The sequence below is a fragment of the Haliotis cracherodii genome, unplaced genomic scaffold (assembly GCF_022045235.1).
Source record: "Haliotis cracherodii isolate W230 unplaced genomic scaffold, xgHalCrac1.p SCAF_2, whole genome shotgun sequence".
Taxonomy (NCBI): Eukaryota; Metazoa; Mollusca; class Gastropoda; order Lepetellida; family Haliotidae; genus Haliotis; species Haliotis cracherodii.
Genome location: NW_027266275.1, coordinates 40,404,772 through 40,533,661, shown reverse-complemented (window position 1 = coordinate 40,533,661; position 128,890 = coordinate 40,404,772). Strand labels below are relative to the sequence as shown.

The 128,890-nt window shown below is 41.0% G+C and overlaps 7 protein-coding genes across 9 annotated transcripts in view; 3 read left to right on the top strand and 4 right to left on the bottom strand.

The window, feature by feature from the left end:
• The window catches only part of LOC139469120 (L-threonine ammonia-lyase-like), a 6,637-nt gene extending 3,299 nt beyond the window's left edge, over positions 1 to 3,338 (top strand). The window contains exons 3-4 of the mRNA XM_071251254.1: positions 997 to 1,345; positions 2,262 to 3,338. Coding sequence (XP_071107355.1) covers positions 997 to 1,345; positions 2,262 to 2,758 — 846 coding nt within the window. The 3' untranslated portion in view covers positions 2,759 to 3,338. The remainder of the gene's footprint in view (positions 1 to 996; positions 1,346 to 2,261) is intronic.
• Positions 3,339 to 7,668: 4,330 nt separating this feature from the next.
• LOC139469119 (uncharacterized) lies at positions 7,669 to 23,282 on the bottom strand. 2 transcript variants are annotated; one of them, XM_071251252.1, is made up of 10 exons: positions 23,232 to 23,282; positions 18,812 to 19,484; positions 18,046 to 18,241; positions 17,073 to 17,099; positions 16,639 to 16,730; positions 15,170 to 15,240; positions 13,198 to 13,300; positions 11,580 to 11,603; positions 8,856 to 8,886; positions 7,669 to 8,099 (listed from the first exon to the last, which is right to left on the bottom strand). In XM_071251252.1, exons 1-10 carry the CDS (start codon positions 23,275 to 23,277, stop codon positions 7,932 to 7,934), a joined length of 1,431 nt encoding a protein of 476 aa, XP_071107353.1. In that variant the 5' UTR covers positions 23,278 to 23,282; the 3' UTR covers positions 7,669 to 7,931. The 2 variants fall into 2 exon arrangements, with proteins under 2 accessions (XP_071107353.1, XP_071107354.1); XM_071251253.1 differs by lacking the exon at positions 11,580 to 11,603.
• Positions 23,283 to 23,461: 179 nt separating this feature from the next.
• LOC139468088 (nuclear protein localization protein 4 homolog) lies at positions 23,462 to 43,948 on the top strand. Its single transcript, XM_071249806.1, has 14 exons — positions 23,462 to 23,546; positions 25,534 to 25,617; positions 27,325 to 27,437; positions 31,115 to 31,288; positions 31,690 to 31,738; positions 32,853 to 32,947; positions 33,779 to 33,902; positions 34,076 to 34,255; positions 35,871 to 36,032; positions 36,702 to 36,828; positions 37,671 to 37,831; positions 38,597 to 38,887; positions 39,823 to 39,934; positions 41,166 to 43,948. The coding sequence occupies exons 1-14, from the start codon at positions 23,532 to 23,534 to the stop codon at positions 41,324 to 41,326; spliced, it is 1,848 nt and encodes a 615-aa protein (XP_071105907.1). The 5' UTR covers positions 23,462 to 23,531; the 3' UTR covers positions 41,327 to 43,948.
• Positions 43,949 to 55,491: 11,543 nt separating this feature from the next.
• Positions 55,492 to 72,191, bottom strand: LOC139469118 (uncharacterized). Its single transcript, XM_071251251.1, has 2 exons — positions 71,915 to 72,191; positions 55,492 to 55,655 (listed from the first exon to the last, which is right to left on the bottom strand). The coding sequence occupies exons 1-2, from the start codon at positions 72,189 to 72,191 to the stop codon at positions 55,492 to 55,494; spliced, it is 441 nt and encodes a 146-aa protein (XP_071107352.1).
• Positions 72,192 to 76,321: 4,130 nt separating this feature from the next.
• LOC139469117 (zinc finger CCHC domain-containing protein 7-like) lies at positions 76,322 to 87,395 on the bottom strand. Its single transcript, XM_071251250.1, has 9 exons — positions 87,328 to 87,395; positions 85,615 to 86,443; positions 83,456 to 83,661; positions 82,642 to 82,815; positions 82,312 to 82,347; positions 81,266 to 81,364; positions 78,247 to 78,346; positions 77,225 to 77,590; positions 76,322 to 76,489 (listed from the first exon to the last, which is right to left on the bottom strand). Exons 2-9 carry the CDS (start codon positions 86,432 to 86,434, stop codon positions 76,407 to 76,409), a joined length of 1,884 nt encoding a protein of 627 aa, XP_071107351.1. The 5' UTR covers positions 86,435 to 86,443; positions 87,328 to 87,395; the 3' UTR covers positions 76,322 to 76,406.
• Positions 87,396 to 87,423: 28 nt separating this feature from the next.
• LOC139468087 (p53 and DNA damage-regulated protein 1-like) lies at positions 87,424 to 98,991 on the top strand. Its single transcript, XM_071249805.1, has 4 exons — positions 87,424 to 87,489; positions 91,208 to 91,627; positions 92,344 to 92,444; positions 97,465 to 98,991. The coding sequence occupies exons 2-4, from the start codon at positions 91,494 to 91,496 to the stop codon at positions 97,620 to 97,622; spliced, it is 393 nt and encodes a 130-aa protein (XP_071105906.1). The 5' UTR covers positions 87,424 to 87,489; positions 91,208 to 91,493; the 3' UTR covers positions 97,623 to 98,991.
• Positions 98,992 to 100,548: 1,557 nt separating this feature from the next.
• Positions 100,549 to 124,935, bottom strand: LOC139468085 (85/88 kDa calcium-independent phospholipase A2-like). 2 transcript variants are annotated; one of them, XM_071249804.1, is made up of 17 exons: positions 124,860 to 124,935; positions 122,332 to 122,494; positions 121,066 to 121,164; positions 120,022 to 120,237; positions 118,922 to 119,099; positions 116,766 to 116,956; positions 115,890 to 115,986; positions 114,302 to 114,484; positions 113,736 to 113,851; positions 111,589 to 111,737; positions 110,789 to 110,898; positions 109,745 to 109,898; positions 109,308 to 109,458; positions 108,992 to 109,125; positions 108,220 to 108,374; positions 107,204 to 107,371; positions 100,549 to 105,384 (listed from the first exon to the last, which is right to left on the bottom strand). In XM_071249804.1, exons 2-17 carry the CDS (start codon positions 122,433 to 122,435, stop codon positions 105,169 to 105,171), a joined length of 2,421 nt encoding a protein of 806 aa, XP_071105905.1. In that variant the 5' UTR covers positions 122,436 to 122,494; positions 124,860 to 124,935; the 3' UTR covers positions 100,549 to 105,168. The 2 variants fall into 2 exon arrangements, with proteins under 2 accessions (XP_071105905.1, XP_071105904.1); XM_071249803.1 differs by having other exon boundaries at positions 124,782 to 124,890.
• Positions 124,936 to 128,890: the final 3,955 nt, after the last annotated feature.

The window sequence follows — 128,890 nt, the reverse complement described above, 5'->3', positions numbered from 1 at the left end:
AGGTTGGGCTTTCGGTTCAAATAAGGGCTTCATTCTATGGAGCAGACATAATTCATAAACTATTCATATTTTTTTATGCCACTTTGTAAGCAGATCGAATATCATTCAACCCTGTTGGAATTCCGTGTTAATATAAGTTTCAAGTAACCTATGCTTACTTTAGAGAGGCGACTAAATGGATCGGGTAGTCAGGCTTTGCGACTTGGTGGAGTGTGTGACATCGTACCCTGATAGAGTGAAAGGTTGCTCATATTGTAGTATTTAGTGAAAGACAAGCACATCATCATATAATCCATGCATTCAGCAATTGTTTAAAATGTTATTAGTATTTAGAAAATTTGAAATTTGAAACAGTGTCACTCCTCATATTTAAAAGATTCAATGAATAGAGAGAATCGTTTGGTTTTAGTCATCAATCAAAATGTCAGTTGTTCTCACTAGCTTTAGGATTAACCTTTGTTTGTATAATGAGATATATGTCATGTGTTTTTGGTTATTTTATGAACATGCTTAAACGAATGGGACTGTCAATGACTTTGTCGTCATGTTTTATTTGGTATCACGTCTGGGTGTTTACTGCTATATATTGGTCAAAGATCGGATCAGATTTACTCCTCACCACACAAAAACTAAAACAAACTGCATATGGCATGCATAAATAAGTGTACATGGTTTGGGTATTATTTAACCATATCCTTATGAAATTGCCTATACCCAAATTACAGTCGAACACGATTCTGTTGAGTGGTTTGAGATATCAGAGAATAGTTTTGACAATTGAAGGACTTTTCCCAATCCGAATAGGAATTTTTTTTTATCTTGATAAAAGATGAAATCTTACACCGGATTCTGAAAAACGTGATACACGCAGCTGGCATAAGTTACATTGTAATACACATGTATACAATACTGTATATACGTGAACTGAATCGGTTGTGTGTATTAGTTTGACGTTTTAGGGATGAAATATAAGAATTATTATACTATTATTTACAGATCTTCCTGAAATTAGAGAATCTTCATCCGATAGGATCCTTCAAGATACGCGGTGCCTGCAATGCTGTAGAACTGTTGCCCAAAGCCAAGCTTCAGAGTGGAGTCTACACTGCCAGTGCCGGAAACTTCTCCCAAGGACTGGCATGGAACGCGCAAAGGCTCGGAGTTCCTTGTGAAATCATTGTTCCCGAACACGCCCCTAGAGCCAAACTGGAACCAACAGAAAGACTTGGAGGCAAGGTGACTCGGGTAGCGTACGACAGGTGGTGGCAGGTGATCATGGAACATCAGTATGAAGATGCCTCTGGGACCTTTATACACCCAGTATGTGACAGGGCGGTCATCGCTGGTGGGTATTATTTATATAAGTAATATCAGATGGAATTATTTGTAAAGGTTAATTCAGTTTATTGTTTAATACCTATTTGACATAACAATAACTAATTATAAACGTTATTCTCCAGAGAGGTCTGTGTAAATTTACTTACTTCCATTATTTAATTTCCAGCGGTTTTCCCACTCATGTTTGCTTGTATGTGTATTCATTATTTGTGCCTTTTCTTATATTTTCCATTTACGCTGATACCCTTGAAGATCCGGGATAAAATAGGTCTTTAGCAACAAATGCTTGTCGTAAAAGGAGACTATGCTTGTCGTAAAAGGCGACTAACGAGATCGGGTGGACGGCTCGCTGACTTGGTTGATGCATGTCATCGTATCCCAATTGCGTGGATCGATGTTCATGATGTAAATCACTTGACTGTCTGGTCCAGACTCGATTATTTACAGACCGCCGTCATATAGCTGGAATATTGCTGAGTGCGGCGTAAAACAACAAACCAAACCATTTACGCTGACCATTTCACATTATAGAACCGCAAACAAACGCACAGGTGTCCATGCCCTTGGTTTTATTTATTGGGACACATCTTTAAGCATGTACGTGATATACACGGGTGTGACGGGTTCTGATTTCATATCTCCTGTACATGCTCGGACATACGTTTTTGAAATGCGATGTGTAAACCAGAGAGTCTGTACATGCAATGCCCCATGTCATCTCCTGTGTAAACTGACATGTACTACTCTTGATACGGATGGGGGCGGTGAAGTAGCCTACAGGTTAAAGCGTTGGCCGGTTTGATTCCCCTATGAGTGAAGCCCATTTCTGGTGTTCCCCGCCATGCTATTGTTAGAATATTACTAAAAACGGGTAAAACAATTTACTCACTCACTCACTCACTGATGTTTACGAAATGTTTCAGGCAATGGCACCATTGGTTTGGAGATTTTGGAAGACCTTCAAGAAGTTGATTCCATTATTGTCCCTTATGGGGGTGGTGGGTTGTCAAGTGGAATAGCCCTAACTGTGAAAGCAATACGTCCTCAGACCAAAGTGTATGCAGTCGAAGTTGACACAGCGGCGCCATTGTCCGCAGCCCTTGCGGCAGGAAAACCTGTACCATGTTCTTACACTCCTACTTTTGTGGACGGAATGGGATCCAAATCAGTTCTGGATGAAATGTGGCCGTTGGTCAGCAAAGTACTTGATGGTTCTATAGTTGTCTCCCTTGAAGACATTGCTAATGCTGTGAGACTATTGGCTGAGAGGAATCACGTGATTGCTGAAGGGGCGGGGGCTGCAGCAGTGGCGGCTGCTTTGACAGGGCGGGCAGGGGAGGGAAATATTGTATGCATTATTTCAGGGGGCAATATTGACATTGATGTTCTCATAAATATTTTACAAGGGAAAACTCCATGACCCATAAGACTTTGTACAGAACTAATGTGTATTTTCCATTTGGCATATTATATCATACCAAGTTATGACAGTAGCAGTAATCTTTGGAATTTTTATTCCCAGTACTCACCTGTATGAAATTAACATAAGGGTACCTTGAAACCCGTTATTAGGTAGTCTTGATTGACATTCTTTGTTTATACTATAAACAGTTGACCAAAGGAAAGCTCTGACCATACAACATTCTTCTGAAATTCCTTACACGTCTTTTTGATTTTCTGAAAAGTGTGTTTTCTCCCTATGACATTGCCAGTGTGAGCTTATATTAGCACTGAAACTTAAAATCCCTTGTCCTAATTTATTGAACATATCAATATCATTTTCACATAATGTTTTACATGTGTAGCGGCCAAAAAACTTTGATGGGATTCGAACCATGGACCTTCTGATCCGAGGCCGGACGCCTTGTCCACATGACCAAAGAGGTTAACCCCGTCAGTAAGCTGACATGGTAAGGATGTCATCTGTGGGATGACTCCATGCCCTGCTACACTGACATGGTAAGGATGTCATCTGTGGGATGACTCCATGCCCTGCTACACTGACAAGGTAAGGATGTCGTCTGTGGGATGACTCCATGCCCTGCTACACTGACATGGTAAGGATGTCATCTGTGGGATGACTCCATGCCCTGCTACACTGACAAGGTAAGGATGTCGTCTGTGGGATGACTCCATGCCCTGCTACACTGACAAGGTAAGGATGTCGTCTGTGGGATGACTCCATCCATTCACATTTCAATGACAACAATGGAAAGTATTCTCGATATTGAAAATTGAGAAAATCAGCTCATTTAATAAAATTATAGCCTTTGCATCAACCTCATCTCAGAAACTATCACCCTATTACATTCAAATGTATAGAGGCCAGTTATTACATCTTGCTTACAATGAAGTATGAAGGTTTTAATTTTGGATAAATCAAATATGTTGTGGCATGTGTCATAGCATCTAGTCTTTGATAAGTTATCCTACGTGTCAACCACAGGCTCACTACATAGGTAAAAGTTTACCTACACAACATGTGACCCAGGAAGATTATTTTCACGACCCACAGAAGATGACATCATCTAAAAAGTGAAACACGCTGAAAACACAGCGCCCACGTATTTACTTCTATTATGTATTTTGTGTCCTATATGAGATAAACTTGGTACATACAGTGCTCACTGTTGTTGTTATTAAGTAACGTGATGTGGTCACGTGACTTGATCCAAGTCAGTATGCTCATAACAAACTATGGTTAAAACGAACTAAACTTATGATCTCTTTCAGGTTGTTATAACCATAGTTTACTGTACTTGTTTAGGTGACCATTCTGTCATACTTCGAAAGACAAGGTCTCAATTTTTAATCTAGGACCCTCTTCGAATAACTGACAAACCCCAGGCGATGGGGCGCAGGTGGTCCAGTTGCCTAAAGCGCAGCAATTTGCTGTGCAGAGTTTTGTCCCTTTTGCATGTTATAAACCTATGATCATGGGTTAAAATCCTGAATTATGTTTTTAAGTTTGTCAGCACCATACCCATACTCTGGGGTTCACCAGACCTGCATCACTTGGGGCTTTCTTCCCTCATCGAACTGACAATAATATGTGGTAGCTTCAACTCAATGTCATAAAATACAAAACAAAATCATTTTTCACAATGTTTATTCATCAAGGATGATGTATAACAACATAAACTTAAACTGATTCCCTTTTATAATATCTAACTTGTGTAAAACATAATAAGGTAAAAAACATGGATTCAGGGACTACAGGCTGTTTATAATAACGTCACAATGAATAAATTATTCGATTTTCATCCCATTCTTGTAAAATAAAAGCCAGGAGGCCTTTTAATTTTTGTATGTTATTTTTTAAAGACCAACTATTCAATGCATCTGCATATATCAAGTGCTAACTTGGGATTCACATGAAGCAGACATGTTGGTAGAACTACATATATACAGTGTAGTTAATCAGTACACACACTGCAAATGTTATTATGTACTTGAGAAAAATATATTGAATAATTAATTTATTATGGCCTGATCTAAGTGGGTATCAAGAACATATATTTGGTGTCCAACATTCAACCAAACAATTGATAACTAGTCTACCAGTAATGCAACTATGGTACTATGTGTCTTCTGACTAGACTGGTTTTCTGCACCTTTGGCAGTGGCAAGAACTGAACAAGCTAAAGCAGTTAATAAAGAATCCATGCTACTCTCAGCTGTAGGTTATACATCTTCATCAGCCTCAAGATTTCCTATTTCTTTCTGAAGTACTTCAGTGAAGCAACACAAATTTCAATAACTAATATTCTTTTTTATTTTTCATAAAACGTGATATAGCAGTGTGTTTGTTACATGTGTGATGGCAATAAATGTCAAGATAATGAATGCACTGTGTAAAGTGATTTTGTTGTGCACTTGTATTTATCTATTTAGTATTTGGATTCAGAATTATTTGCATTGACTTTTGTTTCTATAACCTACTTGCTGATTGTGTTTCAATTGGCATGAAAGTACATTAAGAATATTATGTATGCTACTCGAAAATAAGTTTAAAGTATAGAAAATCAATTTATTGATTATTGTTGATATAATTGCTCAAGCCCAACCATCTTGTTAATAATTTGACAGTGGAATAATTGCAAAGGAAGAAACCAATTTCGGATTGATCTCATTAAAATCAGATCTTATCGCCAAAGCTACCAATGGACCAATGATTTCTGTTAAGTTAGAATACTTTTGTATTTCTATCCAATCAAATGTTGGGAAAGCATTAGTTAGACAATCTCATTGATTATATATTTTTACTTTGGGAAAACTATGCAGCTGTTAATTTGCTGATGTTGTAACATATAAAATCATCACATTGATACTCAACTGGTAGGATTCCCTGTCCGATTAAAACTCTGATTTAAATTGAAAATCATGTATTTCTTATAACAAACAACATACTAGATAGGTTGAACAGCAAAGTCGGACATTTATGCTGACCCAAAAGACAAACGCCAGTAAAAAATAAATAGGGACCAATGATTTTAAGTTGAGATGGCCAGTGCACACAAAAAAATGACACTTGTTGAACCTTGAGGTGTATATATGATAATGATTAAGAACGGATATTTATGGTGCGCATGCTCAAAGTGCCACACCATTATTACCCCAGTACTTGTACTTGGTCTTCTTTCTCAAGTGCCAAGGAAGTATACAACCCAAGCTGCCACATGATCCACTGTGGGTGGTGTGGTGTGGTGTGGTGTGGTGTGGTGTGGTGTGTGTGTGTGTGTGTGTGTGTGTGTGTGTGTGTGTGTGTGTGTGTGTGTGTTGGTGTGGTGTGTGTGTGTGTGTTGGTGTGTGTGTGTGTTGGTGTGGTGTGGTGTGTGTTGGTGTGGTGTGTGTTGGTGTGGTGTGGTGTGGTGTGCGTGTTGGTGTGGTGTGGTGGTGTGTGTGTGTGTGTGTGTGTGTGTGTGTGTGTGTGTTACAGCTGTATAACATCCACCAACAACCTGGACAAGACAAACCAACATCACGGTGTATGTAATTACTAGTTGCCTAGGTAACACAGCTTGTTATTCCTCAACCATCTGAATGTACTAATCACATTCAGCAGCCATACTGACCATTTAATCCACAATTGTCTATATTTATGTATCAAGAGCATGAAAACAAACATAATATGCTCCACCCATTTGGAATAGGTGGACATTATGATGATGACTATAATTCAGTATAAAATAGTCTTGTCAAAATAGGGGTTCAAATAAAATCATTACAAAATATTTCTGTTTGCACTGAGTATTCATCTACTAAAAATCAAGTAGAAAACATTTGTATCAAATATCACATATAACATGAGCTACAAGCAATAAGCACTCTTTACTATTCAAGCACCATAAAATCAATAAGTTAACATTCTAATGAAACTCCCAGAGACCTAATCTCTGAAACTTGAACATTTGGGACCAACACAAAAGGTATCTCATCTTTCCATTACTTTTTTTGTTGGATAAAAATACAATCCATCACTACCCAGTCATATTTTAAACATTATGAGAAACAAGATGTTTTGAAACTGACTTTACGTGGGATACCAGTTGCCACAGGTGACCTTCAGAAACATGCTGTGTTGGATAATGAATGTTGGGGCTACTCCCTGGTTCTATACTTATCAACTTTAGATAGTGACACTGGGATTTGCCCATACTATTTCTATATGTACATGTCATATACATAAGTAATCAGTTTGGTGTGTTATGGAATAAGAGCTTCATTGTTTCTAAGCTCCACAATGAACAACTAACAAACATGACATACCACTCCATTCCATGACATTTACTGTATGTTATTTAACCACAGTAGGTCCCAATAAACTGATAATTAGATTTCTTTATTCATTTGACTTGACTGTCAAAACAAGCAATCTTTGCTTCAACTACCTTCAAATTAACACCTAGGAAACAGCATCTACATTACAATGAAGCCTGGTGTATCAATTGTGCAAGATCATGCAATCAGCACTAGTGTAGTGACAAATCATGCCACCCAATGACATACCGTTCCACTCCATGACCTACCGCTCCACTCCATGACATACCACTCCTCTCCATGACACACAACTCCACTCCATGACATACCGCTCCACTCCATGACATACCGCTCCACTCCATGACATACAACTCCTCTCCATGACACACAACTCCACTTCAGGACATACCACTCCTCTCCATAACACACTGTTCCACTCCATGACATACTGCTCTACTCCACGACATACCTCTCCTCTCCCCATGACATACCGCTCCACTCCATGACATACCACTCCACTTCATGACATACCTCCTCCTCCCCCCCCCCCCCCATGACACACCACTCCTGTCCATGACATACCACTCCACTCCATGACATACCACTCCACTCTACTCCATACCACTTCACGTTCCACCATGATGACCAGGTGGACCGGCAACTACAAATGCTTAGATTAACGTTTGTAAAAAGATGTATCACTCCTTTAAGTTCCAACATGGTGAGAAGGGAACAAGTTGTGATTAAAGCGCTGAGATCTTTGTTTTGTGTTGTGACATGCAACATCTCTGCAATTTCCAACATCAGGGTGAAAGGCCACAAGCTGTACCAGATCAGGAGGGAACTTGGACATAGAGACCATGGTTTGAGAAATATTTCTGAGTCTCCTGTAGATCCATGCCACTCTCCAGCATGGCCAGCTCCTGTATACAGAGTCTATGCTGGTCTTGGATCTGCTGTACAATCTTGTCATGCTCCTTACAAAACTTCCGTAACCCAAACTGGAACAAACCAAGATGCTCATTGAAAAATATAACAACAGATCCGGACAATATGAACAACGTCAGGTGGATTCTGCCCCTTGTGTGGAGCTGAAGCAACATGTGACCACAGAATATCCTTTCTAACTTCAGGCTGTATGGAACCAGAAAGGCAGGGCAACCATAAATATGCATATCACAATGTCTTATTGTTCGTTTGTTTCATTTTCTCTTACCTGCTGAGAATCCACTGTAAAACCGTCTCCCCACCCATAGATTTAATTAATTGAAGAATGCATAGCCCTGTAAGTGTTCTGCTGCATCCTCCTGAGGTAAGGGTGTTAACTGACTACAAAAGTCCAGTTTCCACCCTTGCCAGAACTAGGCTGGAATTTCATTGCTCCATCGTAGCGCCAATCAGATTCCACCACTCATATCACTTGCATTTGCATCAAACAAATGGTGGCGCAATCTATATTGTAATAAAATGGGTCTTACCTCACGAAGTGCATCAAATCATTTGAAAAATATCTGACGACACCCAGTTGATGGTATATATGCTTTGCAAATCCTGCAGTTGACTGAAATCCATGTTGTTTACGAAATGGATGTCAAGTTCCTTACATGATTTTAATTGGACTATTCGTAGACCCGTTAGTCCAGCCACTCTGGAATTCCAGCCTAGTTCAGCAAGGGTAGAAACTTGACTTTTATAGTCAGTTAACTCCCTTGCCCAGGATGGTGTTCTGTTACATGAATTTCCAGGTGTAAACTCACCGTGTCGGGCGGTTCCGGTGGATTCTTGATCCTGCAAAACAAAATACATCATTACAACAAGTGGAACTTTTAGAGTCAAAACAGCTCTTCTGTATCTCATCTGCTGAGTGAGAGACTATGCTTTTTGTATGTCAGCACTTTCACAATGGCCTATAGGTCTGGACAAGACAAACCAGCAGTTAAAGCAACATTCGGTTCTCCCTACTCACCACCTACAGGGGACATAACTCTGCACTCAGCAGTATTCCAGCTATATGACAGCAGCCTGTGAATAATCAAGTTTGAACCAGACAGTTCAGGAATTGAAATTATGAGCAATGATACAGGCAGTTGGGGTACAATGATACACCATCATCCAAGTTAGCCAATTTTAATACATAAAGTCACCTCTTTTGACCAGCATGGGTTGCTGGGACCTATTCCAACATGGAATCAAGATGAGGATTAGATCTTGTGGTCAAATGAACAATGATATGAAAATCTATTTGAACTGACAATTCATACAGAATTTCTGTCAAAACGTCCCCTCGGGTAATGACACACTTCTAGTGACCTTTTTTATTGGCAATATCAGTAATTCAAATAAATCTCTATAACAAAAATAACACATCTATATAATATTACTGGATAGGCCTAACTAAAAATCTATCACTAAAATATCTACATGCTAATGGTAATGTTTATATCTTCAAGAAAAGTATCATCTGGATAACATACCCCATCGGTACTGGGATCTAAATCTAATTTAGGCCAAATGAGTAAGTAAGCAAATCAAATAGTATACATTCAAGGTGCAATATCAGACTTGCATTTGTTTTGTAAAGCTTGTGTTTTCGCATACCAGTATTCTGATTCTTTTGTAAGTATCCTACATCTTCCCACAGTGTGGAAAAAAAGATTTGAGGATTAGTTTTCACACATACAACAACAACCAGCTAAATATAACTTGATATTGCACCTTCAAGCAGCAATCAGTGTAAATTGTTGACCTTTTTTTGCTATTGAGCATTGAGAAACAAAACTCTTGAGACGTACACACATGGAACCATCCAGGATAGGAGAGATTGATTCCTGGTGTCTATACATTCATATAATATTCATATACCATCCATGTACCATCCATGTACCATCAATCATCCATGTACCATCCATGTACCATCAATCATCCATGTACTATCAACCATCCATATACCATCCATGTACCATCAATCATCCATGTACCATCCATGTACCATCAATCATCCATGTACCATCCATGTACCATCAATCATCCATGTACTATCAACCATCCATATACCATCCATGTACCATCCATGTACTATCAACCATCCATGTATCGTCAACAAAACATGTACCATCAACCACCCATTTACCATCAACCATCAATGTACCATCAATCATCCATGTACCATCAACCATCAATGTATCATCAACCATCCATGTTTCAGCAAAAAAAAAGGAACCATCAACCATCCATGTACCATCAACCATCCATGTACAATCTATGTACCATCAATCATCCATGTACCATCAACCATCCATGTTTCAGCAACAAAACATGTACCATCAACCATCCATATACCATCAACCATCCATGTACAATCTATGTTCCATCAATCATCAATGTACCATCAACCATCTAAGTATCAGCAACAAAACATGTCCCATCAACCACCCATGTACCATCAACCATCCATGTACAATCAACCATCTATGTACAATCTATGTACCATCAACCATCCATGTACCATCAACCACCCATGTACCATCAACCATCCATGTACCATCAACCACCCATGTACCATCAACCACCCATGTACCATCAACCATCCATGTACAATCAACCATCCATGTACAATCTATGTACCATCAACCACCCATGTACCATCAACCACCCATGTACCATCAACCATCCATGTACAATCAACCATCCATGTACAATCTATGTACCATCAACCATCCATGTACCATCAACAACCCATGTACCATCAACCACCCTTGTACCATCAACCATCCATGTACAATCAACCATCAATGTAAAGTCTATGTACCATCAACCGTCCACATACCATCAACCATCCACTTACCAACAACCATCCATGTGCCATCAACCACCCATGTGTCATCAACCATCCATGTATCATCAACAAAATATGTACCATCAACCATCCATGTACCATCAACCAGCCACGTACCATCAACCATTCACTTACCATCAACCATCCATGTACATCAACCATCCACGTACCATCAACCATCCATGTGTCATCAACCATCCACATACCATCAACCATCCACTTACCATCAACCATCCATGTACATCAACCATCCACTTACCATCAACCATCCATGTACCATCAACCATCCACGTACCATCAACCATCCATGTGTCATCAACCATCCATGAACCATCAACCATCCATGTACCATCAACCATCCACGTACCATTAACCATCCATGTACCATCAACCATCCACGTACCATCAACCATCCATGTAACATCAACCATCCAACTACCATAAACAAAGCCATTCTGGCAAACTGTTCCCACCCTCACAAATCAATCTAGGTTAAAATACAGGTGTGGGTGTTTGCGGTGTGACTGGGCCCAGTTGTAGTCATCATTTTGCACAGGTGTTCACGTTAGTTCAGGGAATGTAAGCAAATGTAACAGTCCATGGCTCTAATCTTAAAGCAGTAATGTTCAGGGAATATTATACTTGCCGCAGGAGAGACCACATTCTATCACTGGAACAAATATCGCTAATTGAATTACATCTTTTTAAAATTGCTATAGAATAATAAACCATGAATAAATTGTGGTGTCATAGGTGTGATGTCCCCCAAACTCACATCATATGACAGAAATATGAAGTCATTGTCATGACAACGGCCAAAGCCACTGTTTCATAATGTCAAATGAAGCATACTTAATTATCAATGATGATGATGATAGTAATATGATGTACATTTGTCTCGTGCTAGATCCGCACAACGCATGATCGTATTGTGTACACTTATTACCCTGACAACTGATGAGATATATATATATATATATTTATATTAATATTCTCAGCTCCCTGGGGAACATACAAGCTAAGCAGACCCATAGGGGCAAGATGGTTCTGCTGCATTCACATTTCCGTCTGCTGGGTTAATTCTCCACACTGTTTATCAAGTAGAACCCCAGCTTATACTAGTAGTGTTTAGGGGTGTCACAATAAATAGAAATATTGATATATTGCTATTGGCAAGTACTTAAAGTCAATATATCGATTGTTAAATCAGTTTCCAATCAATAGTATCGATTACAGTTAGGAATATCGATAGTTTCGATTGTATTTACTATATCAATAAAATACATGCAATGCTGTTCAAATTTGTTTTTCTTTTGATCATGAGTGGCAGTAATTTACACATGGTAATGTGGAAGTTTCTGTTTCTTAAATTATTAGGGTAAAGAAAAACCAAATCAGTCAAATCAAACAAATCTCAAACTTTACTTTATATTTGTTGTTATAGTTATCACATTCAAAGGAAACTTCAGTTCCAAGGTTTAATTCAACTCTAAAATCCATTTAAAATGATACACTGAACATTTTCGATATTTATTGCAACAATTTCTTGCAATATCAATAGTTATCACAATAGTTTCTTTCAATATCAATAGTTATCACAGTAGTGATTTCCAGACCAATAGTCACCCCAAGTAGTGTTACTGCAAACTGGAATAGAATGCATGAATAATATTCTGGATTAAAGAGCATTTGAAATAAAAACATTTTTTGGGAAAACTCAGAAATGAAATTTGAGTACAGTGCATGATATGCCTGAATCAGTTACTTGACCACAAATGACAGCAAGCATCATGAGTTCTCAGGGAGTTGGGCTAAACGCTGATTTGAACAGTATTATATTTGTATCATGGCATGTCAGCTTGACATGGGAGAAGTGAGTTAAAAATAATGTCGCATCCGCAGATTTCAGCCATATAACAACAATAACAAGTTATGAATTTTTAAAAAAAACAAGTAAAGTGTCAGGAAAGGAAGGAAGGGACGCAGGTCTTAAACATTTACCACTTTGATGAAACCAATGGGCATAGGTATGGTCCTGACAAACCAATGACATAATGAGACGACAGAGTGAATCTGCTTTATAGGATCCTTTCATGACTAAGGGATGCAACTCTTTGGCAAACTAACAAAGTGAACATATATATTCATATTTGATAAAAGTTCAAATATACACTGTGAACAGAGTGTACACTGTACTAGTAATTGTGTTAAACTTCCCAGTCATGTTATGTGGTAATTGTGAGTTTGCAAAGGTCATGACTTACCTATCTGGGACCTTGGACAGAGTGGTGTCCACCATTTCTCTCAGTCGGGTGATGTCCGCCTGGTACTGCACCATCATGCACTCACTGTCATAGCTGCCAATTCCTGCAGACATAGACACTTTGTTACACAAACAGACACTTTTTGACACACAGACACTGTTACACACATAGACATTTTGTTACACACAGACACTGTTACACACAGGCACATTGTTACACACAGAGACACTGTTACACACACAGACACTTTGTTACATACAGACACTGTTACAGACAGACACTTTGTAACACACATACACTTTGTTACATAGACACTTTGTTACACACACAGACACTTTGTTACACACAGAGACACTGTGTTACACACACAGACACTTTGTAACACACATACACTTTGTAACACACATACACTTTGTTACACACAGGCACTTTGTTACACACACAGACACTGTGTTACATACAAAGACACTTTGTTACATACAGACACTGTTACAGACAGACACTTTGTAACACACATACACTTTGTTACATACAGACACTTTGTTACACACACAGACACTTTGTTACACACAGAGACACTGTGTTACACACACAGACACTTTGTAACACACATACACTTTGTAACACACATACACTTTGTTACACACAGGCACTTTGTTACACACACAGACACTGTGTTACATACAAAGACAATTTGTTACACACAGACACTTTGGTACCCACACAGAAACTTTGGTACACACAGACACTTTGGTTCACACACAGACACTTTGTTGCACACACAGATACTGTGACACACAAACACTTTTTTACACACACTGTTACATACACAGGCACTTTGTAACACAGACACGTTGTTACACACACAGATACTGTTATACACAGACACTTTGTAACACACATACACTTTGTTACACACAGACACTTTGTTACACACAGAGACACTTTGTTACACACACAGACACTGTGTTACACACAGAGACACTTTGTAACACACATACACTTTGTTACACACAGACACTTTGTTACACACACAGACACTGTGTTGCACACACAGATACTGTTATACACACAGACACTTTGGTACACACACAGATACTGTGACAGACAAACACTTTTTTACACACACTGTTACACACACAGGCACTTTGTAACACAGACACGTTGTAACACACACAGACACTTTGTTACACACAGAGACAGTGTGTTACACACACAGACACTTTGTAACACACATACACTTTGTTACACACAGGCACTTTGTTACACACACAGACACTGTGTTACATACAAACACCTTTTTACACACACAGACACTGTTACACACACAGACACTTTGTTACACACACAGACACTGTGACACACAAACACCTTTTTACACACACAGACACTTTGTTATACACACAGACACTTTGTTACACATTTTGTTGTTTGACTGTAAAAGTCCAGTTTCCACCCTAGCCAAACTAGGCTGGAATAATGGAACTATATTTTGGCTAGACTAACGAGTCTATGAATAGTCCAATCAAATCACGTAACAAAATCGACATCTGGTTCGTAAACTGCTGTGCAAATTTCGGTCGATTGCAGTATTTGCAAAGCAAGTGTACCAACAACTTTGCGCCAACAGATATTTTCCAAATCTTTTCATGATTTTAATCAAGGTGCCCACATGATTTGGTGCACTTCACGAAGATTTCTAACAAAATAGATCGTGATTATCAATCAGTCTTCACTGGGCGATGCCATTATATTTGAAGCAAAAGCAAGATATATGAGAGGTGGAATCTGATTGGTCAATAGGAGGGACATAACTCATACTAGCCATTGATGGCACTACAATCAGGCCCCCAAAGTCTTGCCTACATTGGCAAGGATGGAAACTTGACTTTTACAGTCAGTTAACTCCCTTGCCTCGGGAAGAGGGAATTCTGACAAATGTGAACGGCTCTACAATTAAAAGATACTTTACCAAGCAGGAGATTTTCCAGTTCTTGAATTTCCTTTCTGACAACATCAGCTGTTCTGCTGCCTTCGTGCCTCCTGTAGAAAAACATAAGTAACATGTCATATATATATCATATACATATGATAAAATAAAATATAACAGTTAGTAAGGCCATTATTTATTCATTTGTCGCATCATGGATCAGCCAACAAGGTCACGATACGATACTTACCACGATACATGGGTCACGATATGATACATTTACGCATATTTACATCAAATCAGATGGAAACTTCTTGACAATAAATATTTCAGAGCAGGATCTAATAGAAAAGCTAGCTGCAGACACATCCAGTCACATGATAACTCAAGATGCACTGGTACACCGATGTATCATTTCACCCTGACTACAGCCAACCAACCCTATTTTCATCAAGTATGGAAACAAATTAACATCAAAGTGTACCTACATTTTTTCAGTGGAAAAGTAATCCAAACATTTGTGACTACTCACTTGTAAAAACCCTATTAACATCATTAATATTATGCATGACTTGACATTCCTATTTTTAAATCAACTAACTGAGCTCTGTCCTTTGTAGGGCTGGGACGGGTTACACAGGTCGGGTGGGTCCTGAGTAGGACCCGGGTACCCACAGGACTACCTGGACCCATGGTTATCACACGTGATATATTGCTTAATGGCAAAAATTATCCAGAACTCTATGGTTACAGTAGAAGTAACTAATGTTCGCATTTCTTTCTGACTGTGCACCCATTCCTTCTGATTTTTCATATGGTTGAATAAAGATATAACTTCACTGTATGCATGGCCAGATTGTTTAAAACATGTATCTAAATACGTTTTGCCAGGGCTAAGGTAAAAAAATTCCCTATTTTGTACCTATCTCTTGAGACCTACAGTAGGTACCCGGGTAGAGTCGGGTAATAGAGGGGTGGGTACCCGGGTAGTAAATTTGGACTCATCCCTGCCTAGTCCCTTTGCTTCCTTCGTCTGGTAGTCTGCCGAGAAAAGCTATTTTGCATACTTATAGATAACAGGTTCCATAGGTTGATGCTGATGTGATTGTTTTTGCCTTCTTCAACTTCTGATCTGGGCACATCAATTTGTGATCAAACAAAAACATAAAGAAATTAATGGCCAAAGCATCCCCAAATTGTGTGGATGAGCAGCTTCTTGTTTTTAGTGTGACAATGTTTACAACATCATGTGTAAGATTTCTGTATTGTTGTCTTAGAGACCGAGTAAGATTGGGTCAAGTGGTCATCCTACAAAGATGGATTCAAGTCATTATAAAACCAACTTTGTCTACCAACACAATTTTTATAATGTAGATCCAAGAAGTTACTGATTACCCTAAATAGTAATAATACAGAGATAATGTCTTAGTTTCACACACTGCACTAAAAACAACTTGTTGACCAACACTGGAAAACACTGACTCTCCTAAAACTAGAAAAGCATTTCTTACACATGTAGAACAGTGCCATCTTCAGTACAGATCTTCGTGAGCAGTCGACATCTGTGATTACACTCCCACTCTGCAGGCAGTTTCCGGTTGTACTGGAATAAAACACTGATCAAGTGAGGCACGCCTAGCGATATCGTTTATGTCAAAATTAACCATATTGTGTCCATGAAACTCACAAGTTTTCTCCAAGTTGCTGGTCGGAATCTACACCCTCTAATTCATACCACGGAACAACCAAGTCTTTCAACAAAGCACATAATTATTCAATAAACATGTTGAACAAGTCACATGTCAAATAAGCAGAAAGTTCATGCTTTGGTGTGATTAACTGCATTAACAGAGGTATCTATTTAAAACTCAAGATGGCTCCAACTTTTAGCATGTTGATCAGGTGGAATACATGACATGTTATTGATAAATGATAATATACTCACAAAAGGATGACTGTATTTCTTATGGGGCTGAAATACACAATGACAAAATATAATACCCAGTAACTGTTTATTCTGGACACACTTAGAAGTCTTCTCTAAATGCTTCAATTTAAGTAAAATTAGTAACCGTAAAATGCGGTTTGAAAATATTCCCTGTTAAACATCCTTTTCTTTGAAAACTTTATTCAGGATTGACTGTGTATTTTTTTCTGTTCATTGAGGTATGAATCGAAAAACCAATGTGCAAACTGTATGAATCAGCTACTCAGAATACAGGAATTTCAATGAACACAACGGAAATTTAATTATTATTAAATAATCCTCAAAACCAAAATATTTTTTTTTGTTTTTGGCTCCACCTTCTTGGCAATATTGCCTAAAAACCAATAAGTTATTGACCTTATTTGATTTAAATTAATAATAAACAGAAGGACAGAACGTTTTGATGAATCTGGAGCCAGTTACATCCTACTGAAACTGTTCGTATCTGATAAACTTTAATTTTTATGACCAACATGGTGAATAATGAAATGAATTTGGTGTTAAAATCTGTTAATTATGTTCAAGACTGGGTTATGTTCTGCCATGTTTGACAGCAAGGATATTAACGGTAATATAGCACCAGTACATTTTGCCATTGAGACACTGATGCAATCTGTAGATTCAGTGTGTTTTCCTAACTTCCTAACTGTGAATACATCACATGGTGACAATGTTAATACTGATAGTTTCATAAACATAATGCAAATGATTATTAATATCTTTAAACAAAGAATACACAAACTGGTTTGCACAATTTAATTGGTTTGGAATTACAATCAAACCATAACCGGCTATCCGAGTAATCTCTAAAACAGAAATCTCCTCCCTCACTTCAAAAATAAGAATCAGATGAAAATCTCACAGTCCTTGCTGTTACTTAGTGTTTCAGAGTGTACCAGTATGTTCATGTGGATAACGTTAAGGAACTCACCACAGGGTTTTCCAGTGGGAGTTGACCATGACAAGCCAGCACATCCTCGGCACCCTGGGGTGGTGGTACTTCTGGGAGATCGTCAAAACAGCCCGCAAGAAATACCAGACAAGTTGCTGGGTCCACACCAATCACATCTTTCGATATATTTGTATTCAGCCAGGGCCTCAGTGGCTCTAAACACGCAGGCATGGACCTAGCACAGGAATATAATGTTACATTTTCTTCCAAAAGAACTGCAAAAACATCATCGTCAAGCATCTTTGTTACAATTACTATATTTATGGATCTTTTTCAATAACTGTAGGCTCAGTGTTCAAAATGAAGGGGAAAAAAGAATTTGAAAACATGTTTTAAAAATTATGTCAGAAAATCTTTGTTGGGTTTATGAAAACAAAGAAAACATGTCACAGTTAGAGGTTCACTTCACAACTGTATTCAATAACATTGAAATTCTATTCATTTATCACTTGAAATTACTATCATTTTTCAAAATTAGTTAACACACTAAGCAAGAAGAAAAAATCTGTCTTCAAAATTCTATTCTAATTCCATTCCACCTTTGAGAACAAAAACATTCACCCATATGTGCGACCACCTCCAGCCCTCCTCCAACCCCAAACTGTTTGAAATGTCATAATAAATCCAAGAAGCAATGTTCCCTTTCTCCTCTGCCCTTTATTCACAGTGAATTACCAAACTGTAAATGTAAAATAAGAATCGCAGCAATTTGTTTCAAAATCCTTCATTCAAATATCTAACACACCTGATGTTTTCATCAGGATCCTTGTTCGTCTTGCCACTGTCACCGGACAGTACGTATGGAAAACCTTTGCTCGTCAGATCTTCAGTGCTGGAGAAAATACCTGGGTCACTACCAAACACCTGTCTCTTAAACTTCAGCCCAAACACTGAAGGCTTGACTCCATCATTGTCGACAGTTTCTCCCGAGACCTGTTGACCAAGGGCTGGTTTAGCAGAGCAAGGTCTACTGGAACATGTTGGAGATGGTCCAGATCTGTCACTTTTGGGGGGACTTACAAACGAAGCACTTTGTGGACGCTTTGGTTTAGGTTTTTTTGGAATGTGTACATTTAGGTTGATGTCAACTACCGATACTTGACTTCCAGACTTTTCTAAACATGGTGAATCTGTCTCTTCACAATCTTGTCGCTTCTCTAGTCTGCCCTTGGCGCTCTGTATCCTACGAGGCCTGCTAGGTTTTGAGGAGGTTTGTGGTCTATAAACTGATCTACTGGATAGTTCATCTGATATTATGTCTTCATCCCTCACAAAGGATTCAGTGAAAGCATCCCTTCTTGGTTGTTGACTCAGATTTCTGAGTCGATTAGCTGTTGAACAGAATAGCTTCCCTCGGTAATGAAATTCCTTTTGATATTCATTGTTATACTTTGGGCCTGAAGGTGGCAAATGATCAACTGGAAAAACAATTGTGTTTTGTGATTATGATATACTAATATGACAATGTTGAGGACTCTAAAAGGACATCTTAAAGGACATCTTATCAAAGGAAAATGCATTCATGGTAATCTAACTCCTTTAAAATGAACACAAATCAACCAGCGACCTGATTTCTGTGGAACGCAAACCACACTGAGGTGGTCATGTTTCGCAGTAAACTAAACATACCATGGGTCATAAAAGAAAATATAAAACACGATGTAGATCTTGAAGAAATTTGAACATTTTATATAATAAATTGTATATTTATATACTTATCTCACACTATGTATTTCTTCTTTCTTCTTCGGTCCTATGTGGAAACATGCTTGAACAGTTTCTAGCCTCTAAAAAACAATTCACCCGAACACATCCCAGCACCACCATGGTCACCACCCATACAAATGGGTCACGTACTGTAATCACGTCAGAGCTAACAGGCTAGAGGAGCTTTGTCTCTACAGATGAGAGAATCCACGCTCCACATGGGTACTCAGTCTGGGAGCTCGAATAATAAAAAACAATCAACACAGGTGCTCTAGTTCCAAGATTTATCCTGTATATACACGAAGTGTTATACAAAAGAGCAGGTCCAAATCGATGATGGCCCTGGACGCCTGTAACAAAGATGTCACAGAAATAGTGGTGACTGTATCTGACTTCCAAAAGCACCCTTTCATAATGGCGGACTGGGTGCAATTGCTGTGAAAGGCCATAGTAGAGGCGATGGCTCGAGTTTTGTGAGGATTGCATGTGATCAGAGCGACCACCTAACAGTAGAGAGCAGATATAAGCCAGGTGATCCTCCACAGTCAATAGAGTCAACGAACGCTTAGGGCTAAGAGTCAAGTGATTGCATCGAGTTCTGGAACTGAAACAATCTTCTACGTGCCATGGGTGCCGGAATTCTCTTCAGGGACTGCAAGCGACAGAAACGACAGAAAGACGCAAAAGCCCTGTGGACGATGCAGGAGACGGTTGATGATCCATATCTTTGTCAGCCGGCACATGATCCACAACCGGAGGAACCGGAACAGCTGTGCCAGGAGAAGTGCGCTGTATGGGAGTTGGAGAGGAAGTCAAGCTATCCAGACCAGGAGCTGGTAGCCTGCAACAATGCAGGAGGGCAGTGGTCACCACTTGCTGAAACGACTTAATGTTCGGTGCCGGCTTGTTAGCCTGGTCTTTATGGTGCCATGAGTTGGGGAGCATCACTAGCAGGGCCGGAAACAAGGGGGTGGAAGGAACCCGAACCAGAAGTGGAGAAGCAGATCGGGAGTGACTCGGAGAAATGGTGATCTTTGTGCGTGGCTGTCGGTGATGAACATCGATGAGAGGGAGAGGAATGACAAGGCTCTTCATGCTGAAGGCTACCGAAAGGTGGATTCAGAGTGGTAATATCTAGTGCCGGAACGGAAGTCAGGATGGGACTAGGCAATAGGATATTCCAACCAGTGAGGATACGAGCCAAAGCATAGTGGGTAGGTCTCCCATCCACGTTGGTGGTCCAAGGAATCCCAAGAGGAATCTGAAGCTTGGAATTCCTGTCATTGATGCCGATAATCATAAGAGCGGGAGTGATCTGGTGATGATGGTGATCCACATAACCAGGACAGGGAGCGACCCAAAGTTGAAGAGCGCTCAACCGAATCCAAATAGTAGTCATCCTCAGAGTCCAGATGAATAGGAGTGGAACGTGAAGATTTGGAACACTTCTTGCGTGATCGACGATCCTGAGCAAGTCAATCCCCTGAGCGCCGATCCTGAGAGCGATATAGTCACTGTAACAGTGGAAAGGACAGTTGGCTTGATGGGCCTCAACTTTTTGGTACTTGATGACTTGTGCTTAACGACGTCATTTGAGTTCTTGCCTTGGGCTTTGAACGGCGATCCACTTGTGAACATATACGCTGAATGATTCGTCTGTAAAGATGATTACATAAAGAGCATCTCTTGTCAAAACTACACCAGCCCTGGCATTCACAGCATAAATCGTGAGGGTCTGATGTAGAAAAATTATGCCTGCACTCCAGACAGGCCGGGCGAAGAGGATCTTTCTTGCTCATATTCCCAGATGTTATATGTAAATCACCATGATGTAGTAGGGAAATCAGTCAAAAAATATATATCTATATATATATTCTCTAACACTGACAGTACACCTCTCCCCTATGTGGAGATAACAAAGGGAATGATATGGCGGGATAATCACGTGATTAGGTCATGTAGGTCACGATGCACAGGATTACATTTGTTTGGGTGGTACTGGGATATCTTCGGGTGAATGGTTATTTAGAGGCTTGAAACTCTGTTCAAGCAATGTTTCCACATAGGATCAAAGAAGAAAGAAGAAATGCATAGTGAGAGATAGGATAAGTTTTAAAATTGATTATATGCAGACAAAAGCGAGAATATATGGATGTCAACTTCTTTATTATGAAGGACATTGTGTTCCTCATAATAAAGAAGTTGAAGTCCATAAATATTTTCTCTCTCATGTGGTGTAAAAGCTATCAGAAACTCAGCAAGACATCACCGAGCAAAACGGAACCTCGTCTTCAGCAAAAATGTCTACTCTTGCCAAACGAATATGGAACCTTTCTTTTTTTCACCTTGGTTTAAATAAAAGAAATTATACTGAGATGTTAAATTTTATAAATAGATAAATGTGAAAGTTAATCGCCTTAAAACATGTTTAGATTTGCAATTAGCCAATCTGCTCCAATTAACTCGCCATGCCGACTCGGATTGGGAGGCACAACTAAATTTATTGTGAAAACATCACATGCTTTGAAGTCCTAAGTACCCTTATTCAATTTATTTCAATGTCATTTTGTGGCACTGGTCTGTCTATGGACTGGTATGGTGAGATTTGCAAGAGCCAAGAAGAATTCTCCTTCCATTGTGCACAATGCGTAGGCCCCGTTACAGAAGAGGTGAATGCTTACATGAACTTTCACATCAGTTTACTATCTGAAGACACAGAAGAAAACCAGACAGATGAAGCTGGAGTACTAAGAAAGGATAAGAGGGTTGTGAGAGGCAACTATTTCATTTCAAAGTATTGGCAAAAGAAACATATAAGTTTTACAATAAAAATAGTTCAAGTAAAAAAACTTAAAATATAAAAAAAAGTTTTTCGTATTCATGGACCAGTGTGTGTTGTATTAAAATACTGTGGAATGTGACAATATATGAGACACTGACAGATGACAATGATATTTGTGGATGATCAATGAAAATGATAATTACAATAGAAATTAGGAATAAAAGCATATCACCAATGAATATTTACATTTCCTACTATACAAATCGTTCTTATCATTATTAAAATATGAGGTGGTGTTTCCGCTAGAGTAAATCGGTGACGTTTAGTTGAGGTGCCGCTTTCGCCTGCACCCCTTATGTGCATCACTTCTAAATTCTCTACCTTTTCCTTTACTAAGAATATGTAAAATACAAATGCAAAATACATATGACTAAACAAATAATTTTAAACAATATTTTAAAATAATATGAAAGTGGTGGTTTGGTTGCCTCCTGGTTGAAGCTTAGGCCTAATAAATATGAAACAATATTCACTTTCGGACACTACAGGAGTCAAATGCATTGTTTACATGTGTATCCTTTTCATGTCAGTTTAAAAATTCATATTGCAAGCCTTTATGGAAGCATATATTTGGCAAAGTTAGCTGCCATATAGAAGAATTGTCAGTGTTCTCCACCTTTAGCTTCCGGCATATCATGCCCAAGATCTATTTTGGTCGCCATGTTGTTTACACATGTTGCTGCCTGTCAACAGACTTTCGATTTTGGCTAAACTTATGTATATTTTATGTTACTGCTGATCATATCGGAAAGCTTTTTAAAAGAAATTATATCTAAATAGAAATAATAATTTCTAACTATAAAATCTAAATCTCGTGGTAAATTGTAGATACGAGAGCACCTGTCATGGCCGCTTTGTGATTGCTGCAGTATCACACTTAGAACGCTTCACAAGCTGGCAAAATATACGTATCGTCATGTCGAAATCAATGGTAAGTATGGGAAAAATTGGTCAGTGTGTAGTAACCGATCTGTGAGTTGATTGTTCCTAACAGAAACCGTAGAGATGTTGAATACACAAAAGTTGGCAAAATGTTTGGATATGACGAGTCATTTTCAGGTTTCCTTTTCACGTCGTCAGCTGCTAATTTTATACACATTGATGAAAACGTGATTTGGCATTCATACAAGACTGCCACGTACATCATTTCAATGACATGATATTCCGTTGATATTTCAAGGTTTCGTTTCTCGCAAACCTTCAGACAAGTATTTTTTTCCTGGCCAAGTTGCCCAGTGAGATCAGCTGTCGAGTATCACGAATATACGATACATTTTCTCCGCTCTACCGTTGTGTATCACGAATTCGTTTCAATGAAGACACAATGGAAGGTAATACCACACTTGGAATGCCCCCTTATGTAGATTGATTTCATCCACAGTAATCATTTCTTTGTTTCAGGATATTTAAGAAAAGTTTAGGGTTAAAAAAATCAATGGTATATAGGCCTAGTCTGACTATATTATTGCAGACTCAATATTATCGCCATATCGGAAAATCTTGTAATCCACAAACCCTGTCGATTGTTTACTTACGCAAATCTAACCACTATGTTTCATCACTTGATCAAATACAGGACTTGTTGCGGAATGTCACGGCTATTCATATGTAAACATAGTTGTTAACTTTTTGATAATAGTTTGTGGAATGTTTTGAAGTGGCATTACCACTACCTCCATTCAAAATTGGTTAGAAAAGAACCCATCTGGACGATGTCCATTGACACTATCCAGGTCTTATGCATAATGATTATGTATAATTCAAAACAAGAAGTGATGTAAAGCACATATTCCACTCGTATCATTTGACAAAATAGCTATACGACGATAAAATAGAATTGCTCCCCCCACCTTGAAAATCAGCATCAATCAATCCGAATTGCATCTTCCCGAGGCAAGGGAGTTAACTGACTATGAAAGTCCAGTTTCCACCCTTGCCAAACATCTGTGGCAGAGTTTAACATGTCACTTCATCCCAAATCACCCCACCACGAAGAGGGGCGGGGAATATAAGAACTTAGTCCATACGTCCGTCCTTCTCAATGTGAACAAATTTCTCAAATGCTATTCAAGTTAGAAAAAAAAAAATTTACACACTGATGATGTCAAATGAGTACAAAAATTGATGTACATATATTGTTTACAATTATAGCCCTCGCTCCATGCTTTTTTACTTAGTACATACTATGTGAAATTGGAGACATGTTTTCTCAGCAAGTACTGATATTACATGAATGAAAGTTTGTATTAATTTCACATTTAATAAATTTTCCTCATGACTTAAAGCGACCTTAGTGGCTGTCTCTTTTTAAGTTGTTGTTTTTGTTGTTGTTTATATTAACTACCATATGATGAAACAAAATGCTAATGTGTCCCATGGGATGGGGATAATAATAATGATAAGGCTGTTTTCTTGTTCTTAAGTTTTTCTCCAAACCTGAATTAGGAATCCCCCACATTACAATATCAATATCAACATTGCTATTAACAGAGCTCAGCCCCCCCCCCCCCCCCCCCCCCCCCAATGGTAAGGAGCTATGTGTGCGCATATGCAAGTGAAGTTACCGTCATTGGTGCTAATAATTAAGAACAGTGTTCAAAATTATGTTAATAAGGCATCTTGTTATAGCCCAGGCTCGCTGACTTGGTTGATGCATGTCATTGTATCCCAATTGCGTGGGCCAATGTTCATGACATGAATCACTGGATTGCCTGGTCCAGACTCGATTATTTACGGATTGCCGTCATACAGCTGGAATATTGCTGAGTCTCCCACATACAACCTCCACAGACTGTGGGTCATGTGCAGATTTTACTTTCAAACCTGTGAGTTGGACCCTCGGTTTCATTTAGAGTGGGACCATCAGTGTAATTGACATCACATTCTTCATGTACATTAAGTATATTTCCTCTTTTCAGATTGTGCGTGTGCAGTCTGCCCAGCATGGCACCAAACGAGTAGATACAAAGGGATCAGAATCTGTCGCAATCCTACTTGATAAGGTATTGGTGCTGTTTGAAATATTGTATTAACAATGATTAAAACTTTGTAAAGCTTCTAATATATCTGTTAATTCAACATGGTATAGCCATTATCAATAGCATCTTCTGTTTTACCATGATCGTATTGAAATTACGTACAGTCAATTTGCCTACAAATGACATTGATGAACTGCAATAAAGCTAAGAAAATAGAAATATCTTGCATGTCTGGTGATAGCTTATATTGTAGATGTAAATGAACTTTGTACTTTGTTGTTTCAACAATAATCACTCAAAATATTATAAAAGAATTTTTTTCTCGGATATATGTCACTTTCCACAGAAGGGAGTAGATCTGTAGACATGGTTTGAAGAATTGCTGTGTCCCGAACTTGCTTGTGTAGCATGATGTGCGAGGGAACCTTATTATGTATACCCAATCAAAGATCAGAGTCCACAGCTTGTTAAAAAATATTACAGAAAAGATGGCCAACACTGTAAGTGGGAACTGTAAATCAGACAATGCAATTCACATTGATTGGATGTGAATAATTGGATGCATGTCAGATTTTAAGGGCTTTGGCTACCTACAAATATGCGGAAACAGCTGGTAAAACAAAGGTGTTGCAATGAGGAGGTTACATAGGTAGGGAACTTCTCAAAACACAATAGGATTGATGAACATGACAACTTTGAAAAAAAGACAAGGTCAGACAAGCATTTAGAAAGCTTTATTCTGAGTCTCATATATTGGGATGTCACTGAGCATCTTACAGAAATATGTGGAAAGCAGACATTAACTTGAAGCATCAAAGTATATCCCATTGCATACATGTGGCTACAGGTACAAAGGAAGGATGGTTTTCAGGTATTGTTAATTAATAGAATGCTTAATACAGTTAGATATCAGTGGATACCTAATATGGGTAGTTTGGAGTCAGGGCAGAAGTTGGCTCTAGGTAGCCGTATACTCACGTGTACGCTGGATGTCATAGTCATGTGCTCTAACATTTAGAGCAAAGGTTATTACAAAAGGGGACTACCACAGAGAATTGAAGGAAAACATATTTCTGCAGTGGCTCATGGACAAACTTGTAATCCTAATGGACAGGGCCGTGGAGTAGCCACACCTGGGTACATTGTGTGAAGCCTGTTTCTGCTGTCTGTGCCATGGTATTGCTCAATCAATCAATCAATCAATCAATCAATCAATCAATCAATCAATCAATCAACAAAACCAATCAATCAATCAATCACATAATATGGAGCATTGTTAATGGTGATGTTGCTTGATTCCTTGATGAGGTATCAATCAATCAATCAATCACATAATATGGAGCATTGTTAATGGTGATGTTGCTTGATCCCTTGATGAGGTAATGTTTGAGACGGCAAAAATGGGTGAAAATAACAGATGTTGAATATGTTTGGTGATGTTTTTATGAAATAGTGTGCTCAGTCTTAATCACAAGAAAATATCCCCAAACATTTTCATGATCCCTAACTTTTTTGTTCAGTATACTGTATTAGCTTTAACAAGATATTTCTATTTTCCTTGATGTATTGATATTCATTGGTTTCATTTGTAAGCAAACAGTCTATTGCTAATGCTATGTCTTCAAATTTGAGGTTTTAACTATTTATATGTGTATATATACTGTTGTCAATGTGATGGAATTGATATCTGACCATGCTTTTATCATTCAAGCATTTACTGTCTTCTTTCAGATCCAGAAGGAATTTCAGCTTGGGGATACAGGATGGAATGTTTTTCAGAATAGAAACAAAACAGGCATTGTTCGCAATTCACGAGCGAAAACTGTTGATTCATACAAGATAAAGTGAGTGAATATGAATCACTGAATTTGACTACTCATACTATATATTATAGTTACAACATTATTTGAAACAGGACCATTTGGTGAGATAAAGAGGACACATATTTGTATCTTCAACACCTGTCTTCTAATTCGGGCGGTTGGGTAGCCTAGTGGTTAAAGCGTTCGCTCGTCACGCCGAAGACCCGGGTTCGATTCCCGACATGGGTACAATGTGTGAAGCCCATTTCTGGTGTCCCCCGCCGTGATATTGCTGGAATATTGCTAGAAGCGGCGTAAAACCACACTCACTCACTCACTCTTCTAATTCTGCCATTTTAGTATTAATTTTGGCTAGGCAGAGATATGTACTGTAGAGCTTTTTCAGTGCAAGTTCTGTTGTGCTGCTTATTTACTGTTTTGGGTATGTTGATGATAATATTAGTAACTAGATTTTGACCTTTTTCAATTGGTTAACAGTCAAATTTGAGAGCCACTTATATGGAAATCACATGAATGACTTGCAGTTTTATTGCTATGGGACCTGTGGAATGGTGATAAATATTCATTAATCTTAACCATTGTGAAATTGTGTACATGCTGTATGTAAACACACATGACAGATCAAGTTAGAAGATGAGTCAACTTGGTCAATATTAAAGTGGTAAAATGTCACATGCCCATGGCTACAGCTGGGTTGGGGCTGGTTTGCAGCCAATATCATAGACTTGAACCAAATACAATTTGGATTCCTGTAAACTCATGCTGTCATATTATCACCGATAATTAGAATTATTATGTGACATGTTTTAATATCCAACCACATATCCACCCTAAATTCCATAAGGTGTCTCCGAATGATATGGGGTATGATATGAAAACATTCCTATGTGGAAACATGTTTGAACAAAGTTTCTCGCTTCTAAAAAACAATTCACCCAAACAAACCCCAGCATCACCATGGTCACCACAAATACAAACTTGGTCATGACTCTTGTACCAAGTGACCTACACACACTGATCACATGATCATTCCAGCTACCTCATTCTCTTTCTAACCGCCACACAGTTGTGACATGCTTGTGAATTAGAGAATACATTTTTTTCATGGTGACACTACCCTACAACCACATAGTGTTTTCTATGAAAATAAGAGATCATGGATGACCAAGACATACATCGACGGGCTTGTTTGGTTTTGCAGACATACTTTTTTACCCTCTGACCCGCACATGTGTTGTGACCACTGGTGACTGCCGGGGTCGCTGCTGCACTTCTTCATGATCCCTTATCGACCTTTGGGGCGGTCGGGTAGCCTAGTGATTAAAGCGTTCGCTCGTCACGCCGAAGACACGGGTTCGATTCCCGACATGGGTACAATGTGTGAAGCCCATTTCTGGTGTCCCCCGCCGTGATATTACTGGAATATTGCTAAAAGCGGCGTAAGACCATACTCACTCACTCACTTATCGTCCTTTTCGCTTTGATGAATCCTTCAGTATCTTTCTTCCTATATATTGGCGTCGAGAAATGGACAGTTGAAGGATTAGAGAGTAATCCTAAAGGCTCCTCCAGGGCTAAGAAATCCAAAAAGTCAGTCAAAAGCATGTCTCCTCTCCTGTCTCCTGTTGTATTGAACCCTACCTGCACCCTCCATCCAAAACGATTGTGTGTCAGATAATTTTCTGAAGAATGTCATCCCTGCCATCCTTGAAAAGCAGTCCATTCCAGAGGATTCAGGATCGACATCGGTTCCACAAGTTGTTACAGATATGCACCAGGTCAAAGAAAAAGAAATCTTGGTTTCCGATCCTACCCTGCCTTCACAGTCGGTCATTTCCTCTCCCGCTCCCATGAGTTCTGCAATTGGTTGTTTGTCATCTTCTTCTCCCGCATAATATTGCTGATACTGCTGATCCCTCCTCTTTGGTCCGCGTCCTTCCATCTGCAATGATATCCAAGGCTTCCTCTGGTGCTGTTTGTAATCCTCTTCCATACAGTGATTACAAAAACCTCCCACATGATTGTGAACGCTTCTCTTGCATATAGAGTCATTTCCTCCTTGGCGCGGGTACTCTTTATAAGTCACCTTATCCAGATTGCCGCTCCCATGCTGGATATTATTGCAGGGGTCTTTCTTCTGTTCATTGTCGCTGGGATGACCCTCACCGTTCTAGTTCCCGTATATGTCTGTCGCCGATAACCATGCCTGGGTATCACCAAACTTTTTGTTCTTGATCTCCCTCTCCACTTCCAGTTCGGGTCCCTTCCACCTCGTCTGTACGGTATCCTCCTTTGGCACTCCCTTCACCCACGCAGCTGCTTCCACCTTCATGGGATCCTAACGATTGCCTACTATTCCGGCACAGCATTTCCAGTCTATTCTAAACAGCAGGTTCCGTGACTCCCATTTTGGCTTAGATACACTCTGCTCCTACTGGACTAGCCCAGCTGTCTCGTGGATCCTGTACCAGTTGAAGTTGCAGTAGATTGTCATACTTCCCCCACTTCTTCTTCAGGAAACCTTGAGACTGCCGATCCAGTTATGGTTCTCAAACTGATTGCAGACAAGCTCCAACTTGCAATACATCAGCCATTCCCTTTGCTACGTCTCCGAACATCAGGCTTCTTCTCCAGATCCGTATTGTAGGATATCTTGCAGTCCCCTCAGTTTGTTTCAAGATGCTGTCTCGCATGACTTGTCCAAGTCTATAGTGCACCTGACTTAGATGGTTACTTGGTGACCTTGTGACCCAAGCGTACAATGACTTCAACAATCGTGGAGAATCGTGATTTGACACAATTAGATACTACCAGTCACTGGGCTTTACCTTGGTTTTCGACTATCCTCTTGCTAACTGAGGCTCTTCTATCGTTGATGGTTCATGCTACTTCTGCTGAAGAGTCTTGGAGCATGGACCTCGCTTATCGTGGGGTACCGGTCACTGCGTTACAATGCTGTGGTGTGCTCCAGCATTGTTCATGGGACGATCCATTTAAGACTTGTTTATACCAGTTTCCCTGGTCCACTAATTAATTCTTGGTGGATCACATTCAAGAGATAGCTCAAGATGTTCAGCAGGACACTCATTTGCAAGTGACAGTTGAATTGATGAGCTAGAGTCCTTCCGAATTAATTGCAATTCGTATGCTGTATTGCTTGTACTATATAGCTACCTAGTCATTTATATATAATGATGGCAATATATTGAAAATATTCCATGCGTTTTGTTTGATTTCGTCTGGTTCATATCAGTTTAAGATAAGGACTCAAGCAGAAAAACACAATAAAAAAGTGATAATCACTTTTTTATTGTGTTTTTCTGCTTGAGTCCTTAGAAACTTTGTCCAAGAACGTCTCCACATAGGATCGATAGAAGACAGAAACAAATGCTTTTCTAATTTAAATCTTGTTGTCTTGCCTTTTCCTGTTGATATTTCTTTTAGTCACAAAAATGACTTTAAACATGTTAAAAACACAACTGCTATGACCTCTGCGAGTAAATACAGTTACTGGTGAGAGAAGATTTGGAGGCATTTTATGTATCAAATGTGAAATAAGATTAAAACGTTGAGAATCATACCAAAATGTTGCCAAGAAAAAGCTTCATCCATAAAACTTGTATTACTCAGAACATAGACTAGCACTATTTGTTTAACTGATATCTGAATTGTTGATGTAAACAATATGAATCTTTCAGACATGGTGACATGCTGTACTTGTTGTCGGATGAGAAGTCACTTTTGTCAGGAGATCAGGCCGAACTGATGGACACTGCGAGACCACCCTCCTCCAATTCTGTCCGTGAGGATGAGGTTGATGTCATCCTAAGTAAAGAAGATGGCAAAATATACAGGAATAGAAATGAACAGCTGTAAGAATGATAGTGTGTCTATTTCTATACTTTGTGAAGTCAGTCTTTGCACTTTGACTGACCTACCTGCCAGGGTTCGGGCAGAATATCTATGATTTATGTTGTATTCCAAATGGATGTATTTTCTTGTTGGTTGATTTTTTGTAAAATCCTGTGGTTATGAAGCTTGCAAATTATTTATGAGAGAAATGAACAGCAGTAATTTGAGTATTAATTTACACAATGGTGAACAGCTGGTCAGATTGTAATGGTTGTCATTAGATGCCTTAATTACTCGACTTTTCTTCAGGATTTTATACAGCCACTAGTTATGCTAGTACATCATGTGCATGGTATATTTTGGTCAAAATGTAGCATGATGTCATTGTATACTGTACATGAAATGGTATGTTCTCTTGTAGATGTCATCATGGTCCTAAAGGGAAGTGTCTTCACTGTGTCCCTCTTGAAGTAAGTGAATTGTGGTGACTGTTATTTCAATGGGAGTTCAATTACATTGAAGCCTAGTTAACTAAACAGGCTGTTTTTTTATCATTGATAAAGAGTTCTCCTTTGTGTGTATGTAGACATTCCAAAGAAAACTCCCCAGATTTGTTTGTTTGTTTGTTGTTGAATGCCACACTCAGCAGTATTCCAGCTATATATGACTGTGGCTAGTGAATAATCCAGTCCGGTATTGACAATCCAGTCACTGAGATTAATCCCGTAACGCCATCAGGGCATGATGGCAGGTATTCACCTGCTATGCGATGTTATAGTGATGCAGCCTGTTTTTAGTATCCTAATGAAATGATGCTGTTTATGACTCTTCAGTGTTTGTGCAAACCTTACCATTGCCGACCTGTGAAAATCTGGGTTAAAATTGGTCTTCAGCAAGCCATGCTTGTTGGAGGAGGCGACTAACAGAATCAGGTGGTCTGACTAACTGACTTGTTAATGCATCACAACTGAGTTGTCATTTATCCCAACTGTGTAGATCGATGCCCTTGATGACAATCACTGATGTATGGCCCAGATTCTGTCATCATATAGCTGGAATATTGCTGATTTAGGCGTTAAACTCTGAGTAGCATTATTGGAGTATGAATCTGGCCTTAGTGGCAGTGAGCCAGAACCCCTATTCCCTATATTACTTCATACAAACAAAACAAAACTTACCATTGTCTGACATTAAAACAATGTGTAGAGCAGGCAGCCACAAGGCTATGGCACATGTTGTCTTTAGAAATAAAATACTGTTTGTGTGATGCAAACTGAGCATTCGTTGGCTTCCCCCTTGCTGGAAGCAGGCCTTTGCCATGTTGGTTAAATATAGTGACTACATCACATAGCGGCTGTATGTACTCATGGGTGATGGAGAAACACAGTGTAAGCAAACATAGGAAGTATAGAACATGTATGTTGTTATTGGTAAGACTTAACCTATTATAATTGGCTAGCCACACAATATTTACAAGAATGGCATTTCAGGCTACTTGTAAAGGTGAAGACTGGATATGTATGTTTGAAAAGAGTTGCTTCGAGAGTTTCATTAATCGTCACATTTTGACTCTTTTCCTTCCAGCCTTATGATGAAGAATTTCTAAATAGCTGTGAACCACCTATCAAGTTTTTGTCTTTCCACTCTTACATCAGGAAGCTGACTGGAGGTGCCGACCGGTAAGTCATCATCATGATCATGTATGTGTTGGGGTTTGGAATGTTGTCAACATTTGTTCACGAACTCTATCTTGTAATTTGCCATAATTTTAAGTACATTTTAGTGTTAATATGTTCACTGTTAGTAGTGGACTGTTGGGTTGCTGAGCGGTGAAAGGGTTCGCTTGTCATGCCAAATGCGCTAGTTTGATTCCCAACATTGGTACAATGAGTAAATCCTGCTTCTGGTGCTCCCTACTTTGATCAGGCGTTACGGCTGGAATCTGCATAAACCTGTACTCACTGACTAACTGACTGTCATTAGCACAGGTGACAATACAGAATGTAAGGATGTTTGCTGGTATTGTTGTTGAACTATAATAATGTAGGGTACTTATATTGTGCTAGCCTCCATACACTCAGTGCATGCTCCAAGCGCTCACATTATTACCCCGGTCATTTAGATCAGTTTGCACTCGATTTTCATTCTCAGCTCCCTGGGAAGTATACAACCCAAACTGCCTTGTCAAGTGCTAGAAGCTTAACAGTCACATTTCCACCGGGTAGCCATTTTTACTGCTGGGTGAACAGGAGCACATTTCAAACAGTCACTTGCCCAAGGAGACACCACATGTGTAATCTTTGAATCACACAGACATTATTTCATTGTTTGTTTACCTTCTGTTGAGCACAGTCTGGCCCCGAAATTCAAAGTTCAAATTTGTTTAAAAGTTGAAAAGTTATCCCTGTTTTTACAAAAAAAATAAGTAATGAGTTTCTGGAACTCAATTGTATATTGTCCCTGGCAATATCTGGAATAATATTATTCTATATCTTTCTGTTCTGTTTCAGGGGAAAGTTTGTTAATTTGGAAAACTTAAGTTGTAAGATAAAATCAGGTTGCAAGGAACATCCCCCATGGCCAGGAGGGATATGTACAAAGTGCCAGCCAAATGCTGTTACCCTTAACAGACAGGTAAATATACATCATATATGTGTTTTCAGTCCTTGCCTTAGGGTTCAATCGCAAACAAATAGTGACATGTAGTACATCAGTAACAGTTGTTTCCACAAGTCTATTGTGTATGTTGTACCACTACCAGTATGCCCACATCATCTCATCATTGTTTGTTTTGTCCTGTATTACAGATATATCGTCATATTGACAATATCATGTTTGAGAACCCTGTTGTTGCTGACCGCTTCCTCAACTACTGGAGGAGCACGGGTAACCAGAGACTAGGCATCCTGTATGGCAGATACGAACCTCACAAGGATGTCCCACTGGGCATCAAGGCAACAGTTGCGGCTATATATGAACCCCCACAAGTAAGTGTATTTGTATCCTAATGTAACCCTGTGTGCATCCTGAGACAGAATGTGTTCCCAGTGCCCCATCCTTGTTGCAAGAGCTAATTTTTCCAAATACTGATTACAGGGTTAGAAATGTATTTTTGTTTTCACTGGGCTAGATGTATCGGCTGTAGCATTGTCACCTACCTCATTGTAAAAGTGGCAGCCCATAGTGAAATGTCATTTGCCCGTCATTAATTGTTATCCCAGTTCCATGTTATTGTTTTGAGAGCTCAGTAACTACTCTTGTATACAGACAGACAGATCAGATAGAAATTCTCTCATCAAAGTTGGACTTAAAGTAACTTGCTACTTAGGGATGTTTAGCATTTATATTTTTTCCACTCTGTTCATTTGGTGTGTTTATGAGGACCATATCTCTGAAACTAATAGGTATTCTTGCTTGAAATTGTGCACACACCAAGACCAGGTTGTCAACTGATGCCCTATAGCTATAAAGGGATTTTTAGAATTTATATTTTTTTCTGTTTCCATGGCAACAAATTTGCTTTTGACCCTGTTCATAGTACCCGACACAGATATACAAAGTTCCGAATCCCAATTCCATAAGATTGTTTTGATAGCTCAATAACTACACTTGTATATGGACAGATTAGATGGAAATTCTCTCATCAAGTTGGACTTAAAGTAACTGTCAGATGATTTGTTCTTTCATATTTGTGGGGTCGGGGGATTTGTCATCTTCTAATGACTCTTGTTAGACTAGTCTAGGACTTATGCTAATCTTACAACTACCAGTTCCTATTCTGTCAGTAGTAAGCCACACGATCAGCTGGGTTTCCACGTGATTGATTCCCAAACTGTCAGGGTAGTGTGCCACACAATCATCTGGGTTTCAATGGGATTTCCAAACTGTCAATGTAGTGTGCCACACAATCAGCTGGGTTTCCACAGGATTTCCAAACTCTCAGGGTAGTGTGCCACACGATCAGTTTGGTTTCCATGGGATTCCCAAACTATCAGGGTAGTGTGCCACGCGATCAGCTGGGTTTCTATGGGATTCCCAAACTGTCAGGGTAGTGTGCCACACGATCAGTTTGGTTTTCATGGGATTCCCAAACTATCAGGGCAGTGTGCCACGCGATCAGCTGGGTTTCCATGGGATTCCCAAACTGTCAGGGTAGTGTGCCAAACGATCAGCTGGGTTTCCATGGGATTCCCAAACTGTCAGGGTAGTGTGCCAAACGATCAGCTGGGTTTCCATGGGATTCCCAAACTGTCAGGGTAGTGTGCCAAACGATCAGCTGGGTTTCCATGGGATTCCCAAACTGTCAGGGTAGTGTGCCACACGATCAGCTAGGATTCCATGGGATTCCCAAACTGTCAGGGTAGTGTGCCACACGATCAGTTTGGTTTCCATGGGATTCCCAAACTATCATGGCAGTGTGCCACACAATTAGCTGGGTTTCCATGGGATTCCCAAACTATCAGAGAAGTTTGCCACACGATCAGCATGGTCCTCAAGGGGTTCCTAAGGTCATACCTACAGAAAATAATAGAATATTAAGCTCTTAATCTGCATGAAACTGAGGTAAATAGTTATCATTGTACCTATTGCAAACTATTTCAGCAAAGTTCCAAGAACAAGATTGAGCTACTGCCTGATGAGAATGAAGCTGTTGTAAATGAGGTAGCAGAAAAGCTGGGAGTGATGCCAGTGGGATGGATATTCTCTGATCTTGTAGCTGAAGATCTCACCAAGGGCACAGTTAAAAACTTCAGAGGAAACATGGTAAGGTTATTTCTAAAAAGTATACCTGTTACCTAACTCTGTGACATGACATGTCAATATTTTCATTAAATATATTTCTGTTATTACATGTACAAATGATATCCTAATAACATTTACTTGTTTATTTCGTTGTTCATCGTACAGGAAAACGCTGTATGGAGAATGAACCATGAGGGTTACAATAGTTTATTCCCCCTGCAGTGTTTTATTGGCAATTTCAGACAAGTCCAGTTTATGAACAGGGGGATTACATTTGGTATTTCAAAGATATTCTCACAATTTTCTTGTTGATTATCTGTACCTTTTCTCCCAATACCTATTGTCATATCTCTCCCACTTTTGAATGTGATTGAGAATTGCATTTATGTACATTGCCCAGCTTCATATATTGGCAACAACTGACAGACACTTCCCTAAAAAAATAATGCCCAATTTACGTCATCCATTTGCGAGCGTATGTTCAAATCTCCAGGAATGACATCATGATAGAACAATGTTTTATCGTTAAATAAGCCATGCATCATTCTTCATTGTCCTTTGCGGTTTATTGCGCAGCTTTCTTTTATTTCTTAATTGTGCCTGTTTACTGCCAATTATTGTGATTATATAACCTTTGACTTTCTTACCAAGGATCATGAAGATAATGATATATTTTCTGTTTCCCCCAAGGATGCCCACTTTCTGAGCTCAGAGGAATGCATTATGGCAGCAGACTTTCAAAATAAGTTTCCAAACCCATGTAAACTTTCCTCTAATGGACACTTTGGGTCGAAGTTTGTCACTGTAGTAGTCACAGGTAAGCCCCAGTTATCTGGCTTTGTAACCAATACAAACAGGCCTAGTTGTCTCTTGAGTGCTCCATCACTCGCAGACACAAACACTTGATCAATAGCTATGTATTGTACAGTAAACTAGTTCAAAATGATGGCGTCAATGTTTAATGCCTACTTGTTAGTTACTGAACAGCTTAGAATCAGCAGTTTCCTAGCATGATGCCATGATACTTTGCAGATTGCTCACACACATTCTAAGGAGACTGCTGGTCAGAAATTATTGCATGGCATTATTATCTATAAATTGTAACTTGTTATTGTATAGACTATTGTTAACTGAGCATACTAGGTAAAACAGAATTTTACTGGACTCATGCTTCAGACTAGTGGCTGAAGTTGTAGAATTAGTAGATTGCCATGGTGATGTGATGATACTATAGATTGTCATGGTGAGATTGTCATGTTGAATAGGTGATATCATTGTACCTTGTAGATTGCCATGGTGATGTCATGACACTGTTGTAGATTACCATGGTGATGTTACAACACATTTGTAGATTGCCATGGTGAGGTAATGACACTTTGTAGATTACCATGGGGTTCTCATGGCACTTTGTAGATTGCCGTGGTGAGATTGTCATGTTGAATAGGTGATATCATTGTACCTTGTAGATTGCCATGGTGATGTCATGACACTGTTGTAGATTACCATGGTGATGTTACAACACATTTGTAGATTTCCATGGTGATGTCATGACACTTTTTAAATTGCCACAGTGATGTCATGACTTTTTGCAGATTGCCATGGTGATGTCATGACACTGGTGTAGATTGCCATGATGAAGTATGTATCATGTTTTTTCAGGTGACAACAACAACCAGATCCACTTCGACGGCTACCAGGTTTCCAATCAGTGCATGGCATTAGTGAGAGATGACTGCCTTATTCCCACAAAAGATGTCCCCGAGTTGGGCTATGTCAAAGAGTCAACGAATGAGCAATATGTTCCTGATGTCTTTTATAAAGTAATGTTTCAACATTTTAGTTGTTGTATTCTTGTATTTGTACCTTGCTCTGCATTAATGATTGAGAATAGTTTGTTATACCCCTGACCGAAAAGGGAAGGGGTATACAGTTATATAAAGGAATTTTGTCCTTCCTTCCAAGGACCTTTTTCTAAGTGACCTGAAACTTGCAAACCACTTCAATGATTATTTTCAAATTGGTTTACACTTTTTATACCTATAGGAGAGGTGCAGTGAGAAGTTTGATTTCAACATTAGTTGTTTTTTTAAATTACAGTTATTTTTCATGTTTTTACTTAGAATTTTTTTACTGAAACTTTTGTGCAACCTATAACTTAAAAACTACATCATGGATTCATTTCTAATTGGGGAAACAGTTCCTATACCAATAGGAGAGGTGCAGTGCAAAATTTGATTTCAATAAGTGGATTTTTTTAGAAATTATTGCTTTTTTCATGTTTTGAACTTAAAAATATGTCTAAGTTGGGGTTATTAGTGAGTCCTGCTCACTATTTGTCTTGTTTCACATGGTCATGGCTAATCTCAAAAGGACAACTTGTTTTCCCCACAGCTGTAATTACATGTTGCTAATGCTCAAAATGATATCCTTAATTGTAGAAGTGGAAGAACGTGTTTGTGATGAGGTGACATGTTATCACTATTTGAGCTAATAGACTTTCCAGGTTATTTACTATCTCTTGAATTTGAAGGATTGCTATCTTAGTTATTACTAATTGACTGTTATAAATGTTTTTTGTTTTACAGAACAAAGATAACTATGGGAATGAAGTAACTCAGCTTGCTCGCCCCCTCCCAGTGGAGTACCTCCTGGTAGACCTCCCGGCAGCCTTCCCGGTCGAGCCACAATACACTTTCCAGACAAACAATGGCCTGAAACCCTTCCCTGTAGAAAACCGTGCCAACATTGGGGAGTGTCAGGACTTCACCAGCTTAGTGCAGTACATGGAACAGTTTCCACCTAACCGCTTCCTGGATGCTATGTCTGACTTTCACCTCCTGCTGTTCTTGGCAACATCCGATCTGCTGCCTCTCAAGGTAAGGGGGAACTACTCTTCCTGGTCATGTGTATATGTCAGGAAAGGCAGCATACACTACGCTCTTGTCCCCGAAACCCGGAAAGAGATCACCTGACTTTTTAACCTATTATCTGTGTATGAAATAATTCATATCTGCAAATGCTCGGATGGATCAGTTGTACTTCAGTAGTACTATCAGGAACAGCTCATGATGATTTGGATGACAGGTCAAAACTGTCTTTGATATGAATATGCATTGTACTAGTGTATGTTCAAATACCTTGAGGGCGGTGGGGTAGTCTAGTCGTTAAAGTGTTTGCTCATCATCCTTTGACCAGGGATAGATTCCCCACATGAGTACAATGTGTGAAGCCCATTTCTGGTGTCCCATGGTCTAGTGGTAGAGTGTCCGCCTGGAGAGCAGAAGGTCAGGGGTTTGATATTTGTCTGCGTCATAACAAAAGACGTTAAAAGACCGTACTTGTTGCTACCCTGTCTGGTGCGCTCGGCATAAAGGGGATAAAACAGGGACTGGTGCAGTAATCTTGAACACACTATATATATAAATGCAGTATTCTTGAATGAGACGTTAAACCCCATCACCTCACCTCAAATACCTTGAATACTAAGTGTTTGCTCTTGGAAATTTCATGTCGACACAGGCTGAACATCTACAAATATTATTGGCAACAGGATAATGAGCAGCAAGACGCTTCTGATTATGTGACATTGCGCTCTGAAGGTATTGATTGGTAATCACACCATTGTTTAGTCTGAGGTTCTCGGAAAACAGCTACATGTTTTCTGACTGTGGCTTTAAACTTACTCTCTAAACATAATGTGTATGACCAAGAAGGATTTTCTGTAGTTTTTAAAAAGGTTTAAAGAAGTGAATTCTCTGATTCTATCAAGTTATGCCTCAAAAATAATATGCTGTGCCTCTGTATGTCTCAGGAAAGGATGAGTGTGCTTCTCGAAGCAGTTAAGACAAGGAGTGAAGAAAAGGCTTTAGAGTTCAAGAGGATTGAGGAATGGGCAACTGTTGAAGAAATGATGTCTGCACATGGTATGTATATGTTTAGATTCAATTCAGGAATCAAAATGAATTATGATGCCTTCTGACTGAAAAGATATCACAAATTGTGTGTCGTTGTCACAACACCCCAAGAAGTGTTCCATGTTATCATTCAATATTGTAGAATATGTGAAGCCTGTTCTCTAACTGCTTGTGGTATACCGATTGCACCAGTTCTGTAACCATGAACAATTAGACCAATATGGTCATGTACATTGCACATACAGTACGCCTACAAGGATTTATTGGCTTGAAGTAAGATAAGGCCCAAATGTTATTGTCAATGTTACCTATCAAGTTAAATGGTTCAGTTATCAGTTATGTTTATGATTCTCAGTGTCAGATACATCTGAGACCCAGGTGTATATTTTGTGTTTCTTCATGTGATCCAAGAAGCATGGAACATGTATCCCCATGGAGGTTCCAGGGCAGAAGAGGTCCATAATTGAATAATAAGTAACAGTTGGGTGGTTACAATGTGTGACTGAATAATTATGTGTCTTTTAGGGCTGGGACGGGTAACTCGGGTACTCAGGTCGGGTGGGTACTGAGTAGGACATGGGTACCCACAGAACTACCCGGACTCATGGTTAGTCACGTGATATATTGTTAAATGGCAAAAATTATCTGGAACTCTATGGTTACACTATAAGTGACAAATGATTGCATTTCTTTCTGACTATGCACACATTCCTTCTGTCTTCATATGTTTGAATAAAGATAAAACTTCAGTCAACTTCAGCGTATGCATGACCAGATCATTTCATATGTGTATAAGTACATTTTGCCAGGGGTACGGTCAAGCTTTTCCCAATCGGACATTTTGTACCCATCTCTTGAGACATACAGCGGGTACACAGGTAGGGTTGAGTAATAGGGGGCTGGGTACCCAGATAGTAAATCTGGACTCGTCACAACCCTAGCATCTTTGTGCCCCAATGGTTTGAATTGTTGACCTAACACTGGTTTCCATGTTTAATTATTCAAAGGCCACATTGCTAACTGGAATATTTCTGATTGTGGCATAAAACAACATTCAGTGTGGGATTATCCTGATCTCAGGAATCCAGCATTATGACCTCAACATCATGTGACTGAGAGATAAATAACATCATGTTTGGGCAAACTATCAAAACTAATACATTTTTATTACAGAATACTTATTTGTAAAATATGACTGTGTGTATCCGACATGCAGTGACTGACTGTTTGTCTGTTTCAGCACCGTCCCCACCGATGTCCCGCCAGGCCTCTTATGTTGGGCCTGGTGCAGCCCCTCTGCCACCTATCGGCAGCACTGCTAGTTCATGGACTTGTGATCACTGTACATACATCAACAAGCCCGAACATACAGCCTGTGATATCTGCTCTCTACCACGATGAACGCCTGGCTAGTTTCCACTAGGTTTATATGCAGGAAGAAAGATTGTCCAGATTTCATGAACCCAAGTCAACACACACCTTGCTCATGTCTTACGGTTGTGGGAATAAGATGGAAATACAGTCCTCCATGTCAATGCATGTTTCATGTTCGTATATAACCAAACACATTTATGCATATGAAGAAGTACAGCAAGCAGAGGGTTGCACAGTGGTACTGTGTTTCCTCGTCATGCAGGAGGCTTGGGTTTGATTCCATATGGGGATCATGTGAAGTCCATTCTTGTGTCCTTTGCTGTGATATTGCTTCAAGACTGACAAAAGACTTCACGAGACCAAAATCACCCTGACTGACAAGATGTGAAAGGAATGTTACTGACTTGGGCTGATGAGCCTTTGATGAATACTGTCACATATGTAAGATGTAACAGAAGAATTTGTGATGACATTATAAGTGCTATCAATAATGCGAGTTCATGTAAAGAAATATGTCCGGCTCATTGTGGCTGTGTGGATGTGCTGTTTACTTGTATAGAATGTTTAAAAAAAAAAGAGGAAGTTTAACATGAAAGGAGACGGTTTGTACTGTGGCATGCTTGGTTGGATAATATTAATGCCAGTATCACACCTGTTATCTTGATACATGTAGCAAATGTTTGGACGTGCCAGTGTTAAAAGCATATCTTGAAATGCTAGGTCTTACATCAATATTCAAAGCATTTAAGTGGGGAAAAAAGGGAAAATCTTGAGAAAAATATATCAGTCCTGCTGGGAAAAATGGAAATAATCTTAAAAGTTTGTTAGCCCTGACAGGAAAAATTCAAATGTTCAGAAAGTGATGGGTTTTTTTCACAATAGTGAACAAGTTCTGTTTTTCTCTCACTGATGTAGCTCAAAGGAAAAGGAAGTATTTACTGCTGTTATGGCTTGGTTAGACTCCTATTATCTGTCTGCCCTCTATATATGATAAAAACAGTTTTGTTTAAAGTCTTGGTTTTTCCCTATATAGTTAGCAAGTAAGAATGCCTTCATGTCGTAAGGTATTTGCTTTTCACAAAATTAATTAAGTCATAATTGAAGGCTATACGCTTCCAAGGCCTATCATATAAATATAATCTATAATGTTTGCAGTTCTTATGAATATTTCCATCTGAATTGTATTTAACACATATCAAGGCATGATACCATTTTTAACAAAACTTTAGTCAGTATTGGCAAGTGTACTTATCAACAACTTATGAGGATGCTAAAGATTTAAGATCAGAGTACAAATTTTGATATATATTTTAGCTATTTCATCTGGGAGTACAAATCCAAAACTTTGTTTTATCATTTATGACTGGGGAGATGACACATAAGTATAGGTTTCTACATGTCGTATAGATGCTGCAGTACTAAGAGACCTTGAAACCAGACTGAATTCATTATACTTTAAATAGTGAATAAAACATTGCAAGGTCCCTGCCCACAGGACCCCGATCCACAAAGCAATTTTGATGCTAAGGTGATCGTTGCTCCAGTACTTTAAAAAGGGTTATGGTAGTCATAATGCTAAGGTCGCTGTGGTACAGGACCCTGATCAGATCCAGAAGCAGCTAGTTCTAAGGGGGATCCACATTTTGGGATAACAGGGATCTATACATACCTGATCACAGATGGACATACATGTGGGCTCAACATTGGCCCATCTCATCAAATTTGTATTTATGTTTTGAACTAAAATTAAAATGTTTTTGTGGGGTTGGTGGAATTTAGAATGTAAGCTAAATATTTTAAACAGATTATGCAAACTAGGCTAAAGACAGCTCTGATCACTGTCCCTAAAAATGGCTTGAATAGCCAACAGTTTTCTGGAGGTGTGAACATTCATATAGTCTTTTTTTTTAATTTTTCATATAAATATTCATTAAAATCGATGCTGATAACATTTTTCTTTCTTCTTTTTCTTTTTATTCAACAAGAGATACAGAGATACTGTTTGTTTCTTCAACCAGTACTGATTTAAGGAGGTTGCCATCTGCAAAATCTTGGCAGAGAGTTGAGTTGATGTCTTGTCCATTACTCTGGACAGTATGTTCTGTGTGGACTTATGTACTAGTGACCCCATGGTTTCTGAACTGTAATAGTTTGAAATTCTGCAGTGCCTATGGTTGTTGCAGAGTGTTTGTAGTCCAGGGAAACTGACTGGAAGTGAATGTAACACATTATACACTGGTATCATCGAATACCTCAGTCTTTCTGGGAGCACCTTATTTTACAGCCTGGAGTTCTTGCTTCATTTTATTGCGATCAGTTGACATGGAAATGAAGAAGATGTTTCATCTTCAGACAAATGTCAAGGGATAAGTAGATATTTGTTGGCAGGTTTAACTTATTGTGCATTTATTTCCTTGTTCAATAATTGCAAATGTATTTTAACTTTAAGCAAGCAGTATTTGGGGCTAAAGGTGCCAAGTTTAAGACATACAAGAGCTACTGTTTCTAAATGTTCTATGAGACAAGAAATTAGGCTTGATGAACCAAGTATACGTATTTGTTAATTGAAAGCATAATTTATTTTCTTGTGTGTATATTATGCCTTTATCAAAAGGCAAAGCCATCCATGTTAATAAACATCATCACTCATTTCCTCTTCTGTAATTATGTTATGACCTGGATTTCCTGGATGTAGATGTATCTACAAACCAGAGTGAAATGAAGGCAACACCATTTAACTCACATTGGCATGTAATTGTGAAGTTATTATTTATATATTTTAAAGCTGTTTTTGCTTTTGATTATGCTGTACACCTTAAACTGTCATTTGGAATTCTAGAAGATATTGTTCTAGATGAAAAGAAAAGAAAAGGGTTAAAAAAATGGGAACCTAACTAAATAAAATGCTTTGCTTACTTACAGAAATGTATGAAAAATTCTCCAGCACACATCTCTCCATTATGATTTAGTCTCCATGCTTCCCATTTGGGGACTGCCTTGATGCTCTAATAGATAAGCCGTCTGTCGGAGTGTGGAAGGTCAGGAGAGGTTTGGAAGACGGTAAAGGATCCTACTTGTTACCCTGCCTGGCTTGTACGTTGATGGGATAAAACAAGAACTGGACGGCATGGAGTCAGTATACTGTGTTTGAGTGGTGTATCCATGTTAGACTTCGGCATGGTATCTCAGTGGGCTAGAACTTAAGTCTAGACTATTACAAGCAGCCACACATTCACATACACCTCCTGTATAAGTGAAGTAATAATGAATGCAACCTTACACACATTTAACCCCATCACCCAACTGGGATCCTTTCAGAATATACAGAACCCCATGCTTGTGATAAGCAGTGACACAATGATGAGTGGGTAGTTACAAGGGTATGACGTGGGTGTTTGGGTGTTGTATATCTGGCCAGATGTCTCGAAACTGTTACATGTAGATTCCCAAATTCCCAAGTGTCGATTCCCAAATTGAAACAATATGTTAACCAAGAATTCTGAAGTAAAGAACCTAGGGTGAATCCCACAAACAACCAACAAATGGTATACAATTTACAATTGTATTACAAAATTAACTAGGTTTACAAATCAACATTGCAATTGCAATGGCAGTACACGATAGAGTGGTTGTACAATATTCGATGACAATATATATGATAGCAGCGGTCAGTATCAAATACAGCGGGGATAGCAAAAGTCAGTGATAATATGTACTGAACAGCATTGAAAATGCACAAGCAATAAATCTTGAAATATTACAAAAACAACTTGAGCAACGACTCTACTTGACGTACCAACTTGAAGCATGCCCAAGGCACGTTCACGTTCCTCTGCTGTTAATCTTGGCATTTCTTGTGTCAGTACCCTTTACGTCTGCAGCAACAAGTGATGTGGCTTTTAAAAGTCAGTCTTTTATAGCCCTATTCTGCATGCTTCCCGTGAAACAAAACACGTTTTCCATGATGTGCACGCAATTTGTGGCGTTTTGGCGATTTCGCTCACAAAAAAATTAGGAATGCTTCATGCTTCGTCCAGAACCTCGTATATTACTCATTCACTTATATATTTTCATATGACTTAAGCCCGGATAAAAATACATCCATTTCATGGTGGTGCGTTTTCAATGCTGTTCAGTATATATTCACCCTGCTGCACAAGCTTCCGAGATGGGCACAGGCAGAGAATCAGGAGCGACGAGCGATCCACACACGAAAGCTGGACTTGATGTGATGAAATGTGTGAGAGATACGTAAACACGCTATTGTCCCCTTATATACAACCTTCCCACCCTCTGGAAAGTTCCAGACAGTGCCCTCATAACATAGAACATTACAGAAATTTCGGTAACATACCATCACCGTCCGCGGTATACCAAATCGGTTTACACACCACACTAGCAAAGCCCCTTCTCAGCGCGTGACATCTTCGTTATACACTCAGTAGCTCCGAGAGTGTAACGAAGGTGTAACGGGCTGGGAAGGAGCTTGGCACACTAGCATCTAAATATAGCAACTTCCAGATGATTGGTCACAGTCCAAACATAATGTAATGATCGTCTACCGAATCTCTACAGAAACAACGCAACGCAGCTGCAGTCATCTCTGAACAATAAAAGATACTGCCATAGAAACTATAATAAAACAAACTTACGTTTATACTCAAATCTCAATAGCATTTTTGAGTCAAACTCAGCAAAAGCTCAGCTGTACAATGTAACAATGTACAGAATCGTTTCCGCCCGAAATGTAAATTTCAAGAAAAAATCTTCGTCCCAGTGTTCCAGTGGGTTTTCACGATCGGTATCCCCCTACAAATAACATGTCTCCGCCTCGATTTCCGCTTACGTGTAGCAATCGCCATTTGTGTCCACGTACATGTAGGCTAACTTTAGCTTTACGTGGATTCGAACTCAGTTTGAGTCAATATTGAACTCAGTTTTGTTTCAGAATTTATTTATTTTTGCTCCGTTTTCTCAAATTTGAGTAAAAACCCAGACTTAAGTCAGTTTTTGAACTTAAGTTTGTTTCGAGAAATCGGGGTCTGGGTGGCTTGGGCCATTGCTTTTGCTCTCTGTTGTCTATAGGACTGAACTAACTACGAAGGGGCACATCCCTGAAAAGTGATGATTAGTGAAAGGTCAAGGTTAGAGCTTTTGTGACTCCTTGATATTATGGTTACTTTCTTAGACATTTGCATGTCTCGTAACAAATCCTTCCACATCAGATGTTGATGGCATTTATGTTAAGGCCAAGATCCAAATACGATAAATGTGAAATGTGGTTGTATCCTGCTTGAATACTGAGACATCTTTGGTAAAGTTCAGTTCTATAATAAGCCAGCTGGAGACGTGTCACTTTCCTGAGTTATTAATGGCTTCCAACTTTATCAGGATTCTGCTGATAACTGGAGAAAAGGTCCCTGGATATGTTTATGCAAGTCAGTTTTTGAGCTCCCACCTTGAACCCATCTTCTGTGATACTTCTGCTAATGTTAAACAGTCCATTTCGTAACAGCCGAATATGGAAAGCAATTATCCCTAAGCGGGATTTTCATATCTTCTTGTATTTCCTTTAGCGACATGCCTTTTTTATGTTTTCATAACAAGCTGGACTCCACTGTAAATGAGGGTTCTGCTCGTTTCTGGAGCAGAACTCCAAAACCGTTGGATATATCTGGATGAAACTTGCTATACAGATCAGGCTCGTGGTGAACTGGTGCCATTTCATGATTTGGGATGTTGAAAAAGACTGAACAGTTTTTATCTAACCTGTCAAATTCTCTAGTTGAGATCCCCGCCGTGGTCTTACAGAGCGTCTGCCTGTGGAGTGGAAGGTTGGAGATTCGACACCCGGCCGCGTCATACCAAAAGATGTTTAAAGATGGCACTTGTTACCCTACCTGGCGCTCGACATGATGGGGCTAAAACAAACACTGGTCGGCTTGGAGTCAGTATACTGTGTCTGACTGGGGTATTCAAGTTAAAACTGCTGCATGGTATCTCATTGGGCTAGCACTATAATATCAGCATTAGTCCCGAATAGTATACGCATGCAAGCACGCACCTGCATGCACGTCCCTATATAAGTGCAATAATCTCCCTTCACATAACCTCTCTATTTGATATCTCGAACATAGATGCACTTATCAGTCTGAAAATTGATGCTCATCTTCCCGAGGCAAGAGAGTTAACTGACTATAAAAGTGTGGAAACTAGACTTTTAAAGTCAGTTAACTCTCTTGCCTCGGGGAGATGGTTGATGCTATGTCAAAGTAACCATCAACAATCCCGGTCAAGTATCTATGTGACCATCAACGATGCCGATGTGATCTTCAACAGTGCTTATGTGACCGTCAAGGATGCTTATGTGACCGTCAAAGATGCCGATGCGTCTGTCAACGATGCCAATGTAACCGCCAAGGATACCGATGTGACCGTCAGTGATGATGATGTGACCGTCAACGATGCCGACGTGACAGTCAACGATGCCAACGGTGTCGATGTGACCGTCAGTGGTTGCGATGTGACAGTCAGCGTTGCCGATCTAACTATCAAGGATACCGGTGTGACCGTCAACGACGCCGATGCGACCGTAAAGATGTGACTCGCAACCTCCCGCGGGGTAATTGCCCTCCACTCCGACCGACGAGTAGTGAGAAGTGGTGGAGACACGCGGTATTTGTGGAAAGTGTTCAGAAAAATCACTTAATCCCTTGACAGAGGCCACTTCAACCAAATGTCACACCATAGGGGCAATAAGCTGCACTCAATCAAAGGCAGGTCGATACTACCTGATTCAAATTCTGGACATTTCCTAACTCAAGGCGAATATTTTAGGAACGTGGCAATTGCTCTGGCAAAATTAACTCAACTCCGATTGATGTGGACTCGGTAAGAATGCCATTTATTCTTTGCCTGTTGGGTTCTTTATGATCCTGTCCAGAACTGAGAGAATCAAATTACCGGAATATTTGGTTTGAGGAACAACTGATTTCATATCTTATTGATTTCTTTATATAATACAAGTTTTATTTGGAACTGCTTTTTGAACTGCTTTTTGAAATAGCAAACAAGGAAACGAGGAGCCGCGCCTCAATACTTCTACCACTCATGAATCAAGAGCTAACAAATACTTGGTGTATTTAAATGTCCACGGTTTTCCGAATAACAACTTGATTCAATTCGAATGTTGCATTTACAAATACATCTACTATAAAACACAACCCAGTCTCTGAGCGGCACGGTGAGCAGCGAGTTCAACACAACGTCGGACTGACAAATGACTTAAAGGCTAACGGGTGGTACACTAGCTGTCCTATAGCAAGTTGGATTCAAGTTGTTGAAACAGGTTTCCTTTTCTGATAATATGTTATTACGTTGAGTGAGTGAGTTGGGTTAAATTCCACTTTGAACAGTATTCCAGTCACATCACGGCTTAATGTGAGAGGTAAGCCTGAAGTGATGCAGGTCTCAGAGGTTTAACACTTTGTTGAAACCCACGAGCACGGGTACGGTGCTGACAAACCTAGAAACATAATCGGGGCGAACCAGGATTCGAACCCACGATCATATGTTTTTGTTTCTTCACAGCGGTTATAGTGTAGATAGCTGTAGCAGTTGATGATGACTCTAATAACATAGAGATGATAATTTCACACACTGCACTATAGCTACGACGCCTAAATTATGTTTAAGACTTTGAGGGCCTTTTGTTGCAATCAGATACAGACTGTTCCAGTCTCTACTTCGATATCACAGCCCTTTGTCACGAGACTTATAGGGCCTATTGAATGTCAATCTAAAATATATTGTTTTCAAATTAATAACAGTCGACTTTTGTTAAGTGGCAAACCAAGGGCCTGAGACAAAAGTAGCTTCTTATCCGACAGATATTTCTAGCAACTTTAGATATAACTATTTGATCACCTACTATACTTCTATTGACACTGGAAAGTTTTACAAATATTTATTCAAGATACATGCCAAATATTAAAGATTGGAAATAGGGGATATCACAAATTAACATTCCACGCTCCAATATCTTAAACAATGCACAGAGTTAGGCAAACAAAGGCGTTAATTACTTTATTTGCATCTACAGCTGTTTATCATCCACCCTTATTAAATCCCATATACTTGGGCCCACTTGCACAAAGCGACCTTTGCGCTAAGGTGATCGTAACTCCCATACTTTAACATAAGCTTACAATAGTCGTAGCGCTAAGATTGCTTTGTATACATTTATGGCATGCTAGCAACGGGTAAGCTATTATTCTTACTAAACATCACTCAAAAACACCTTTGTCATCAGTGATTCAGTCAAACTAAATTATATATACTTCTCCTCTCCTTTAATCAGTAGATGAGATTATCTGTAGTAGCTAGAATAAATACAGAAGACGGACAGTCGCAAATCATTCTGTGGCTGTCAAATAAAGTGACTGTTTCACTCAGGTAAGAAACGTTACAATCTTGCACTGTTAAAAAATGACCTACATGCTATTACCCTTGGTAATGCCTGCATGCATGGGTAATTAAAAATGTCATACTTGGCTGTATATCTTAGATGTTCCCATTGTACAACTGCGGTAAATAGATAATGCCAATTCTGTTAACCTTGTTACGTTGATTACCTTCTGTAATATGTCTTGTAGCTGAACTAGAATGTATCTTGTGCGAATGCCCACTCGGGTTATGTATTAGTTAGAGTGTATCGGGTCTACTATATTCAATCATATGTAACCTGCTGTATTACGCTGTGTACCTAGGAATATGTATCGTGACTAATGTTTGTATCTGTATCATGTTCATCTGATGTTCTCCGCTTATATACCACCTCCGTGATGGAGTGGCTGCACACAGAAATTGGCTTCACGCAGTGTACCTATGTGAGGAATAGAACACGGGCCTTCGGCATGACAAACGAGTCGTTTAACCACAAGGTTACCCAACAGTCCCGCTAACAATAGTCAACATGTTAACACTAAAATGTATGTAATATGACAACGCTACCACATGTCGATGCTGCATCACTGAACACATACAACCTGGTCCAGGATGCTGCCACCGAACATCACCGGAAGGCCTCGGGTAAAGACAGGATGTTCCGGATCACCCCCGTCATCATTACTGGTGAAGAATCCGAGTCCTTCCCGGCGACTGTCGAATAGCTCTGTCGTAAAGGATGGCACTGGTGGACACATCCAGATTAATCACAGAAAAATCAATGCTGGCACTGGATTTGATAAGCTATATCAGTCACGCCGAGCGTCAATAAAGGGATAAGACCAAAACGTTAACAGTAATTAATTGCTAAATAGTGAGTTTGGGGTTTAACCCTGCTTTAAAAGCGCTTCCCTTGTTCTGTGGCATGTCAGCTGCCTGTGTGGGGAATAACTAGCGAAGTAGGACGCGGTCCCTCAGAACTGACTCTCAGAGTACGCGTATGGTGATGCGAAACTGTGATCAGCGGATCCAGGCTCGGCAAAGAGACGTAACTCTGCACAGCGAATCGTTCGACCTCTGGGCCAATACTGTCCCCTTGTTTAAAGATATGTTTGTATTCACACATTTTCTTCTGTAGCTTTTAGGATAACGTTTTAAAAACAAAGGATCAAATAAGATGTGTAAGTTTATTACATTGGAAATCACATGTCGATATATTACATTAAACGTAAAGCAAACACTACCAAGAACTATCCTTCCTATTAAGGACTTCATAGGCGCACGTTGTGGTGGCCCAGCAGTTGGCTCGTTGGCTGGTTATACCGAAGACCTGGGTTCGATTCCTCATGAGTACAACTCGTGAAGCTCGAATATTGCTAAAAGCGCCGTTAAACCATACTCACTTAGTCATTTCAGCAAGTGAAATATTCACTACGCTCATCATATATAAGTAGTGATACACCTTACCACGGGATATATAGAGCACTAAATGCGATGCTTTCACTAGTGAACACACGTTAACGTCAAGTCTTGAGATTGCAATGTGTTTGGTGTCGAAAGAAAAAAGTGTTTGAAATCACTACAGTATTGATGGTGAGAAAGAACACATGACGCTCTGGATATACATAACATGGTTCAAAGTGCTCAAGATTCTAGAAGAGGTAATATAAATACGAGAGAACATATCGCAATGTTTTGGTTTATAGGTCTCGCGGGAAAAAAGGTTGAACACGTCACTGAAAGCAAGACTTGCTAGGAATTATTCCAAAAGATAATCCATTCCGATCTGCCTATTAACCTTTATATGACACACTGAAGCAGCAACAGAATGACGTGTAGATAATACTTTCAACGCGGTCTTCAATCAATAGAGGAGAATAAAGAAGTGATATTGCTCCACCTCTGAATAATGCACAACAGATAAAGGATGTGATATACACCAATACAAGGGAATGGCTTTACAACTGCAGACAACATGAGTTAAAAAGAGAAACTATTGGCACTAGCATAAAACCAATCTTAGCAATCAGACTGAAAAAAACAGGCTTACATTTGTCGTAGTGCTAAGATCGCTTTGCGCAAGCGGACCTGAAATATAGTTAAACCTCGTTAATAGAGAGCTGACTATAGTGTCCACTGGTTATATACACACTAATATACTGAACACCAAAAGAAACGCGAAATCTTCAAGTTCATATTTAATATGGGAATACGTTTGTGAAAACGGTTGGCTGCTATGGTTCCATTGTAATGGGCATTAATTGTTTCAAAATGACCCTAACCAGAGTTAAGGGCAGTGAACTCTTAATCCACAGCGCTCAAACGCACCGACGTTGAAGTCAGTGTGGGATGGATACGCACGAAATGCACGTGCTGCTTATGCCGCAAAAACTGTCCGTGAAGATGTTGTCTTTAAAAGTCACAAAAGTGTCACTGTGAATCATTCACTCATCAACGTCAGTGACAATGCCATGACTGTCACAGATCGAGAGAGAGAGATAGAGAGCAATTGGGCATCTTCAAGCTGGTGAGAGTGTTCAGAGAGTTGCTAACACCTTTAACGTCCACGTTTCCACTATCTACCGTCTGCAGGAAAGATTCCAGACAACCAACAGCACCAGAGACAGGCATCGTACCGGCAGACCACGTGTGACAACACAACGTCAGGTCCGTCACATTCACGGGTCACATCTGCAAGGACGTTTCCTGTCGGCCAGTGAAACTGCTAGGAAGGTCGTTGGAAACCACGGGAGGGCTGTAAGTTCCAACACAGTAAGACGGCGACTTCGTGACAGAGGGCTTCACTGTAGGCGACCATCACAAGGTCCTGTTCTCACTCAACGTCACCGTCTCCTGAGACTACAGTGGACCCAAGCACGCTTGAATTGGCGTCATCTGCAGTGGAGAAGAGTTCTGTTCTCTGATGAAAGTCGATATTGTGTTGATCGTGCCGATGGACGTGTTAGAGTATGGCGACGTCGCGGTGAGCGCTATCATGACCAGTGTGTCCTTGAACGGAACGCGTTGGGTGGTCCTAGTGTCATGGTTTGGGGTGGATTAGGGTTAAATCAGAGAACTGACCTTGTAATCTTTCAGAACGTTGGAGCTGGTAGGGGCAATGGTGTCACTACTCAGCGTTACATCGATCAGGTGTTGGGGCCCCAGGTTGTACCGTTTTTTGCAAGACATGGCAACTTCCAATTTCAACAAGATAACGCTCGTCCCCACACCGCCAGGATTACTCAAGCCTTCTTAGTCCTGATCTCAACCCTATTGAACACTTGTGGGATGAAGTGCAGAGACGTTTGAACATGGCGCGTCCGAGGACAGCTGCACAGCTCGAGGTTACCATCCTGCAGGTGTGGCGTCATATCCCCATGAACACTATGAACCGTCTTATTCACTCCATGCACAGACGGTGTGTCACGCTTGTGAATGCAAATGGGGGCCATACCAGTTATTGAGGTGTACCCATACTTCAGTTGACTTCAGCATGGTCACGTGGTGTTGTGTTCATGGATACAGAAGATGTCTGATGTCCAGAGAACTGACTCTTTCTTATTGCTAATGAATTGTGTTGTATCCATCATTATTATGTTTATACCGGCTGAAACAAAATGCATCATGTTTCCTATACCTTCTTGATTCGCTTTTCTTTTGGTGTTCAGTATAGTTACAGTAAAACTTCGTTAATATAAAAAGATGACTATACCGTACAGTTATAATCAGTAACTTCGTTAATATAGACAGCTCATTATAGCGTTCAATAGTTATGATCAGTGGAACTTCGTTAATATAGACAACTCATTATAGCGTTTAATAGATATGATCAGTGGAACTTCTTTAATTTAGACAGCTCATTATAGCGTTCAATGGTTATAATCAGTGGAACTTCTTTAATATAGACAACTCATTACAACGTTCAATATTTATATCAGTGGAACTTCTTTAATATAGACAACTCATTTAAGCGTTCAATGGTTATAATCAGTGGAACTTTTTTAATATAGACAACTCATTATAGCGTTCAATGGTTATAATCAGTGGAATTTCTTTAACATGGACAACTCATTATAGCGTTTAATAGTTATGATCAGTGGAACTTCTTTAATATGGACAACTCATTATAGCGTTTAATAGTTATGATCAGTGGAACTTCTTTAATATAGACAACTCATTATATCGTTCAATAAATATAATCAGTGGAACTTCTTTTAATATCGACAACTCATTATAGCGTTTAATAGTTATGATCAGTGGAACTTCTTTTATATGGACAACTCATTATAGCATTTAATAGTTATGATCAGTGGAACTTCGTTAATATGGACAACTCATTATAGCGTTTAATAGTTATGATCAGTGGAACTTCGTTAATATAGACAGCTCATTATGGCGTTTAATAGTTATGATCAGTGGAACTTCGTTAATATGGACAACTCATTATAGCGTTTAATAGTTATGATCAGTGGAACTTCGTTAATATAGACAAATCATTATAGCGTTCAATAGTTATAATCAATGGCACTTCGTTAATATAGACAGCTCATTATGGCGTACTAAAGTTATAATTTGGCTGTGAAATAAAGTTACAATGGAATATCGTTAATATAGACAGCCTTACGCCATAATTACAGGAAATTGTATACATATCCACAGGGAACTTGATAAATAAAGACAGTAAGGCTATGTATAACACATCCACGAGGATCTGACATACATACAGCCTCGTTAATAAAAAACACATGGAAACTCGTTTATACAGACATAGACCGCAATTACCAAGAAACATGGGAGAAAATCAACAGTACATCAATGATGTCAATAGGGCCCATTTGTAACACAAAGCAATTTTCAAATACAAGGCGAATCACATCAACACAGACTTACAATATAGTCTTAGCGCTCAGTTCGCTTTGAGCAAGTGGGCCCTGTTATCCACCCAGCTGTTCAAACCTCGTTAGACGACGACGACCACTATACTCGCGGTGACAGCTGAAATATCCACTTCCTGGTCGTTCAGACACGATGCAGACAGTTGCTGTCACAGGCCGTCGCGTGTCGTATGGTGCTATTCCCAGGCTTGTCTTGCGTGGTCGCTTTTTTGACATTATATTGGATCTCGCTTGAGCCTTCATTTGTGATAATGTTTTTTTACTTGTTAACCATCCGATGACGGAATAATACACATATACTGAAACGTGTCAATGTGCCCAACGAACAACAGGACAGCCAGTCACTAATTTTAGTCACATGTTAACCTCCCTACGCGGAATAACCAATCATACACGGTTTAATTGGTCTCACGTGACCTTCCGATAGCAGGATAACCGTCATTTGTAACATCAGTTTTTGATGACGTTATAACAAAACGTGCCATGTATCTCATGGCCTTCTACCGACTCACTTTGGCATGAACCCGCGAAGATCCGGGGTAGAATAGGTATTTGGCAACCCATGTTTGCCGTAACAGGCGACAATGCTTGTTATAAGAGGCGACTAACGGAATTGGGTGGTCAGGCTCGCTGCCTTGGTCGATGCATGTCATCGTATCCCAATTGCGTGGATCGATGCACATGATGTCAATCACTGGATTGTCTGGTTCAGATTCGATTATTTACAGAGAGCCGTCATATAGGTGGAGTTCGGAGTTACACAAACAAACCAACAAACAACAAACAACTTGGTCATGATGTCGGAGACAGGATGTATTAACATCCTGTGCAAAAGTATAACAACTTTGTACGTCATGTACTGACGTCGACAGTCGGAGGTGGTACAAAGAAGCTGGAGACGATGATGAGGATGAGGATGGTGGCAGCAATGGAGACGACGCAGATGATCTTCACGGCACGCCCAAGACGTCGAGCTCGTTCACAGTTATTACGCATGTACTCTCCATCCGCCTGCACTGAAAGACAACAGAAAACTCTTTACTCTGTGCGTGCATGCGTGTGTGCGTGCGTGCGTGTTTTGACCTGGGAGGGAGACCCCAGGGCCCCAAGGGAACGAATGAGTCAGATTACACCCTTTTAACGACACCACAAGGCTTTGAATTGAAGCCCTGATTTCGCGCGCAATTTGCGTAGAAATGTAGGCTGTATATATGTAATAACTACATATATACGCAGGAGGAGTCAGATTATATCGGTCTGGCATAACCTGTTTTTTTGAAAGGAGGACGCTTGTTAAAGTAATCGGAAAGTTTGACACCAGCGCAGCCGTTTTCAAATTGCTGATATTAAGGAGTCAGGCTGACAAAGATCGTGGTTCGGATGTTCGTCGCTCACACTCGACATGAATAACGAGCAATGACAGTTTGCCACAGGCGGACTAAATCAATAATCTCCAAGTCATTGAAACTGTGTCGGCTAAAGATTTATTTGCCCTGGTCTATTGAAATAGTTGTATGTGCATGTAGACCTTTTACGTTGATGATACCTCTCGGTCACTCTGCATGTCATATAACATCGCTTCCAGGTTAAAACGACAGTCTAATTTCCATGGGAGTTACAAATATCCGAATAACAAGTGACAAAATATTGATATTTCTTAGTAATTGCATTCCTATGAAACCCTTAGGCAAAAAGGTCGGGGTATATGAAGACACAATAAAGAAGTTTGCCATTGTTGAAAATGTTTTTGCTACCCTTTTCATGCTAATGCCACCATGAAAATCGAAACATCCAATTGTACGTAAAACAAATGCAACATGTTGGGTTGCTGAATCTACCATATCTTTATTGATCAATCGCTGCAGCTGGACCGTCGTGTTTAAATCGGTCGGCTTCGCCTTCAATATTTACAAGAGATTACTGTAATGGAATATTACTCATTGATTGCGTGGAAATAGATTATGTTCTATAACCACGCGCGCTGTTAAATGTTCGAGAAGGAGGGACACATGCAGGTGGCCGAATTCACGGTACAGAGTTGCATCCATGGCCAGAAGCCTATGAGGGTTTTTTTGTCTATCGTTTATAGCCACACTCAGCAATGTTTCAGATATATGACGGCGGGCTGTAAATAATCGAGTCTGGACTTGACAATCCAGTGATTAACATCATGAGCATCGATCTACTCAATTGGCATACGATCCCGATCCCGTTAATCTCCTCTTTCGACGAGCATAGTCGCCCTTTACGGCAAGAGTGGGTTGCTGAAGACCCATTTATCACAACAGAATGGACAAATAATAGCCTGGATAATCGAGGGTGTGCCAGTGAAGGGCTAAGTCGGGTTAACCATCTACCCCAATAACCCGAATCGTATATGCATTATAGAGGGACTGTGTTAACAGTTCGAGCAACGCCTAAAGTTATCAACCAAGTCTCTTGATCACCAATGCATTTTGTCACCTCGTTCGACAAGGATTTGTTATTGGGGACCGGTTCGCACCCGGAATCACCAAGGTATCCGTTTTTTTGTCGGGGACGTAGGGGTCCAGATAAAACGTGGTGTCATGTCGCGTTCACAATCATATCACTTTAATAGCTCACGTGTGTGCGTGCGCGAGTGTGTGTGTCCAGGGTCGAAAGGACACTAATTAAATGTTATAATTGAATTCACTGTGCAGAATCGTGCCCCAAAGCCGTGCCAGGATCCGCTGTGGTTTCCAGTCTAACATTTTGCCCTCTTGGTCCTATATTTGTTAACATCATATCTGTTAGTGGGTTTCACAAAGTGGTATATGTCCACAACTGTATATCTAATTTTTATCTAGCAGTTAATTATTAAGTTAATTTCGTGAAGATGACGTATCAGATGATACAAAGGGCACAAAGCACGGAGCACTGACACCCGCCCCTATAGAGAGTCCAACGGTTATACAAAGCAACAGACCCGTGAAGATCCGGGGTAGAATAGGTCTTCAGCAACCCGTGCTTGCCGTAAAAAGACGACTATGCTTGTCGTAAGAGGCGACTAACGGGATCGGGTGGTCAGGCTCGCTGCCTTGGTTTGATGCATGTCATCGTATCCCAATTGCGTGGATCGATGCTCATGATATCAATCACTGGATTGTCTGGTCCAGATTCGATTATTTACAGATCGCCATCATATAGCTGGAATATTGCCGAGAGCGGCGTTAAACAACAAATAAACAAAGCAACAACACCATACCCGTGTTTGTGGGTTTCACAAACTGGTAAACGTCTGTTTCTCTTTGGGCGTTCCTCCTAAATGAAGCCAACCCGTCTGGGAATAAATCAGGTTCAAAACCGCGTTAACCAACTCACTCAATCGTACAAAACCAAACAATTTTCAACCGTACAATTTTATTACATTGCACTCTGCATATCACATTATACATAACAGAATAGAAAACATCCAGTTGCGGTCAGCCTAGTGCAAATGCTTGAATAATGTGCCAAAAGGTGTTAGCCAGATCACAACAAAGTGCAATCCAGGCGATGCTATCCCCATCACGCGGGGGACAACCTGGACTTCAGCGATACGGAGTCCTAGATAGTCAGAATGATATTATCTCATAAAGGTGACAAATTAACTGACTCAGTGTCTGTCATCCCATCCACTACACACGGTGATGGGGTAATGTAGGACTTAATCCCCCCATCAGGTCACAAGCCGGCGGCGAGAGCGACGGCCGCGTGTGACTCGGCATGTACAAACTGCTGACTTAATACGCCTGGCCTAATAATGATATGTGATGGTTGTGGTTAGTTCTCACTTCCACGCAGCCTGTCTTGACTTGACTTGCATATTGCAGATTTGCGTACGTGACTGAATGTGATTTACCGTATTCCCTCTATTGAGCACCTTTTAAGAGGCTGGTTTAGGGGTAAAGCATTAGAATTAGAACCGACTTTTAATAAGAACCGGGTCAGCTACAGCCAGTCATCTATCCAAATTTCCACAGTTTCAGAAATAAATGCTTTTAATTTTTATAGTCCTTGTTACTTTTGGAAATTGTTTGTTTGTTTGTTTTTTGATGCCGCACTCAGCAATATTCCAGATATATAACGGCGGTCTGTAAATAATCGACTCTAGATCAGACAATCCAGTGATTGACACCATGAGCTTCGATCCACGCAATTGGGATACGATGACATGCATCAAACAATTCAGCGATCCTGACCACCCGATTCCGTCAGTCGCCTCTTCTTGCTATATAGCGATGCAGGTATACCAGTGAAACATGATAACTGTCTATTCTTCTACAGATTCCATGGTCGTCTGTAAACGTAGCATACATCAGTACCTAATACTCTTCTGTTAAAAATGACAGTTTGCCATTCCAAAATACGACAAAATAGTGCGTTTGCCTTTACCAGTAGAATGCATTCAGATGAAATATACATTATATTGTGCATGTTGCGCCCTTCTATGCATTATTCAGTTGTGGTTGTATTTAGGAGATAAACATACTGTGTTTTCAGTGTAGAGCTAGGTTACCTGTAGATTTAACCCCGCTAAATTGAATTTGGAACCGAACGCGCATTCTACCATGACTAAATAAAACGCGAACTCTTTGGTGTTAGCACATATACTGAGTGAAGCGGCATGGATTGAGTTCAGTGTTTTGCGTGGGTTATCGATCTGAATTACGGAATCACCGAACAAAATATGGTGCTGTATATACACAAGCAGTTTGTTTACACCGTTATACTTCACTCGAACATATGACAGGCACTGAAAGCATATAAGCACGGCAACTTGGTAAGCTAATATGAGGTGGGCATCCCTAAAGAAAACAAAGCAAGCTTTGCAAGGCTTTCGCTCTGCATCGCGCATCACCATTATGACGTCATATCGCTCATTGTGACGCAAAACATATGACGTCACAGTCGTATATAGAAAAGCGCCAAAATTCCAAGCTCTCTGTTGTCTCCAAAACGTAAATACATTCCCTTTGTTGATTTCTGTCGTGTTTTTCTGCACGTAATGTATTGCCACACATCCTTTGAATATTGTAGTAACCGCATCTGTGCATTTCGTAACCTGTAATTGTAGATATAATTATTTTAATATGCCTACCGACAATGACTGAAAATAGTACTTTACTGTGAATATTAGCTTCCGCGGTGATGCGGCCGTCAAACCAGCTGTTTCAATCAGAGGGGGTTTATTGTGATTTAATAGCCTCTGATTGACCAATCAGAATCGAGTAAATTCCAAATTCATGGTAGAATGACTGTTAAATGGATGCATAGAGGTTATAACGCGAGTGTGTTTGGGGATGGTAAATATCATGCATTAGGAATAAACCTTGTATTTAGCGAGTCTTGGCGAGCTAAACACATAGTGTTTGTTCCTAATACAGGATATTTACCATCCCCAAACACACAAGCGTGATAACCTCTTTATCATATAATGTCATTCTTTAATTCTGTGCTTGAAAATCGCTTTCCCTCTCTCACAAACTTTACCGAAACATTGCGAGTTTTCCTGGAATGTGCGCATTAATATCTATTACGTCACAGGGTAAGTGATGTGTCAGTCGGACAGTGACAGTAGCCAATATAGTTCCAACTGATACAGTGGCGAAGCAACATATACGCAAATCAACAATTGTTTTTACTTGACTTTCGCGGTAATCCATCGGTCGGTCCGCTAGAGTAACCTCTCCTTTGCCAAAGGGAAGCTACTCTAACCCTAGTCTATGAGACGTCACGGCCACGTTCAGACGTTGTTGACAGTAGGCCTGTCCTGTCATCACGTTAAGAAGTGCAGTCAGATGTACACAGAGCGACGAAACGAAACAAGGTAACAATTCAAACATATTTCGGCCAAATCCAACTATTTTAATTTTTGGAAAAGGTTTCAAAAGATCTACAAGCAAAGATATGGCTACTGATCCCGCTTGGCTAGGCCTCGTGCCCTCGCAAAATTGTTTCGAAATTTATATCTCCAAAGTTGCCAAAACTTATAAAATGCCTTAGCTACGTCACAGTTAAACACTGATTTTCAGTATATTAGACTGATCTTTTGATAATGATAGCAATGATCCCCGTAGTTTATCCAGATTCCCGATGGATAAATTCTGACTCGATCGCCGAATGACAAGGGCCTCGCATGTTTGTTTATAAACACTGAAAGTAGTCCCTACTTGACCTTTGATATTTGCATATCTATCCGCATATGACCCCAACGGATATCCTTTTTATCCGTTGGCTTTATCCTGCCGAGAAACCTACCTATTATATGATAAATATAGAATACTAAACGAGTTCCCGTGTAATACCAATTTTATGAAACTTGTGAATAGTTGTGGTATCTGACGAGTGAAAGCGAGTCAAATACCACAACTATTCACGAGTTTCATAAAATTGGTTTTACACGAGAGCGAGTTTAGCGAGTTTAGTATTTTATTTATTACTTGCCATTTATAACGTTTTTAGAATTATACAGTTGAGTATGAATAGGCTGACACTTACACGATCCACGGCATAGTCCAATTGAGTTGAAAAGAATAATACTTCAAACACGTCAAAAGTTGAATACCATAAAACGGTCCACCTTTAGAATTCACAAAATTATCGTAGGGCTAAGACTATCGCAACTCACATACTTTAACAGACTAACGACTGTCGTTGCGCTACAATACGATCACCTTGTGGAGCGGGCCTTGCACCTCAAAGTTTACAATAACATCACAATACTCGATGACGCCATTTGTGGAAGTTTGTTGCAAGATCCATTGGCGAAACAATGCCATGTGGCGTCAGCCTAGCAACAAGGTTGCTGGGGTCATCGAGTGTGCATAAGCTCCTCTTAGTGATCTATCAACTCCACACGCAATGTCGTTGAATAAGCCAAAGGATGTTGAGAGCTTTCAGTATTTGTTCGTGAAACGTGTTCCGAGAGTACAAAAGCACACGTTTTGGTATTACACAATGTGTAATACAGCTGTATGTTTATTAAACGGGTGATGTCTTCACGGACAAGTAATAAAAAGGTTTACCTCGCATATTTTGTAATACTGAAGAATTTATCATTATTACATTTAGTACTAGTGGCTAAATGTTTTTATTGCAGGTATATCATCTTATGTTTTCAATTTTACCTACTTCCGTTGCGTCATTGCACGCGCGTGTCCTCGGAAGTTACGTAATCATATCGTGCTAACGTCATCACTACTTCTTCAATGACGTCACTGTCTCTATCACTTTCGCACAGCCGTTCATCGCGTGGTACATCGCATCATCACTTTCCGCATTTACCCTCCTATTTAGACCCGTAGCTGCGGTCGGGGAGCGACGTTTCTGCCATTTGGGCCTAAGCATTAATTATCTATACTCAACAACAAAAGTTCCTGTGACATTAATATTTTAGTATATTTTTCAAAAAGTAAAGTTTGGTTTTCAGTATTGTAGTAGATCTACATGTATGGAATCAAGTCACAAAAAAAGCAACTGCTACAGTAAAGCATGCATTCCATGCAAGGTTGACTTTTATGCAAGCCATATGAATGGGTATAAAAACATGTGCGTTAACGGGATTCCATATGCATAGTTTGCATCGTGCTGACAAACACCACTCAGAAAAACAACAAACATTTCGAAATGCCACGCCTGTCCGAAAATGAGCGTCTGCGAGCCATTGGTATGCTTGAAGCAGGATCGAGTCAACGTGATGTTGCAAGACAATTTAACGTCCACAGACCACCATTTGGTGTTGGCAACAGACGAATGCAGTCAGAGACCATCCTCGGAGTGGCAGGCCACGCGTAACCAATAATCGACAAGACAAGTGGATTCGAATAACACACCTATGCAAGAAGCATTCCCGGCCTTCGACGAATATCTTCACAAACCGTACGTCGTCGCCTCAGATGTGCAGGGATTGTCGCCAGAAGACCCACCCGACGCGACCCATTTTGACAGGAAACCGCCGTCAAGCACGTCTACAGTGGTGCAGACAGCGTCTACGCTGGACGGCCATGCAGTGGGGACAAGTTCTATACACTGACGAGTCTCGTTTTCACCTCAGCCACAGCGAGGGACGGATTCGACTGGACCAACGTCGAGGTGAACGTTACGTCAATCATTGTGTCATGGAAGAAGATCAGTTCAGGGGCGGCAGCGTTATGGTATAGGGTGGGATTACAGCAAGACAGAGGACCCGTTTGATAGTGTTAGAGGGAAATCTCAATGGACAGCGCTACCGCGACGAGATCATCGGCCCTGTTGTTCTACCGTTTTTGCGTTGCCCAGGCATTACCTTTCAAAATGACAACGCCCGGCCTCATATTGCTCGACTTATTCAGGACTCTCTTCAACTAAACAACGTGAATGTCATCCCCTGGCCGGCTCGCTCCCCTGATCTCTCACCAATCGAGCACATGTGGGATGAGATGGATCGGCGCCATCGACGTCAACCACGTGTTCCACAGACACTCCAGGAACTTCGAAACATGCTCCAGCAGATATGGACAGATATCCCACAGTACTTTGAGCGACGCCTGGTCCATTCCATAAGACGAAGATGTGTTGCTTGCATCGCAACCAGAGGAGGACACACACGCTAGTAGTTAAGTACCTCGGTCTAGAACCACCTCAGGATTCTGGAACCACTCAGGATTCTGGAACCAATATGGCGGCACATCCGTTTCCGGTCACGTGACCTGCGCAGTGCATGATGGGACTCTGCGCGTGCGCATCCAAGATGGCGTCGCTTCCGTTTCCGGTGGCGTGCGCCTCCAAGAGGGCGTCGCTTCCGTGTCCGGTGGCGTGCGCCTCCAAGAGGGCGTCGCTTCCGTGTCCGGAGGCGCGCGCCTCCAAGAGGGCGTCGCTTCCGTGTCCGGAGGCGCGCGCCTCCAAGAGGGTGGCGCTTCCGTGTCCGGTGGCGCGCGCCTCCAGGGGTGGCGGTGGTGGAGGGACGGAGGGAGGGTGGTGGTGGTGAAGGGAGGGAGGAAGGAAAGGAGGAGGAGACGGGTTCATGGTGTGGGTGGGTGGGTGGGAGGGTCGTCAAAGCAAAGGAGGAAAGTTGTCTTTCGGGAGAGATGGGTGGCCCTGAAAAGGGCCGTTTTGATGTTTACATGCATGTGCACGCCAACGTGCAAAGGCACGGGTGGACTTTCATTTGACGTCTGACAGGACACCTACTGGTGTGCGTTAACCGACGCACGTAGGTGTCCTTCAGCACAGTGCCGCAGTACACACATTCGAAAGTCCCATCCCGTGCCCTTGTGCCAAGGGCGTACACAGGCAGGCCCCCTTGGCATCTGTCGCATTGCCATGCTGGAGACCATGGTGGTGGTGGTGGTGATGCTTCTTTCCACCCGGGCAAAGGTTGTTTCACTGTGGCGATTTCTAAATCCCAGTTTTCAGACTTGATGTTGTTGCTGTTGCTGTTGCTGCTGCTCATCATGATGAATCAATTTTACAAGTGACACTGACCCACTCGAATCCACTCTTGTTTTATAGGAGAGGTACTGACACCCACCCTCCTGGTTGGTTCGCCAGGCCGCAGCTCCGATTGGTTCGTTCCGGGGCCTGGTCAGCACCTCGGTTTTCCAAAACGGACCGACCCCTGTGTTTCTTTTCCATAGGAAATGGATTTTACCATGGGAGAGAAAGCACAACCCCGGTTCGACCAATCAGAGCCCCACCTGGTCCGAGCGCCGCTTCTGATTGGTCGACAACCCAGGCTTCGGATTGGTCCGTTTTCGATCCGGTTTTTTTCTTCTGTAAGGGGTTCATGTCGATTCAGTTTCGATCCCCTTGTCATGCAAAAAATTATAGAAAGTCGTCTCTGTACCCAAAGGGGAGCGTGTCTACAGGTAGGCCTGTGGTTTCGTCGTAGACGACACGTCGCTTGTCGTACACGGTACGATAGTCTTTTCGGGTGGGACGGGTCACGAGTGCGTTTTCGTGCCGAGGTCCTTTTCGAATGATCTGATGAGGGTAATCCAAACTGATTTTCTCTTCCTCCTCTTTCCCAGACCGTTGTCCCAGTATCAGTCCTTTCATGGTGTCAAAGTTGAGATGACGTTGGTTTCGGTAATTCAAAGTGAACCCTCGCACTTTGCAGGTCGTGCGCGTTCCATCGGATCTGGGGTTCATTAACTCATAGCCATAGTTTTTTGGACCTCCTGACACAAACGTCTTGATGGTGTTTCCGTCCAGTTCATCCGTAAACTCACCCAACGAATGACCCAGCTCTGGATTCGCGTCGTGGGGTCGATGAATGTAAATGACGCTGTCCGTGTCAAAGTACAAGACCCTGCGGCCCACCAGGGCAAGGGTCTCGTACAGCTTGAGACGTGCTTGGGCGGTGACCCAAGCAGCGATGGCGACATTGAAATGAGAATGAGGGGTTTGGAATTCTTTCTGCTGGGTATAGGTCACTTCCACCATGTGTTCGTTGACAACGGTCACATCCTCGATGGTATTGCGGTCATCCCTCCACAAGGCAAAGTACTGTGCAGGATCGTTCATATAGACGTTCTGACTGTAGTCTACCCGTTGCCCAAACTTGCCCCAGAGCGAATTCAGTTGCATCTTGGCAATCGTGCGGCGTCCTGGATTTTTTTCGATGCGGTCCTTGTCCAACCGAATGCCTTCTTTGTCGTAGATCTCCTGGATGTAAGCGTGATCCGTACATCCTTCGGGGTATCCGCTGGCTTCGAGCTTCTCCTTGAAATGTCGATCGATGTAAGTGTCAAAGAGTCCCACTTGCTGGGTGTCGGGGTCATGCTGTGCAAAGGTGTCAAAATGCCAAACGTCGTAGATCTGAAGCACCCGGTAGTCATACTTCTTCACGGCTTCCTGGAGTTCTACGGTGGCGTACGTCCCCACCCATGACCTCTCTTCGTCCGTGTGCTCGCAGGGGGAGTCTGACCGGGTATCGGCACACGTACGGCACAAAGGACAGAGCAGTTTGCCACCCGATCTGTAAGGCAGTAGCGGATGGTAGAGTCGTTTCGGGGGTAGGACACGGCATTGGATCAGGCCTTTCAGTTCAAACAACGTGTCCACAGGGGGTTGATGGAGAAGGGTCGGGTGTCCCGTGGGAAACGCTCCGGTCTTACAAATGTAGGGATAAAGGGAACAAATATCAATGTACTTGATGGTTTCACCTTCTTGGGCTTCGTAGCATAATCGCGTGGCATTGGTGCGTCCTCCATAGAAGGCGTCGAGAGGGTTGAGCGGCCCGGGGACGTGACGACAGTGGGGTCCCTGCAAGAAAGCACGTAGAGCGGAGTCCTCCCGTTGCATTTTCGTAAATTCGTGCTCCCACAGGGCGACGACCCGTTTCACCGCAGGGTGTTGACTCAAGAGACTCAAGCGGTAGTGGGTGTCGGTGTAACGGGCTCCCAACGACGTGCCCAGGACGGGATGCGGTTCTCCACGTCGGGTCTTGTGACAGGTCTTGCACCCATGCCAGAAACAGCCCAGGAATTCGTAGACGGTGCCTGTCGCTGGATCGTACCCATCCACGCTGTACCGATGTTGGCCCTCTCCACAGGTGAACTCTTTTTCACCGCCATTCCTGGCGTGCTGGAGGTGCAGATGGGTGTCCCTTTCCATCAGAGAGTGGAGCCAGTGCATACAGGCCTGGGAATAGTTTCTCTTGGGTTGGTAGCCTTGAGGTGGAAGAATGGCGATGGTATTGGGTTTCAGGTCGTGTTTTCGGAAGGATTTCATGGTGAACGCAGCAGCTGTCATCACTTCCACAAAGGGATCCATGCCCACCGAGTGGATGGCGTTCTGTCGGAAGTCGGCGCATCCCCGTCTCAAAATGTCCACATCGCTCTGGCAGTAAGCTAAAAGTTCTTCTTGTAAGTCGAACAAGACTCCTTCTTGCACTTTTTGGGTATGCCACTGGAGGAAGGCTGAGCGTTCCGCGGGAGACATGCCATCGGGATCGTACGTGACGGCTGGTGGATAGGGACCTCTGTAGGTCTGATTGACTCTCGTATTGAAAAAGTGTGGAAAGTACCCTTTCTTCATTTCTTTCAGCCCAAAGCTCTTGGGAAAGGCTTTCAGGGGGTAAGGGATGAAATTTAAGCTGTCTTCGAAACACAGCCGTCCCAGGGTCATCTGCAAAATTTGTTGGCCATGTCGAATCTTGGTGGGGAGTGTCACCAGGAGGGGGGACAGGCCCTTCAGGATTAAGTGTAAATCATAGGATCGTGCATTGTGGGCCATCACATAAATGCGATCCTCCTTCGGGACTGTATGGCAGGAGGTGTTCTTGTTCTTTGGCTTCTTTGTTTTCTCCACTTCCATGACCTCTTCCACCTCCTCCACCTCTTCCGTCTCCTCCGCCTCCTGCTGGGGTGATGCATGCCGTTGACGTTTGGTAGCGTCCTTTCTTGAGGGGGTGTCATCCCGTTTTCTTTTTTTCCCCAGGGGGGCTGTTGTCCCCTTGCGTGTGCTGCCCTCCTCTTCCTCCGGGTTGGGCTTCTTCTTGGGTATTTCACACAACGTGGTCAACCACACACACACATCATGTCGCGTGGTGGGCCCTCGAAACACGATCTCACGGCTGGGACCATACCCTTCTTCTCTCCATGGGCAGTGTTCGCACAAGTTCTTGCTCACTTCACTGATGCATCGTCCACATCCTAGTTGCACCATGCACAAATTTGGAATGTGCTCCCCCGTGTCTTGCATGCATTCAAAATCGTAGAAGACGTATTGGACGTCGTCTCGTACGTAATGTTGTTCCTCTTCCCCCTCCTTCTCCGTTTCCTCTCCCCCCTCCCCCTCCCCCTCCTCCTCCTCCACCTCGTTTTCTTCACGGAGAGGGGTCATGTAACAGCGATGGTCTGGGGTCATGGGTTCTCGGCACACCAAGCAGGGATGTTCTTCGTCGAAGCACTCGTGGTGAACCATGGGGGTCTCCAAGACGCGGACCAGCTGAAAACAGTTCGGGCACCTGTGTGATGACATGGAAGTGATGACATCGTAGTGCTGATCATGATGGTATACATGCAGCACCCTGGCGTGAGGTGGAGCCTCATCACACTTGTACAACAGTCTCTGACCCACCTCTTGACTGTAGACTTTCAGTTGATAATGCAGGAGGGTCAAGGCCCGTCCCACGCGTGCGAGGTCGTCCAGCCCCCGACAGGGACCTTCAGGCAGGCCAAGGCGTCGAAACAAGGCCCGTGCCCGTAGGCCTTGAACGTCGACGCGATTCGTTCTCGTCAGTCTCACTAACTGGGCTTTCCATGCTGGGGTCAGAGGATGGGGTTTGTGGGCATAATGCTGTGCCACCACCAGGGCCCGTGCCAAACAGGATTGATCTTCGTTCTTGATCCGTACGATGCACTTTTTGCGTGTTAAAAAAGCTTCGAGTCCAATCACGTTTTTCAGCCGGGGAGCACCACTGCCCGATCCTAACCTGTCGGGATCTGCGACGTGTACTAAAGTCACATCCATGGTGGCATCGATGTTCAGGTCTTTGTTGGACTGTTGGACTTTTTCCACGGCCTGCAAAATATCTGGCCCATGGAGATCTTCAAAACGTCGAAAGGGAATCCGTATGGGGGTGTTCAAAGCGGGATGATCGATACCTAGACCAATACGATCTCCCTTCTGACCTGACATCTGTTCATAAAAGTCATCGATCACCCTGTCAAATAAAGCTGGCAGTTCCAGGGGGACGCGTTCCGGTGGTACGGTGTCCAAGTAGTCTGGGTTGAAAGTCAAACGATAGGTATGATTAGCAGTTCTTAACCGCCTGGAGCGGGTGGTATCTTTCCTCTCCAAACGATAGGGCGTACTTTGGTTGCTCGTCATGATAGCGATGTGTGTCTGATGAACGCCTGTACTCTAAGAGGGTCTGAACGTCTGATGGATGGACAACCCTTCCCCAAAACAGGATCGAAATCGGACCAATCCGAAGCCTGGATTGTCGACCAATCAGAAGACAGCCTCGACCAATCAGAACACAGCACCCGACCCGAGTTGTGCTTTCTCTCCCATGGTAAAATCCATTTCCTATGGAAAAGAAACACAGGGGGTCGGGTCGTTTTGGAAAACCGAGGTGCAGGCCAGGCCGTTGCGTTTTGGACCAACCAGGAAGCAGCCCATTTCGATCCGGTTCTTCCCCCATAAAACAAGAGTGGATTCGAATGGGTCAGTGTCACTTGTAAAATTGATGTGATAAAATCAAGAATGGCTGAAACAAAGAAGAGTGGTACGACGACGACGACGCGTGACGAAGATGTGGGAATGGATGGTACAGATACTCGTGGATGTTGGAGTAAGAGTCATGCCGAGGAGGCGGTGTCACTGCTCAGTCAAACGCCATCGCACTATTATCTGCGCTTTGAAAGAAGGCTCGCTTCGTTTGAGACGTGGCCCACGCAAATGTATCAGACTGCTGAAGAGATGGCTCATGCGGGCTTTGTCTACACTCAGGGTGCCGATGGTGTGTGCTGTTTCCAATGTGGTGTGCGGCTGAGACAATGGGCACCCCACGACAATCCTTGGGCGGCACATCACAAGTGGTCCCCAGACTGCGATTACCTCAAGCTAACCGGGCTGGTGAAACACCAGAAGCAGCTACAACTACACTATCTCTGCGAAGAGAAACAGAGGTACACGAATGACGTAGCAGAGCCGGCTGCCTAGGAGGACGTCGTTTCCCGTGTCCTGCGTTCCCGTTCAAGTTCCCGTTCCAGTTCCCCGTTCAAGTTCCCGTTCCAGTTCCCGTTCAAGTTCCCGTTTGTCTACTGCTGTTGTTGTGGATGGTTCAATCTGTTTCCGCTTCCTGTTTCCTACAAGCTTTTCTTTTTTTTGGACCCTACAAGTGGTGTCACGGTGGTCACCCTGATGACATACCCAGATGGTATACCCAGATGACAGCAAGTACCCCTTCGACGATCCTTGTCTTGTCATAAGCTTGGACATGATGATTCTTCTTGGACAGCAGCAGAAAAGTTTTCTTCTTTCCCAAAACGGCCCTTTTCAGGGCCACCCATCTCACCCAAAAGACAACTTTCTACCTTTGCTTTGCCAAACAATGACAATCCAAAACAAAGAACCCACACCCTCCCCTTGGCCTCTTGGAGGCACACGTCTAAAAATAAAATAAATAGATATAAATATAAATATATAAATAGAGACACGTGGTACACTACGTGTGCATGGAGACACGAGTCAAACATCACGTGTGCATGAAAACACGTGTTGCAGTACGTCTGTCGACTTACACGGGTGTCAACACCTCGGTATCCTTAAATAATCATAATAATAATAATTTGAAGACACACACACACACAGGACACCACGTTTTTGCCTGACCACACGCTATTCTATGCATCAACGTCAACGTCTGTTTGAAGACATACCCACACACACACACACACATACCCACACACACACACACGCACACATGACATTCCGATTGGCATGGGAGTGACACACACGTACATCACGTAGACATTCCCAAGTTCATGTCTACCTATGAAGGTCCACCTTCCTTTAGCATTCAGACGACCGTCTACCTCAAAAAAATACCAAGGCTACCCAAGAAGAAAAAAACCGGATCGAAAACGGACCAATCCGAAGCCTGGGTTGTCGACCAATCAGAAGCGGCGCTCGGACCAGGTGGGGCTCTGATTGGTCGAACCGGGGTTGTGCTTTCTCTCCCATGGTAAAATCCATTTCCTATGGAAAAGAAACACAGGGGTCGGTCCGTTTTGGAAAACCGAGGTGCTGACCAGGCCCCGGAACGAACCAATCGGAGCTGCGGCCTGGCGAACCAACCAGGAGGGTGGGTGTCAGTACCTCTCCTATAAAACAAGAGTGGATTCGAGTGGGTCAGTGTCACTTGTAAAATTGATTCATCATGATGAGCAGCAGCAACAGCAACAGCAACAACATCAAGTCTGAAAACTGGGATTTAGAAATCGCCACAGTGAAACAACCTTTGCCCGGGTGGAAAGAAGCATCACCACCACCACCACCATGGTCTCCAGCATGGCAATGCGACAGATGCCAAGGGGGCCTGCCTGTGTACGCCCTTGGCACAAGGGCACGGGATGGGACTTTCGAATGTGTGTACTGCGGCACTGTGCTGAAGGACACCTACGTGCGTCGGTTAACGCACACCAGTAGGTGTCCTGTCAGACGTCAAATGAAAGTCCAGCCGTGCCTTTGCACGTTGGCGTGCACATGCATGTAAACATCAAAACGGCCCTTTTCAGGGCCACCCATCTCTCCCGAAAGACAACTTTCCTCCTTTGCTTTGACGACCCTCCCACCCACCCACCCACACCATGAACCCGTCTCCTCCTCCTTTCCTTCCTCCCTCCCTTCACCACCACCACCCTCCCTCCCTCCCTCCACCACCGCCACCCCTGGAGGCGCGCGCCACCGGACACGGAAGCGCCACCCTCTTGGAGGCGCGCGCCTCCGGACACGGAAGCGACGCCCTCTTGGAGGCGCACGCCACCGGACACGGAAGCGACGCCCTCTTGGAGGCGCACGCCACCGGAAACGGAAGCGACGCCATCTTGGATGCGCACGCGCAGAGTCCCATCATGCACTGCGCAGGTCACGTGACCGGAAACGGATGTGCCGCCATCTTGGTTCCAGAATCCTGAGTGGTTCCAGAATCCTGAGGTGGTTCTAGACCGAGGTACTTAACTACTCACGCTATTGATGTGTAAATTGACATTTTGGCATGTTCATGTTTTTTCATATATGAAATCACGCATTTTCTGAAGTCAGTATGGCAAATTAAACCATTTGAACACTTACAAGAGTCTTTTATCTGTTGCAAACCGAAATTATTCCAGATTTGGTAAAAAACATACCTTTGCATTAAATCTTATTCAATGTCACATGAACTTTTGTGAACCTCCACACCCTGTCATGCAATAATTGGTCAATTTACAAGTATAGATGGATATATTTCGAATTTGAAATAAAAGAATTTGATTTTGGTTTGTTTTAAGACATTGACATTTCATGTGAATAACACATTGGTTCAATTATCCTTATCGAAAAAACAAACTATGCATTCTAAACATTTCTCCGGCGCTCAGGTCTCTTAGTGGTTATTCGATTATCATAAAGACGCATGGATTCACTAGGCCCATATAGCTGATAATGTACAAAAACAAGACATCGGAAATATGCTGCAGGTCACATAAGCTCACATTTATCCTTATTTCGGGGATAACTAGAATGTATGAGTTTTCTAACACGACAGTATCACCACAGAAGATTAGACAAGGGTACTTACTGGCTAACACCAAGGCGATTATGCCCGAGAGGGGATTGAAGAATACGGTTGTGCACAGCGCTAGCCACATGTAGTTTGGAGGTTTAGTCTCTAGAACCGGGATATTGTAGACTTCGGAGTTCGGGCTATTTTCACCCCCCTCGACAGCGTTCCCAGACCTTAGGGGGTCCGTTTCCCCTGCTAGTTCCACTTCAGAAAATATGCCACCATTGGCATTCTTGAAATACCCATTGGGATCAAATGATTCACTCGTCTCTGCATCTGCTGCGACTGCCATTATGCAAGGAATTGGTAAACTAATATTCAATCAGTGAAACAAGTTGGTAGTTGGTTAATGTGGTAACCGTACCTTATTGCAAATATATCCCATCCGTGTGTTTTTCATACAAATCTCTACGAGCGTGTAAAAGGCACAGTGTCGTGTAGATGGTGCTTAACTCGTTTCCGTTGATTGATGATTGGAATCAAATTACAAATCCGTTGGCTAACTGAAATCCTTTGTTACTACCGAGTTGGCAAAATCCACATATTGAAATCTTGTAACCATGGTTAGCAATGTAAACCTAAAGACGAATTATCACCTACTTCCACGCACCACAACTGTCATTCAACATGACCCAAGCAGTAATTCAAACTGTTTGCAACGGATAACGTCAGCTCACGAAGTCTTCCAATCTAGGGCGAGCAGACGACAGCATAAGGACCAACCCGAATCATAAAGAGGCTGAGAGTGACTGATCATTATTAGAGCAGCGATGAGAGCTAAGACTTTGTCGTCTTCACCCACTCAGAATCGATCTTACATCTACGTTGACACTAAATGACAGAAATCGGACGTAGATGTGCCAATTGTGAGGCATATCGCGGCAGTGGCGGAGTACGGCACAGAAAGGAAAGGTGCAATACTTCTCATTCTGTAGTCTAGTCTTTTCCACCCTTGAATGTCGTGACAGTATGAAGACGGCATAAATAATCTTATTCATTCATGTCTCAGCACTTTAGATATAAAATATTCGAAGGGGTGAAGGGCGCATCAAGGGCGGATCCAGCATTTTATAATATAAATATAATTCTACTGCCTACAATATACCTTTTAAGGTTTTGAAAAGGACACCCCCGTAACACCTCGCCTCAGATGAAGCGGGGCATCACTTGGATACAAAATGATTGAGAAACATCTGACAACTTCAGTCTTCAATACTTCAAAAATCTTCCAGGAAGGGCACTATAGTGGTTTAATCTCACTATCTTTGTGACAAAGGATTCACTGCTGAAGCATAATAACAGAATACCATAAATTGCTCGACTAGTTAGCTATATAAGCTAATTTAATCGCATGGGGACACTTTGTGTTGCAATAATATATGCAATTTCAGCCCTTTGCAGAAATGTATAGGGAACATGTTCAAACTCGTCTAAGCTGAACAATAATGGCCCTGGCAACACGTTTGTATTTACATTACGTAAAATAGACACGTTTTCAATTTGAAAATTCTGAAACTTTAAAACTTGATCTGATGTTTCCGTCGGATATTTGCCTACATTGTTTGTATACTGCACACAGCTGGTTGCCATGCTTTACTGTTGCATAGAGTAAAACTATTGAAATTCCTTGTTCAATTTGCATTCAAATTTTGAATCAAACTCCTGAGCAATGATTTGGTACATTTTAGTATTTATCTCTACCAACTGGTTTAAAACGGTAACTAATTAATAAACAGTATGTTATGAAATTGCCACATTGTTATTGGCATCATGAAGTATTCATAGTGAACTTGCCCCTTCGAAGTCAAATTATTGTCTCGGCACATTCGCTTCCTGTCGTTTACAGCAAGTGTCAGTAGCATGGCATTGTCAACAAACGAACTTGATGATGTATGAAATCATTCTCATAAATAAACACGCTTTTATTCTTCTTGGATAGATTTGCATACGAAGGGATTCATTTCATCATTCTTGAAACGATGAGGGGGTGGCGGAGGCAATTGTATAGCAGCGTCTGACAGTGTTCCCGTAATATAGCAGGGTCTGACGGTGTTCTCGTAGTATAACTGTCTGAATGTGTTCCCGTAGTTTAGTTGTGTCTGACAGTGTTCCCGTAGTATAACTGTGTCTGAATGTGTTCCCGTAGTATAGTTGTATTTGACAGTGTTTCCGTAGTATAGCTGTGTCTGACAATTTTCCCGCTGTGTAACTGTGTCTGACAGTGTTTCCGTAGTATAACTGTCTGACAGTGTTCTCGTTGTATAACTGTGTCTGACAGTGTTTCCGTAGTAAAGTTGTGTCTGTCATTGTTCTGTTAGTGTTGGTGTATAACTGGTAGTATTCCTGTGAATAGCTGTGTCTGTCATTGTTCTGTTAGTGTATAACTGGTAGTATTCCTGTGAATAGCTGTGTCTGTCATCGTTCTGTTACTGTTGGTGTATAACTGGTAGTATTCCTGTGAATAGCCGTGTCTGTCATTGTTCTGTTACTGTTAATGTAAAACTGGTAGTATTCCTGTGAATAGTTGTGTCTGTCATTGTTCTGTTAGTGTAGGTGTATGTCTAGTTGTGTTCTTGCAGTAAAGCAGTCTATGGTAGTGTTCCCGTCGTGTCGCGAGGCGAGGCGAGGTGGAGTTTACGTACAAAAGTATTTACTCACATAGTGGTCTGCACGCATGCGTGTGGCAGCTTGTACTAGTCCAGTTTATCCAGTTTTGTAGCACTAGCCAACTGACATACCATGCCGAAGTTTAACATAGATATCTAACTCAGACACAGTATAGTTATTTCTTGACTTGTTTTATCCCCTGAATGCCAAGAATATACAAGAACCATCAGAAAACATTTTTGGTATGCCAGGGCCAGGTATCGAACGGTACCGTACAATGGCTGCCTCCGGGAGTGTCCAATAGTATAGTTGTATACCTTCGCATCTATATGATTTCTAGTTCATGTATACCACGAACACTGGCAGTGTATTTCCTGGTATATCACTGACACTGGCAGGTGTGTTTCCTGGTATACCCCCGGCACTGTGAGGTGTGTTTCGTGGTATATCCCCGACAGTCAGGTGTTTCCTGGTATATCCCCGACACTGTGAGGTGTGTTTCGTGGTATACCCCCGACACTGTGAGGTGTGTTTCGTGGTATATCCCCGACAGTCAGGTGTTTCCTGGTATACCCCCGACACTGTGAGGTGTGTTTTGTGGTATATCCCCCACAGTCAGGTGTTTCCTGGTATATCCCCGACACTGTGAGGTGTGTTTCGTGGTATATCCCCAATACTGTGAGGTGTGTTTCCTGGTATATCCCTGACACTGTGAGGTGTGTTTCGTGGTATATCCCTGATAGTCAGGTGTTTCCTGGTATATTCCCAACACTGTGAGGTGTGTTTCTTGGTATATCCCCGACAGTCAGGTGTTTCTTGTTATATCCCCGACAGTCAGGTGTTTCCTGGTATATCCCCGACTGTCAGGTGTTTCCTGGTATATCCCTGACACTGTGATGTATGTTTCGTGGTATATCCCCGACAGTATGAGGTGTGTTTCCTGGTATATCCCTGACACTGTGAGGTGTGTTTCGTGGTATATCCCTGACACCGTGAGGTGTGTTTTGTGGTATATCCCCGACACTGTGAGGTGTGTTTCGTGGTATATCCCCGACACTGTGAGGTGTGTTTTGTGGTATATCCCCGACACTGTGGGGTGTGTTTCGTGGTATATCCCCGACACTGTGAGGTGTGTTTCCTGGTATATCCCCGACACTGGCAGGTGTGTTTCCTGGTATACCCCCGACACTTTGAGGTGTGTTTCCTGGTATATCCCCGACACTGTGAGGTGTGTTTCCTGGTATATCCCCGACACTGTGAGGCGTTTTTCATGGTATATCCCCGACACTGGCAGGTGTGTTTCCTGGTATACCCCCGACACTGTGAGGTGTGTTTCATGGTATATCCCCGACAGTCAGGTGTTTCGTGGTATATCCCTGACACTGTGAGGTGTGTATTGTGGTATATCCCTGACACTGTGAGGTGTGTATTGTGGTATATCCCTGACACTGTGAGGTGTGTTTCATGGTATATCCCCAACAGTCAGGTGTTTTGTGGTATATCCCCAACACTGTGAGTTGTGTTTTGTGGTATATCCCCGATAGACACATTACTCAGCACAATTCAGGTGGCTTGTAAATAATGATCCACATCATTTAGATGTGGTGATCCACACCAAATTTAAGTCAGCACCAAGACAAACATGAATGACTTGGAACCCGTTCTGCCTCTAATCCCACAGGAGGTGTTTCCTAGTGACTGCACCAGAATGCTGCAGGATGGGCTTGGAGGTTAAACATTAAACGGAAGATGATGATTGTTGAAGACTTAACATATACGACAAACAATGACGAATCTTCATACTGTACAATTAAATTAGCGTACATCATCATAACAACTGACTCATCAGATGATAAAGTTGAAAGACATGGACAATGAATCATTTAGATTTTCATCTGTTTCACTTCCTCATCCTTGCTCTGACGGATTTTGACAGTTTGAACCCATTCCTGTTTGGAGTGATCCTGCTTGATGACCCAGGTGCTGTGGAGGAAGATAAAGAACAAATTAGTTTACACGATATACGGCTTTTCCATTGGACGAGAGGTTGGTTAAACTAAACTTAAGTTCATAAGTGTATGAACGACACAGTTTGATGTTCATATGTTTTTCACGACGCTGCTTTCTTGAAAAGATGTAAACACTGACGGACTACATCCCTAGTTTGGCTAAATACAGGAATGTTGTTTCTCATTTATTTGTCTTAGGGTCTTAGATTATCCATGAAGTAGTTCTCACTGATATGTCTCACAAATGTTGAAATACAACAAACATTCTATGTTCAAAAGATATTCGAATTTTCTCAGAAAATCAACATATCAGAATCAAACTTTGCGCTGCACCCCTTCTATTTGTATTGAAACTGTTTGCAAAATTTGAAAAGAATCCAGGCAGTAGTTTTTAAGTAATAGGTTGCACAAATGTTTAAGGAAAGAGATTCTAAGTAAAAAAATGCAAAATAGCTTTATTTCTACTGAAAATCCAAATATTGAAATCACACTTTGCACTTCACCTCTCCCATTGACATAAAAAGTGTTCACCAAGTTAGAAAAAAACCTACGCAGTAGTTTTAATGTAGGTCACACACAATGGGTCACGGACGGACGGAATTCCTTGGTATAACTATATACCCCCGCTCTTTCAGGTCAGGGGTATAAAAATTATTATGCAAGCTTGTGTCTCAAATTTTATGTCCAATAAGACAAGGCTACAACTTACTTTGTTTATTTCTCCAGTTGTCAGCCTTCTTTCGCTTCTTCTTGCCCATCTTGAAAGGTTTACCAGTGTCGGAGAAGGTGGTATAGCTGCCTTCAGACTTCCTCAATGTCCTACTTTTCAAACTGTTCTTGTTTTTCTTTGCTGACTTGGCAGTTCTCCACTCCACAGGTACATGGGCAGACACCTTCCTTGATATGAATGTATGTACACTGTTTAATTTGGTTGACTCAGTCGTCTTCAGGTTCACACAGTGATATTCAGACGAATTCATGGATTTGGATTTTTTCTGTTCAAGTTTCTTTCGTCGTTTATTTTCCAGTTTTGTTTGTTTTGCTGCTGCAGATGGGGAATGAACATCATCTGGGTCTGTTGAAACAAATACATGATGAGGCAGGGACATAACATTTGTCTGTTGTTTAATATCACTCTCAGCAATATCACAGCTGAATGATGGCACCCAGCAAATAATCAACTCTGGTCCAGATAATTCAGTGATTGATATGAGCAACGATCTCTGTCTGGACAGGGGGACCTGACATCAACCAAGTCACTGAGTCTGATCATCCAACCCATTAAGTTGAGTAATACGACCAGCATAAGATGCTGAGGACATATTCTAACCTGGAATCCCTACAGGGCAGACATCGTACAACAAGACATGGCCATTTGATGACTTCCACTCATAATAATTACTTAATTACACTTACATTTTACATTTTAAATACATCCAATTTTTTCATATATCCGCACAATATTAGAACATGCTCCTTCATTTTTGAGTTTTACAAACAAGTCAACCCTAGTGTCAACAGCTAAAATAGAAATTCTGTTCGTGATAAGCTTTCCATAATCATAATTTAATGATATTTTATCAAAATTTTGTCTCAAAAGTGTTTTTTGGGGAAAATTAACCTAAAAAGATGTGAGAAATTCTATTTCTATCTTCTTCTTGTCTCCTGGCAAAAAACTTTGGTCTTGCTCATGTCACACCTTTCCGATTTTTTATGTTCAATAAAACCTACCTCCGAACATTAATGGCTTCAAGACTTTCCTCTTGTCATACCGGGCAACTAAAGGGTAGGTGGCCATTGAGTGACTATCAATCCTACTCCCTCCGCATTCCTGTAAAAACAAACAAGTCTACAGAAGATGACAAATTCCCCGGTCAGCACAAATTCGAAAGAACAGATCATCTACTGTTACTTTAAGTGCAACTTGATTAAAGAATTTCCATCTAATCTGTCTGTCTGTATACAAGAGTAGTTATTGAGCTATCAAAACAAAACCATGAAATTGGGATTCAAAACTTTGTATTACTACGTCGAAAGCAAACTTGTCGCAATGGACACAGAAAAATACTGATTGTAAAAATCCCTAAATAGCAAAAGGCACAAGTTGACAACCTGGTCTTTGTGTGTGCACAGTTTCAAGCAAGAGTACCTGTTAGTTTTAGAGATATGGTCCTCAGAAACACACCACTATGAACACAGCCAAAGTCAAAATGCTTGCCATGGAAACGGAAAAAATCTAAATTCTTAACACCCCTCAGTAGCAAAAGGCACCATTTGACAACCTGGTCTGTGTGCGTGCAAACTGTCATGAAAGAATACCTATTAGTTTCAGAGATATGGTCCGGACAAACACACCACTATGAACAGACTCAACATCAAACTTGTTGTCTTGGAAAATGATTTTTTTTTAAAATTCCTAAATAACAAAAGGCACTACTTCAGCCCTTGATTAATACAATCATGTACCAAATTAGGATGAAAAATACTGAACAATGCTGTGCTCCTACCTCCGTTTCAGCTAAGTCTAACTTGTTTTGATTAAATTTTGAAAAATTCCCAAATAGCAAAAGGCACCACTTCAGCCCTTTCATCATAGATCCTTATACCCTTGTCAAGCAGGACTGAATGAAATCTATACTGAAACATAGCCTTTACAGTATTACAGAAGTTGTTAAGTCCAAATTGTTTTCATGGAAATTGAGAAAAATATAAATGGGAAAAATCTGTAAATAGCGAAAGGCACCATGTCTCGGTTGTGCCCTGGAAATGGAATGATTACAGATGGATTGACAGACGGACGAGGCATCGACTACATACACCCGCGTTATATGCCAGGGAAAATAAAAAAGGGGGGAGTTCAGTGCTATGTGCATCCAACAAATCACAACAGAGGGAATCAGAATGTTCCCCTATTTACATACCTATCCTGACAACATGGACAACAGTATGCAATATTCCTTCTTGCTTTGATCTTATAACAGAGTACATCACTGTAAAAACAATTATTACCGGACGACACTCTCCGACCACCTCGCTCCCAGCATGCTCCTGTACTACTCATCACTATTTCCCACAATCGCTCATAGAAAGGTGACAAGTGGATCCAAGCATTGTAGGGGGTGGATGAGCGGGCAGTCATGACTTGTTGAGTCAGGATAAGTATATTAATAAGGGGAATACTCTGATTCCCGAACATTAACCGAAATGCAGCAGTTCGCGTTAAAACAAGGGAAGTATAAAAACATGAGAAACGGAAACCAAAACAGAGTTTTCATGTGCCGTGACTTATGATAATAATGGTGGGGAAAGAAAAGTGTGCAGAAGGAAAGTATCCGTTATTTCAGATATTTATTGTTATAAATTGCCCGTGAAGAGATCACCCGTTTAATAAACATACAGCTCTATTACACATTGTGTAATACCAAAACGAGTGCTAATGCACTCTCGGAACACGTTTCACGAACAAATATTGAAAGCTCTCAACATCCCTTGGCTTATTCAACGACATTGCGTGTGGAGTTGATAGATCACTGAGAGGAGCTTATGCACACTCGATGACCCCAACAACCTTGTTGCTAGGCTGATGTTGACATGGCAATGTTTTCGCCAATGGATCTTGCAACAAAATTCCACAAATGACGTCATCGGGTATTGTGACGTTATTGTAAACTTTGAGGTGCAAGGCTCGCTCCACAAGGCGATGGCGATTGTACTGTAGCGCAACGACAGTTGTTAGTCTAAGTTAAAGTATGTGAGTTGTGATAGTCTTAGCCCCACGATAATTTTGTGAATTCTAAAGGTGGACCGTTGTATGGCATTAAATTCATACGTTTCAACTTTTGACGTGTTTGAAGTATTATTTTGTTAAACTCAGTTGGACTGTGCCGTGGATCGTGTAGGTGTCAGGCTATTCATACTCAACAGTATAATTCTAAAAACATTATAAATGACAAGTAATAAATAAAATACTTAACTCGCTCCCGTGTAAAACCAATTTTATGAAACTCATGAATAGTTGTGTCATCTGACTCGCTTTCGCTCGTCAAATACCACAACTATTCACTCGCACACGTTTCATAAAATTGGTATTACACGGGAGCTTGTTTAGTATTCTATATATAAGGAACCACTAGGGACCTGTAGATAAATATACAAAGGGAGATATTCAATTCAAACTGAAATGAAAAGGAAATCCAATTGTAAATATGGAGTGGAAGCAAACATGTCCATTCACTACAGTCGATGAAGGAAAGGTAGTAGTACAGGAGCATGCTGGGAGCGAGGTGGTCGGAGGGTGTGTTCCGGTGATTGTTGTTTTAACAGTGTTCTGCACTACTATATGATCAAAGCAGGGAGGAATATTGCATGCCGTTGTGGAGGTATAAGTATATAAATATGATAAATATGAACATAATCACTGTTACCATGGTTACGTGTGCCTGTAAGTTTAGTTGGTATAGACACCTTTGTATCTACTGGAACAGCTGGGGAAACTTATGGTTTACCCACTTTGAGTCTGGTTAAACTATGCCACCTACAATAGTGACTCGATTTCCCTCATGTGTGGAATAGGTGAATCGCATTTCTGGTGACCTTCATCTCGACATTGCAGAAAATCTGACTCGTTCACTCACAATGGTAACAATCCAAGGATCAGATAGCAGTAGGTACCAGTAATGGAATGACTTCCTTGGCTATACACCACATTCAGGTGTCAAGACTAATGGGTTGAAGAGGTAACACAACTTACAAAGCCATAGTGTTTTTTGCTTCCGCAGTTGTAGCAGAACCTTCTCTTGTTGGTGTCGTCAGACTGACCCCTCACTGGACACGGCTGCTTCACCGTTGTCTGCAATACAACAGTGACCACAATGACAGGTTATTCTGAAGCCAGGAGCCTGGATACAGCACCACATCAGATGTTCATCTTTATTGCCATGATTTTGAGAGTGACTTTCACAATTTCACCACTCATGCTTCTTATTCACAAGCATGAAAAAAAAAGGACAAAAACTATAAGTTACTCTAGTTTTCAAAGCTTAGACCAGCTTTTGTTTTCTATCTGGATTCCTTTTTCGAGGTTCATGTTTAATGAAATAAATGATACATATTTGGTTTGTTTGTTGTTTAACACAGCACTCAGCAATATTCCAGTTATATGATGGTGGACGGTAAATAATTGAGTCTGGACCAGACAACCCAGTGATTGACATCATGAGCATCGATCCATGCAATTGGGATACGATGACATTCATAAACCAAGTCAGCGAGCCCGACCATCGATCCCGTTTGTTGCCTCTTACAACAAGCATAATCGCCTCTTACAGCAAGCATGGGATGCTGAAGACCTATTCTACCCCGGATCTTCATGAGTGCAGGAGGTAAGTGACCATGGAAGAGATAAGTAAATAGGTTTTCAAAACAGTTTATGATTTGTAACCTGTTGGAGATGTAGAATCCTTCAGAGCACATTGGCACACTTTTCCAATGAGTCAATCTGTAGCCCTGATACACATTGAATAGCCGTATAATGATGAATGGATTAGAAAGACACAGTAACCAAAGCAATACCTAGAGGTATGATGCTGACAAACTTAAGATTATTATCAGGGAGAATATGGATTGTGAACAACCACTGGATCCTGGCACAATTGAGGGGAGCAACTCTGTATAGCAAATTGCAGCATCTTGGACTGTTGCGAGAACCATGCCTCCAAATCATGTGCATGAATTTATTTTTGGGTTTTCATCCTGACTGATGACATAACGTGGCTAGATTATTGTGATCATAATTACCGTCAGGTGAAACTGCCTCCAGTGGTCAGGGCAATTCTACAACAATAAAGTTCATCGTCAGTACCAATAACAGACAATCATAACGGATACAGCAGTGAGCATTTATATTCAAGCTACAATCAATTGAATACATGCATGCTTGCATGCTTGCCATCTGAAAGAATGATATATGCACCCTGATCAAAATACATGGGCAATGTCACACAGTATCAGCTTGATCATGTTAATGCTTGCCATGAAGTGATACATTACCTAACTAAGGTGGAGAAAGATCCAAAACTTTCAATAATGTATAGCATGTGTTGTGTTAGTCGGAGTTGAGTGTCATACCTCGTGAGAGTGGCCTAACATGTCACAGCGGAAACACTTCCAGTGCAGCTTGTGTCTGGGAGCCTCACACAACCGGGCGGTGTGACCTGGCTGGTTACAGTTGTAACACAGGGACTGAGGGCAGTTGCGGTAGAAGTGTCCTGTGTAACCACAAAATATACAGATCTGGGATTTCTGAAATAAAGTGGAAATTTTAGAGGTTTTATGAAAGAGAGTAAAAAGGATTGGTGCAAATGGTCTTTTAATGAAGAACACTAGATAAACATGGCTATGTGAAGGTCAAAGGATGCAGCTGGTTCCAAAATTAAAAAGCAAACAAAAAACATATAATCATGATCATGATAATAATATATTCTGATGTTCCTCATACTGCATTCTTGGTGTACATAAAATTTCATAATGATAAATGTGGAAATGGTTGAATTGGGGCAAACATAACATTTTCAATATGGCAGCTATAGTGGCCATGTTGAAAGTTGGCTGTGAGAAATTATTGGAGACAACATAGCTGGGATCTTTCATGTGAGAATTTTCAGCTATGTTTTGAGTTTCAGTGCAGACAAAGTTTGCAGCTGGATAATCGATATTACAATAATCGATGTTACAATGGTAACTTCCATTCAAATGATTCCAGGGGGATTAGATTTAGTTAGTATTAGATAAAAAGTATGATTTACTTCTTGTATAACATTAACACAAACAAATAACATTTAAAAATTCTGCCTACAACATCATCCATTAGTTTTTAAGCCATGAGAAATTGACATATGACATTGTCACTTGTTGTTTTAGACACGTAAAAACATTATCCCACCTTTGGTCTTGGACAGTCTTTGGATAGATGGCCGACTTCATTACAGTTCACACATCTGACCGACGATGGCCGGTAGTATCTTCCCCCAAGCCCTGTACCACCGAATCTTCCACGTGATGAACCTCGACCTCCTGAGATGCCAACAATATGACCCAGGCGATCTTGCTGGTTGATTTTCCAGTTGTCTGGATCATGTTGTCTGTCTCCTGAAATAACAATAGCATTCATCAAATCCATGCATCTTGTATCAAATCTTTATTAAATCTTGTTAATTACAGTCAGAATAGTTCCCGATGTCATAACAGAGTAGTTCCCGATGTCATAACAGATTTAGGGAACTACACTGTTATGACATGGGGAACTACGCTGTTATGACATGGGGAACTACACTGTTATGACATGGGGAACTACACTGTTATGACATGAGGAACTGCTCTGACAGTTATGACATGAGGAACTACACTGTTATGACATGGGGAACTACACTGTTATGACATGAGGAACTGCTCTGACAGTTATGACATGAGGAACTACACTGTTATGACATGGGGAACTACGCTGTTTGACAAGGGGAACTACACTGTTATGACATGGGGAACTACACTGTTATGACATGAGGAACTACACTATTAGTTCCAGATGTCATAACAGAGTTGGGGAACTACACTGTTATGACATGGGGAACTACACTGTTATGACATGGGGAACTACACTGTTATGACATGGGGAACTACACTATTAGTTCCAGATGTCATAACAGAGTTGGGGAACTACGCTGTTATGACATGGGGAACTACACTGTTATGACATGGGGAACTACACTGTTATGACATGGGGAACTACACTGTTATGACATGAGGAACTACACTGTTATGACATGAGGAACTACACTGTTATGACATGGGGAACTACACTGTTATGACATGGGGAACTGCACTGTTATGACATGGGGAACTACACTATCATGACATGGGGAACTACACTGTTATGACATGGGGAACTACACTGTTATGACATGGGGAACTACACTGTTATGACATGGGGAACTACACTGTTATGACATGGGGAACTACACTGTTACGACACGGGGAACTACGCTGTTATGACATGGGGAACTATGCTGTTATGACATGAGGAACTACACTGTTATGACATGGGGAACTACACTGTTATGACATGGGGAACTACACTATTAGTTCCAGATGTCATAACAGAGTTGGGGAACTACGCTGTTATGACATGGGGAACTACACTGTTATGACATGGGGAACTACACTGTTATGACATGGGGAACTACACTGTTATGACATGGGGAACTACACTGTTATGACATGGGGAACTACACTGTTATGACATGGGGAACTACGCTGTTATGACATTGGGATCTATGCTGTTATGACATGAGGAACTACACTGTTATGACATGGGGAACTACACTGTTATGACATGGGGAACTACACTGTTATGACATGGGGAACTACACTGTTATGACATGGGGAACTACACTGTTATGACATGGGGAACTACACTGTTATGACATGGGGAACTACACTGTTATGACATGGGGAACTACACTGTTATGACATGGGGAACTACACTGTTATGACATGGGGAACTACACTGTTATGACATGGGGAACTGCTCTGACAGTTATGACATGGGGAACTACACTGTTATGACATGGGGAACTACGCTGTTATGACATTGGGATCTATGCTGTTATGACATGAGGAACTACACTGTTATGACATGGGGAACTACACTGTTATGACATGGGGAACTACACTGTTATGACATGGGGAACTACACTGTTATGACATGGGGAACTACACTGTTATGACATGGGGAACTGCTCTGACAGTTATGACATGGGGAACTACACTGTTATGACATGGGGAACTACACTATCATGACATGGGGAACTACACTGTTATGACATGGGGAACTACACTGTTATGACATGGGGAACTACACTGCTATAACATGGGGAACTACACTGTTATGACATGGGGGACTACACAGTATAGTTCCCCATGTCATAACAGTGTAGTTCCCATGTCATAACAGTCAGTCATTGACTCAGTCATTGACAGACTGCCATAATATAGGTGTAATGCCACTGACTGTGGCGTAAAACATACACCCACCCACTCACTGACCTTGTAACTTATTTCCATCCTTCAACCTCTGAGGGAGGCCATCTTGTCTGAAGTTGACCTGTATGTGTGGTACATCAGTGCTGGAGTTGGTGTCACTGGAAGCCATGTCATCCCAGCTGTCACTCTCGGACGAACTCAGACTGATAACACTTGAATTTGGTTCAAGAACACTATCCGTTTCAATGACAACTGTTTCTCCATAATACGGCCTTGTCTGCATGTCATCGATACTACTGTCAGAATCTACAGTAATTGCATCTCGAGAAGATTTTCCAAATGCTCTAGTCCTGCTACCATGATGACCACTTGAACTGTCACTACTGATTACAATAGTCTTCTCAATGGCATCACTATTCCGTTCTGTTTTCTCCCTTTTAGCTGACTTCCCATGGTTACAAGCTGAAATGCTTACAGTGTCCTCTGAGGCATGATTTGGGGAGACAGTTTTCAATTTTCTTTTCCTTGATTTACTTTTATCAACTAAACTGGTACAGCTTGACCCCTCATCCTTGTTTCTGTAGATCATGTGTTGAATAGCACTTGTAGGCAAACCAAGGGGGTTAGACACAGGTGTGGAGGAAGCAGTTTTTGTTGGCTTGTCATTCTTATGAACTGTTTCAATATTTACATCTAACCCATTCGAAGTGACATCTTCTACATCCATCAAAAACTGGATATTATCATCTTCAATGATGTGTGAGTCGGTGGCTTGTTCATAATGCAACTGACTGTACAGCATACATTCAATTTCAAATTCATCTAGATCCTCTTCATCTGCCTCATCCTGTTCATCCTGAAGTTCAAAGGCTTGACACTGCATCTTTGTATTCTAAATAAAATCAAATAAAATGGTGATTGAATATTACCTCAAATATTGATATCATTATGATCCATGACACTATGATACATGACACTATGATACATGACACCATGATCCTTGACACCATGATCCATGATACCATGATCCATGATCAATATGACATCATGATCCATATGACACCATGATCCATGACACCATGATCCATGTGACACCATGATCCATATGACACCATGATACATGACACCATGATACATGACATAGAGGTATGAGTAACAGTATATTATCAATAGCCCATCAATATTTATATAATTAGTGTTTTACATTAAGTACACTTAAGAAGAAGAACACTCATCTGAACTTTTCTCTGGCATCAGGGTTAGACAAGGCCACAATATTTAATAGTCTGCTGGAACAATACTAACTGAAACCTGTGAGGTTTGTCTATTTGATTTATTTTTAAATCTAGTTTTATACGTTGCAGGAAACATGTGTCTGAATTAGTCTGTGGCTTAATTATATAGATCCAGAGTGTAGGCTTGGAAAACAACAAGAAGCATTATCAGATCTACTGTCAGAAGTAAAGAATCATGAATTTGTGACATTAATACAAGGAGAACATAATACAAAACTAATAAATAGGTTTAGGCTGTATGATTAAATAGGCTTTATGTTTGTGTACGTATGTGCCCAGAACGATTCCATCGTCATCGATCCGTTTTCGTTTTAGAAATTACATTCTAACATTGGATTGTCCATAAACTCATAGCCTCAGCTTGTCACATATGTCCATATTCCGCTACTTCTGGTCGTATTTCGCTTACGATCATTATTTCGCTATTCTTAAAAAGAGAACAGTAGTATGATTTGTTCTACGCCTCTGATTGCTTGCTTACTAATCGCAGAAACCTTGTACCGATGGGTCCTGTGCTAGTCGTCAATCTTTTCACGTGTTGTTGAAATATCGAAGGGAGAGCACTCACAACTAAAACGTTACCTTCCGGTGCAGGTTCCCATGAAAATTACGAGGTGGGCTAAACTGCTGGTATAGAAATATGGTATTGTAACACTGTCTCTTCAATATGACTATTATTTTTTTGCGATGTAAGGTTTGCACATAAATGTCTATCTTAGAATTTTGAATCGGTTGCCTCTATCATAGGACGTGTACACCTTGGTGTCATCGGTTTTCGCTCATCTAAGCCAAAGACGTACATAGATCTAACGGGCAAAACAATACCCCCCCCCCCCCCCCCCCCCCCCCCGCGATTACAATTTACATGGTTTTAAAGGGCCGCTAAAATTCAAAACGTTTTTCTTGAACATAGGACCATGTAACTAAACGAATAGTAATAACAAAAAAAACTCCCAGAGGAGGCCTCGTCTACGAGTTGTGTGATTATTATTAGTTACATGGTCCAGTGGCTGGGCATACTGTTGATGCTGTGTTATGATGATGTTTCTTACATTTCAAACCTGAGAACGGCCTAAACTGTCAAAACAGCTGTGTAATATTTTTAGCCACTGGGCCATTATCTTTAGGCAAATTTTGTATTTCAGTTTTGCTTATGGTATTTAAAGTTTGTTGCCAAGAGACATTGGCAAAACATTGGGAATATATATATAGCAGGATGTTCAGGAGTGGGCACTCGATAGTCGATTTTCATAAAAGTAGACTGCATGCATATGTGTGCATCAGAAACTAATCCCGTATGGCAATGTTTCTGTCTTGGTGTGCCAAACACAATTCATAGAGTTGACGATCTAAGAAAGATCACCAACAAGTTGGACAATTATCCTGTGTGTGTTGGCAACTGGGAGGAGACATTTGCGGACCTAAAACCAGTTGTGACGAGTTCAAAGTCAACATCCTGTGCCTACAGGGAACACTATTATGGAGTATGTTTTGGTTACAAAAAGCATTCAACAACTATCCGCAGTCCCAGGTGTAGTTTCGTCACACTAAATGGGGATGTGTGTCCGCCATGCAACGTGTACAGAGGAACTGCGAGGAAAAGGGCACATTGTCAGGATGTTTTACCAAACAGTACCCCAGAAAACTGTATTCAGTGGAAACAACCCCATTCATGTATGTCATGAACTGATCTTGTGAACAAAATAGAACAACTTAAAGATCAAGTTGGGTCCCTCAAAAAGGATGTTTCCAAACTCAGACGCTCAACACTTAATCGTAAAGTCGATCTGCTTAATGGGTCAGGAGTACCAACAAACCACAATTTAGAAACTTCTGCAGCTTGTGTATTCTGTACATGCAGGAACCGCCTCTGTGGTCCAGTGGTAAAGCGGTTGCCCGGAGAGCTGAAGGTCCGGGTTTAATTCCTAGCTGTGTCATACCAATGGATGTTAAAAGATGGTATTTGTTGTTGCCCTGCCTGGTGCTTGACAATAAGGGGCTAAAACAAGGATTGGTTGGCTTGGAGTCAAGATACTAAGCCTGAGTGGGGAATTCATGTTAAACTGCGGTCTGGTATCTCATTTGGCTAGCACTATAAAATCGGCATCTGTCTGGACCAGTACAAGCAGACACACACCCAGATACACACCCAGACAGACACACACACACACCTAAGTTAAACCCCATTTCACCTCACCTACACATGCAGGATTACTGAGGTCATCGGGTCTGTGATGTATCATCCCTACATACATGCAATATTTATTGAATAAACCCAGTGATGGTGAGAGTTTTCAATATTTGATTAATGGCAGGCACTTTTTGAGGCTGCCAACCCACTTTTGGTACGTGAGAGTCACTCAGTCTGTACTGGGTCTATTTAGAGGGTATTTGCAGGAATAAAACAAAAAAACATGCAGATTCAACAGTTAAAAAATATGATGTACATAACACATCCTCAATATATAAAAACGTTTTTTGATATTTTTATCAGTAATTTAACTTCAAATTAAACCCTTTTATGACCAGGACTGTGTTCCATATTTTTTTGGTGCTGCCTTTGCAGAGTGAATTAAGACATGTTTGTTTTATTGTTGTTTAACGCTGCACCCACAATATGACAGCGGCCTGTAAATAATCAAGTCTGGACCAGACAGTCCAGTGATTGACATTATGAGCATCAATCTACACAATTGATTCTATGACATACATCAACCAAGTCAGTGAGCCTGATGCTGTTAGTTGCCTCTTACAACAACCAGGGGTTGCTGAAGACCTGTTCTAACCCAGATCTTCACAGGTGAATTCTGACTTGTTGTTTAAGATTTGTGTGAAGTAGTTTTCTGGATTCAGGGGTGAGAAAATGATACTCAGAGTGAAATATTAGATGATGCGTGAAATATTAGATAGGATTCAGGGGAGTGGGGATTGGCCACCTCGTTTATAGTAAGTTACAGTGTATGAAAACACTTCTATTTTCAAAATACTTTTGTTTTTCAGTTTCAGTTGAATTTGTGGGTCTAATAAGGTTATACCTGGGAAGTAATATACAGATATTATGTCCTTGATTCAGTGAGTTTGTTATGCACAGGAGTGCATTTTATTAGGTATATATTTAGTGAGGAACACTAGGACATCGTTTCATTTTTTTGTAATGACAAGGATGGTAGGATGGTCTGAGGGTGTCTCCTGCATTTTACGGCATGGGAGATGAAGCGTCGCATAATGTAAATAAATTCACCCATCAAGGTATTCTTGTTATGTCTCCCCTCCCTTTAGGGAAGGGGTGGGGAGGAGGGAGAAGGAGGGATGACATAATGGCTCGGTCCGTTGGCAGTGTTCCCATCCTATTCTGAGCAATATTTTGAAAACTGCTCCATGTTTTTCAACAAAACTTGCCATATGCATTGCTCTTCGGCTTAACTGGTTCCTTATGTTAAATATTTGAAACAATTATTTTGTTTCAATGGAAACAATTTGGACTTAGTACATTTATAGTAACTTAAACAAAAGTATAAAAAAGATGGGAGTCTGTTTTTGTGCGTTAAACCTCATTCTAGTTCATGTTATTGTTAACAAATTTTCAGTTGATTTTGATTTTCACACAAGATCATCAAGAGAGCAGGATGAAGTGGTTTGGTGTCACATATACTGGCTAGAGAAAACTGCCGTTGAACTTTCACCCAAGCCACTTTCACTCTGCGGCTGCTCAGATATGATCCAAAAGCTTGTCACAGTAGCCATGCGTATACCTTCCTTGTTCCTTGCTATCATCTTGCGATATCCTTACAGTATTCCCTCCCACACATTTTTGTCAGAAAACCACCCAACAAATTTTTAAGTACCCTGACATTCATGTGTACTCATGAGCATCTGGGAACATTTTCAGTTCACTTGCAAGTGTCTAGACAGATGTCACACGACACCTTGGCTTCCCATAACTTTCATAGGTGTCTGTCATCACTTGTACCTTTCCATTCATTTCAATAGCCTTTTAGGCACGACTAGGTGAATTTGCACACACATGGGAACAATCCAAAGGTTGCGTGATTCAGTCCGAAGGATTCTCACAAAGACTGGTTACATGTGTCAGTGACTTGACCTACAGCAGAGATATCCTTACAGATGTTTTTGTACTGATATCTGAGAGAAGCTTAAAAATTTGGGACATGTGGGATGGTCATGAGAAACAACAGTTTATTTAATCCTGCGAGAAGTATGTGATGCCTTCATTTGATAACTAAGGAAATATGCAACATGAGAAAGGTGCATTGAGTACACAGTGCTAAAAAATAGTCTTGGTTCTCAGGCACCTCTTTGTTAAGATAATGGAGATCATCTATTTGTAAATTTGATTTCAGCTCCCTGTGTGGTGATTGTCTGGAGGTTGACAGTACCTGTGTTGTCAGGACGACCAGCGTGGTGGCTACGTCGTGGTGATTGTCTGGAGGTTGACAGTACCTGTGTTGTCTGGACGACCAGCGTGGTGGCTACGCTGTGGTGATTGTCTGGAGGTTGACAGTACCTGTGTTGTCAGGACGACCAGCGTGGTGGCTACGTCGTGGTGATTGTCTGGAGGTTGACAGTACCTGTGTTGTCTGGACGACCAGCGTGGTGGCTACATCGTGGTGATTGTCTGGAGACATCATGTCAGTGCCGGACACCTCGGATCTGTTGAGCCAGGTGGCGTTAGTAGAAGAAGCTGCTGAGGACATATTGGCAGATCGGAGACAAATAATTGATCTGGATAAAAAGAGGAACAAGACACGAGAGGCCATCAGGTTCCAAATTCATTTCTTTCAATACCTTGCAGGTTGTTTATCATAAGAATCATACTTTTTTTCTAACCTCCTAGGAACAGTCATCTAAAGTACTGTGGCTCACTGAATAGCATCCCTTAGTTTTGCCTGAATCTGGTGATTGTGAGCCTAAAACCAAGATTGGGCCTGTTTATGATGCTTGGGTACTGGTCATTTCATGCCCCCCTCCTATAATACTTGACCAGTCCCTTGGCCTTGGTTTGTCAGCATCAAATTTGTCCTCTTGTATTTCCCCAAGTGGTGAACTTCGATGACCTGCTTCAGTTTGGGCTTACCTGCCACATTAAAGTGACACAAATGTCCCACGTATAGCTCACACATACCTTGGGGAACGGCTCTGGAAATCCACTGATTGCCGAATCCAATGTGTCTGGAAAACAACTGACCATCAAAAATGCCCTTAACAGGCCTGAGAACACAAGGCTTCCCCAAATTGCATCAAAGAAACAATAGCACTATCTGGACTTGTTGGGTCGTGCAAAACTGAGACTTGTCTCTGTGTAATTAGTAATCTGGTAATGATGATAAAGAGTTTGAGCTGACAGAGCTAGCAGATTAAGTAGTATTTGAGAGACTCACACCCAACTTGTGGGGGAAGTTAGTAACTGAATGATACAAGTCAATGCACGTACAGGTTTAAACATGTAGTTCTACAGCTATATTTTGTTCCCTTTCAGAGCCCTACAGAAGAACAAGGAGAGTGATAAATCCTGGGTGTGCTTCGGAAATATGTTCATCAAACTGCCAAACAAGAAAGCTGTTAATCTTCTCGAGAAAGGTTTGGATATGGAACTTCAGTGTTAGAAATAGGAGGAGCCAGAGCATGCTGATAGTTTGTGTGTTGTGTTGTGTTGCATACTACATGTACTAAGGACCCCTTAAATTATAGATTTATAATATGAGCATATTGACAAGGGCCTTTTGGACCTTTCTCACTGATCTCGGATGATGGAACTTCAACAATTCAATTTTCATACCCAAAGACGTTAAAAGATGGTACTTATTGTTACCCTGTCTGGCGCTCAGCATTAAGGGGCTAAAACAAGGACTGGTCGGCTCGGAGTCAGTATACTGTGTCTGAGTGGGGTATTCATGTTAAACTGCAGTATGGTTTCTCAGTGTGCTAGCACTATAAATCGGCATCAGTCCGGTCTAGTACAAGCAGCCAAACACACATGTGCATGCACGTCGCTATATAAGTGCAATAATCTTGGACCCGACGTTAAACCCCATTTCACCTCACCTCACCTTGGAGCAGTAACTTTATTATGAAGGGTGTCCCTCTGAGCAGTAACTTTATTATTTGGGGTGTCCCTTGTAGCAGTAACTTTATTATTTGGGGTGTCCCTTGTAGCAGTAACTTTATTATGTAGGGTGTCCCTTGTAGCAGTAACTTTATTATGTGGGGTGTCCCTTGTAGCAGTAACTTTATTATGTAGGGTGTCCCTTGTAGCAGTAACTTTATTATGTGGGGTGTCCCTTGTAGCAGTAACTTTATTATGTAGGGTGTCCCTTGTAGCAGTAACTTTATTATGTGGGGTGTCCCTTGTAGCAGTAACTTTATTATGTGGGGTGTCCCTTGTAGCAGTAACTTTATTATGTAGGGTGTCCCTTGCAGCACTAACTTTATTATGCAGGGTGTCCCTTGTAGCAGTAACTTTATTATGTAGGGTGTCCCTTGTAGCAGTAACTTTATTATGTAGGGTGTCCCTTGTAGTAGTAACTTTATTATGTAGGGTGTCCCTTGTAGAAGAACTTTATTATGTAGGGTGTCCCTTGGAGCAGTAACTTTATTATGTAGGGTGTCCCTTGTAGCAGTAACTTTATTATGTGGGGTAACCCTTGTAGCTGTAACTTTATTATGTGGGGTGTCCCTTGTAGCAGTAACTTTATTATGTGGGGTGTCCCTTGTAGCAGTAACTTTATTATGTAGGGTGTCCCTTGTAGCAGTAACTTTATTATGTAGGGTGTCCCTTGTAGCAGTAACTTTATTATGTAGGGTGTCCCTCTGAGCAGTAACTTTATTATGTGGGGTGTCCCTTGTAGCAGTAACTTTATTATGTGGGGTGTCCCTTGTAGCAGTAACTTTATTATGTAGGGTGTCCCTTGTAGCAGTAACTTTATTATTTAGGGTGTCCCTTGGAGCAGTAACTTTATTATGTGGGGTGTCCCTTGTAGCAGTAACTTTATTATGTAGGGTGTCCCTTGTAGCAGTAACTTTATTATATGGGGTTTCCCTTGTAGCAGTAACTTTATTATATGGGGTGTCCCTTGTAGCAGTTACTTTATTATGTGGGGTGTCCCTTGTAGCAGTAACTTTATTATGTGGGGTGTCCCTTGTAGCAGTAACTTTATTATGTGGGGTGTCCCTTGTAGCAGTAACTTTATTATGTAGGGTGTCCCTTGTAGCAGTAACTTTATTATGTAGGGTGTCCCTTGTAGCAGTAACTTTATTATGTGGGGTGTCCCTTGTAGCAGTAACTTTATTATGTTGGGTGTCCCTTGTAGCAGTAACTTTATTATTTGGGGTGTCCCTTGTAGCAGTAACTTTATTATTTGGGGTGTCCCTTGTAGTAGAACTTTATTATGTAGGGTGTCCCTTGGAGCAGTAACTTTATTATGTAGGGTGTCCCTTGTAGCAGTAACTTTATTATGTGGGGTGTCCCTTGTAGCAGTAACTTTATTATATGGGGTGTCCCTTGTAGCAGTTACTTTATTATGTAGGGTGTCCCTTGTAGCAGTAACTTTATTATGTAGGGTGTCCCTTGTAGCAGTAACTTTATTATATGGGGTGTCCCTTGTAGCAGTTACTTTATTATGTGGGGTGTCCCTTGTAGCAGTAACTTTATTATGTGGGGTGTCCCTTGTAGCAGTAACTTTATTATGTGGGGTGTCCCTTGTAGAAGAACTTTATTATGTAGGGTGTCCCTTGGAGCAGTAACTTTATTATGTAGGGTGTCCCTTGTAGCAGTAACTTTATTATGTGGGGTAACCCTTGTAGCTGTAACTTTATTATGTGGGGTGTCCCTTGTAGCAGTAACTTTATTATGTGGGGTGTCCCTTGTAGCAGTAACTTTATTATGTAGGGTGTCCCTTGTAGCAGTAACTTTATTATGTAGGGTGTCCCTTGTAGCAGTAACTTTATTATGTAGGGTGTCCCTCTGAGCAGTAACTTTATTATGTGGGGTGTCCCTTGTAGCAGTAACTTTATTATGTGGGGTGTCCCTTGTAGCAGTAACTTTATTATGTAGGGTGTCCCTTGTAGCAGTAACTTTATTATTTAGGGTGTCCCTTGTAGCAGTAACTTTATTATGTGGGGTGTCCCTTGTAGCAGTAACTTTATTATGTAGGGTGTCCCTTGTAGCAGTAACTTTATTATGTGGGGTTTCCCTTGTAGCAGTAACTTTATTATATGGGGTGTCCCTTGTAGCAGTTACTTTATTATGTGGGGTGTCCCTTGTAGCAGTAACTTTATTATGTGGGGTGTCCCTTGTAGCAGTAACTTTATTATGTGGGGTGTCCCTTGTAGCAGTAACTTTATTATGTAGGGTGTCCCTTGTAGCAGTAACTTTATTATGTAGGGTGTCCCTTGTAGCAGTAACTTTATTATGTGGGGTGTCCCTTGTAGCAGTAACTTAATTATGTTGGGTGTCCCTTGTAGCAGTAACTTTATTATGTTGGGTGTCCCTTGTAGCAGTAACTTTATTATTTGGGGTGTCCCTTGTAGTAGTAACTTTATTATGTAGGGTGTCCCTTGTAGAAGAACTTTATTATGTAGGGTGTCCCTTGGAGCAGTAACTTTATTATGTAGGGTGTCCCTTGTAGCAGTAACTTTATTATGTGGGGTGTCCCTTGTAGCAGTAACTTTATTATGTGGGGTGTCCCTTGTAGCAGTAACTTTATTATGTAGGGTGTCCCTTGTAGCAGTAACTTTATTATGTAGGGTGTCCCTTGTAGCAGTAACTTTATTATGTAGGGTGTCCCTTGAAGCAGTAACTTTATTATTTGGGGTGTCCCTTGTAGTAGTAACTTTATTATGTAGGGTGTCCCTTGTAGAAGAACTTTATTATGTAGGGTGTCCCTTGGAGCAGTAACTTTATTATGTAGGGTGTCCCTTGTAGCAGTAACTTTATTATGTGGGGTGTCCCTTGTAGCAGTAACTTTATTATATGGGGTGTCCCTTGTAGCAGTTACTTTATTATGTGGGGTGTCCCTTGTAGCAGTAACTTTATTATGTGGGGTGTCCCTTGTAGCAGTAACTTTATTATGTGGGGTGTCCCTTGTAGCAGTAACTTTATTATGTGGGGTGTCCCTTGTAACAGTAACTTTATTATGTAGGGTGTCCCTTGTAGCAGTAACTTTATTATGTGGGGTGTCCCTTGTAGCAGTAACTTTATTATGTTGGGTGTCCCTTGTAGCAGTAACTTTATTATGTAGGGTGTCCCTTGTAGTAGTAACTTTATTATGTAGGGTGTCCCTTGTAGAAGAACTTTATTATGTAGGGTGTCCCTTGTAGCAGTAACTTTATTATGTGGGGTGTCCCTTGTAGCAGTAACTTTATTATGTGGGGTGTCCCTTGTAGCAGTAACTTTATTATGTGGGGTGTCCCTTGTAGCAGTAACTTTATTATGTAGGGTGTCCCTTGTAGTAGTAACTTTATTATGTAGGGTGTCCCTTGTAGCAGTAACTTTATTATGTAGGGTGTCCCTTGAAGCAGTAACTTTATTATTTGGGGTGTCCCTTGTAGTAGTAACTTTATTATGTAGGGTGTCCCTTGTAGAAGAACTTTATTATGTAGGGTGTCCCTCGGAGCAGTAACTTTATTATGTAGGGTGTCCCTTGTAGCAGTAACTTTATTATGTAGGGTGTCCCTTGTAGAAGAACTTTATTATGTAGGGTGTCCCTTGTAGCAGTAACTTTATTATGTGGGGTGTCCCTTGTAGCAGTAACTTTATTATTTCGGGTGTCCCTTGTAGCAGTAACTTTATTATGTGGGGTGTCCCTTGTAGCAGTAACTTTATTATGTAGGGTGTCCCTTGTAGCAGTAACTTTATTATTTAGGGTGTCCCTTGTAGCAGTAACTTTATTATGTGGGGTGTCCCTTGTAGCAGTAACTTTATTATATAGGGTGTCCCTTGTAGCAGTAACTTTATTATGTGGGGTGTCCCTTGTAGCAGTAACTTTATTATGTAGGGTGTCCCTTGAAGCAGTAACTTTATTATGTGGGGTGTCCCTTGTAGCAGTAACTTTATTATGTGGGGTGTCCCTTGTAGCAGTAACTTTATTATGTGGGGTGTCCCTTGTAGCAGTAACTTTATTATATAGGGTGTCCCTTGTAGCAGTAACTTTATTATGTGGGTTGTCCCTTGTAGCAGTAACTTTATTATGTAGGGTGTCCCTTGTAGCAGTAACTTTATTATGTAGGGTGTCCCTTGTAGCAGTAACTTTATTATGTAGGGTGTCCCTCTGAGCAGTAACTTTATTATGTAGGGTGTCCCTTGTAGCAGTAACTTTATTATGTAGGGTGTCCCTTGAAGCAGTAACTTTATTATGTGGGGTGTCCCTTGTAGCAGTAACTTTATTATGTGGGGTGTCCCTTGAAGCAGTAACTTTATTATGTGGGGTGTCCCTTGTAGCAGTAACTTTATTATGTAGGGTGTCCCTTGTAGCAGTAACTTTATTATGTGGGGTGTCCCTTGTAGCAGTAACTTTATTATGTAGGGTGTCCCTTGAAGCAACGACTTTATGTAGGGTGTCCCTAGGAGCAAGACCTGAACCATTTTGCTCAACTCTTTCAGATTATAATCAACTTGATGAAGAACTGACTGATATCAGGAATAAATTAAAACCTAAAGTCAACAATCTGCGGAACTTGGAAAATAAGGAGGATATGAAAGGCTTTGGCCTCAACCCTCTCAGCAAAGAAGAACTCAGAGCTGTGGAAAAGATGTTATGAAAAAAACTTTGCTGTTTGTGGTACTGGGAAACCCCTTGTATGATCTGAGAAGGGATTGAATAAACAGTATGTTTGGTTGCTGGCAACAATAGACACATTACTGGTTCCTCTAGATCAAAAGAGGAGAATCATTTATGGCTTCATGACAGAAAGGGGTACACTTGTCACCTCAGGGTGTGAAGCAACATGCTTTTATCTGACAAATAGCAAGTCTTTGTTGTGAGACTACCCATTGTTCAACAAGTATACGTCTCAAAATTATTGGCATGAGTGTTAAGCACAATCAGGAATATCACACGACTGTTGGTGATCAAGTCTGGACCAGATAAACCAGTGCAAGGGTTGTGCAGGTCATGAAATCCTGGAAAAGCCATGGATATTTTAATGGAGTTTCCCAGGCCTGGAATAGTAATGGCAACTAGAAAATTGTTATCAACTTCTGAAAGGGTCATAGAAAAATGGATCTTTTTTGGTGACGGGCAAATATCTAAAACTCAACCATCGGCTGTTTTCCGTGTTCACTGTGTTGTGAGTTTTATTGATACAATATCATGGAACACTGTCATAATACCCCGGAAAACACCAGGAAAGTTGTCCTGCTAATTGTGCCTGAACCCTTCCCGTGATGCAAGGATTGATAAATATCTGGGTACGAAAACAAGAAACCAGGCAGGTCACATCATACATAGTGGTATTCTCTGATGGTATTCTCTGATGGCCAGCTATCCAAGTGGCTCTGAATACTGTATATGAATGACCCGTCTCCTCATACCAACATTTGTTAAATGTTGCATGTGTTATGGGCAGATAAGTGTAAGTTTGGTTTGGTTGAACTGCCTCTGCATACTGCTATTAATCCAGACATTTCAGGTGTTGTGGGGAGTGAGTTGTTTAACTACACACACGGCATGACACAGTGGCCTGTACGTGTTTGAGTCAGGACCCAACAAACCAGTGACTGGAAGCATGAGTGAGTGAGTATGGTTTTACGACGCTTTTAGCAATATTCCAGCAATATCACGGCGGGGGACACCAGAAATGGGCTTCACACATTGTGCCCTTGTTAAGAATCGAACCTGGGTCTTCGGCAGGACGAGTGAACGCTTTAACCACTGGGTTACCCGACCACCCCTGACTGGAAGCATGAGCCATGAGCCTTGCAGTCCATACCAGTGCATGGTATTGTGGGAACCTTTTCATCCTTTGGATTCTGCATAGTGCCAGTTGTCATGGATGCATGCAACAGTCATCATCATCATCATAACTGAAGTGTAGTCATCTGTGCTGTGTTGAAATGACATAACAAGACACTTCCAGTTTCAGAGGATGCAGACTCACTATGTGTTGATGTAAGTTGTACACAATAAAGAAGTAGAAATATTTTTTCAGGTGAGATTTATTCAAGTGTCACAGTTTGGTACCAGCAGATGCTCGGGAAAATCATTTTGAATAACATTGATAAAAACAGTTAATCATTATGTACCTCTTAATGTCATGAGACAATTTCTGCACAAGCAGTTGGTTCTTGTTATATTCCATTTGTCAGCTGGATATCAGTGAGTGAGTTTCGTTTAGTGCCTCTTTGAACAGTATTTCAGTTATGCCACAGTGTGTCAGCTTGATACACCAGAAAGCCGCAACTGATGCAGGTCTAAGACAATTATATTTTGAAACCAGTGCCTGGGTAAGGTGCTGACACACCTAGAAATATAATCACAACAATTATGTGATGTGAACGCATCATCATTGGTGTCTGGTACACCAAAGGCCCTGAACTCTGTCCTAGACTGGGGCACTCCTGGCTTTCAAACTCGCGGACCATGCAAGAAGAACACAGGTGCCAAGTCCTCAATAGACATTTTTGATTTAATTTAATTTTCCAAGGAGTCTCTCAAGTGTAAAATTCTAAACCTTTTTCTCATCAAGTTTGTTTGTTCGTTGTTTACACCACACACAGCAATATTCCAGCTATATGGCAGCAGGTTGTAAACAATCTCATCTTGACCGGACAATGTCTTGCCTAGATCCCTATAGAAAGATGAAATACAGCTTTACATCTTGAAAGTTTACTTTAGCTATAGAAAACAGGGCTTGACTAACTGGAAAGACAATAAGATATTTGGTGGCACACTCAGATCATCAGATTAACGGTATCACTTCTGAAATCATTCAAACAACATATCAATGTACAAGGTACAGGTAAGTAATACAAAATAAGTATCAACAAACTTGATAAACTCAATAAATATTTTATGGTATAACAGAAAAAAGAACATTGATCAGGTCCTGTTTAACAAGATGTCCTGAAAACAATGTGTGTTTTGTTGTCGGCTACAGAAAGATCCTCGGTTCTTTGTAAGTGTTGACTGGGTAAGGAGACCCGACATCCAGGCATTTGTAAGCCACTGACTAGACATGTATAGTTTTACATGTGCCAGGTCTTTGTGTGCACACATTACCTACACATGTCACTATATCAGGACCTTACAATCAATCCTTATATATGTCAACATGGTCAAGTGAAACTATTTTATTACATGTACAATGTCGTTCCATATTTCTGATGACTGTATTATGTTAAATGAGGCCATTTTTATCCATTATTATTAAATTAAATAAATAGGCAGTTTGATGGTGACTGAAAAGATGAATATGTTTTGAAACATGTTTTTGTTTATACGGCTTATTCCAAGAAAAGTGTTTTCGAATTAGGAAAAAGAAAGACTTGTATCTTGTATCAATCTAACCAATAAATCTGGAAAAAAGAATCACATTGGATTGGCCTAGAGTAAACATGGTACAGATTTCCAAAATGAAGTTGAACATTTGCAATAGACACGAAATATCATTGTAGTACTTTTCTCCACAACCTATTTTTTTTGCATGTTTGTTTTAAACATTACTTAGCGATCTTTCCAGCTGTAAATAATGGAGTCTAGACCAGACTCCATTGAGATATTGTGAGGAACGATCCACCTAAACTGGGTTCGATGACACACAATCAACAAAGTCACAGCATTAACACCTGATCCATTTTGTCGGCACTTATGACCAGCATCACAATCAATCAATCAATCAATCAATCAATCACACTGACATTAGATTGCATCAGTGTGTAGGGTCATAAAAACAGCATTTGACATCACTATCAGAGTTTCATACTACTGTACATCAAATCTAATTGCAACGATACAAACGTTGTCGGTGAAAGATTCCATGCATAGACAACACTCACGGAAGTGCAAAATAGCATGTATGGATAACACTCCTGGAAGTACACAAATGTAACAGCCTCAGCATTCAAGTGGAATGAAACAACATTCAAAGGAATGATACATATTCACAACACAGCACATAAGTGTTTACCTTCACTGTGTAACATGATTAAAGCCAAGCAATTCAGACCCAAAGACAGCTAAGGGACTGGCAATTTATTATAGCGGTGGGTCACCCAAAAATATGACAGTCTCTAAGGGAAGTTAATGAAAATGAACACACATATTTAGGGAGGGTCATGAAAAAATGGCCAGTTTATATAGTACTTTTGCATTTTGTTTGTTTGTTGTTTAATGCCACACTCAACAATATTCCAGCGATATGACAGTGGTCTGTAAGTAATAGAGTCTAGGCCAGACAATCCAGTGTTTGACATCATGGGCATCGATCCACGCAATTGGAATACGATGACATGCTTCAACCACGTCAGGAAGCCTGACCACCTGATCCCATTAATAGGCTCTTATGACAAGCAGCAAGCATCGGTTGCTGAAGACCTATTCTACTCCGGATCTTCACAGGCTACTGGGTGAAAAATGGGACACAGGAGAGTCATCCAAAACATGACAAGCATTAGGGGAGGGTCCTTACTTTATGTACCCTCTGACACACCCAGCTCTGTAATTAATGGCCGGACCCTCAACTTTGTGATACGGTCTGATCACCTTGCCACTGAATACTACATATACACTCTTCTGAAAACACACATTTCATCATGTTTCATATGGTAGAAAAAACAACTGTTGTATATCCCTTCCTCCCCATTAGTTCCAACCTGGTCATTCTGCCTGGGAGTAAAGGCAAGGGGAGGTAACTCTAATACACACTGCCTTCTTGCAGCATCAAGAACCAAAAGAGAGGAACAATTTTTATTAAAGAAAGCATAGGCGTAGGAACCGGGAAATGTGTCACTCATTAGTCAACTTCTGTAATCACTGGTATGCCATTGGTTATTTAATATATGCATATGCCCAATAACCCCCATCCCCAAGACATGGATTCAAACGTTTCTTGGAGTTAAGCCAGAATTCCTATTGTTTCATATCTTTAAATCAAACTTGATCGAATCTCAACATCAGCTGGAACCAAACATTGAAAACTAGTGTCCTATCTATGAGCATGCTATAAATAGCAGAATTATTATACCAATTCTGATGGCACAGGTGTGGTTTCAAGCATACAGTCATGTACAGCCGGTGAGACATTAGCGTAAGGCAACATCTAAATATTTTGGTTATTAGATTAAAGCCACTTACAATCATAAAACATAATAAAAATACTTGACATCCATATAGATTCAGCATTTCTTTTCCCCCACTAAACTGAACGCAACACCTTTCTGCCAAATGAAAGAAAAATATATTAAATTTGTGAACCATAGACTAAAACAGTGTGTCCCAAATGAGACAAACAACATGCATATTTCAAAGAGCTACACAACACGTCACCATGGTAACACAGTTAAAGAAAATATAATCGGGAAGCATGGTTGACATTGTCAATTCATGAAATGTACCGATACATGATTAAGGTACTCATCTGCTCTTCGGTACACATGTTCTGGTCCCAGAGCATACATCTGTTGTCATACTTTGGTTTATTGAAGAGTGGTTTAACAGTAACCGTGGAAACATAACATTCTGACACACACATTAAATTAATGGACAGCAAAAAGAGCTCTTGGTAAAAGTCCAAGGTATCCAGAGCTCCAATGTAAACAACAGATCTCAGACAACAGCCATTCCTCAGAGTCATTCCCTCATAGCTCTTGGAATATAACACTTCCAAGTCTTATAACTATTAACATATCTCGTGCCATCAGACTTACCACAGAGAATCATTGAAACATAGTTTGTGAAATAAAATAAACCCAGAGTTCGTAAATCTATGAACAGCTGGCCAGCCATACTGCAGGTAATTATTCAAACACGGTCCTTGTATTAAATTCTCCTATAATGATAGTATGAACTACTACCACCTACATCCTGCTAACAGACATACTCAAAGAATGATAGTACGAGCCACTACCACCTATCTCCTGCCAACAGACATACTCACAGAATGATAGTACGAGCCACTACTACCTATCTCCTGCCAACAGACATACTCACAGAATGATAGTACGAGCCACTACCACCTATCTCCTTCCAAACAGACATACTCACAGAATGATAGTACAAGCCACTAACACCTATCTCCTTCCAAACAGACATACTCACATAGTCATTCATTAATGGATCCAGGAATAAATAACTTCCCCGGCAGCATTGTAAGCTATCAGTATCATCAACAGCAACATCTTTAGGAATCAGTTAAGCAAGGCTCCCTTAGTCTCCGCAGGAATGTGAAATGTGCACTGACCATGATGAGACGGAGCCCCTTTAAGGAAACCAGTCAAACAGTCACCATATTTGATTACAAGCCATGGGTTTTCACAACTATGATTGTATGCAAAGTTTTATGTAAATATTGCCTCGACATGAAATGACACCTTTAAATTGTAAGGTCATTAAACAGTTACTATACAAGTGATTCACAAATACAACAAAAGTACAGCTTAAACACTTTCTAATGTCAACAGCTGGGATATTTACACTGATATAGAGAAAACAAACACTGACAACAGTCACTATCAACACAGATGACAATGGCTTGGGTTGGAATTGGAAGAAATAATCCAGCTGAATTGAAAATCTGTGGAATTACACTGAAACAGCATTATCCTTCTATTGATCCAATATCATGTGATATAAACACAATAAAACAGGCATCAAAAACATTCTAAAAGTACTCTTGCCCTTTAAATAGTTTGGACATCATAACATGTATAAATGTTTCACTTATTTTCACAAAACTACAATCAAACCCAAAAGTAAAAGGCAAGAATAAATATCCTGAGAAATTATTCACGTTTATCATCCTTTAATTTGAGGAAGAAAATGTTTGTCTTCAATCAGCATTCATTGATGGCCAGGAGCCAGGCCAGGAGTTATCATACCTATAACAATGGTACTGCAATAGTTCAAAACACTCTTGCAATGTCACACCGCTATTGAAGGAGTACACTCTTGCAATGTCACACCGCTATTGAAGAAGTACACTCTTGCAATGTCACAGCGCTATTGAAGGAGTACACTCTTGAAATGTCACACCGATATTGAAGGAGTACACTCTTGCAATGTCACACCGCTATTGAAGGAGTACGTACATTCTTGCAATGTCACTGCGCTATTGAAGGAGTACACTCTTGCCATGTCACACCGCTATTGAAGGAGTAACATGATGACCTCTACCTTTCTACAGTCAATATCCTTGTGTTACTTAACATGAGGTCAAAGTCCAACATGTCTGCCCTTTTCCATGTTAAGTAGACTCATTGGAAAGAATGAGAGGGCTCCACGAGCTGTCCCCATATGTTTGTTGTTTAATGCCGCACTAGCAATATTCCAGCTACACGACAGCGCCCTGTAAATAATCTGGACCAGACAATCCATTCAATGATATTGTAAACGATGATCCAAGTTGTCGGGGTACGATAACACCTCAACAGCCAGGATACCAACCTTGGCCATCTGATCCATTTGGTCGCATCTTACGACCAGGATAGGTTGTTTGGGACCTGTTGAAACCAGGAATACCCATGGGGATTATGTAGAAATGAACTTCAGGTTTGCATTGTGAGCAAACACTTTAATCACTGGCTACCTAATCATCGAGAATTTAACACAGAAGGACCTATAACATTATATACTTGAAGTATTTTGGGTGTCTACTGCTTCTAGTAATACAACTTGTTAGACTGAGAAAACTATTAGTAGGACAACTTATTAACAACAAGTATCGTCTAACACATATTTTGAAATAAGTTACAACATCAGATTATCGAATACAGTTGGCACAGATGGATTTGAGGTTGGGTGGGTCATATTTCATACTGGTAACCATGGTAACATTCTTGAGACAGCTGACACATTAAATGTTCATAAGATGGTACCGGCTGAGGTTCACAGGTGTGACAACCAGAAAAACTAGATTGATGGTTTTATACAATTAGGATCACATTAGGTCATACATGGTTTTGTTGAAATCTGTGAGTTAGGATAAACAGGTCTTAAACAACATATCACAATTCTACAAAAATCTCCTTTGTTATAAATACCTTAAACATAACTTGAAACACCAAGAGTTTTCAGTGTTCTACAGTTTAAAGGAGTTCCTGTTCCAAACAGTATCACTATTTCAAAGTGTTTAATCAAAACGTCTACCGAGTCTACACATTAAGCATGGTGGCCAGTTCTTCAATCCGGTGTCGGTTGGCAACCATGTAACAGTGAGATTCCCACATCATGTTGATCAGTTTGGAGTTGTCATGGCAATCAAGGGCTACATTTTCCGAGAGCTGTGGGCTGTAGCGGTAGAAGGGGACGTTGATCATGCTGCACCATGCACGCGCTCGGTCCACGGGTCTCCCCTCCGACACAGTAGCCTGTAGGAAGGCAATTTTAAACTTACAGAAAACTTATATTGTCAGTGTAAGATATTAGACATTTTCATATAACTGACATGTAGCTTTGTTTCTTTCAATCACATGGAAGTAGTGAGGTGAGGTGAAATAGAGTTTAACGTTGTGTCCAAGATTATTGCCCTCATATTTCATGCACATGTGTGTGGCTGCTTGTACTAGTCACTGAGATACCATGCCACAGTTTAACATGAATGCCCCACTCAGACACAGAATACTGAATCTGAGCTGATCAGTCCTGGTTTAAGCCCAGTGACAACAAGTACCATCTTTTGGCATGATGCGGCCAGGGATCAAACCCGTCATCTTCCTCTCTTTTGGCACTGACTGACAGGTGAAATAAGTAAAGAAGTTTAACGATATATCTATGAATGTATTGCAATTGTTTGCCTTATGATTGTAGTATATCGATAGGAATCTAAAACACTGATGTCATTGTCGATTGTATGCCTAACAATTGATAGTTTCAATAGTCGCAATAAGCATGATTATTTAAAAAGAAAAAGAAATTATGTACCCCAAAACTCAAACTTTGAAGTCAAATTTTAACCTTCCATGTGTTGATTAGCAAGGATTATATTCATTTCAGATTAGAGATACTACACTTTAGTTTGAGTAGCGACAGGTAGGATAATGGCTGACTTTGACACGTCGACAATGCTTTATTAATTTCTATAACATTGATTAATATAATTATCAAGCCTTAACTCTGGTTTAGTTCTATCACAATAACACTGTAATGGTGTGGGAACTCTTGCAATACTATACTAACAGTGAAAATATCCCCAGTAGTAGGGACACCTCAGTTATTTAGGTGATGAACATGAAGTGTTTCCCGATGTGGTGTTTTGGAGTATTTCATGAGCTGCATGCTACAACTGAACTAGTTCTAATGATTCAATCAATGAATTTTATTTGTGTCCAGCTTTAATTTTAATATACAAAGGATGCAGTAGTCTGATGTGCCTACTTGTTTGCCTGTACAGCCTTCCCATAAGAGACCAGTTCAAAAGTTGGATGTCGGATAAAATACTTTAAAAAACGCCTTAATTCTGAATTTTTGAGTCTCGTGGTCTCTTTTGTCACATATTCTTGTGTTTTGACCTTTTTTTTCCGAATGTTTATCGAATGAAGTTTATTTACTAGTTGTTGACAATCATTTGTATTGTTTTAATAGATCACATCTGTCATCATATATTACACACTGCACTAGACTATTGCCCACGATGATACACTCCGACCTTGTGGATAGACTGGATGTATTTAATAACAACTTCTAACAAAATATGAATGAAAATAGGATCAGTTTAGTTCAGTTACTATATAAAACATTGAGAAATCAGGTAAGATGATTTTGTTGGATGGAAAACTTGCCTTTAACCCTCCAACACCAAAGCTTAAGGAATTAAGATTTTTATCTTACATCAAGCTTTTGAATTGGTCCCCAATACATTCTGCTTCTTATTCAAACATACTACCAACTGGACAACTAACTTCAATGAAACTATAACACATTATCAGGCACAACAACAATTTTTTTTACAAACTTTGAAAACACTTCTTTGAAAGGCATTTAGAAGTGATACACATAAGGAAGAGAATATTGGATGTCAACTTCTTTATTATGAGGAACACAATGTTTCGGAGTATATGCTTACTTCATAAGGTGAATGATGAAGGAGTAAGCATACTCCGAAATGTTGTGTTTCTCATAATAAAGAAGTTGACATCCAATATTCTCTTCCTTTTGGAAACACTGTCAGCATATTTTACTGTAGGTTACCTGGTCAATTACAAGATTGCCAAGTGATGAGACACCCATAACAGCTTTTGCTGCGTCAAACAGTCCTTCAGGTCTGAAGATATCCACATTCTGTACCACAGTCTGGGGGACACGCCCTGTACCCAACGACACCACACACCCAAGTGGTCGTACTTGGTGACCTTCATTCTGAAGAAAACAATCAGAAAACTATTTCTTTGTGATGAATTAGTGAGTGTGTTTCAAGTTGCTTTGAACAGTACCTTAGTTAATCTGCACAAAAATAACAAAAGCATGCACACAATCATAAAGTGATGTACTCGCAAGCAGGGATCGACTTCTACAAAATAATTATTCATTACACCAAAACAAGTTTATTGTTACTGATATTTGTTGCAGGCTTTCTCAATGCCATCAAAAGCAAGTCTTAGTCCTCTCTACGGCTACACTAAATCTGAGGACATCCAATTACATGTCATTTCAGAACAAACTTCTCATACTTTGACCAATCAATAAAGTGAGTGACAGGAAGTAAATATTAGCCAATCAGAAAACAGCTTTCTCAGCTTTACAGCACTAGTTTAAGAACTATTTTGACAAATTTCTTGACTCAAACTTTGCAAACTAAATTCTGTCAATGTCTACTAGCTGGCCAAGATCTTTTCTGTTTCAAATATTTATCCTATTAAAACGGGAGAGTCTCCCGGGGAGACAGACAATGTCTAGCATTTGGAATCAGTCGTACAGCCCGTAACTGTCGTTCAGAATTACGCTGTGTTAACTTTTTCAACGTTGCATGATTAGAAAACACATTTAGACTTTCTTTTCCCTGACCTTGTAAGAAACTTTCTGATATGTTGGATGAATCATTTATCAATATGCTTAGAAGCTGAAAGGAAAATTATTTATTTAAAATGTCGGGGGGGGGGGGGGGGGGGGGGGAATCTTGAAATCAAAGTATGACCAAAAAAAAGAATTTAAAAAAAAGTGTCTCGATCCTGCTCAACCCTTACAGAAACTAATGGTGCAAGTCTCACGTTTTGTTTGAGTCCTAGGTTGTATTCATGGATCTCCGTCAGCACGTCCAGAGTGGGGTTGTTGGCGATGAGCCCGCCATCCAGAAACTTGCCGTATGCCCTAAAGTAGGTCGGTGCTGCCCCACTGCACCTCGCTGCGAGCCATATTGGCTGTTCTGGAGGAGAGTCAATCCATGGCTCTTATTCTCATGTCATTACAAGGCTATAACAGTGACCTACACTGTTCAATCAGATCTGAAGGAGGCATTTTCCCTCTCTTCATATGGATCACACCGAAAGTGCACAGTTTGAAAACCATTTTTTCTAACACAAAGGATGATGTGTGGTAATAGTTTAAGAATTGAGCACAACACAAAATTGTTATGAAAGATGTTTTCATCTGACTGAGAACAAATATATTTTCTTTTCAAACTATTCAAGTTAGGGATGTATGATACAAACACAAGAAACAAACACACGTCATGAAGAAGTGTTTCTCCGATATTTGATAACAGCAAGTCTTGACCACAGCTTGTTCCCAAAGAGATGCAAGACATAGCCAGACATTTTCATTTTGAGTCATTGCTTGATTTTCTCCTGAAGTTGAATTAATCCCACTTTTGTACTAATCTCATTAAAATTTCAAAACTGTCAAGTGACAGAAAGAATAAACATTGATAAAGATTAGTTGACAGTCCAAAAAAAATATCAGATGACTAGCATCATAACTTTTTGTCTTGAACTTTGATATTAGTCATTTTCTGGGGGCTCCTTCTCTCTGTCCTGGACTTACTCTCGGGGTCTGGAACCTCCACCAGTTTGACGTCCCTGTCGTCTCTGTGGGGGGTCTTCAGGTGCTTCCTGTAGGTGCGGAACATGTGCAGCTCTGCTGGGTTCCGGTCTGCCAGGACAGCGGTCACCAGCACTCTGAAACACCACATGTACACAATCCATAATGGAAGATATTTTCTCACACATCGATTACTCTATTCACTAGAGTATAAAAGCAAGACTTATTGTAGCCATACAATGCACCTTCTAGTTGTCTGTGTCTACATGTATGCAGTGGTAATGGATCTGCCCCAGTTCCCAGTGCAGGTAATACTTACTTGGGATGTTTGATGTCAGTCATCACAGCCTCCTCGCCAAACTCTCTCTTCAACATAGCCTCGAACGGCTCTGATGAGTAAGGTCGTCTCCCCTTAAAAACTTCGTCTTTCAAACGGAAATACACACCCTTTAGATACTGTAGAGAAAACCCTGAAAAATTAAAATTATCATTGAGGAGTTTAGTTTTTTTTGTTTTGTTTAATGTCGCACTATTCAGCTATGTGATGGTAGCCTGTAGATAATCGAGTCTGGGCCAGACAATCCAGTGATTGATATTAAGAGTAACAATCCACGTTATCAGGATACAATGACACGCAATCAACCAAGTCACCAGTTCTGCCACCTGATCAATTATTGATACGTCAACATAAATTGCAGGCAGCTAGTCAAGGGACATAACTCTAATTTGTCCCTCAAGTACAGACAAGCCACTTACCCCTGGCAATGCCGAGAGCGAGGATGCCGCCAGTGCTGGTCCCACCTATCCAGTCAAAGCAGTCTTTGATTGGTCGGCCCGAGGCAGCCTCGATCTCCATCAGCATCTGTATGAGCACCAAACCTCGGATACCGCCTCCATCCAGGCACAACACCTGTACGGATAACAACAACTTCCGAATCTCCACTGGTGGTAGACGTACAATGTCTATCATTTAGGGCACACTTTATTACTTCATGGTTTGCATATTTAAAACTCCTTGCCAGTAGGTTGAGAAAATAGAAAAAACAATACTGACATTTTAGATTATGTTATGCTGTTTTGCAAAACATTTTCTGAATCGGTTGCCTAGGTAGGCTTATTACATCATTTAACCTTTGTCTTGCAGTTTAACCGATTGTATGCATAACTACATTTGTGGTGAAGGCTTTTGGTGGAAGATAAGATATTCCTTTTGGGGGGTTAGTGGAATCCTTGAACCACTTTAACAAAAGTCATGAATTACTGAAGATGTGAAATTTCTGGAAAAACAATTCCAATCAGTATTTTCTGTCTTTACATCTTTACAAACTATTGTTTACCTCATGTACTGATGGACGCTGATAGAGGATTCTTGGTCAAACCTACAGTTCTGATATTTGTCCACAATAAAAGATAGGCACTGTCACTTATGTTTTCCAAGACACCATGTCAAGATAACTGTACTGTCTTAACATTGTAAATTAGGGCCTGACTAGTTTTATGTACTGGATTACATAGATGTAAGAAACCAACTAGTTTGGGTATGCTGAAATTAAAATATAAATAAAATTCATGTAGCTTCATATCTCTTTTTTTTTGGTATACCCCCTGTAGTTTAGTGGGTAAAATATATGTGCTAATTCTGTGAAATAAAAATAAACTTCATCTTTCTTTATCTTATTTTCTTATTTGTAAAATATGAGGGTGTCAGCCGATGATTCCTGCCACTGTTTTGTCAGACATCACACTGGATCACCGATTTCAACACAGACAACAGCAGCACCATGTTCCCTTGGAACTCACCCGATCTCCGATGTGAGAGGGAGCGTCCACCATGTCCAGTACTGACCCTGCCTTGTGGACAATGGTGGCGTCAGTTGGGACGTGTGCAGACAACATCTCATCAAACAGAGCTGGACAGAGTAAACATGCACTGTATTATTACCATGTTCGCTTAAAGGAGTCTCATTGAGGAACACAAGCGCTGTTGGGAAAAAGTAGTGAAGGTTCATCTACCATGACCTGAGTCAAGTATTGTTGTGTGTAAGTGAAAAGTCCTTAATGGTACTTAAGGCAAATGCCTCAGAAAAGGACGTCACAGATAATGCCACTAACAAAATCGGAAGTGGATCCAGGTGCACATAATGGCTGGGACGGTTAACTCGGGTTGGGTGTGTCAGAGTAGGACCTTGGTACCCACAGGACCCATGGCTAGTTATGTGATCTGTTGTTTAATGACAGAAATCACTGGTGGGGGGTGGGGTGGCGGGCAGTTAACATGTAAGGTGTCTGTAACAAAGAGGGGTGTGCACAACCCCTGTACCCCTTCTCTGCATCTGCCAGTGATAATGCTAAGGCTTCCATCCAATCAGAATGTTCAAAATGTTATGGCCGCAACATTGGAGCAAACTAAGTTTACTACCCTACTAAGTGGCCTGGGATGTGAGTGTTCAATTGGGGAGTTTGTAGCAGGGCATGGTCAGTCCACAGATGACATCCTCTCCTTGTCCGAAACTGAGAAAAACAACCTGGTTGTCTGGCATGACTTTTGAACAATGGTTGGTATGTGATTGTAAGAATATCTGACAATGAAAGGTCCCTACCTACGCTATCCACCCTCAGAAGGCCCCTCATGACTGGGTCGGGAATGCCGTTGTGGGTACCCTCGGGCACACAGCCAACTAGACAGCCCTTGACATCCACGCCACAACGCTTGGCTCCCGACACATGCAGGAAGTACAGGATGAGATCTCTGGAAAAGTAAACTCAAAGGTTAACTTGATGTGAAGAGTCACTTGATACTAACTGTAAAGCCACGTGATGCTTAGAGCTTGATGCAAAGTCACGTGATGCTTAAAGCCTGATGTAAAGTCACGTGATGCTTAGAGCCTGATGTAAAGTCACGTGATGCTTAGAGCCTGATGTAAAGTCACGTGATGCTTAGAGTCTAATGTAAAGTCACGTGATGCTTAGAGTCTAATGTAAAGCCACGTGATGCTTAGAGCTTGATGTAAAGTCACTTGATGCTTAGAGCTTGATGTAAAGTCACATGATGCTAAGAGCCTGATGTAAAGTCATATGATGCTTAGAGCTTGATGTAAAGTCACGTGATGCCTAGAGCCTGATGTAAAGTCACGAGATGCTTAGAGCCTGAGGTAAAGTCACGCGATGCTTAGAGCCTGATGTAAAGTCACGTGATGCTTAGAGCTTGATGTAAAGTCACGTTATGCTTAGAGCTTGATGTAAAGTCTTGTGATGCCTAATGCTGAATGCAAAGAGTCACTCGATGAATAGTGCTTGATGTAAACAGTCACTCGATGCATCTTGCTTGAAATAAAGGTTCATGTGATGCTCAGTGCTTGATGTAAAGAGTCACGTAGCTCAGTGCTTGATGTAAAGAGTCAGGTGATGCTTAGTGCTTGATGTAAAGAGTCACGTGATGCTTAGTGCTTGATGTAAAGAGTCATGTAGCTCAGAGCTTGATGTAAAGAGTCACATAGCTCAGTGCTTGATGTAAAGAGTCACGTAGCTCAGCGCTTGATGTAAAGAGTCACGTAGCTCAGTGCTTGATGTAAAGAGTCATGTAGCTCAGCGCTTGATGTAAAGAGTCACGTAGCTCAGTGCTTGATGTAAAGAGACACATAGCTCACCACTTGATGTAAAGAGTCACGTAGCTCAGTGCTTGATGTAAAGAGTCACGTGATGTTTAGTGCTTGATGTAAAGAGTCATGTGATGCTTAGTGCTTGATGTAAAGAGTCACGTGATGCTTAGTGCTTGATGTAAAGAGTCACATAGCTCAGTGCTTGATGTAAAGAGTCAGGTGATGCTCAGTGCTTGATGTAAAGAGTCACGTGATGCTTAGTGCTTGATGTAAAGAGTCATGTAGCTCAGAGCTTGATGTAAAGAGTCACATAGCTCAGTGCTTGATGTAAAGAGTCACGTAGCTCAGCGCTTGATGTAAAGAGTCACGTAGCTCAGTGCTTGATGTAAAGAGTCATGTAGCTCAGCGCTTGATGTAAAGAGTCACGTAGCTCAGTGCTTGATGTAAAGAGACACATAGCTCACCACTTGATGTAAAGAGTCACGTAGCTCAGTGCTTGATGTAAAGAGTCACGTGATGTTTAGTGCTTGATGTAAAGAGTCATGTGATGCTTAGTGCTTGATGTAAAGAGTCACGTGATGCTTAGTGCTTGATGTAAAGAGTCACATAGCTCAGCGCTTGATGTAAAGAGTCACATGATGCTCAGTGCTTGATGTAAAGAGTCACGTGATGACTAGTGCTTGATGTAAAGAGTCACATGATGCTTAGTGCTTGATGTAAAGAGACATTTAGCTCAGCGCTTGATGTAAAGAGATACGTGATGCTTAGTGCTTGATGTAAAGAGTCACATGATGCTTAGTGCTTGATGTAAAGAGTCATGTGATGCTTAGTGCTTGATGTAAAGAGTCACGTGATGCTTAGTGCTTGATGTAAAGAGTCATGTGATGCTTAGTGCTTGATGTAAAGAGTCATGTAGCTCAGTGCTTGATGTAAAGAGTCACGTGATGCTTAGTGCTTGAAACACTAGCTATGAAAGTCAGTTAGGAAATAAACATGCTGTATTCAGAAATATCGGTTACTAGAAGTTAACTGTAGATAAGATATCACTCATTATAATTTGGAATCTAGTGCTGTAGTGTTAGGTTTCAAATGTACAAATAGGAGGTATTTGATTCAGACTGATGTATTTCTAGAGATTGTCCACTCACTTGTTCTTTCCTTTAGACACGGCTGCCAGATGTCGAGATGTGTGTCGGTTTTTGTTCCTCAAGTTAACACTGGCCCCAAACACAACAAATGTCCGTACAAACTCAACATCATCTTGCTGGCAGAAAAAATAAAAGCAATCATATATTTGTGTCCAGAAATATGAATCAATTTCTACAGACAATAGTGGATCCTTAACAAGAGTCATCAGGAGATGACATATCCCCCCGGTCTGGTACATTTTGTAAAGAGAGTTTGGCTACTTACACCCCACTTTGGATTCATTGCCATTGGATACCTTCAGTTCAGTGAAGTAAAAAATAATGCTGTTCATTATTTTCCAGTTTTTCCAATATCCCAAATCATCAAAAGGCTCAAGTTCACCACTAGACTGATCTGTATAGCAAGTTCCAACACGAAAATATCCAATGGTTTTGGAGTTCTGCTCCGAAATGGAAAACAGACAGAGGATAGACGGTCGGATGGACAGACATGCTGATCGCAATATCCCCACATATTTCAAAACAAGTGGATAACAATGAGAGGTCACACTTCAACATTCACTTACCTGCACTGCCCAGTGCAGTGGCGTCTCTGCATTCTTGTCGGCCATGTTGCAGTCGGCGCCGTAGCACAGCATTGTCATGAGGCAGTCAAGGCGCTGGGTGGAGATCATCACGTGTAGAGCGGTGTCCCGCGTAGTGCTGAGGGAGTTCATGTCACATCCAGCCAGGGCCAGGAACTCTATCACCTACCCACATAGACGTTACGTCAGAAGTCAATCACATACTGAATAGTGTTAGCGATGCCATAAACCAGTCTGATAACACTCGTATCATACTCTGTATAAATATGCAAATGAAGTGACCTTGGATGGACTACATTTTATAAGATCCACTTGTCAATGCAATGCCTACTTGATCAATACATTATTACCTAATATCCCAAATAAGTTTAGAGAGGAACTTCCCGACGAGTGTGTGTTTTTGCACTCCAGCATTGTATTCATACAGTTTCTATCGTTACTTCAATACCCAAACATGTACCAATAACAGGGATGTGAATCATTCTCAAGTGTGCATAATGCATAAGAAAATGTGTTACAGACACCAACAGAACACAAGTGTCTTCTGAGATTGTAGAGGATTGATCTGTAGAGGTTGTAAGAACAGCAACATCTCGTCTTAACTCTTAACATACAAGGTTGTAAGAACATTTTTTCAGAAAGTTATTAGATTTATATATTAAAATTCTTATCCATCCTTGCCAAAATAGGTTTCACAAGTGACTGGTGACCTCATTGACCTCTGACCTCCCCTGAGACAGTGCTAAGTGAGAGACCCTTCCCCTGAGACAGTGCTAAGCGTGAGACCCCTCCCGAGACAGTGCTAAGTGTGAGAACCCTCCCCTGAGACAGTGCTAAGTGTGAGAACCCTCCCCTGAGACAGTGCTAAGTGTGAGACCCCTCCCCTGAGACAGTGCTAAGTGTGAGAACCCTCCCCTGAGACAGTGCTAAGTGTGAGACCCTTCCCCTGAGACAGTGCTAAGTGTGAGACCCCTCTCCTGAGACAGTGCTAAGTGTGAGACCCCTCCCCTGAGACAGTGCTAAGTGTGAGACCCCTCCACTGAGACAGTACTAAGTGTGAGACCCCTCCCCTGAGACAGTGCTAAGTGTGAGACCCCTTCCCTGAGACAGTGCTAAGTGTGAGACCCCTCTCCCGAGACAGTGCTAAGTGTGAGACCCCTCCCCTGAGACAGTGCTAAGTGTGAGACCCCTTCCCTGAGACAGTGCTAAGTGTGAGACCCCTCTCCCGAGACAGTGCTAAGTGTGAGACCCCTCCCCTGAGACAGTGCTAAGTGTGAGACCCCTTCCCTGAGACAGTGCTAAGTGTGAGACCCCTCTCCCGAGACAGTGCTAAGTGTGAGACCCCTCTCCCGAGACAGTGCTAAGTGTGAGAACCTTCCCCTGAGACAGTGCTAAGTGTGAGAACCCTCCCCTGAGACAGTGCTTAGTGTGAGAACCCTCCCCTGAGACAGTGCTTAGTGTGAGAACCCTCCCCTGAGACAGTGCTAAGTGTGAGAACCCTCCCCTGAGACAGTGCTAAGTGTGAGAACCCTCCCCTGAGACAGTGCTAAGTGTGAGACCCCTCCCGTACCTCCTTTGTCTTTGCCCAATGAAGTGGGGTACCCCCGTACTTGTGATCTCGAGCCCCCAGCTGGTCAGGGTGGTTCCGGCAGATCAGCTCCAGTGACCTGTTGAGTACATCACAGACATCAAGACAGACTGAGTGAGTGAGTGAGTGAACACAATATCACATATACAACACACAAGGCAAATACACAAAGCACTAATAGGGCCTTTATTATTTTTTATTTGTTGCTTTACAGATGTTTTGGTGGTTGGTAGGATGTAAAAACAAAAAAATTCAATTTTTTTTGGTGAAATATGAGACAGACATGTGATTATGTTAATACTGTATTAAAGCAAAATGTAGAGCATTACAACCTAAACTTTATCAGGCAGAGTGCACGGCACTGTTACTTCACAAACCCTTATCTGCCTTATGACGTGCCATTATCAATCATGTTGCCATATGATGGATTATAAGGATAACACTATTTTTCCAGTATTATCACTACCTTCTTGTGACAGCTAATGAGAGACCTCGGGATTCTGCAAATGAATAGCACTGCCCTTGTAATAGCATTTACATGGGACTCAAGCCACACACTGCTCGAGTACCAGTGAAGCTATACAATAGTACTCTCATGGCTTCATCTAAAGCTACAACTAAAGGTCACTGAACATTGTCCGAGTCATCCAGAGAAGGGAATATTTGTTGATTATTTGTCCGTAAGTGTGATTATCAGCCTCGGTGTTGATAAAGATATTTAAACTGTAATTCATTTTCCCCGAATTTCATCTTTTTAGTGTTGATGGATCCTTAAACCAAGTAATAAAAAATATAACACATTATCAGTTCTGAGGTGATCCACTCACACTTATTTTACATATTTAACAGATTACCAACCTTACATCGCCAGCGTCAACAGCCGCGTGTACAGGCAGACAGGAAGTGGCTGATATCTTGGGGTCTGCACCGACGTGCAACAACATCTCCGTTGCTTCTGGTAATTTTTTCTTACACGCCATCAACAATGGTGTCTCTCCTCGCCCGTCTAACCAGTTCATCACTCCTTCCTTGTCATAACTGGCCACCATCTGTGTGAAGCAGGTCACTTTATTAAAGGGGCACTTCTCTCCAGGTTTGGGTACCATTTCCAGTGGACACCTAGACCTTATAATATGAGTGGCACTGCCGTGTGTGAGACTGAGACATGCTGATTAGGGTCATCATTACCTGCGAGACTGACACATACAGCAGCAGATCACATTAACTGTTTATTAATGACAACTGTTACATTGCTTCATTGGCTGCTTGAAAGGACAACTACTGTTCCGGGTGCCATGATCATTGGGGAAACAACAGAAGGCAGTGTGTGAATGAATGAATGGCAACAGTGAGTGAGTGAGTTGGTTTTAACCCCGTTTAAACAGTATTCCAGTTATATCGCGGTGTGCCAGTTTAATGTGGGAGGAAAGCCCGAAGTGATACAGGTCTCAGACGTTTAAACGGGTGAAACCAACGAGCTTGGGTATGGTGCTGATAAACCTAGAAACATAATCGAGTCGAACCGGGATTCGAACCCACAATCATAGGTTTCTGGAGTGCCAAAGGGACGCAACTCTGCACAGCGAATGGTGGCCTCTTAGAGGACTGGGCCACCCTGCCCCCGATTGGCAACAGCCTCAAACTCAGCTAACATGGCTGTTTGTTGTTGTTTAATGCTGCACTCAGCAATATTCCAGCTATATGAAGTCAGTCAGTAAATAATTAAGTCTGGACCAAACAATCCAGTGATTGACATCATGAGCATCAATCTACACAACTGGGATACAATGACATACAGTCTTATGACAAGCAGTCCCCTCTTGTGACATAATGGGTCGCTGAAGACCATAGTTATTTGAGAAGGATTGATGTTTGGAGTTTATTTGAAACAAAAAAAAAAGAAATTTCCCCATGGTCTTATTTAGCAGAAGTACAAAGAACTATTATTTTCTGATTGGCTGATTCCAGGACCGAAACACTGACCTACCTCTGTCTTTGGACTAAGTAAAGCATCTTTTCCAAGTCAAAGTTCATGTAAACATGGTAAAGCAGTCTTCCAATTTGGCTTTAGGTACAGGTCTCACTTGGATGAGGCCACAATTTTGAATCACTTTCAGCAGTGGCATTTTGATTGTTTCTTGATTTAAGCTCAAGAAAGAAATTTGGTGCTAAGTTTGTGATAACACACATGAAAATGGGATGTCACTTTGAAGACTAAGCCATGATGGTGAACAGGTCCAAGATACATGTCATAACAGAACGGAGATATGATACACTGGCTAGCAAGGGATGGAACTACCTGGGTATCCATTAAATTGTTTAACAACTTTGTAATTGTCCATCCACATAATATTATTTTCAGACAAGGGAAAACGTTTTCACCTCATCTGTTCACTTAATTGGATTAACAATCTTCAAGATGTCAACATTAAGATTCCTACTCATGAAAATTTTTCACACAAACTGATTACATCAAGAGTGAGTGAGGTAGTGAGTGAGTGAGTTGGGTTTAATGCCACTTTTAACAGTATTCCAGTTATATCACGGCGTGTCAGCTTAATGTGGGAGGAAAGCCCGAAGTGATGCAGGTCTCAAGACGAGCACGGGTATGGTGCTGACAAACCTAGAAACATAATTGGGGCGAACCGGGATTCGAACCCACAATCATAGGTTTCTGGCATGCCCAAGGGATGCCACTCTGCACAGCGAATCACTTTGCATCATGAAAAATCATGAGAGTTCATTTAGCTCAGAGAACAGTTCAGGGAATGGCTCCTCCTCGCTATTCCACTAATCCCCTGCAAGAATTACAAGAACAAACCGGTTTGGGTTAGCCTGTTCATGGTTTATAGAGCTGTTTTATATGTTAGGGTGGGCTTCTAAACTGCAAGACAATTTTCTTCAACCATCAAAAATTGTGGGTGGGCTAGTACTCAAAGAAGGACCAATGCAGTAAAAAGATTAGTGTTTTCAGGAACACATCAACTTCTCTTCTGCCAAATTAGCTTACTTACAGAGAGGCATGACGGGTTGTTGAGGACAGCGTGGTGGTACACGGTGAGGCCGTACTTGTCGCTGACATCGATCCTGGCTCCCAACATGAGTAGCTCCTGTATACACTGTATCTGCTTGCCCTGGACACTAGCCATCAGGGGAGACAACCCTGTCGCAGGACACACCGTGTTGATGGCACTGCAGCCACAACAGACATGTCATGTTTACTATGTGCACACCCATCATTGGAAACTGATTAATGATACATGGAAATTTAATTTAGAACTGATGGTGCAAAATGTAAAAATTTCAGGAATCAAATACTCCACAACACCCACAAATATGAGTGAGTGAGTGAGTGAGTATGGTTTTTAAAGGCAGTATTAGCAATATTCCAGCAAAATCAGTGTGGGAGATACCAGAAATGGGCTTTAATCACATTATAACCATGTCTGGAACTGAACCTGGATCTTTGGCGTGATAAGCAAATGCCGTAACCACTAGGCTAGCCCATCGCCCTAAATCTGTAATCTGACTTTGTCAAATACGAAATTTATAAGCAATCTCAAAGTAAACTCTCACAGACAGTCATGACATCATGTTGGAATGCTATGATGTCACAATACAAAGGATGAAATAAGCTGCTTCTGATAACTCAATCTGCCTTGTTTTGCAGAGCATGGAACAAATATCAAAGTTGTTCTGATAAATACTGATTTAGCATCATACATAAATATGTTCTCCATTTTGGGCAATTTGGGAAGTTTTTCAACCAATCATACTGCAGCACATATTTCCATTCATTTTACTATGACAGCTGAGATCTATCACAGATCCATTACAGACCCATCACAGACCCATCACAGACTGTCACAGACTGTCTAACCAGACAGACATCAGGACTAATCAGAGACCACCTGTGATTGTCTGCTGCAAGTAAACGATTGTAAGGAACCCACTAGCTTTAGTCTTGTCAGCAACAAAAACCTCAGCATGTTCCATTACCTTTAAGCTATCTCTTACACTATCTACTTCCTTCTTTTAAGAAACAGTGCCCCTCTTACTGAATCTAATCCCTTCTTCTATAACTGAAATGAAGGTGATCACTTGTTGCTCCTACCTTCTGATAATTTCATGTCTGAAGCACTCGTAGAGGCCGATGTAGGCGGCGATGTGGCACGCTGTCCAGGTGGGGTGTTCGCGGATGCAGTCGCTGACCTTCTGCAGCACGTCCTCCTGGTTCAGGCTGCTGCTGCTGGTCACAAGGCACACCATCTTCGGGGCCAGGATGTTGAACTGGGACAATGCCTCAGCCTCCATCATGATGCGGAAGATGCTGAAATGGATGTTTATGGAGGATTACATTCTGCCACTGGCAACAAGCTAAATAGTCCCCCCCCCCCCCGCCCCAACAAACACACACACACACTTTTGAAAACCAAATGTAGTAGGATAGAGAGGATATTGATATTTTGGACCCCTCCCTTTTAAATATGCTGGATCCGCCCTTGAAAAGTTATTCTGCAGGACATATTCTGTAGGCTAAAAGACTTGCCAGGCTTTCATGCAGACTGGGGTTATCTTTCCTTTATCCATAAAAGTGTGAATGAATAATGTTTTATGCCAGCATCAGCAACAATCAGTTGTTGAGTGATAGGCAACGCTCCACATCATCAGGGTAGGTTGCAACACAGTCGTCCCGCCCACATGTTGGTGGTGGTGATGCATAGTGTTATCCAAACATTAGTCAATCAATAGTTATATTTGCTGAGAACATGTCACCAAATTATTTAGTTACATGTTTTTCAATAACAGGATTTTGAAAATTTTACAATAAGTAGTATATATATATACTTATCCTATCTCATACTATGCATTAATGTGTGACATAGGATACGTTAAAAAAGTTGAAATTTTACAATAAATTGTATCTTCAAATACTTATCCTATCTCACACATTATATGCATAGTGTGAGATAGAATAAGTTTAAAACTTTGCATGTTTCTTAAAGGTGTTGTGTACACCCAAGTACCCTCCCTCTGGATCTGTGTTTGTGTAACCACTTTAGTGAACCCGGGAATGGTGCTGGCACCAATCAGAGAGAATTGGGGAATATAACAGCCAGCCCATCGGCCACCCATGCGGCTGCATGAAGCACCTCACCTGAAGCACTTGCTGGTGACTGTCATCATCAGTACACACTCGTAGCATCCGGGGCGCTTGTACAGAAACAGCCATTCCTCACGATTTATCACTTGGAAGCTGAAATAGTCAGTACTGAGGTTATTCAAGTCAGCTATAATACTGAACGTGTAAGATAAGGTTACAGACTTACATTTTTATCAGAGCTCTACATGATATAAAAATAATGTAAAAAAAAAAGTGTATATCTGACACTGTGTAGAAATATGAGGCTGAAGATCGATTCATCAGAATAGATTGCAAAAGGGTCCACCTCTGAACAACACAACAGCATTGTAGCCCACAGAGATGGGTGAGCCAGTCAGGCAGGGATGGAGCTAGACATCCCTGGGGGATCAAGGAAATCTTGGCACACACAAATTAAACACAGACTGATTCACACTCTTCAGAATGCAGCACCAGTCTAAGGGTTAACCAATGTCAGGTTAAACTAATGGTTAAAAAATGTTCCTCGTACTTTAAGGGCACACTTAGAAATTAGGGTTGGAAGGATACAGCAAGGTCACGATACATAGGTCACACTTGTAGGCGGCCATTCGGTCACAAAATACAAAGTTGAAATAAAGGACAAACATACGCAATAATAGTCAAAATGTTATGAATAAAGGTAATTATTTACATACGAATCATGAATTCAAAATACAAAATACCAATGAACAAGTTCCAAACATGAGAAAGAACAATGAGTACTGAAGAACGTCTGTGTACTGCAATTTGTAAAGCATTCCAAGTTTAATCGGCTTGTATATGACGTCACACGCTGAGTGCATGATGAATGACCTGAATTCATTATTTGTGTGACCTTTATTTATCACATTTGATTATTATTGTGTACGTCTGTCTTTTATTTAAACTTTGTATTTTTGGACCGTATTCGCCCATACACAATACCACATGCAGTAAACTGCGGTTATAACAAACTCAAAGGGATCACTAATTTTAGTTCGTAATAACTGTAGTTCGTTATAAGCATATATACAGCAAATATACAACAAATTCCAGGACTAAAAAATAAGTTTGTTACATTGGTCAGTTCGTTATACACATTAGTTTACTGTTTATCGCAATACTATATTTATATGAAACTGAATGGAAATTTCTTGACATAAAGTTTTCAGAGCAGGTTGAAAAGGAAAAGCTAGCCGTAGACACATGTTAGTAGCGGCTATAATCTACCTGGCTAAAGTTTGGTGTGTTTGATATATTAACTATACTATACCGACATACCCCCTGTATGTATCAGCATTGCTGGCCTGAACCTTGTATGGGTTGATGTTGGCCGAGGCAGCATTGATAATGCCACCCACAAAATTCTTCAGCAAGCCAGCCATTGTATCAGGTCAGTCTGTTATCATAGACTTACTTGGAGAGAGTAGACAGTAGACATATCCTGAAAACAGCAACATACAGTTTACACCCAGTTCTTCACTCCACTTCACTTAAAACAAGCATTTACACAATTTAAGAAGTTATAAAAGCCTAGGTCAATCCCGTGCAAATGTGATGACTCCTCATATTGAGGGATCTATTGGAAAAGAGTGAAAATAACATAACTTAACACACAGACACCTTAACATGAGATGTATACAGACACCTTAACATCACACATGTGTACACTTCACTGTGTACATGACCAGATTGTTTTGGAAAGACTTCCGCCTGTATCCCCCCTCCAAAAGTTTTATGTGTATGCATTGCCGCTGAATCTTTTTAATTATATATATATTTTTAGGGGGGATACGGGCGGAAGTCTTACCATTCTTCTTACTTTTACTAACTACTTTTTGCCAGGGCTGTACCCATCTCTTGTGACCTACTGCAGGTACCCAGGTAGGTTCATGTAAAAGGGGGGAGGGTACCCGCATAGTAAATTTGGACTTGTCCTAGCCCTAATAGGACCATCTGAGAACTGAGACACTCTCTACATCATAACAAGCAGCACCATCTGAGAACTGGACACTGTCTACATCATAACAAGCATTCAGGACAATCTAAAAACTAGACACTGCCTACATCATAACAAGAAGCACAATCTGAGAACTAGACACTGTCTACATCATAACAAGCAGCACCATCTAAGAACTAGACACTGTCTACATCATGACAAGCATTCAGGACAATCTAAAAACTAGACACTGTCTACATCATAACAAGCAGCACCATCTGAGAACTAGACACTGTCTACATCATAACAAGCAGCACCATCTAAGAACTAGTACACTGTCTACATCATAACAAGCAGCACCATCTGAGAACTAGACACTGTCTACATCGTAACAAGCACCACCATCTGAGAACTGGACACTGTCTACATCATAACAAGCAGCACCATCTGAGAACTAGACACTCTCTACATCATAACAAGCACCACCATCTGAGAACTAGACACTGTCTACATCATAACAAGCAGCACCATCTAAGAACTAGACACTGCCTTCATCATATCAAGCAGCACCATCTGAGAACTAGACACTGTCTACATCATAACAAGCACCACCATCTGAGAACTAGACACTGTCTACATCATAACAAGCAGCACCATCTAAGAACTAGACACTGCCTTCATCATATCAAGCAGCACCATCTAAGAACTAGACACTGTCTACATCGTAACAAGCATCACCATCTAAGAACTAGACACTGTCTACATCGTAACAAGCAGCACCATCTAAGAACTAGACACTGTCTACATCATAACAAGCAGCACCATCTAAGAACTAGACACTGCCTACATCATAACAAGCAGCACCATCTAAGAACTAGACACTGCCTACATCATAACAAGCAGCACCATCTAAGAACTAGACACTGCCTACATCATAACAAGCAGCACCATCTAAGAACTAGACACTGCCTACATCATAACAAGCAGCACCATCTAAGAACTAGACACTGTCTACATAACAAGCAGCACCATCTAAGAACTAGACACTGTCTACATAACAAGCAGCACCATCTAAGAACTAGACACTGTCTACATCGTAACAAGCAGCACCTTTTGAGAACTAGACACTGTCTACATCGTAACAAGCACCACCATCTGAGAACTAGACACTGTCTACATCATAACAAGCAGCACCGTCAGAGAATTAGACACTGTCTACATCATAACAAGCACCACCATCTGAGAACTAGACACTGTCTACATCATAACAAGCAGCACCATCTAAGAACTAGTACACTGTCTACATCATAACAAGCAGTACCATCTAAGAACTAGTACACTGTCTACATCGTAACAATCACCTCCATCTGAGAACTGGACACTGTCTACATCATAACAAGCACCACCATCTGAGAACTAGACACTGTCTACATGATAACAAGCAGCACCATCTGAGAACTAGACACTGTCTACATGATAACAAGCACCACCATCTGAGAACTAGACACTGTCTACATCATAACAAGCAGCTCCATCTAAGAACTAGACACTGTCTAATTATTAATTGACGTTTATAATCATTATTACTTGAGTGAACAAAAATATGAAATATTACACTCGCGGTTGTTTAGAGGACCTATATCAAACTTGGGCACAGTGGATTTGAAAATATTCAAACAGTGTTAAGGCCTATATGCTTATAAATAGAGAAAATGTCTGTTTTGTGTTATGCGGGATGTCTATTGCCTAATTATCCTACTTAGCGATGTGATTATTCGTGCGTCATGTTCACCTCAATACAGTAGCTCAACAGTGCTCAACGCAATAAGCTGTCATTTCCTAGTAAATGATGCTTTTCCACAAAACGTACTTGAATGAATATGACGCTACAATGCGGAAGTCGCATGTCCGTGCATAGGTTTCTTTTCCTTCACCTCAAACGACAGAAGAGTGCAGACGTGAGAGTTACCTCCCTTAGACCATAGTCCAGGCTCCTTCCCGGCGCGTGACACCTTCGTTACACTCTCGGTATTACAGAGAGCTCCGCGAACGGGCTATCGCTGTGAGGAGCTTGATCACTGTCGTGGATCGATGCTCTCTGCTCGCGTCATTTTTCATTTGTAGATATTTTTATGAGGAGCGAGAAAAAAATATATTACACATCCACGATGTATATGAATGTTAAGATAGCATGCAAAGAATCGCCAAAACAATAACTGTTACATATATTTTCATCATATTAAACGAACATCTGATGAAATATACACGCTGATGGAGCAACTGTCTGATTTTTTAGGGTGGGATTTGGGATTTAGATCAGCATATTTTTTCATGCATAAAAAGGTAATGACAAACTGTATTCGTTGTAGATTTGAATAGTCTTCTGTACATGATAGTCAGGTCATAGTTAAATAAAAGCAGTATAAAATTTGACTTCTCGAGAGTTCAATACACATTCTTCAAGAAAGGGGGCAATATTGTCTCCATACAGTGCGAGGCCATAGTAATTTATTTTCAGTGGGGGAGGGGGGTATTTTAAAAAATCAAATGGCTTCTCCCGAACAAAAATATCCATTTTTCGTTCTAAAGCGTCATTCAAAATTTAATTTATTTATGCATTATTCCTGTACAACCTGATTTAGTCACGATATGGCTGAAATATTGCCGATGTGACAGTACATTTTAACTCACTCACTCACTCACTCACTCACTGTAAAGCGTCTTAGCGGGAGTTACCCTAATAGAATCACGAAACACCGCGTTGATTAATTGGAGGGTAACTGCATGTGTGCTAAAATTTATAAAGTGAAAACAAGTCATTCCGCCGATAAAGAATATTACTTACAAGACTGATGACAAACATTGTGCACTTTTCAAGAGATATCCATTTTGCTAGGGACAAACATAATAGTTTGACTTTTGATTACGTGGTTATTATCCGGGCACCCTTCGGCAGTCAGGTGACTATATTTAGGCTTAATATAGCAGCATCTGCAGCGAACGCACATTACTGACACGATGCCGATGTAGTGTTAAAAGCGCTGTCCACTGACTGACTGACGGATATAGAAGATTTAACGTGCGCTTTCCGCTGTTCACCAAGTTCACTGCTATATATAGCCGCATGCAGTCACCTGACTGTCAGTTCTTACCCGGATTGTAACCACGTGATCAAAACGCAATGATGATGTTTATGCAAGCAGCATGGCTATTCCTTGAAAGGCGTCAATTCTTCAATGGCACAATTAATGGTTTGAAGTGTAAAATCACACATGTCCAAACTTTCTGGAAGTTATTTTCAGATTTGTGCTGGTTATATTTGGCCTCAAAGAGAATATATAAGTTAATTGTAAGTTTACTTATTGTAAGTTAAGTGCAGCGTATATGAATATCTGACACCATGACAGTGAAAACAGAAAAGAAATCGTAAAACGCGGGCATAATATTATTCAGTTTACTGAGGCAACAGGCTTTTTTTGTTTAAAGTGGTATCCCAAAACAGAGAAGCTACGTCAAACTCTCGCCGCACGAGAGCCAAACGCATGTCGTCGCCACTGGCAACGCCCTCATCTCGCCGCCCTAGCAGCACGTGGAAATAGTTTTGAGAGCGCTGGATTTTGAAGCTGTGTTCTTGCTGTCAACTTCAAGAAACCATTCGTAGTAGGATAACATTTATTTGACTTTCAGGTACTTTCTTTATTGATGTCTTAAATATCTCTATCTATCACTGTCGGCGGGATGGCGGGAGTGTAATTCCTCTAAGACTCGCCAAATTCAGGCGACAATCACGGAGGCCGTTGTACACGTCGTTGAGGGAAACGAGTATTTTGCCGGTCCTTCTCAATGACACATGGGCTTGTAACGCAGAAAATAGCAGCTACAAGATATATGTTCACACCCAGTGTCAGTATACTAAATATAAGGAAGGGATGTAACGAGGCCAAGTCACTAAGTTCCCTCGAGGACGAATTCAACAATGTCCACTGTAAATACTCCTATACAACTTACACTCATTTCATGCCAATACATTTAGACGACATTGTCGTCTCACACAATGAGACATTGTTGAAGATAATCGAAGCCGTAGTTTTGGAGCTAGCGTCTTCAGCAGCTCAAAATATCGAGCCAAAATCCCTAGACAGAATTTGTACTGCTAACCTACCTATTTTTTTGTTTATTGTTCAAGGCCCTTTCTCGTAAATTTATATAAGCATGGGGCCAATTTGATTTTGTTATTGGACCTCTCCCTTTGGAAAATGCTGGATCCGCCCTTGAATCTAATACTCCCCCATCCCACCCCCGCACTTTTGTACTCCAAAATTCCATTATGTTTTTTTTCGAAAGAGGAATAATGAAATGTTAAAGATTTATCAACATGCATCAACTACCCACTTTTCCGAGAATTATTTATAAATATACCAGTATATATTGCTCTCTATGGTGTGGTGTTCATGTATTCATGCTCGCTCATATTATACATCTCCTTATATGATCTTGTAGCTGTTCTCTGTAGTTATGTGGTCAGATAAGAAAACAATGGGTACGCCACATGTTATCACTTATCTATTATAACATATAATATCTAATATATATATACAACTTCTACGAAATTTAATAACGAACATCTTGACTTATATTCTTGATGTCTTGCTCTGTCGAGTTCTTGGGGACTTCCTCCCACAATTAAGCAAACAGGCTGTAATATAGATACGATACTGTTAACTACCCCAACTTATATCATTTCAGTCTTACCTTATACTATCTTTTCAGGTACCCAGAGCTGTTTCATTTTGCTTTAATTTGATTGCAAACATATACTTTTTACACACATTACGCACGTTGCTTTTAAATTTAAAGAATGAAATTTTGATGACAGAAAGTCAATCTTGTTTAACCTATCATAACACACCAGGCAGGATTACCCACGGTATTTTCTTTTTGTCGTACACGTTGGGTTTCTTCTGCGAGGTATTTGGAAATTTTCTGAGTTGGTTAGATAAAAGGACTGAGAAGCGTTGTAGCATTAATATAAGAGTGAGTGGGTATGTTTTTAACATTGTTCAAGCAATATGACGGCTAGGGACACCAGAAAAGGAGTTCACACTTGGTACCCATGTGGAGAATCGAACCCGTGGTTTCGACTTGACTAGGCTACCCCACCGTCTCTGTAGGAATTAGAATGCATGATGTGATATAATAGGCCAAAACGAATAGGGCAAATATAAGGGTAAATTAACATTATTGATCATGAAGTTCACATATATATGTTTCAAAACAGCAAGCACACGATGACACCATATGTTCATGAATGTGTTTTACAAGTTTTGTAAATTTAGTCCCGGAGACAAGGTAAGTGATGTGTTGGCGTCTAATGTCGAGATTACAGCTGTACTGTTAATGTGCAGTATCACTCGTTTCCCGGCCGCGTCCTTGAAACACCCGGGACTTGAAAGATACTCAGCTCCCTATGTTTGCCTTAAAATACTTGAAATGGGGATCGGGTGGTCAACACGACTGCTGAGCAGGAAATTAATTCACCGTATCCAGAGGTGTGGATCGGTGCTCACACCGTTGATCACTGGATTGTTTGGAACATGTTTTGTTACATATTGTATTTTATTCACAATAGTGTGATCAGAACTTTGAAGAGTGTCCATGTTCTCTGATCGAACATGTCCTATATGAGGTCGTTAAGATAAGAGGGTGCTTTTAAGTTTATCAATTCATTTGATAAAACCGACACTCTTTCACCTTCGTTGATAACATTTTCAAACCCGTACAGAAACAAAACACATCACGTGCTAATTACATAATCGATATTTTTTCAGTTGACCGACCTGTTCTGGTGTCCGTCTTTTCTTTCATTGCAGGCAGACTATTTCTTTTGGCAATGTTATCTTT

Excerpts from the sequence above, each read along its gene's own strand:
- LOC139469117 (XM_071251250.1), bottom strand. The coding sequence starts at position 86,434 with ATGCAGTGTCAAGCCTTTGAACTTCAGGATGAACAGGATGAGGCAGAT. Across the intron at positions 82,816-83,455 it reads AAGACTGTCCAAGACCAAAG|AAATCCCAGATCTGTATATT; the intron begins GTGGGATAATGT and ends ACTTTATTTCAG. Across the intron at positions 76,490-77,224 it reads CAACTGGAGAAATAAACAAA|CACCTGGGTCATCAAGCAGG; the intron begins GTAAGTTGTAGC and ends CTTCCTCCACAG.
- LOC139468088 (XM_071249806.1), top strand. Across the intron at positions 33,903-34,075 it reads CTGTTACCCTTAACAGACAG|ATATATCGTCATATTGACAA; the intron begins GTAAATATACAT and ends CCTGTATTACAG. Across the intron at positions 38,888-39,822 it reads CCGATCTGCTGCCTCTCAAG|GAAAGGATGAGTGTGCTTCT; the intron begins GTAAGGGGGAAC and ends TGTATGTCTCAG.
- LOC139469118 (XM_071251251.1), bottom strand. The coding sequence starts at position 72,191 with ATGGCAGTCGCAGCAGATGCAGAGACGAGTGAATCATTTGATCCCAAT. Across the intron at positions 55,656-71,914 it reads AATCGCCTTGGTGTTAGCCA|TGCAGGCGGATGGAGAGTAC; the intron begins GTAAGTACCCTT and ends GTTGTCTTTCAG.
- LOC139468085 (XM_071249804.1), bottom strand. The coding sequence starts at position 122,435 with ATGGCTGGCTTGCTGAAGAATTTTGTGGGTGGCATTATCAATGCTGCC. Across the intron at positions 116,957-118,921 it reads ACAACCCGTCATGCCTCTCT|ATGGTGGCCAGTTATGACAA; the intron begins GTAAGTAAGCTA and ends TGCTTCACACAG. Across the intron at positions 115,987-116,765 it reads GTTGACGCTGGCGATGTAAG|GTCACTGGAGCTGATCTGCC; the intron begins GTTGGTAATCTG and ends TGTACTCAACAG.
- LOC139468087 (XM_071249805.1), top strand. The coding sequence starts at position 91,494 with ATGTCAGTGCCGGACACCTCGGATCTGTTGAGCCAGGTGGCGTTAGTA. Across the intron at positions 91,628-92,343 it reads AAGACACGAGAGGCCATCAG|AGCCCTACAGAAGAACAAGG; the intron begins GTTCCAAATTCA and ends GTTCCCTTTCAG. Across the intron at positions 92,445-97,464 it reads TGTTAATCTTCTCGAGAAAG|ATTATAATCAACTTGATGAA; the intron begins GTTTGGATATGG and ends CAACTCTTTCAG.
- LOC139469119 (XM_071251252.1), bottom strand. The coding sequence starts at position 23,277 with ATGGCGACCAAAATAGATCTTGGGCATGATATGCCGGAAGCTAAAG. Across the intron at positions 18,242-18,811 it reads GATCCTGATGAAAACATCAG|GTCCATGCCTGCGTGTTTAG; the intron begins GTGTGTTAGATA and ends TTCCTGTGCTAG. Across the intron at positions 17,100-18,045 it reads TCCCACTGGAAAACCCTGTG|CCCCATAAGAAATACAGTCA; the intron begins GTGAGTTCCTTA and ends TGTGTATTTCAG.